The following is a 144,179-nucleotide window of genomic DNA, read 5'->3' on the forward strand; positions in this document are numbered from 1 at the left end:
TTTGGGTTTTAACACATAAATAAAAGGCATTGTCATTTACAATACTAATACTTTAAACTCTTGTAAATGTGAGACCTATTGCATTGCAAGAAAGAGCCTTCTCGACCGCTTGTTAAATTGTAAATATCAGAGGAAGTGACCGACCTGCGACGTCTTCAAAGTAGTGATAAATAGAGCAGTGAAGAAGATGTGTAAGTGTTGTAAATTACACAGACGCAAAGTGTGAAGTGAGAGTTACATATGATCCGAGCTGTAAACAATAACAAAGCACTTAAACACCTTTCGCTCTGGGATTACACTGTCGCGGCTCAGGAGGAAGAGCGGGAGGAGGGCTATTTCCTGCCCTCTCTGTGATTTTAGTGTGCAGTGTGGGCATTGCGTAATGTCATTACTATCTTTTGCCTAATAAAAAATACTCCACCTGTAGTAGGACCCTGGCTTCACCTCCTGGTGCAAGGCAGGCTGTGCTTTAGGGCAGGATGGAGAGAGGGAGGGATGGTCTCGGCTGCATCTCCGTCCTTGTACAGTGCCCCTGCTATTGCTAGTGAGTGAGAGGCACTGAGGTGGTGGTATTGGTGGTGGTTGTATTGGTGGGGTGGTATTGGTGGTGGTGCCATTGGTGGTGGTGGTGGTATTGGTATGGGTATTGGTGATGGTATTGGTATTGTTGATGGTATTGGTGGTGGTGGTATTGGTGGTGGTGGTATTGGTGGTGGTGGAGGTATTGGTGATGGTATTGGTATTGTTGATGGTATTGGTGGTGGTGGTGGTATTTGTGGTGGTGGTTTTGGTAGTGGTGGTGGTATTGGTGGTGGTGGTATTGGTGGTGGTACCATTGGTGGTATTGGTGGTATTGGTGGTGGTGGTATTGGTGATGGTGGTATTGGTGGTGGTGGTACTGATGGTGGTATTGGTATTGGTGGTGGTCGTATTGGTGGTGGTGGTGTTATTGGTAGTGGTGGTGCTATTGGTGGTGGTATTGGTGGTGGTGGTGGCGGTGGTGGTAGTATTGGTGGTGGTGGTATTTGTGGTGGTGATATTGGTGGTGGTGGTATTGGTGGTGGATGTATTGATGGTGGTAGTGATATGGTGATGGTATTGGTTGTGGTATTGGTGGTGGTGATGTTATTGGTGGTGGTGATGTTATTGGTGGTGGTGGTATTTGTGTTATTGTGGTGGTGGTATTGGTGATATTGGTGGTGGTATTGGTATTGGTGGTGGTGGTATTGGTGGTGGAATTGGTAGTGGTGGTGGTGGTGGTGGTATTGGTGGTGGGGTTGGTATTGGTGGTGGTTTTGGTATTGGAGGTGGTGGTATTGGTGGTGGTATTGGTGGTGGTGGTGTTGGTAGTGGTGGGATTGGTGGTGGTGGATTGGTGGTGGTAGTATTGGTGGTGGTATTGGTGGTGGAGGTGGTATTGATGGTGGTGGTATTGGTGTTGTTGTTGTTGTCAATAAAACAAGCTTTTGCAAACAACTCGTCAGGTGGCTTAGTGCAGATGACAGGTAACATAGATGTGCTTTTGTTAACTTCAGCCCATTAACACACGATTATGTGCAAGCTGGAATTCACATGACTTAATTTGCTAATCATTTCTAAATCCATTTTAATTGAGGGGGGTGTTGAAACAGACACAAGATAATGCCGGGTTAAAGTGATTGAAAGCGGGCGCCCGTGTTACGGGGCGGCCCTGCTGTTTAAAAATCACCCAAGCGGTTTCAGCTGAAGCAGCGGATGTCTGGCCTGCAGTAAGAGAAATTCAATAAAGTAAATAGTGCTTAGAGACTAAATAACAGGTCCCGTGTAACAACCGAAGTAAAGGGGCCAGTTGCCATGGGAGGTTACAAATGAAGATAAGGTCGTACTAAGGAGGAACTAACAAGCCTATTACCGAATCCGAAGGCAGCATTTACGAAAGACAATGACAAAAGCCAATGAAAAATACTCCCATAATCTACTACAGCAGCCTCGCAGAGCGAGCAGTGCATGCGCGCTGCCGCTAAGCTCGACCTAATAAATAACTCACAGGGGAATGGTCAAACTAGAATTAAGGAATCAGATCCCCATTGCCAAAAACATTATGAAGAAGATATATTAAATTAAATGCTTGTAATTGAGTAGAAAAAACAAAATAATCCAAAAATAAGGTGCCAGTTAACAAGGGAACATAATTTGTAATGTATGGAAAGAAGAGCTCACCCCACCAGCGTTAAGAAGCCATTTATAGTGCGTACTGCAGAAAACAGAACAATTCGGTTCAGTCCAGTGTAAGGCTCACAATCTGGTGATATCAGTATCATCTTAAGGACATATTTTCCGGGTCCCTGTTCAGATCAACTTCGAATTTTGTAACTCATATTCTAATAATTAAAGCTCCGCATGACTTCTAGCAAAATTTCAGAAACAGTCACACAAAAATCCCCAAAACCTTAAAATGACACTGATCAAATATAAGCACAGTCAGAATTAGTGGTAGGCAGAGAGAAGAATGGAGTTTGAGATATGGAAACAGATAGCCGTCAGAGAGAGAAAATTCACTTACCCTGGCGGGGGCCTTGGTAGGTGGGAGCCTGGGCAATTGCCCACTCTGCCCTTTCTTAAAGACATCTCTTGGTGATAAAATCTCTGACTTTTAAAGAAGAGACATGTACGTGGTAAAAGGTGTCTCCTGTAGGCCCCCCTGCGACACCTCCTTCTCCGGGCGCAGGTTATGGTCTCCCTAAAAGGAGGGTAGAACGAGGCGCTGATTATTTGAATGGGTAGTTTGGCACCAACCGCAGTAATACATTTAAAATAGTCACTCATATCAGCAGACTCAGGCCAATAACCATACCCATATTACACCATCTCCTCCCCATTGTTACACTACTACTAGTTCATCCCCCTTCCTCTTACATTTACACATCATACAAATTCTAAGTTGCAAAACTTGATCTTCAAAGTGGTGCACAGATGGCTCACTAATCAGGAGACATTGTATCAAGCACCCCCAACCAATATCAATGCAACCTGAATTCCATCCACCCATGTCAGTAGTCCACTGAGGGGCAATGGAGAGACACATCAGCCACCATCACCAGACCAGTTTGACCAGCATGCTTATCATCCACTCACCACCTGCTGCTGAAACCAGCACCAGGGGTGTCACACCTGTAGTGCAGGGCCCCCAATCCTTAAGGGGCCCTCAAACACTTCAGTTGGAGCCCAGTCCACCCACAGCCAATTCATATTTGTGCGATATGGGAGATCCAGGGGCCCCCCTTCACATTCTGCCAGGTGGAGCCCATCATCATAACTTACGCAACTCACTAGCATCAAGGCAATTGGAAGTGGGAGGTTCATCAGGTGGGCGGCCCCACACAGGGAAGCTGTGACCTGTAGCTGACGAAGACAGACGAGCAGTGTTCTTGTGGCTCTGAGTGGCAGAAAAACTATAGACACAGTGACACAGTCACTTCATGATACCTCATTTTAATTGCCTTTTAAACATCGCCAGCTGCATACATTGAAAGCTATATGACGTGGTAAAGCACGTGTTAAAAACTTCACACATGCCTTTAATAGAAAAAAAGTTTAAAAAAAGAATATTTATTCAGCGTAAGATAACATACAGTGGAACAATACAAAGCAATTAATCAAGAGATACAGAAAGTAAGAAAAACAAAAGGAGAGGCATACAATGCATAAAAAATACAGTCTGATTATTTATCATCTATACATGTTAGAAGAAATATAAGGGAATATTTGATATAGACGAATCTTAAAATCTTGAAAGAGAAGTCAAGGTGGTTGCATAACTTCCAGGAGATGCGGTGGGGGGGGGGGGCAAAAGTTGTGATAGCGGAATAACCAAGAAATTGAGTGACAGGTGTTCAAAGGGACTTTCGTTTTAAAACAAGAGATAAAGGGTGCATATGAGCAGTATCTAATCGGTGATTGTGACAAACTGCATACCACCACACCTTAAAAGAAAATTGTGTAAAATCCTTCCAATTATGGGTTATTTGTTGAAAAGCAAGTGCTAATAACAAATCTAGTGTCTGCATGTTATAAAGAGCATTGACTCAAACCTCGGATACAGTACCCAAAAATACATTGGAAATAGAGAAAGAGACATTACTCTGGAAAATAAGAATAATTTAATGCCAAACTTGTAACCAGAATGCAGAGACTAGGGGACAAGTGAAAAGTAAATGTTTCAAGTCAGATTGTGGTTCAGAACAAGTCCAACAACTGTCTTGGTTAATTCTATGAAGGATGTCTGGTGTCATAAAAAGTCTACTGTAAATGAAAAAAAGTGTTTGTGTAGTGCTAGCTGATTTTACTCCAGATTCGTTTCCAGGTAAGTACAGGTAAAGTTATTGAAAGATCTTCCTCCCATGTAAGTTCAGTCTTAGACTTGGATCGCAAAGTGGGAGCTTCACATAAATGGGAATAAATAAGGGGGGCCTTAGGATACGTAGGTACAATAACAGCTAATTGCGTGGATGATAAAGTATCAGAGGATCAAATAGATTTGAAGTAATTATATCCTTGAACTATAGCCCCCTGCAAAGGAAGAAATTTGGCTAGGAAGGTTGATGGAAGACTAAAGAGATCCTCTACAAGAGGAAAATTAAGGAATGAATCTCGATCAAATAATTGATGAACCCAAATCAACCCTTTAGTTCTCCAGGAATGCCAGTAAATAGGATGTTCCTTCACCTAAATAAATTGGTTATTCAATATAGTAGAGTTAGGAAAGGAGCAAAGATCACTGGGAGAATAATGAACTACGGCCGATAATAATTTGAAAATATTATTGATAATAGGATTGGACATTTTTCGAGGTTTTCGCATGAAGGACAGGAATTGTGGAAAAGAATAAGGGGATAAAAAAAGCTAATTTCAAATCATCCCATAATGGAGTATATGGCGAGGAGGGTGCAATCCAATGAGAAGATTGTCACAAAAGGAAAGATTTATGGTAGTTCAGGAAATCAGGAAAGTGTACTCCACCCTCAACTTTAGGCCATTTTAGCTAAGCTGAAGACATACGAGGCTTCTTATTATTCCAAAGGAAAACAGACAGTATTGAGTTTAGTTTCTTGTTATGCTTGAGAGGGACATGTAGGGAATATTAGAAAGAGGAATAAGAATAATGGGATCCAGCATCATCTTAATGCTGTCAAGACAGCCCCACCAAGACAAGTAAAGAGAATGCCATTTACTAGTTAGAGAAGAGGATTGTCTGCGTGCAGTTGTCCATATTGATTGACATAGAAGATGTGAGGGAGGAAGAGAATTGAAGACCCCTGTCATTCCAGGAAACCATTGTCAAAACCATTGTAGATAGGCAGAATGAAGAAAACAATCAGACTCTAATTGAGAGCGAATACAGCAAAAAGCCGCAGGAGTTGTAGAGGAAGGAATAGTCTGCAAGAAATAAGACAGGTAAAACGTTTAAAATAAGAGAGAAAAGTAAAGACAGAAAGGAGGAGAAAAAAGAAAAGAAGAGAAAGAAACCCATAGCAGGAAAAAAATTAATTGAACAATAATGTAGCATAGACAGGGCATACAGACAATCAGAAGGAATGACTGTGGTGAATGAGCCACTTTTGTGGTCCGACACCCTATGATGACCCTCAACCACCACCATTCTGTACTGACTTAAGTGTAATATGTTACCTTAGCCTTAATGTAGGATGGGTTTGCATATGCCTGCATTTCTTCTTTCCAAGAATAGAAGGTATGGGATGTTGAGGTGCAGTCTTGTGGGTGGTGGTGCACACATGTGCTCAATGGTGTATACTGGGGGATTAAGTGTATAATGTTATTTGGGTTAGGTGAATTATGACTTTGACCTATTGGCTTTGACATAGTTTAATGTCATTCTGCCTTCTGACTTTACCTTGCTTCAAACTTTTCTGCGTGCACAGTGGTGCTTGTAAGTCATGTGGATGAGAATTATAGGTGCGGACTATTGCCTTTGACAGGGCCTCATGTCTGACTCTGCCTTGCTGCTGCGTGCACAGCCGTGCTTGCAAGTTGTTTGGGTTATTCACATTCAAGGTCTTGGTGTTTTCCTGAGCGATTGTTTTTGTTTAGTGTACTGTGGAAGGCCTTGTGAGAGCTTCGTCAAGACAGAGGCTGGAAGGAGTGCGAATGGAGGAAGAGACTTGAGAGCTCCTTACTGCCATGGAGATGCTTGCTTGGAACTTGGCCAGTTCTGGTAAAATTCCTCTGGCGGTGGGAGGAGGTCTTTCACGAATCTTCCGAGCGAGGGCAGACGTGTCTATCTCGGATTGAACCCTGGCTTGCTGAGCTCTGATCCCCGGCTGTAATTCCCCCAGTCAGAAGTGGGCAGTGTATGCACCAGGTGATTTATTGAGTTGTGTAGTTCTTTGATCGTTGGAGGTGTTTTCTTTGTGGTGTGGGAGGTGCACATCCAGAGTACTCCTCTGCTCTCTATATATGTATATCTTTCTGATCTCTTGCAGGACGTCCAGTGTACCTTATCTTATATCAGTTATTGCTTGTTTATTAATCAGTATTATAGTCATGCCTTTAGATTATAAGTTTGATAATCTTATGCATTTAGTATCTGAGATAGCCTTTGCTTAGAGAGTATTATGTAATAAACCCCAAGCCTTATTCTAAAAGTGGTAGAGTCTTTGCATTTTGTTAAATAAAACCCATTTTCAAAAGGTGCTGTTTGTTTTGTGTTGAAGTCTTGCTGTGCCAGGAGTGGTAAGACATACTCAAAAGTGTATATTATTCAAAGGTGCAGTAGTATATTTGCCTCCCAGGTGGGTGTGCAGGGATTGGGTGTGGCTTATTGGTGAGAAGCCACATTCAAAACAATGACATATCTAACAAAAACTCAAAGAAGGTAGAGGAGGTACTACACAAAGAAGAAATCACATCCGATCCAGAGGGAGTAGCATGACGCGGCATTTGGTGGTATGACATGTAATGGGGAACAAGACAGCCATAACATAGAAAAAGCAGCTGTAGGGTAAAAAATAACAATATAAAGTGTTAAGTCAAAAACGTACCACAAATTACTAGAACAATAAAGCTCATCATCAAGAATAGCATAGTATATTCTTAAAAACGACAGAAGTAATAAGTAAACATAGCAACGAAAAGCAGTCACTTTGTAAATAGTGAGGTAATAATGTCCATGACATCTGCTCTGGATCTTCATCTGTTGTTGTTTTATTATTATGAGTGACTTTGAAAAAGCAGGGATGGAAAAGACCAAACTGGGCTCCTATTGAGCGAAGGGTAGGTTTCATACTCAGAAAGTCTATTCTCCTGTCTGCTGTAGATTTGGCATAGTCCTATGAAAAATATTAAAGCATTTCCTGACCAGGAGATTCTTTTAAGGCGACTTGTAGCCGATATAACTTGTATTAGATCTGTATATTCTAAGAAGTCAAGAATGACACCTCTAGGTCTTTTAGGATGTAAAGCCGTCGAAGGACGACAGCCCAATCTGTGAGCTCTCTGGATGTAAAGTTGCAGACTTTCCGGTAACTGTAAGACCTGAGGTAAAAAAGATTTGAAAAAAGAGATAGAGTCTGCCCCTTTCATGCTTTCGGGAAAGACATAATTCAATTATGATTTTCAAGGTCTTCGACCTGTCTCTGTAAAGTAGAAACCAGTAGCTGTAAGGAGTTCACTTTCAGAGATGTGTCATTGAAGTGCGAGATTTGTTGCTCCGCCGAAGACAAATGTTCCTCCATGTGTGACAATCTATCATTGAGAGTTAGCAATTTAGCATTAGTGCCCTCCATAAATGGTGCAAAGCTTTAATTTATTCCAATAAAAGATCAAGAGAGGCTGCATGTACAGATTTTGTAGGCGATGATGGGTCTTTTTTAAGCCTCTCAACTTGTGAATTACTGACCTAGGTTTGAGATGACACTGCAGGTGAGAAATGAGAATAGGCCACATTTGGCCCTATATCTGAAGTAAGATTTTCCATTGTGGCAGAAACAGCCGATGGCAGCAAACGCCATTGTGATTTACCTACTGGAGACCTGAATTGTAGAGTGAAGAGCTTTTGACCTGCCCATGTATTAGAGTCATACAAAATGAGCGCAGCAGCGTAGCCAGTCTAAGGTAACTATTGCTCTACCACAAATACTCCTAAAATTGATGCAGCGGCTAGAAATTCCAAAGCACCCATGACAGTAAAAAGGAGACACAGAGTATAAAATATAATTCTCCACAGAAATGTCACAAAAATGCTGCTGGAAACCTGTCCAATGATGATGCAGTGCTCCACTAGTGCCGGCAGCTGAAGACAGTCCTTTAAAAATCCTTAGAAAGCCATTAAAAGGAAAAAACACCTCTTACAGAAGAAAAAAAACAAGAAAAAAACTAATGCTTTTAGGTGTAGAGGCAGTTCAAGTGCAGAGAATGCTTTTAAAGATATGAACAGCCTTTAAAGGAGGAGCCTGTCAATCATTTACCCTGAGGAGTGAGCTGACTCCTCTCACGGCAAAATGGCTGCCAGCTCTGAGGGAGAGAAGCAGAGCAGCAGCTCGCTTTAATTTTGGCTCATGGACACCCACGTCATTAAAAATGGAGAGATCAAAATCACTGTATATATCCTACCCAATACGGCCACATAGCGAGAAACAAAGCAGGGTGGCCGCCGCTGCACTGCCGACATCCTCGCCGCCCTCCGGAGCTTCACAGGGATGCGCCCATCTTCAGCACACTGGCAAGCCACCAACTTCACAAACTCCTAACAATGGCATGGGCGTTGTGTCGAAAAAAACGGAGAGGTCGCACACAACTTGGTAAATCATTGCATTCAGTTATTATGAAGACTTTGAATTAACCAATACTAAATATGACTTATGAGCCAGTGCATTAACCTCTATGTTGAGATGTTACAGGAGGACCCTCTTCCTGCCGAAAATAGCCGCTCATTGGTGTTGGACCGGTGCAGGGAGCATGAAATACCACTTTGACATTGTATGCGCCAACACAATTTCAGGATTTCATCCTAGAAGCGAGCAGAAAAGAGGTTATGCGGTGTCTTGTATAGAAAAAGAGATTGTGATTGGATCTACTTTCTCCAAAGTATTACCCAATAGGGACAGGGCCGGGTTTGGAGACTATGGAAGGAGCATAATCGGCACCTAAGAATAGCCATGCTGCCAACCACTGGGGGGTAGGAATTTACCAGTGTCAGAGTCACTTTTTGGTTATCACAATCAGAGCCTATTTAATCAACACCACTGCAAACATGACTCTGTGATTGGCAACATCTCATACTTGTATTTACTCTTCTCTCACTTATAGTTCATCCACTCGGACTTGCATCCAAACAGTCTGCCCTTTTGCTTGTGGCTTTGCCTTTCATTGTTTATCTATTTTTCTTTAGAAGGAGGTTCATATCAAGCACACTGTGGTATCTTAATACATTCTCCCCAGTGTTCCAGGTCCCTACTGCTCAGCCAGTGTGTTTGATCATTTAGAATGTAGACAGTGTTTGTGGAAATAGAGTGTCAGTGTCATATGGGCTGAGCAGCAGGATGCTGCTCCTGGTGGGACTTGGCTTGGCTTGACATGTCTGGGCTTAGCTTAGCTTTCTACTTATTTACATTAAACTAAGATCTATTGAACCTACTTATAATCTACACCAAGGCCTCTGAACTTTGATTACAACACTGGTGACGATCTAGGAGTGAAACTACGCGTTATAAGCAAGGTGAAGTAATTACTGAAAAACTTTAAGGAAACTTAGGAAGAAAGTACTGAAGAAGCTAAGAGGATTACAAATAAAAGTGATTGAAGCCCGTATGGAAGTAATGCGCCTGATAGCCCCACCAGGGTCTATTTACACCAGACAGCCTGCAATCCATGGCATTTAAACAGATGGGCATCCGAATGAAATTGGGGCTGCATCAAACTATTTGTATCGGCAGTGTGTAGTTTGGAGAAACTGGTAACATTCAAATGATTTGCTGCGCTGTACTAATGTGGAATTTGGCAGTGTTTACTTTACAGAAACGTTTAATTGACAGGAACTCAAAGCAGCGCATTGTCTTGCAACATGTGCTAATTGGGAATGAAGTTAACAGCCCTGATTTACATTGAATACACAAAGTTATTTAATTCATCAAAGGGACTTTGGCGGTGCGGAAATTGAGTCTACATGCAGCGTTGGAGGTAAAGGAACTGATGGCATTTGTTCTGGAGTAAACTGGTGGATGAACAAAGAATGAAGGTAAAAGACATTTTCTAGCAGTAGTTTTAAAAGTGAACTTCAAGAGTGCTTGGAGCCTTACCATTGTTAGAGGTGTGCGCGAGGGCTCATGGATGGTGTTCTGGCATTGGGAGGAGAGTTCTGGTGTGCGTGGAGTGAACTGTGCTGGGGATCTGAGGTGCGCACATTGTGGTAGGAGGCTCTGAGCAACAGAATTGCACTGACCGGTATCCAGCACCAGAGGTGAGCGTACATAATTGCATAAGCAGCTCACACGAGAAAGAGCGCGGCTCTTATGGTGACGTTGGTCAGCTCTCACAAGCATGTGGCTCGTCTTTCAACTGTGGTGGAAAGTGAGGTCGGACTACAGCACTATTGTATGGCTTGTACACGCACTGCTGCATCTAAAGAGGAACAGGAAGATGAATTCAGCGTGCGTTGGAACCTGTGCGAGGTATAGAATGAAGCCTTTAAAGCCCACTGCGGCCGTCGAAATCCCTGTGACCTCTATTGTGAGGAGAATGTAAGGCTTCAACCCTGAAGTGAGGAAAGTTTGGTTAAATAGAAGACATTGCACTGAATTGTAAGCAGTTTTTCAACAGTTTATTGGAGTGTAGGATCACACTAGCAATTGAACTGAAGGCACCTCGAGACAGCCTGATGCAACTGAATTGTTCTAACTTTACTCAGTTGGGTGAGCTCACCACAACATAAGGTCTGGTAATTGTGATGTTTGGGTGAGAAATTGCTCACCAGGGACATGGGATGCAATTTTTGAAAAATTGTCAATACCATTTTTGAATTCCTGCTTGTGTACTTTGCACTGTGTATGATGTGCTAAAGTTTCAAAGCCATGTTGAATTTTAGAATGTTTTATGAGGTTGTATGCTGGAGTTGGATGTGCGAATGTGAAATGTCCGTTTCATGTATTTACCTCGATGATATTCTGTATGAACCGGGGGATGTTGAGCAATAGGTTGGTCCTCAAATGAGACGGTGTTTAGACCATCCTTCCTATTGAGTTAAGGGTTTAGAGGCATGTTTAGAGCCATCTGCAAAGCACGTGCCTCCTTCTATTCCTTACAATTCAGGAACAGTGCAAATCCAACTAAGTTAATCTTTAAGGTTCTTAAAGATTTAACTAGCAGGAAAGCCGTTACGTTGGGGAATGGCTCCCAGGCTCACTGTGATGGACTAGCGTCATTTTTTGTTGAAAAAGTGGATGCGATCTATAGATCTTTCCCCCCCCCTGCTTCCTCTCTTAATCCTGTAACGTCTATGAATGACTTTTCTAGTCCATTACTGGTGCTTCCTGCGCCTTCTCAGGAAGAATTTGACTCCCTGGTGGTGAGGGTCAAATCGGGCTCTCCAATGGACCCTCTGAGACCCGCACAATTCAGGGACCTGTCAGAGCTGTGTCTTCCGTTTCTTCTCAGTCTTATTAAGCTATCTCTCAGTACTGGGTCGGTACCTGTAAAATGGAAGCAAGCCATGGTTATGCCGGTACTGAAAAAGGCTACATTAGATCCTGCAAAGCCAGAGCACTACCGGCCCATCTCTTTGCTTCCATGGGTCTCCAAGATCGCTGAGGCTCATGTCAATAACATCCTATCTGGCCACCTTTTAAATACAGGCATCCTTCACCCCTCCCAGAATGGCTTTAGAGCAGGCCATAGTACGGAGACAGCCCTGGTGGCTATGGTTGAGCATCTTCTTACTATGCTAGACTCTGGTCAGACGGCGGCACTGATCCTGCTGGATCTCAGTGCCGCCTTTGACACGGTTTCCCACCCGATCCTGCTCCAGAGGCTGAGAGAAGCGGGAGTTAACGGCACTGCTTTGGGTTGGTTTCGCTCTTTTCTGGCCGAGCGTACCTTTAAGGTTTGTACTCCCCCTTACGAGTCTTCTCCCCGCCCTATTTCCCAAGGAGTTCCGCAGGGTTCGGCACTTAGTCCGACCCTGTTCAATTTGTACGTGAGACCGTTGACGGAAGTTGCCAATAAATGGGGTCTCACTATGGTATCTTACGCCGATGATACCCAATTAGCTGTGGCTCTTAATGGGTCTACCACGCTGAATTCCTCTAATTTCCAACAAGCTCTTAGAGAGGTGGCAAGCTGGATGACCGACAATCGTCTCCAACTTAATGCCACAAAAACAGAAGTCTTAGTGCTGGGCAAGGAAATCCATCTTTGGGGAGACGACTGGTGGCCTTTAGAGCTCGGCCCAACTCCCATACCAGTCACCCAGGTGAAGAATCTTGGGATTCTGCTTGACGCCAATCTATCATTCATCCCCCACACAAAGAAAGTTGCGGGCACCTGTTTCGGCGTTCTTCAGAGTCTCAGGCCTATTCTTAAATTCTTCGACGCTTCTACCAGGCAACTTATAGTGCAGGCCATGGTTCTTTCCAGATTGGATTATGCCAGTGCACTCTTATTGGGCACCAATCAAGCAGAGCTTACACGCCTTCAGCGCGTACAAAACGCGGCTGCTCGTATACTGATAGGTCTGCCTAAATTTTGCTCAGTTAGGAGCGCCATTTCTGATCTTCACTGGTTGCCCGTTAGGCAGAGGATAAAATTTAAAGTACTGTGCCTGGTTTTTAAAATTCTGAAACTGGCTTCACCTCCTATTTTGTCTCAGACTATCTCCTACTACACACCGGCTAGAACACTTCGTTCAACCGGTCAATTTTTGGCCACAATCCCTCGCTTTAAAAAAGCCAGAATGGGCGGACGCTCTTTTGGTGTCTTGGCGGCCAGCCTTTGGAACACATTGCCGTTCAGTGTTCGGTCCATTCCGGACTTGCTTCCTTTTAGGAAAGCGGTGAAAACATTCTTGTTTCCTTTGGTCTAGCGATCTTGGTTAGCATGTTCATCTGTTGGTTATGTTGCTCGTCCTTTGTAGCGCCAGGACGCCGCTTGGCTGTGGCATCTGTGCGCCTTATAAATGAAAAATAACATAACATAACATAACATGTGTTCAGCCCAAGGTAACACCCTTCCCAAGGGGTTTAGCACAAGGTTCCACCCTTCCTAAGGGGTTAGGAGTGTAGGGGCCTTTGTTAAGCCCAAGGTACCATCGTTCCTAAGACGTTAAGGGAGGAGGGGCCTTTGTTTAGCCCAAGGTTCCACCCTTCCTAAGAGGTTAAGAGTGAAGGGGCATTCGTTAAGCCTATAATGAGTCCACCCTTCCTTACCGGTTAAGAATGAAGGGGCATTTGTTTAGTCCTAGGTTCCATCCTTAAGGGGTTCAGGGTGCAGAAGCATTTGTTTAGTCCATGGGTAGTTATCATATTTTAGGTGTAGAGTGATAGATAGTTTAGCCCAAGATTTAAGGGAATACCTTGTTACTTCCCTATGTAGTAGAGGGTAGGTAAACCCTTGGTCGCTTATAAGTGCATGGTGATAGGGGTATGTGTACATCCAATGCACTACAGTGTGAAAGAAACCTGTTCCTGTATCTGGTTGAGTTGTGGTGGGTACAAGATGGTCCTGTCAGAGTGTATATGGTGTGAGATTAACAGGTAGGTGTGTTCAAGTTTGGGGTTATCTTCAGTGTGGCACTGTTTATTTGTGGGACGTTTTTAAAATCTGTGTAATTTACCATCTTTCACCATTTAGAACTTTGGAGCTTTGGATTTAGTGCAGAGAGTATTGTTTGATCTTCTGTTTCTTTCAGTAGGGTGGTATTATTTGGTTGTTGGACATTTTTTACTTAGTTGTTTTGAAGTTTATGTTGCTTCTTAGGGGTGGGGATGTGTTGTGTATCATTTCCAATTGTGGCCTTTTGCCATCTTATGCATTCTTCTTCATTATTGTATCCAATGTCATGGGATTGTTTCCCCAATTACCGTCTTACATACTATGATATTGTCTATTGTAAGTTCTATTATTTATGCATAAAGAGTGGAGATGTGCTATATCCTAATATATCCTCCCCAGCGTTCCAGGTCCCTGCTGCTCAGCCAGTGTGTGAGGTCATCTAGAATGCAGAAGATGTTTGTGGAATCTAATTGTCATTTGGAGATATGGGCTGGGCAGCAGGAGGCTGCTCTTGGTGGTACTTGGTTTGGCTTAGCTTAGCTTTTTACGTGTCTACATGAAACTAAGATATGATAAACCTACTTATAATCTATACCACAGCCTCTGAACTTTGTTTACAACAGCCACCTCTAAATCAAAAGCTTGACCCATCCCACACTTCATGGACACACCTCTACCTTGAAGAGTCTTGAGACGGAAAGAATCCAACACTGAAACCGTCTTAGTAAAACATTTCCTTTTATTTTAAAAGTAAGGAAAAGGCCCACAAGCCAACACCACAGAAACGACTTTGCTCCCTAAAGATTCAAATTGTAAATGACAACCACTAAACATAACCCCTAACAACAGAATGATGGGATCCCCAGCATTATGACATTAAACAAATGTCTTGCAAAGGACTGCATGTACTTACCCCATGCAACACCTCCTTACCCTAACAAAAAAAATACATAAAACAAATACAAAATTTGAAGTACAATATCATTAGTAAAAACAAATTCCATACATAATGTAATCATTCAACTTAGCAGGTAACACTATTCTCCTTCTGTTATTTAACATTACACTATCTTGGTGTGCCTGTGAATTCTCACTCTGTAAATTAACTTCTTCACAAGATTCATGTGGAACATACTTTTCTACCGCATTAAAATTCCCATCTTCTGGAGTAACACTTCCTTGTTGATTAAATAAATTTTTATCAGTTTGACATTGTTTTGTTTCAGATATATTTACAAAATTGTGCACATCAAGTTCACCATCAATATTTTTCATGCTATTAAACAAAAGTTCTTGACCAGGTTTTAGTAATACAACAGCACTCTTGTTCCACCAGCCATTTTCTTTGAGTAATACTGACTTTCAGTAACTCTAATGATTTGTTTTGATGGATAGAATGCAGAGCTGCCTTTGTGCACTTTCATAGGTTTCCTGACAAGTACCCAATCAACAACAGAGAATTTTTTTGTTTTTGTTCTGTGTAAATTATTATGCTTGTTCTTAACCTTTGATCATTTCTCTGTCAATTTCTTCTTTACCTCTAACTCTACATCTTTAATTTCTCTGAAATAATTAGAAGGTCTCCTTATCTCAGGAGTTAATAAATTACAACCATTTTTCCTCCCTCTCATCAAAAAGAAAGGAGTATGTTTCGTACTAGAATTATTGTAACCAGAAACCTTTTCTCTCAAAAAAGTTGTTTCCACAAAAATGTGATTCTAAAGCCAATTAAATGCCTTCTTTTAGAAACCTGTTGACTCTCTCAACCAGACTATTGGACGGAGGACTATACAATGCTGTTTTTTCCTTGTTTTATGCCCACTTTGTTGAGATACTCCATCATTTTCTTAGACGTAAGCTGTGTTCCGTTGTCTTTAACAATTATGCTAGGAAATCCCTCACCAGCAAAAATTCTCCTTAAGAAATCGATAACTGTTTCAGTTGCAATACAAGACCTAAACTTATAATGTATCCATTTTGAGTAATAGTCTGTAAGTACCATTAAATAACACAATTCTTCCTTTAGAACATTAAATGGTCCTACAAAACCTAGTTTCATCCAAGGTCCATCTGGTATGTTGACCAAATGCATATCTTCCTTACTGATTTTCCAGTGTTTATCCAATCTCACACACTCAACACATCTGTCAATACATTCATCTACATCTGTGCCCATTCCCAGCCACCAGTAGTGTTTTCTCTGCAATCTCTTTGTAACAGTTGCTGCGGGATGTCCACAATGAGCTATCTTCACTACCTTCTTTCTTAAGGTGAGAGGTGGTATAAACAAATTGCACCTCACGAGTACATCTACCTCCATACTTAACTCATCTGCAGCTTGTATGTAACTTTTCATTGTTTGATCTAAATTACAGATAGGTGGCCAACCATTCATCACATGCTCAGAAACTCGTTGAAAAACTGTGTCCTTTAGCATTTCCTCATTCCACTCTTTCTCTGTTATCACTCCCTCACAATAATCAAAAGCATCCACAACCACAACAACACATTCATCTTCAATTGCAACCTTTTCCTCTTGCACATCCAAATCTGGAGTTCTTGATAGCCAATCTGCCCACCTATGTAAACCTCCTGCTATGTCTCTTACCTCAAAGTTGTACTCTTGTAACCTAGAAATTAATCAAATCGATCTGGATGAAGCTGTAGTGGTCCTCCTGCCACAGCCATCAAACATGTAAATTAAAGGTTTGTGATCTGTTACTATTTAAAAGTTTTTGGCTCAACTTCTCCACAGCCCAAACATTTGCCAAAACCTCACTTTCAACTGTGCTATATCTCTTCTCAACGTCTTTCAGAGCTCTTGATAGGAATGCCACAGTATACTCTTTACAGTCAACAACTTGACTACAGACAGCACTTGATCGGATACCACTAGCATCAACAGTAATTATGTTCCTACCACAAGGATCATATGATCTGAGTGCAGGTGCCCTCAAAATTGCTTGCTTAACTTCCTCGAAAGCTCGATCTTGGTCTTTTTCCCACTTATAATCTCTTTTTTTATTAAGTAACCTTCTCAGTGGCTCCAGAAGGAAAGTATACCCGTTTATGAAACGGGCATAATACTTGCTCATTCCCAAAAATAATTTCAACATGTCTTTGGATTTTGGAACAAGTGCCTCCCTAATTTTCTTAACCAAATCATCTTTAGGTTTAATACCAGCTGCAGACACACTATGTCCTAAATATTCAACTTTTGTTTTCAAAAATTTGCATTTGAATTTGCTTACTGTCATACCTCTGACTTCAAGGATACTCAATACTGTATCCAACAACTCATTATGCTCTTTCACATTTTTTGCATGAATCATAATGTCGTCCTGAAAACTTTGAACTCCCTGCATACCATCAAAAAAAATATCCATTAACTTCTGGAAAACGCTGGCCCAAATGCCAGTCCAAACGGTAATCTCAAATAATGGAAAGCTCCAAAGGGTGTCACAAATGTAGTTAAATCTTTTGAATCTTCCGTCAATTTTACCTGATGGTACGCAGACTTCAAATCAATGATTGAGAAATATGATGAACCACTAATGGAATTGAGCATTTCTTGTATCCTTGGTAAAGGATGAGAATTCACAACAATGTTCTTGTTTAAAGTCCTCAAATCTGCACGTAGCCTGATTTAAAAAATTTATGTTTAGGAATTACAACAGCTGAAACCCATTCAGATGAATCGGTTTGTTCAATAATCCCATCTTCACATAGCTTAGATACCAACTCCTTGAGTTCTTGCCTAACAGATAATGGAACCTGTCTTACTTTATGGATTACTAGAATAGCATTGTCATTTAGTTTGATATAATGCTCAAACCCTTTTACGCATCCAATATGTTGTGCAAATACCTTTGAGTGTTTCAACGAAATGTCTTCAGCATTTGTCTTATCAATTCCTTCTTCTATACTTAGCACAGGTAAATCCTGTCCCTGCCTCTCACAGCCACGTATATTTTTGTTTTGATGCTGCGTCCTTTAAAATCTAAGATGTCATTAAAGTAACTCAAAATGTCAATGTCAAATTCTCCAAAAGCCTTAGGATTTACATCAGTTTTCCATTATTGCACAGTTTATAAAATGTCTGATCCGCTAGTATTGAAATGGGTGACCCTGAATCAGCCGTAATATTAAACTTTTTTTCTCCAATGTGCATCATGCCTAGTGGTCCTCTAAACCTTCCCTGCTTACAGTCTATTATAAGCACTATGTTAGAGCACATTTCTTTATCAAAACATTCTATTACTTTTGCTTTATCCTTGCTATACATTTTACCATTTCTGCCCACCGCCCCAAAATGTCCAAACGTTTGACACTTAACACATTTCTTTACTTGAGCTGGACATCCTGCAAAATTTCCAACCTGTGTTTTAGATCCACACCTGTAACATATCAAATTCTTCTTAAATCCTGGTTTGACATATTTGTTTCCTGAAACAAAAGTACTCTAATTTTTCATTTCATTCTTTTTCTCTTGTACTGCACATATACTTGCTTGACCTGATGTGCTCTCTACATACAGAGAAGGCATTTACAGCAAAAGAAATTAGTGCTACCCCCTGCCCTGTAGAGAAAATTTTACAGTGCTTGAACAAATAGTGGCAGGTTAGTCCTTGATCTTGTTGCTCTGCTATGCTGCTGCTGACAAAAACACAAAATAAAAACTAGTCAAAATAAACAGTTGAAAACTTTAGAAAAGCCACAAAAGACAAAAAAGAACAATAAGAACAAAAATAAAAAACTAATCAATAGGCAGATGAAAGCAGGAGAGAAAGAGGGTAGGAATAGATCAGGTAAACAAGCAAAATAAGAGCACGGTGTAGGGAAAAAAGAACAAATTGTTAATCAGGAATCACCCAGCTGCCAACCACTCCCTTGGTAGAGGAAAATGAAAGAACATTTCTGACTTGCATGTCGTGCATTCTCGCATTGTGCATCAACATCACCTGTATCTCATTAGCCATATTGTACATCAGTTCATATGGTGCATACATTTACCTCACACCTCAGTTAATATGTAAATAACCTAATTCTCATAAATATTATGCCTATTGTGTGAGGACAGAAGTAAAAAAAAAGAACAGTGCATGCACCAAAGAGGGGTGGAGTTTTGAGCTAATTCACAAGGGCCCAGAGCAATATTTATGGCAGTAAGGGAGCACCTCTAAGAAGCCTAAATGTACTTGTGAAGCTACAGTAAACTGTGCATAAAAGTAGGTAAATTGTTAATAAAGTGGACAATCATGACATTTTCAATTTGATAACAAATCAACATTTCGTTTGGAATCCCTTTAACGAATGATTCCAGGATTTAATACACAAGCGAAAGCATGCACAGAGGGCTGCCAGGTATAAAAATGCAAAGGCATAGGAGAATATCCAAGGTGCTTTTTGAATAAGTGCTCCTGAATCCTATCCAGGGGTCCTCAATGATAGCTTACAAATACTCTTCCCTAATAAAAGAATGTCTGGTAGAAGCTAGCAGCAGACTAAAGAGAAATGACTGGTGCCCACTGGGTGCAAACTGCCTTTCTGTCAACTACAGGTAGTGTTGGCCTTGCCTTACTCCATAAATGTGGGGATGCAGAGCGTAATGGGAACCTTCAGTCAACAATGTGCAAAGAATGGGCTTGTGTGCTGCCTTGAGATGCTGAGAAGCTTTTCAGGGTCAAAATCATTACTTAGAATATTTACGAGAGGCCCTCATAAATGGACTCTGAGTGGTAGACCTTACGGATGCTAGGGCTTGCCATATCCTTGTGGAAAGTAGTGCCAAAGACTGGACACTCAGAAGGTCTGTTGAGTTTTCCTCTTGTTTGTCTGAGGCAAGGGTAACTTTAACAAGTTGCTATAATGCCACCTCTCAATCAGTGGGGGCTGCTGTCAAAGAAAAGTGGCGGGGCAGCACGAGGAGGGGTAAACAGAAAACAATAAAAGTACTTACCTGCCGGCCGCCGCCACCATGCTCTTCTGCTCCTATTAACACCCGGCAGTCCATGGGCTGGTGCACAGGCACGGCTATGCCAATCTAGACACTGCTCTCATGCTAGTAATTCAAGTACAAAGCATTAGAGAAGCGCCGGGAGCCTGTGCCTGTTCTCCACACGGTTGTGCAACACAGTCCATGTTGGAGAAATCTAAGTGTGCATGTTGGTTTGGCTGTCCTAAGACAGCTGGCCATAACAACGTTCACACTTCCAGTGCCAAACACTCGTCCTCCCTGCTACTGTCCATCAGGATGGCCCGCACCGCCTTAGACTTGGCTTTTTGAGATGAAAAATAAAATGATAATAACATTGTTGATTATCATTTTATTTTTCATGTTTGCAGTGTTGAGAGAGCAGTGGGGTGAAGCTCCTTCCCCTTTCCAGAGGAGCTGCCACTGTGAGCAGTTCCTCTTGTATAGGGTACACGCACTTCTATTTTTCCGTTTCATGCACCGACTGTACTATTGCAACATCTATAAGAAGAATCTGGCACATGTAGAGTACAGATAACTAATGACAAATCTTAGTTTCCTAATGGCATTGCGGTCAGGCTGGGGAGCAGGGGCGTTACTACTATTTTGTGTTTAAAAATATCATTTTAAATACATACTTCTGAAAGCAGTAATACAATGTGCAGTACTAAGGAGAACAGCTTTGACATTTTAAATACAGATTTTTAAATCATGACTGGATTTGACCATATTTTAACTGATGGTTGTTGCATGATTTGTGGCAACAATTTTCATGGCTAGGCCCGTGCTTTCAAGACAGCCAGACTTTACCTTGGCCCTTTCTCAATTTGCTGGCTCGCACAACTCTCTAAAAACAATTGTCTTCAAGGCTTTGAATTGAACTCAGTGGGGGTATTTAGGAGGCTGTGATGAAAGCAATTAGAATTCAGTACATTACTTGGCTGCAAACTTTTAAAGGTATCAACCATCACCGGTGGCAATATATATATATATATATATATATATAAATATATATATTTTTTTTTTCCCTGACAAAGAAACGCTTGGAGAAATATATATAAATATATATATATAAATGAAATGAGAGAGGGATCTTGTCTTGGAATTATGCCAGGAGAAAACGACGAGCAGGTAATTTAAAAGTAAAGTGAAAGCAGGACTTTCAGTCTGTGTTTCCCTGTTTAAAACTCACAAGACAACTTTGCAAGCACTACAGAGACCAAAATGCCTTAGAAAAAAAGCACACCGGAGGCAGCAGCACACCAGAGGCTCATTAATTGAATAAAAGCAGGAAGGTAACTGTGGTGCTTTGAATGCTGAAACTTCACATGCCTTGGAAAACGGAGAAATGTTCTCTGAAACGCGTCAGGCAAGAGACTAGCAGTGAACTGGAAAAAGCCTCGGACTGAAAAGCCTGCTTTGCTTTTGAATAAATATTGGTGTTCCAATTTACCTATTGTGGAGTGCGGGCTCATATGCAGGGCAATCTTTGGGTGATATATATATATTAGCTACTGGCGGTCGCCAGTAGATAGTTGTAGTTAGGACCGTGTTTCCATAGGAAATCCGCAACATTCTATTTGGAATAACTTTGGCGCTGGTTGACGAATCCTCGCGAAAGTTTTCAAAATAGGTGGGGCGCTCCGCTCCGCTCCTACCCTGAAAGTCTCGGGGGGATTCGTCAAGCGCGGGCTGAGAAAAAAGGGGGGTCCCAAAACGCGTTTTCCCCATGCAATTTTCCATAGGGACCTTTAGTCCAAGGTACAGCCCGAACGGCTGAACAGAATTACTTGAAATTTGGCAGAGAGGTAGTCCTCAGCTCAGGGATGTGCCTTTTGCATATATGGAGTCAATCTGTTCAGTAGTTCCTGAGAAAATTGCAGTTAAAAGCACATACATATCTATAGCCGCGCACCGTGCGCACACCGTGCGAGCACCGTGTGCGCACCGTGCGAGCACCCTAGCATGCGCAAGCGTAATTCTGATTGGTGGTTACATGTGAGTCAACGTTCGAATCGGTCGAAATCAGGAAGTGTCGGCCGCCATTTTGTTTGTTTTCAGTGCGAGAGTGAAAAAGGAAGGTGGCGAACGTGAAAAGGGGGCAGGGTAGAGAGTTCCTGACCCCCTAGCCTTTGTCAGGGGGTCCCTGAAGGACCCCGAAGGCAGAATTTGAAAAAAAAAAAACATTTTTTTAAAACAAATCGCGGGGGTGCGGTGAAAAACTCAACAAAAAAAATTCATTTTTTTTTTTTTAATACGTAGTTTATTTTAAAATAAATATATAAAAAGAATAATAATACATACATATCTTAGCATTTAAAAAACCGTACAAATTCACTGAAAAAACCATAGGTTTCACACACGTTATAGTTAGGAATTAGCATTTAAAAAACCTTGCAAATTCACTTAAAAAACCATAGGTTTCACACATGTTATAGTTAGGTGGATATTTCACTCGAAAAAAACAATGAAATTCCCCCGTTATAGTTAGTTCAGATAACTATAACTCGCGCGGCCGCCACTCTATCACAGGGATGATGTCATCAGTGATGTCATGAGTGATGCCACTGACCATGTCATGAGTGATGTAATATGTGACGTCATCAGCAGTGGATTGCGGGCGCGCGAGTTATAGTTATCTGAACTAACTATAACGGGGGAATTTCATTGTTTTTTTTCGAGTGAAATATCCACCTAACTATAACATGTGTGAAACCTATGGTTTTTTAAGTGAATATATATATATTCACTGAAAAAACCATAGGTTTCAGGGACGTTATCGTTAGTTGGACATTTGACTCATATAAAACCAGAGAAATTCGCCTGTTATAGTTGGATGAGCTAACTATAACTCGCACGCAATGCACTGGTGATGACGTCACATATTACATCACTCATGAAATGGTCAGTGACATCACTAATGACATCACTGATTACATCTCAAATGACATCACTGATGACATCACTAATGACATCATCCAGTGAATGTGAGTTTCTGTACAGTTTAAATATTTTTCATATATATCTATGCCAAGGTGTATTGAAGAAAGAGTGAATTTACAAGTCCCTGAATGGATTATTTAGTAGGTGCGTGACTGACTGTATAAGTGAATGATTGAAAATGTGTTCCTGAATGTATGGGTTAGTGCATTGCGGGCTCGCGAGTTATAGTTAGCTCAACTAACTATAACAGGAACATTTCTTTGGTTTTATATGAGTCAAATGTCCAACTAACTAGAACGTCCCTGAAACCTATGGTTTTTTCAGTGAATTTCTAAGGTTTTTTAAATGCTAATTCCTAACTATAACGTCTGTAAAACCTTTGTTTTTTTCAGTGAATTTCAAAGGTTTTTTGAATGTTAATTTCATATTTTAATATTTATAAAACCTATATTTTTTCTATTTTTTTGTAATATTTTGGAACTCTATTATCCTTTTTTTTTTTTATTGAAAAATATGCAATGTTTTATATCTTCAAAAAAAGTATGTATATCGTTTTTTTGTTGTTGAGAAAACTGAAGTCCTGTATCGGTAGTGTACCAAGCTCCATCAGCACACGAATCCTATCCGCCATATTGCTAAACTTGTAAAGGATACGCATTTCGTATCCGACGGGTTCGTGGCACCGCGTCGCGCATAAGATCATATACGTATGTGGTCGCGCCAGCTGCTACTTTGGTATGCGACGGGTACGCAGTACCAAGCCGCGCCTTACGTCATGTACGTATGGGGTCACGCCTGCTGCGTTACTTCATAGACGTATGGTGTCGTGCCAGGAACGCCATTCCCTCATTTGTTTTGGGTCTCAAAACTATATCTAAATAAGTTTAAAGTGTATATGAGAACAAGCGATAATCTAAAATATTTTAAACAATTACATATTTCTAACTGTAATAAACTTATATTATGGTAAATATATTTTCTCAAAATCGCATCGGGTGCGGCCTCCTTGCACGCTTGGTGCGCGATTGCCATGTGTCATTAAAGAAAAGCATTTGATTGGTTCATAACATTTCCCATTGTAACAGTTGGAGGACCCCACCCATTTTAGTCATTCGCTCTACAGCGTTTGATGAGAGACTCCTCTTCTGCTTACAGAGCTTTTTTGAAAACTTTTTGCTATGTACACATATCTGACACTACACACAACATGCAACCATCATCTTCATCAATATTTATGCTCCGTAAAGTAGCCTTCCACCTGTGATAGCCATGCATCTAAAAGCTACATAACAGTACTTTTCCCCACTGCCAGAGGTAACATGGTTGCATAAGTTGTCCACAGCACAATGTAATGTGGTACGGCCCAGGGGCAGTATCATGCATAGATAATGAACACACGGACAGAGATCGATAGTGGAAGTGGGTACGGGCACGTGCGCTCGACTCCTTTTTATTATCAGGGTCACATATCTAGTGAGTGTAAACCAGCCCTCAGGGAATGGTTGCTGCTAGCATCAACTACAACAGTAATCATTGGATCACACACAGAGATTCAATAATAAAAGGGTCAATAGTTTGTGCTGCAGTAAGGTAGGGACACTAGATGTGAAATAATACAGAAAAGATTCTATTGTAAAAGAACCATAGCTTGTGGTATACTGAGATACAGGCAGTAGATCTGAAATAATACACAAAAAGATTGTATCATAAAATGTCCATCAGGTCTAGTGCACTTAGATAGCCACATCAAAAGCATTCAGCATGTGCACAGCCAGCAATGATGCATGCGGGCCGTACTAGGAGCAATGTCTTTTGTCTACAACACTACATCATCTGCAATAGCGACTCAATCTGAATTGTAAACACTGCTGTCTGCAGTTTAGGCCAGAGAGCAGTCAGCAAGGGCCCACAGCCTTGTGGCGTTGACTTGAGCTGTCCTGTTTGTCGTACGCGAAGCAACAAAAACCGTGTGCGGTCCCTGTGATGATGCGTATGCGTGATGCGGACAGAGCGCACTGGAGCAATGTCTTTTGCCTACAGGACTGCGTCATCTACAATAGCGACTCGATCTGAATTGTGAACACTGCTGTCTGCAGTGTAAACTTTCATGAATACTTTTTCTCACTTCCTCTTCACAAAATACAATATAAATTACGCAAAACTCTGCAATAAATAAATCATAACAATTCGAATTGCGATCTCTGCTGTCCACTGTGTACACTGTTATTCAGTGTTCTTTACCACTACCAAGAAGAATTTGGTCATTGTACTAGACCTATAAGTCATCTTAAAAAACTTCTTCAAGCAAGTATACTAAAAAACTATTGTGTATATTTCATTAGACGTTGTAGTTAGTTGCCTACTGGATTCTGTAATTAAACAATCACCACTCGATCTGAATTGTGATCCCTGCTGACCACAGTGTAGGCCAGAGGCAGTGGTCATTAACGCCTTACAGCCAAGTGCTGTTGGATTCGGAAGCACGGAGTTGGTTGCACCTGATCGGAGGGGCTACACACAAATCATCACAAACTTCAACTTCTGACATTCTCAATCACAGAATCAAGACCCCATTTCACTGTTCTGACCTGCTGTACCACGGTGTACTCAACTGACTTCAGTCAGCCAAACCCAATAATCATGTGCAGCAGTTAGCTACGGAAGCACAGAGTCTGATGCACGTCAACAGAGGGAGTTCTGTGAAAAACAAGCAGCAGGTAATATCGGACATCGTCCATTTTGGGATCAAGACACAATTCCACTGTTGGGACCTAGAGTTGGTTGCACCTGGTCGAAGGGACTACCTTCATCTCCACTCTCAGATACAGTTCTAACATCGTCCATTGTGGGATCAAGACCCCGTTTCACTGTTCGGACCTGCTGTACCGCAGTGTACTCCACCGACTGCAGTCAGCCAACCCCAATAATCATGTGCAGCACTTAGCTACAGAAGCACAGAGTCTGATGCACCTCAACGGAGGGAGTTCTGTGAAAACCAAGCAGCACGTAATATCGTACATCATCCATTTTGGGATCAAGACATCGTTCCACTGTTGAGACGTAGAGTTGGTTGCACCTGTTCAAAGGGAGTACCTTCATCTCCACTCTCAGATGCAGTTCTAACATCGTACATTGTGGGATCAAGACCCGTTTCAATGTTCGGACCTGCTGTACCGCGGCGGCTGCAGTCAGCCAAGCCCAATGATCATGTGCAGCAATTAACTATGGAAGTACAGACTCTGATGCACATCAACGGAGGGACTTCTGTGAAAACCAACAAGCAGCAGGTAATATCGGACATCGTCCATTCTGGGATCAAGACACCGTTCCACTGTTGGGACCTAAAGTTGGTTACACCTGGTCGAAGGGAGTACCTTCATCTGCATTCTCAGATGCAGTTCTAACATCGTTCCACTGTTCGGACCTGCTGTACCGCGGTGTACTCCAGCGACTGCAGTCAGCCAAGCCCAATGATCATGTTCAGCAATTAGCTATGGAAGCACAGAGTCTGATGCACCTCAATGGAGGGAGTTCTGTGAAAACCAAGCAGCAGGTAATATTGGACATCGTCCATTCTGGGATCAAGACACCGTTCCACTGTTGGGACCTAGAGTTGCTTGCACCTGGTCGAAGGGAGTACCTTCATCTACACTCTCAGATGTAGTTCTAACATCGTCCATTGCGGGATCAAAACACCGTTCCACTGTTGGGACCTAGAATTGGTTACAGCTGGTCGAAAGGAGTACCTTCATCTGCACTCTCAGATGCAGTTCTAACATCGTCCATTGTGGGATCAAGACACCGTTCCACTGTTGGTACCTGTTGGACTACTGTCTTAGTAGTATACAGAGCACTCCACGGTGCTGGGCCTCAGGCTGGGCGCTATCTGCCTGTGTCACGGTAGCCAGCGTTGATCTCAGGAGCCTTCCCAGCTCACAGACCTTGGCCCAGGAGCTTCCGCCAGCACGTGGTGGGCCCTCTTTCCCTTACGGCGGTGTCGAAAGGTGAACTGTGGGGCATATGTGCGTCGCAGCGGCCTAGACGGTTTCTGGATAGCAGCAGGCTGAGAGCATTAATCCCGCAGCCACCTTCGCTCATGGCGTCAGCCTCGTGGTGGTGTAAGCTGCGCAGACCTGACAGACATGTTCGCCATTCCGGAACAGAACCACTCCCAGAGAAATGTGCCTTTTATTCATACCCCTACGCTAGCCTTGCATATGCTGAGCCAGCCCACTACGCTAAAGATTTGGGGGGGAGGGGGCACGTACGAGCTATGTTTTTGTAATCTTCCCTACTGACTGTACTATCATGGTTGCGTCCACTGTCCACTTCACTCAATAGACCATCAGTGTATGTTAACATGTACATGTCTGTGCTCTGCATACTCAAGTCTGCCGACACATCCCCTCAACACTTTGCATTGTATACTTTTATAATCGAGAATCACTTGCCACCTTCGCACATACTTTGCTCCCATCTCTCCCCACATTCTGCATTGTGCGGCAGAGGTGCTATGTTTGGTTTGTGTACATGGCTAGCCACGGTTCCCACAGTACGTAGTGTCGTTGTGTCTGCTAGGTGTACATGTTGTTTGTCATGTTGTATGTGATTACATAAGGTAGCGCGTTTATTTACGAGCAGTGGTTTCTCCCATTTACATATCGCTGTCTTAAAGAGGATACCAAAGTTTTTCTCACAGGTGAAAAGTGGGACCACAATGGCAGTCATTCATTACTATGCAAGAATGTCCAACTGCACAACGCTTCTAAGCTTACAGCCCCCAATCTTGTGTGCTTTCTTAAAAGCACGCCAACTCCCACAATCAGACCAACATTCACACAGCTTTCTAATGGCAGTTATCTGCTTCTTAATAACATGGACTGCTACGCAATGTGAGCTGGCATACCGTATGTCCTTACTGTTTCAAACCAGATAACTTCCTCTGGCAATCTCTATTCCCACCCACACAAAGTAACTCCCAAAGTTCAACTTGGCCTTCAATACCTACTTTGAAAACAGATTTTATTAAACGGAGCACACTGAAAGTGCTTTTGTTTCAAACAGAAGTGTCCCTCACTTCTACAAAAGTAATTTATCGACTGCAGATAGCACGAACTTCAAGTAAAATACACTCCCTTTTAAATACGAATCTCCCATTACACTTTGTGAATTGTTACACAATTTTCAACACATCTGACATTTAAGGTCTGGCACCCTTTTTAGGTCTCGGCTCGAAGGCTGCGCTTGCGCAGTCTCACTCCGAGATTTAACGTTTTGGAGTGGGGCTTTAACCCGCCCCTTTTTTTTTACCTCTTCTCCATTGGCTGGCCTCTAAAATACTGGTCAGCCATTGGAGAAGAGCATTGTCTCTTTAAACAAGCCCCGTCTTTTTCGGATTCGGGGGCGTGTTATTTCGATTCTTTCTCTCCTCTGGAATGTAAACATTCCAGCCAATGGCAAGAGGAGAGAAAGAAAAACACGCCCCCGAATACGAAAACGCCGCTGCGTTTCTCCGAGGCATTTCTGCTTGACCTCGGAGAAAGGCGGTGATGGCGTATCAGGCTCTCCAGCCCCTGAGGTCGTGTTGCCAAAACATGTCTGTGCTGTGTGCTACGAGGCCAACCCACAGGAGTCGATGAGGTGAGCCATGTCTTTGTATTTGTCTTCGAGGGAATATATGCATGTAGTGGGGTTGGAAACTATAACCCAAATGTATGTTTTGTTTTTTTAATTAATAAAGTAGTATAATATAGTAATTCGAAGATTCTTATAAATATTATTGAAAAATCAAAACGGACATGCTGAGGATTTAGTAATGGGCATGAACGTAAATGCTTTTCCAATATGGAGGCTGCTTCTTCTCGAGTTGATACTTCCTTGTTGTCCTCTATCTATTTCCACGCGGTAGGAGCCGGGTTCTCTGGTGTTTCACATTCACTACTGATGAGAAGATGGCGGCGGAGCGCGGTTACAGCTTCTCTCTGACCACTTTCAGGTAAGCACAGTGATGCTGTAGCCGGTGTCGTGGACATGGGGGAGAGTAAGTGGGCAGCTTACCTGCGCCTGATCTATACAGCTAACGCTGCTGCGCGGAGACATGTACTAACAGTTTGCGGCCTCGTCCGGGATACTGCAGAGTCACGACCCATTCCAACCTTCTTGCTATCACCAATCCTTGGAGGATAATAGAAACTTTCTAAGTGCCGGGGACGGAGGAGCCGTCAATGAGAGCACTGGGGTCACGTCTCTGCTCACAGTTGTTGTTCGGCAAGTGAAGACTGATATCACACAAGAGCAGTGGCATTGTGTCTGTCAACTGAGGTACCAGGTTTCCTGTCTACCTATTCGTTTACACATTTTGGTGTTCTTATGTTTTGCCCATCTCCCACATCACATTAATGTATTGAATTAGGCTTCAAGTTTAATCATACATTATTTAAACAATCCAATTCATCAACGCGAGAACAGCGTAGTGCAACTGTAATTAAAACTAATACAATGAATAAAAAGGCATAGAAACTCCATAGGTGGTACAATTCATAAACGGATTTACGCCGGAAATGGGGGGTGATATTGTAAATGCAAACAGTTATATAACGAAATACCCAGCTGTATTGACAGCATGCAAAAAGAGACATAGAAGACTTCATGGCTGAAACAGGCAGTTCATAAATAGATGTAAACTGTATTTAGGATAAGAACCAAGGGCACAATAAATAGCACGTGGCATGACTGTGCAAACAAATGTCTGAGAAAGTATCCAACTAATTACCAGTTGCTGTCCACTCTTCCTAGCTGCGGGGTTGAACTCTGAGCACTTCCCTTTGAAGTCAAGATCCTTTTATCTGTGGCCGGACTCAGGAATTTAAGAAGAACCGTCATACTGATGCTCAGAACAAATCGTGGTTACTACGGTGCTTAATTTATGAAAAAAATATATATATAGAAGTAAAAAACATATAAGTGCCAGGGCCCTCCTTAGGAGGCCCCTGCAGCTTGCGCCACACATTGCGGCTCTGTGGGTGGCTCTGTGTGTGTGTGTGGGAGGCTCTATGTGTGTGTGTGTATGTGTGTGCCTCTGTGTGTGTGGCTCTGTGTGGGTGGCTTTTTTTGTAGGTGGCTCTATGCGTGGGTGGCTCTGTCTGTGTGTGGATAACTGTGTGTAGGTGGCTCTGTGTGGGTGGCTCTATTTGTGTGTGGGGTGCTCTGTGAATAGCTCTGTGTAGGTGGCTCTGTGTGGGTGGCTCTGTGTGTGTGGCTCTGTGTGTGGGTGCAAATGCAATAGGTCTCACATTTGAGAGAGATTAAGCTAGTGACATTGTAAATAACAATGCTGTTTCTTTAAATGTTTTAAAAACAAAAACATAAACAAAAATAATGTCATGAGCAATGCCACTATCTCTAACTTTAACAATGCCGAGACCATTGCATTGTAAATGCTTGTTAAACACTGTCTCCTCCGGCCTTCTCACAGGCTTTCAAACTGTTTTTAGTCTAATACCAGACTTCATTCATTCGATCATCTCTGGAATAACAGCAACAGTGCCCATAATTCTCGCTCTGCTTGCAGCCATCCTACTACTATTTTAGCTTGCTAAAAATGGCTGCGCTCACTGTGTTAACAAGCATGCCTGACAGAATATGACTCTACGTGAAGCTTCATCAATACCGTGAGAAAATGGAACACATTTTCGGCTGCCTGGCTCTATCTATTATCGGAGCCAGCTACAACATGACATTTATTTACACATATACAATCTGCGTGCAACCATCTTTTTATTGCAAAACTTGCCCAATCGACTGACGAATGGATTTACGCCTTGCCATCATCCCAGCAAACGCTCCAGATATCCAGCAGGTAATGGAGTATCTTGAAAACCATGAACTTGATTGTTCGGGCAGTGGAGCAATGGCGGATGCAACGCAAAAAGGTATCCTGCCGGAATGGGATTTATGCGCAGCCGCGAAAGATCTCCTGCAACGTGCGAGCTTTGACAACATCGCAGATTGCCTGCCAATTCAAATTGCCGCTCCAACATTCGAGGAGCATTACTGTTCCTTCGAGGATATGAATTGGATCGCTTCGCTTTTCTCACACGATGGCAACAATCGCCTCTTGGAACATTACGCATCACAAGCCGCTGAAGAACTTCCGTACTGCAATCTCCAAGACTTGTAAGAAATTCACTTTATTCTTGGATTGATTTTTTACAACTTTTTTGACTTTTTCCTATTAAATTTTTTAATACACTTCAATTGAACTATTTTCATATAATAACTTTCTAAGTATGCTTAGGCATTTGAACTCTGTTTTCATTATTGGCCCTTACGTCTCCACACTAACCAGGGTTGGATGATGTATGACCTATGCTAATACGCTATTTACTTGCTAAATTAGCCTAAACCCGACATCCATTTTGAAACCATATCTATTCTTTGTACACACGTTTCTCTGCCTGCCTGTTATCCACAAAGCCCTTTCATACAAATTAGCTCATCCTCTGCCTCTGCTCACGAGCTGGCGACCAAGATCAAAAAACACGGCATTGTTTAGGAACTGGTTGGCACAGTGTGGTAATCGTATCCTACCTTTATTTTCATTCTACAATTTACAGTCATTCATGTCTAATAGGTATTGTTTATGTCACATGGAACTGTAACATGTAATGTGGAATTGACTGCTGCAGGAGCTTAGGTTTGAATACAGCAGAAGCGGTTGGAGTTTGCCTCAGCTGGATGCCTTAGCTCTTGCACCAGTGGTTCCATTTATGGCACTTAAATGAAGACACTTTTTATATAACTTGCAGACTCCATCGCTTTATCCCACACAGCCACTTTCTTAAACACACCTGATTTCACCATTTGTCTTCTGTGGCATTGCAACATTCTGCATTATATTCCTCACGATTATTTCTTCATTCCTTCTTGCTAAAACACTCCATTCGAGTCTTCAGACCGGTAGGGGTGAGTAGTTTGCTTCCAACTCCCGCTATAGTCTAAAGCCATACTAACACCACTTGCACAGCTATGCTACAGCAGCCAGTATGCTACAGTGCCCAGAGCACATCAGTTTACAGCAATCAGCTCACGGTTTCATCCCCGAGTGTACCGGCACCTCACCTCAGCACCATCTCACTCTGGGCAAAACAGCACTTTCACACCGCTAGGAGTGAATACATCGACCCTAACCACCCCACAGACCTCACAGAGCTCCTACCCTCCTCTTTCCTACTCTTTTCGCCCTTTTTTCCCCTTACTCGCTTCAACGGAATCACAAAATGCCTGCCAACACTTCCTAGTTGCAACCGCTCGCAGCCAATAAGCAGCAAGCTCGTGCTTGTAACACCTCAGCCAATCAGACGGCAGAATTCCCAAATATCTATATCTGTAAATTTCAATATTTCTCCAAAACTACTGAACGGATTTACACCAAATAAACAAAAGCGTGCTTTCTAGACCAAGACCCTTCTGCCTGCCAAATTTGGGGTAATTCCGTTCACCCGTTCGACCTGTAGCCTTGTCCTAGTTTCCTATGGAAATTAACATGGAGAAAATATGTTTTGGGACCCCCCTTTTTTCTTGGCCCCTCCTTGATGAATCACCCCCAAACTTTCAACATAGGAGCTGATATAAACAAAGAATTTGTTTGGAAAATTTCATGAAGATTCATCAAACGACGTTAAAGTTATAAGCAAAACAAAAAATATTCTTCCTATGGAAACTTGGTCCTAACTATAATTACCTACTGGCGACTGCCAGTAGGTAATATATATATATATGTATATATAGATCTACCACCAGGCCACGCTCCCAAGGGTTTGGCGGAGCTGGTTCATCTGGGTGTAATCCCGCACCATCATGCCTCAGAGGGACTCCGTGTTCTTGATTAACAACACCTTGCCCTTGAAGCATGGGCATAGGATGTGTAGGGGACATGGGTGATATATCCCCCCAGATTTCATAGTGGAGGTCACGGGGACAATGATGGGGGGACAAGGGAACAAAAGAATTTCCGCTCTCTCTTCTGTGATTCGCAGGGCCATTGGCATGCGAAGCACTAGCTATATAGGCCCTGCACTTGACCTGTGACCTGCCTCCAGTTACCTGTGAACAATCTGATAGTCACAGCATGAAGGTGATGTCACAGAGGCCATCTGCCCTTTTGTTGTGCTTCAACCCTTTAAGAATCCTTTCTCACCTCACCACCACAGCTGCCTACAGTCTGCACTTCCATGACTAAGGAAGACAGGTCCTTTATTGAATGCTGTCCGCATCCTTCCCCTCTTCAGCCCTACCCTACCTGCCACCTTGAAGACCAAGCCCTAAAGACAGTAGGAAGAGTTGAAGAAGCAAGGTAAGGAGGTATGCCTAGGATCACACGATTGGTAAAACAGGGAAGCTGTGATTGAGCCCTGATTTGACTGATTCAAACTGCGCAATTCAGCCACTCAAAGGCTAATGTTTTGTAGAATGGTTTATTTTTAGCAGTTGAACCTCACCCGGAATATAAGAGCAATTAGTATCAGGCTACCCCAGACAACTTAAATTAAATAAGCATACATGTTGCGATACATTGTGCTGTCTTTTTATATGGCCTGCTCTGCTGTGTAGTAGAAGTACAATAAAAAAAAGTATCCTTACATATTGACATGCTTGCACAAAGACTGCAAACTGGATTTGGTCCTGAGGTTAGCAAGGAGAGAGTGAGAGTTCCATAACTGCGTGGCAGCTCCTGAAAAGGAGTGGTGTGTGAGAGGCATTGAAGCTAAGGGACTCCAAAAGAAGTTTGAGAAGGTGGGAGAAGTATAATGGAGAACTGGTGTGGATGGCTTTTTAGGCTAAGCATCCCAATTTGAATGTTATCCTTGTCTTATTAAGAGGCCAATGTAACGCACAGAGAATTAGAGTAATGTGATCGATAAAGACATACATCTAGTTTGGCATGTAGGACAGTTTTCAGAGGCAAGAGGCAGGCTTGTGAGACGCCCAGGTATTATGGCCTGAACTACCATTTTTTTTAGTAGAAAAGAGACAAGAATGGCTCAATCTTTTCAGGCTCCATAAGTAAAAGATTGCCACTTTAAATATTTTTTTATACGGAGGAGTCAAATGCGATGAATCAGCGGGTGAGATTGATGGGAAGTCAGTAATGTTGAATTTCTTCAGCAGGTTAGAGTTAAAAGACTTTTTGCCCTTGGAGAAGAACAGGATGAATTGTTTTTTGTAGCTTTAGAATGAAGAAGTTATTTAAATGTTGTAAATTTACAAGTACAGAATGAGTATGTCCAGCTGTGAAGACGTTTGAAGGTAGATTAGCTTGTCGTCATGTATTGTTGATTGGAGAAGACATCTGTTTCCTCTAGTTACATAACTTGGTGACAATCGGCCCTAATGCAAACTCATAAAATAAGACCCCACTCCACCAGATAACTTTCCAAAATACTCTTTAACCTTCCTTTGAATTTTCCACACAAGTGTGTCTGTCACAGGAGGTGACAGCATTGACATACCTTTACTTAAGATTAACTATAATAAGTGTCACTGCCAGCACATCACATTGTCTTTGCTATTAGTGTTTATGATTGCTCAAGGTAGCCCATAACCACCATAAATATAAGCCCCATTACTAAAACATAATTTCAAAGTCTGAATAGAGTTCGAACAGATTACTACACCATAGCACGTATGTGCTACGTTTCTAGAATCCTATATGAATGCACGTCTGCATTGGTTTCCACTATCCAAAGGTGAGTAGTAGGACACTTTTTTGTCCATTGTTGACAGTGACACTGTAATGCACATATATTCTTATTTTCCACAATGATACTGTAAAGTTTACATTTGCCAATGCCAGTTCACTTTTTGTGGTGTTCTTCATTGCTTTCTCTTAGTGTAGGCGAAACTGACCATTTTTCACCGGCATTCAGTTATCTGCACAGTTTAAAAGATGTGATATGTTTGTTTAAAAGCAGCACGTTGTGTTGTGCGACTGCTCCTCCTCTATAAATGTATTCTTTAGTTGCTCGCCTCCAAGACAACGGACGTCGTTTTGCTTGGCACTTCTGCAAGTTTCCCTTACTCGTTGCCATTTGTGTCTGAATAATGCTGTGTTTAATGAGAGGAGAAGCCAAGGTGACTACAGCCAGTGTGAGGGCAAAACCTTCTATTCTAATACTCTCTCCCCCTCCACCTCCACTCAACGTAGTGTGATCTAGGACCCCTCGTTTAATCTAACTTAGTTTCAGGCACTGCTAAACTCTTAGAAACTGGCTACTAAGAGGCATATATAAAGCGTCTTTTAGCCCCCTTCCTTCCCATTCATTGGCTTCATTGTCGCCCTGTTTTTCTTCCAATTCATTGTTGAGCACATCTCTATGCATGCCAGCTTCACTTCATCTCCATGCCTCTGTTTTTTACCATAGAGCATGGCCCCAGTACTGTTTCTCAATGTCTTATCCCAGCTCCCCCTACAAAAATGTTTTCTCTACTGCAAAGCTGGTCACAAGGCAGATACAATTCTCTCTCTTCTTGTTGATGGATCTCCCTATTCACACTTTCCATAGGTTGCGGGTTTATATATATGTAATATTTACTCATAGTAAACTCGATGTATATTGTTTATCGCACAAGACACGAATCGCCACCTAAGGGCAGTACACACAGTGCTACAAAGAGGTGGTTAAATTCACGAGGTTATAGAGTACCGCAGCCACAAATGAGAAGCTATTTGGTTGTATCTATAATGCACTATTCCATAAAATACGGGAAGTAGTAACCCCTCCACAGCTCAATGGTTTCTATTCTACCACATAAAGGGCATCTAGACTCAATCTTCTCTGAGCAATCAAAACATGCATCTCAAAATTCAGTAACCTTTGGTCAAATACTGTCCCCAAAGAGGCCAGGGCACCAATAATCTTCTCCCTCATGTCCCAATAATGTCTATGTTATCACACAAAGGGCGTGTTTTTCCTCTGAGCTTCTTAACATAAAAGCAAATACAGCAACCAAGCAGACGCCGTAGGAAAGTGATGTCCGTATCAGAGCTACAAAACCAGGTCACTCCTTTTCTTGTTAGCAATAACTATTCCCCAAAGATTATTTCAAAACTAATACGCAACTCTCCAAATGTCACTTGTAAATAAATTATCATAATAGTCTAGAGCATGGCTTCGATGCCTTCAATCATTTTTTCAATTAGATGATAAATATTTTGGCTCAAATACTCTTAGCACAAGGCATATTTACTAGTTATGAGAATTTTCTATAACATGCTGTTCGTTTTTGTGTGCCTACCATATAACAAAGATTTTGTGCTTTAGTGCATCTCACATACTACTGACTTGTGACCTTCCACCCGCTGTATACATTTGTAAGCTTCACACACAAACACTATGTTTCTAGTGCTCATCACTAACATCTCCTATCTGAGCTTTTCCGACACACCTCATTCTGCATATCTCACTATACCTATCTTCTGTGAGCATTTAATATGTGTCTTGCACAGCAGGCTTTATACATTGATATGCAGCTCTCTTCCACACAAACACTGTACATCTCATTTTTGCTAGCATCCCACGCAAGGCTTATTCTTATTGCAAATTTGTCTCATAGGGCTTCTTATATTTTTGTGCAAGATGATGCGGTTTGAGTGCAGTCTCTACTCATATCATCCATCTGCAATAACTCTTCCTATAGATTAGACAACAAAACTTTTTGTTTTGTGTTGTATACTTTGTCATGCATTAAGGGTTTCTCCACCCTCCAGCCACAGGAATGCAGGTGATACACTTCTAGTATTTGAAAAGCTATTCTCGCTCTCCATCGTGTGCCCTGCTGAACCAGGGGCTTCCAAAAGGGTCCAACTAACTGCAATACTCAAATACACACACAGAATCATATACCATACTGTTAGATCTGTCAACCTTAGGGTGGTCGTCCCCCAAACCTGTTGCCTGCTTACCTATTCTTTTTGCTGATTCTTTTTGTTGAGTTTAGGACTCTGAGCACTTTACCACAGCTGACCAGTGCTAAAGTGCATGTGCTTCTCCCCTAAACATGGTAACATTGGTGTATACACAATTGATATATTTAATTTACGTGACAGTCCCTTGTACAGTGGTATACCAAATACCCAGGGCCTGTAAATTAGATGCCACTAGGGGGCCTGCAGCACTTACTGTGCCACCCACAGTAAGTGGCAGACCCTGATGCAGAGGTCTAGCCCGGGACCAGGGTTCAATTCCCCGCCTCGGCGGGTCTTGGGCTCAAAATTTCCATGGACCTGATAATTCTCGCCTCGGTGCCTATTCTAATCATGTAGTCCCACTCTGCAACTCTGGGCAATAGCTTGCTTAATCTCCACAACGGCCCCCACAATGCTAAGGATGCCTGGCCTCCACCTTGGGGGTGCCCAGGAGTGGACGCCTGACAGGGAAAGCCAGGATGGGTTCCACAGCGGTATTCGTACAAGCGCCTTGAGACCCTTGCGGGTGAGTAGTGCGCTATACAAGTATCAAATTTACATTTACATTTTACATTTAACATTTCAGGCCTGCCACTGCAGAGCCTGTGTGTGCAGATTTACTGCTGTGTCGACTTGGCATTTAAAACCCCTTGCCAAGCCTTACACTCCCCTTTTATTACACATAAGTCATCCCTATGGTAGGCCCTGGGTAGCCCACAGGGCAGGGGGCTGTACAAGTAAAAGGTAGGACATGTACTTTTAAGTTTTGCCTGTCCTGATAGTCAAGAAACCGCAATTCGGTTTCCACTCATTTTAAACAACATCATCAGCAATCTTTTAGCTCAGATTGGAGATAAAGGTTAATACAAAAGTTGATATCAAAGCACTTCCAAGAAGAGGAGAGATCCAAGCAAGGACACCCAAATGTAGATACAGTAGCAGATCCACTGCAAGGAGCAAAAATCAACCACACAAATAGTAGAAAGGGGACAAAAGATAAAGGAACAAATGCGTTGTGAAATATACATCACTTGTAAATGTATATGATTTGAACAGGAAGTGACATCAAAGGAAAATACGCTACTTCATCTTGAAATGAACACTTCAGACAGATCACAATCTTGGAAAAGCAGTTTATAATGCTTGACCATGTTCCGTTCTGGATACTCATGGCCTAGGTGTGATGCATGAAGAAGCTCAAGTTAGACCTCCTTTGCTCAGTGTCAAACTCCACAGTCTCGCTGCCCACCTTCTCGCCCAACGCTCCATGTGGCTCATGGAATACTACCTCATGGAACACCCCTCCATGAGAGAGAGAAATACCAGAGAGGTTTGGGCGCAAGGACATCAAGCAGCATCCAGCAACAGGCTGTCTGACTCCACATGGAGAAATCACCTTTCCTGAATGCTTGCAATTTTTGATAAGCTCTTGGCAGAGGTGTAACAAGTAGTTAGTCAGTCCTCAACAGTACATTCTCTAGAAGCTTGCAATAATGATTAGATTTCAAGCAATTGGTCACAAGTGTCCAATAGAAGAACCATAACTGGAGTACTGAAGTTGTGCCAAACATGATGAAACTTGTGTTTAGTGACAGTTGCTATCCATAGCAATGATCTGCATATTTCTGGGATAGGAATAGTGGTCATGATGATCAAAACAAATTCCAGAAAGAGGCTAGGAGACAAGAACTCAAGAAGGTCCAAAGGTATAGAAGGGAGTAATCTAGTTGGCTCAGAACTCCCTGCTTCAATAGTTGGGAAATCTGAAAGGCAGACTAATGTTCTTACTAGTGGCCTGAAAAAAGACTGACTGGATTGGTGGAGTTGCAGCTTCCACCTATTTAGGTTTGTGCAAGGTGTAACACAGAGAGGATGTGTGACCATTCAAGGCAAGAGGACTTGTGCACTGTTTCACAAAACTTTGGAATCCCTCGGGAAGTTTAGATTGTATTGGGAAGATGGTGCTGTGAATATTGAGCCTATGAACGCTTGTATTGGCCCACTAGAATGATAGTTGTGCCTCCAATTGGTCCGTGTATTTTGTTGACACTGTTTTATAATATGCCTTTTGCTCATGACTATTGGCTAACCAAGACACAAGAAAGGCTGACATGCTAATTTTCTTCCCCAAGATAACAGATATAACTTAGGTGTTCCAGAGGTTCTGCCTAACATGTCATGTAAGTGTTAAGTTAGGAGGCTTGAGGGAGGCTGTTGTGGAACTACTGCCAGTGAAGGAATAACTTTTGAAGTTGCCTGGATGGTGATTTTGGTAGCCCTGCGCTCAAATTATGTATCTCACAAGCATTACTGCTCCAGCTCTAGTAAGTGGGAATGCTCTCCATTTTCCTCCACCATGTCTACTTCCTCCTTGTATTCCTCTCCAATGTACAGCACTCTGATGCTTTGCGGAAATTGTCATGCAATAGAAATCCTTTTACATGTATATATGGGTGACTGATTCAAGTAGTCACCTGACTTTTGCTTGACAACGCTCCCTCCAGGTCACCCCCACTTGCCTGGGTTTATGGTCTGTTCCTTGGACTGCATGAAAAGGCTCAGTGTATGTGCGGTCCTCTGCATGCTGTGGTCTGGTGACCGACTCTAGCCTCATCTCACTCATCTTCCACCAGCCTTCTCTTGAACTGCTGCCCCTGCTTCCCCCTCTCACGCTTGTCCTGTCCTCGAACTCCTTCTCTTCTTCCGCTTCACCACCACCACTCTGCTTCTGCCTTTCTTGCTCCTCCCCTCTTCCTGTGACTTATCAAGCTTTTATGTACACAGACTCTCCGAGATTGTGCTCCTGATCCAGAAGTGTCCTCTCCTTTGCGTGCCCCCCAGTTTATCCTTCTCCATTATCAAATATCCATTTACTAGCTGTTGCTGATCAAGTCATTTGTTCATTGAGCACCTTGATTTAAAGTCTACATTAGTTTGCTAGTGTCCTCCTCTGTGAATTGTCTGAAACAAAAATTATTGTAATGCCACAACATCTTTGCGCACTCTTAAATTTGTATACTTATTCCAGGTGAACCAAAATAATTAAGGATGATCAGTATATATAATTAACTTTCTGCCCAATAAATAATATAGTAAGGACTCAATTGCCTATTATATTGCTAAACACTCCATCTATACCATAGAGTATTGTGTTTAAACTACATAGCAACTTATGACAAATGAATAATGTAGCTTTGAGCTCATTCTCCTCTGCCAGTTGTGACAACACTGCCCTCAGCCCTACTCCTGATCAGTTTGTTTGCACTAGAAATTGTTTTTTGAAATCTGGACACAACAATATTAGACTTTGGCACAAGCTTTGTTTCAATTTCCTTAAACTCTCTCTCTCTCTTCCATCTACAAACCCTGAAACTTGGTTTGCTCATATGCAACAGATTAGTCAGACGCACTGTGGTATCTGCAGATCGAGTTGTAATTCTCCTACAATAGCCTACCAAACCTAAAAATTATCTTATTTCCCTTTTAGAATTTGGTTCAGTGATCTCCTTTACAGCTTTCACTTTATCCATCTGGGGTTTTATCATCCCATATCCTAGAGTGTAACTAAGTACTTAACTTCTTGATACTCTAACCTAATCTTCTTTGGATTGATTCTTAACCCAGTCTCATTCAGTGTTTTCATAACTACCTCTTGATGTCTCAAATGAGTCTCCCACATGCAACTATAGAATATAATGTCATCCAAATATGCAGTTGAATATTAGAAATAAGATCTCAAAAATGTGTCTATTAACCTCTGGAAAATTGCTGGAGCCCCATGAAGATAAAAGGGTAAGACATTAAACTGATAGGTGCCTGATGGAGTGGAAAAGCTGTATTCTCTCTCACCCCAAGAGTCAAAAGGATCATTCAATACCCTTTTGGTCAAATCTATAATGGGTAGATATGTCACTTATCCCAACCTCTCAATCAGCTCATCAACCTAGGTATAGGATATCTATCAAACTGCACCACTGAGTTCACCTGCCTGAAATCCATTCAAAATGTACACTGCTATCTTGTTTAGATACTAATATTATCAGGGAGCACCAAGCACTTTTGAAATGCTCAATAATTTCCCCTAATGCTTTTTTCACACCTCATCCTCTACCGCTTGCTTCTTGCATACACTATCCAATATGGCCTTTGACTAACCATCACCCAAGGGGGAGTCAAGATGTTATGCTCAATAAGGTTTGTCTGCCCAGTTCCGTCAAAACTTAAATATGACTAGTTAAATATCTTATTTCTGCTGCAGTGACAAACTTTGACTTATTATCTCGGGTTTGTTATCTTTCTCTGCTGAAACACGTTCTATTTTCATTAGCACATATGAAGTTATCAATAAATAATTTCCATAGGTACTGAGGCAATGACTATCGCACTTATCACCATTGTATACGTTTTGACAGAAATTAAGAAAAGGTGCATGGTTCTGGAAGATCAGTCATCTTAACCTTCCCTACAAGACAAAGTCCATACTGACATTTATAACACAGATGACCCAGCACTCAAATTTTCATAAAAATTATATCGGCCACATATAGGTGAATCATACAATAAATTCCAAATTATTCGAACAAAACCACATAATGCGTAGACTTGTCTGATTGATTTAAAATAATTTTCTTTATTCATGATCTTCTTCAAAAGCTTCTTTTCACTATAGCCATAGCCAACACATTTTGTACCCCCTTGGACTTCTTCAGTGCTACAAAACACATACTACACAAATATTAAAACTATCATATAGGTAAAAGAAAATGAAAAAGAGTTTTCTTGCAAAAACATCCTTATTTACAAAGACCACTGCAGGAAACAGGTCAAATTATCATGTACATAGTTGTTTAAGCATTATGCTGCATTTATTATAACATAAACCTCATACATCATAGTATCCATACCATCAATTATACACAACCAAGAGCGACTCTACATAGGATCTACAAGTCCCATTACATGGCATTCAGGGTTTTTTCTAATACATGTTGTACAGGAGGAAAATCTTTTTCCTTTTAGGCCAGTGTAGTATCTGAAAGGCCCTTAGTTTGTAATAAAAAGACTCCACCTCAAGTGTAGTTAAAGTATATAAATATACAAGATTCCTCGAACTTTATGTATAAAGAGTGATACATAGTTGTATTTCTTGCTTGTAACTTGAAGGATTTGGTACATAGTGATTTTTTCTGACTTAGTCTCCACAGATTTTGAGTTTATAGTTCTTTTGTCCTGTGTGGAAAGTGACCCTTTATGGCCCTAAAGACAAACAGAGACCAAACATATAATACTCAACTCATTACTTGAAACTCAATATTCATATTCAGCCTAAAGGAATATAATATTATAAGTAATGATTACAAAAGGAGAGACTCAAGCAAACCATTTTCGGAGACATCAGCTCACAACCATGGATAGATACAATCATATGTTCTAAGCTCATATCCATATCAGAAAATAACAATTTTAAACAGGAGTGATCCTGCCTCAGAAAGCCATCCACCCCATTTCATCAACAGAGACTCCAAAAGAGCTATACTAATAGGCGACTGCTGGCAGCCTTGAACAGGCATGATCATATATTTCAAGTTTCCCCCCAGCTGTACCATCTAAGACAAATCCTGTTTGTAATGATAAAAATCAATTAGTCAGTCAATCAAAAGTAATGAAAGGATCTGAAATAATCTCCATCAGTTCTTTCAAAATCTACATGGTAAACTTGTCCTTTCTTTTTTATATCCGGTAATGCAATCTTCTATGTGACAATAGTAATCTGCTGGATGATCATATAAGGTCCTTGCCACTTGGCCACAATTTATTTTTAGTGTCAGCCAACAAGATGAGCACTTTATGTTGGCAGAAACACTGTCTCTACATTGCCTTTTTTGTCATATCTTCCCTTTTGTTGGGGCTGGGCTTTCTCTAAGTTCTCTCTTACTTGTTCCCACAAGCCTTGTAGAGTATCTTTAAGTAGAAGAGTATATTCTAAATTATATTCTTCATTAGCTTGTTCATCCTAGTTTCAACCATCATGTCCAAAAGGGAGCGTGGATGCCTCTCAAGCAACAATTCAAATTGAGAATGTCCTGTAGATTCCTAAGGGTGGCATGTAATGTTGCATAGCACTAAAAGTAAGTTCTTATCCCAGTGTTTCACCCCTTCTTGCACTGTTTTGCTGGGCAAAGCCTAAGTAGTTTGGTTAAACCTCTCTACTGGTCTATCCATTTGTGGGTGGTACACTAAAGCTCTGATTTTCCGAATTTCCAGTACCTTACAGATTTGTCTATGGTCTATGGTCTAGACATAAAGGGAATCTCCTGATTGGTTAAAGGGAGTCTCCTGATAGGCTACATTTGCCTGTGGAAAATCTGCTCTAAAAAAACCTATCATTACGTGTGCCTCTACAGGAGTAGTAAAACTAGTTCAGAGTATGTCTTCTGGGTATTGAGTGGCATAGTCCACTAGTGTTAAGATATACTGGTAATATTTGGATGACAGGGTGAGCAGTCAACCAAATCCATTCCTGTGTGGTAGACGGAATCATCTTTTATATGGGAGGCTGCATAGGTTTTCGGTATCATGGCACAGACCATATATCTACTTACACCACTTTCAAGCAGCAGAAAATCTCCTGCCTTTGGTAAATACACTACGTCAGTAAAATTACTCTAGTAAACATTGTTTATTTTTGTCTCTCACCGAGTGAGCTCCTCCTAGTTGATGGTGAGCCAGGTATAACGCTTATGACCTGAAAACAGTCAGAATCACTAACTGTTTAGCTTTCCTATACATGCACATATTCAATTCAGAAGACCATTATTAATGGCAAAGCAAGATCCTACCTGTGACCGTCAGGATCAATCCCCACATACTGGTAAGTGTTTTTCAAACAGTCACCCAGAAGCTTTAGTGATGCTGCCCACCTGAACCTGTCAATGAGTAAAAAGTGTCATTATCCAGGCCAGTTTGCGACAAATCCAGAGGGGGTCCTCTTTGTTTCTCTCTTTTCTGTGGCGTCCTACCCAGAACCAGAGCACAAGGCCATATCTGGTGGGCAGGACACCAGGAGAGACCACATAGGCTCCAGCAGGCTGCTGCAGCCTCTAAGCTCACTCATTTTCCAGGGGGCCAGCCCACCAGTGCATCCTTCTGCTTCATTCTTCCCCCTTGGGGTATCATGGGAGACAGCTCAGTGCCTCTATGGTCTGCGTAGGTATCTGTGGGATAGGTTATATTGTCCAAGCCAAGAAGGCTGTCTTTGCTTTAAAGTCTATGGGAACTCTCAAATCCAAATGGCGGCTTAATATCCTGTGACATATTTCCTGCTTTTCTACCTATATAAGGAGGGAGATCTGTTCACTACTTGCATCAGAACTCATCCGGTCTCCTGTAGTGTATTCCAGAGCTCCAGTCCTTCCTTATGGTTTCTCTAGGAAACATCTGTCTTCTTCCTGATTGTTTACCTGCATTCCTGTTGTCTCCCTGATGTTCCGGGACCTCTGGCAGTCAAAAACTGTGAAAACCTGAGCACCTGATCCAAGCCACAGCCAAGGACTTTCCACCAGGGGCCAATTTAATGACAGTTTACAACACCGAAAGCTCAGTCTTAGCCTTGAATACATGGAACCAGACAAAGCTCTGCTCCAAGGAGCACAGGTGGCCCAGGCTCAGATCCTTGTTCAGACTGTTCAGCAGCAGGCATACGAATTACAACAATTAGAGAATAAAAAGGTGGCTTTTTGAAATGCCTTAATGTTCAGGGTAAGCAAAAGACACACAATTGATGGACGGAATGCAGAACAAATCAAAACATTCACCCCCAGTCAAGAGATCTGGGTTAAATCCATCATTCTTTTGCCTACCATGCCACCTCAGTTTAGAGCTGGCCATATGCAAATCAGTCTTGACCCTGTGCCTCATGGGAACAGTCCAGCCCGAACTGCCAAGCCAGGTCCTCCCTGGTCCGGAAACAAGCATCCTAGGACCGGTTTTGGGGTTTCACACCTCTTCAGCCAGGATAGCTTGATTCCAGTGGCACAGTGAACCCAGGACCCACATCTGGACATACCTGGCGCACTTAGGGCGAGAAAGCAAAAGACACACAATTGTTGGACCAAATGGAGAACAAATCAAAACATTCACCCCCAGTCAAGACATCTGGGTTAAATCCATCCCTCTTTTGCTCACCATGCCACTCCAGTTTAGACCTGGCCATATGCAAATCAGTCTTGACCCTGTGCCTCATGGGAACAGTCCAGCCCGAACTGCCAAGCCAGGTCCTCCCTGGACCGGAAACAAGCATTTTAGGACCCCTCTTCAGCCAGGATAGCTTGATTCCAGTGGCACAGTGAGCCCAGGACCCACGTCTGGGCATACCTGAGCTCACTGTGCCACTGGAATCAGGCTATCCTGGCGGAAGAGGGGTGAAACCCCGAAACCGGTCCTAGAATGCTTGTTTCCGGTCCAGGGAGGACCTGGCTTGGCAGTTCGGGCTGGACTGTTCCCATGAGGGACATTTAGTTTTGTATTCTCTGTTTCCTAATATTTACCTGATCCTATGTTCTGGGCTCTGTGGGGATCTGTCCTTATTTGATGCACCTATATTTGAGGAAAGGAAAAGGACAGTTATTTACCGACTATTAAGGTTTTATTTTGTTGAAGACAGTATCTTGGAATAGTTTCTTACACTAAGGTGTGGTTTATAGATGGGTTCTGGCATCTACATAGGTCATTTAGTATTAATTAACCCCTTTTTCAAGTGAGCCCTTAGCTTAGCTGTTCTCGTTCTTGTCCCAGCACCAGATAACGTACCAGACACAAGCTCTAAGCTCCAACTACCTACAGTGTATGGAAGAAGGGAATCTTCAAGGTAGGGAACAGTATTGTAGAGGGAATTAAGGGATAGAGGTGAACTTTTACACATGCTAACTTGTTCTCTGTACTTCTCTCTTGCCAACAGCCTTTTTCCCTTGTCCTGACGGGTCCTGTTGCCATTTGGGTTTGATGTGGGAATTCTTTCTCCTTTTCCTTGTTTTGTTTCCCTTCTTCCCTGGGTTACCATTGTCACTTTGACTTCGTTGGGTGCAATAGGTGGCTTAGGGAAGTTGTGGATCTTGCTTCATGTTCATGATGTTCCTGCGGAAATATTGTTGAAACCTTGACACAGAGCTTCTTGATGTTCCAACGGTTTAACCAACTGTAATATATTAAAAGAGTGTATTGGCCCTTTGACTGTATTCTTTACCTTTCACCCTGCTCAGTTTTTACAAGCTCGAGCTAAGGTGGGATAATTGACCAGTGCCTTAACTGGACCAGCATTTGCCTGGGGGACCTTTTAAGTGGTTGCAGAAGACCCCAGCTTTTCTAACTATGCAACTTTCCTGATTGCCTTTAAACAAATGTTTGAAAGACCAAATTTAGATTTTTCATTAGGCGAAGCTCTCTGTGAAATCCAGCAGGGAACGCGAAAAGCTTTGATGTATGTAACCCACTTCCGTCAGCTAGCAGCTGTGACCTCCTGGGTAGAACGAACCCTGGTCACTCTCTTCTGTAGAGGCCTCAAGGAAGAGATTAAGGCCGAGCTAATCCATTCAGCCGAATCAGGCTCTTTTTCCACCTTAATAGATTAAGTTCTACTGCTTGAACACCGTATACCAAAACGCAAAGCTGAAAGACAAAGGATCTGTCCTTCGCTGGTCATTGGTGGGTCCAGACTTCCATTTTGGAAGGTGGAAGTTCCTTCCGAAGAGCCTTCCTCAACCTCCAATGAAGAACCTATGCAAATAGGCATAAATTGAAAGAGAAACACACTGTGTATGTATTTTGGGTCTTTTGAACATCTGATCTGTGATTGTCCGATTCGTCATCAAAGGCCTTCGGCAAACGCCAGGTCTCGTTCTTTGTAAAAGGTAGGAGCGCAGGAATATCCCATTTGTTGAAGTATCAGGTGATATACTTGTTCCACTCTTTCTGTAACCAGTTTTTAAAATTTTCATTTTAGAAAGAGAGAAACAATCCTCATGTTACTTGATTGTGGGGCTAGTAGATTGTACCTAGATGCGACCTGGGTAGGAACAGAAATATTCCAAGAATTTCCAAGAATCTTCTTGAACAGGTTCAGACCATTGATGGCACATTCTTAAATTCTAGCCCAGTCAAGGAAATGGCCATACCCTTAAGGATGACGTTTCGTAAGCACTAGGAAACTGTCTCTTTTGAGCTCATATCTTCTACTAATTATACAGAAATTGTAGGAGTACCTTGGCTTACTAGCCATGGCCCTTACATCAATTGGGAAACTAGAACAATCTGCTTATCTTCTCAATTTCAAATGAATATTGTTACTCAGCAGAATACTACTGGACTCCTAAATAAATTGTTTCAGTACTGGATTCAAGCATAATACATCTTCTTCAAGGAATCCCAGTTGAATACCGCCATTTTTCGGATATTTTTGAGAAACCAAAAGAAAAATCCTTGCCTCCTTGCTGGGAGTTTGATTACATAAATCTTATTGAATTGGGAACTACGGTTCCTTTTGGAAGGGAGTATTCTCTGTTAGAGTCACAAAGGAAACCCATAGGCAATTTCTGCAAGAATACCTGGAAAACGACATAATACCCAAATCTACCTCTCCTGCTGGAGTTTCTATGTTCTTAGTTCCCCAAAAATCTAAGAATTTAAGACCATGCATTGTTTTTAGCGGCTTAAACAAGGTCACTTTACAGGACAGATATTCTCTTCCTTTAATTAAGTGCATTTTAGGAATGACAGACCCTTCACTGATTGGGATCTTCGTGGAGCCATCTTCTCAAAATAAAAGAGGGTGGTGAATCGAAGACAGCATTTCGAACACTGCTGGGCCACTTTGAATACTGTGTAATGCCCTTGGGCTAAAGTAAAGCACTTTTAATTTTCTAGAAATTTATGGATTACATTTTTGCTGACATGTTGTATACCTCTATGATGTCCTGGTCTTCGCGAAGGGGGGGCGTGGCCAAGCTCACCAAGATGGCGGATATGCTCGCTTAAAGCTACGCACAGCAGCCCGACCATCAGCAACAATCTACACCGATTGGGCCTCATACCCACCTAAAATAATGATGGATGACCAGTGAGCAACAAACAAGAGGCCTGAAACGCCAAGACCAAGGTGCAACAAAAGCACAGGGGAACAGAGTGCCTCGGCCAGGTGCCCAGCCGTATCCAACATGGGGGCACCCAACTGAAGGCAGCAACCTCACTGTGGGAGCAGCGAGCAGCGGCAACCCACCACACAGATACTACTAGAGCTGCAGAAGGGAAGGCGACAACAGTGACCAAACTGCAGGGTACAAGGGTACAAGACCGACCTAAGTCGGGAGACGGCACCACCAGTAAGAGACGCCGGAGAGAGCAGAGGTGCGCAGCTAGACTCCGAAGCTGCGGAGTGAACTGGGGCCTGCAGGAGGAAACAACGCACCAGAAAGGTGGTAAGGCCAGCGATGCAAGGCAAGCACCCCTGCTAGCCCCGGTGCAGCGAGATCACGTTACTCGGGAGCCTCAGGCAAGTCTAAGATCATTCCTGTAATCAAGGCGCAGGTCAGAACGTGGGAACGAGTACCACGATTGCCAAGGCCCACACACCAACTCACCAAGAAGCCTCCGAAGCTAAGCCATTACAGTGCAGATTGAACACAGTCTGTGAGAGAGGACCAAAGACAGTGAGGGGTAAGCAGGGAAGACCAGGAATACACCACTCGGCACCAGGCCTCGGAGTGCAGGGAGAGTGTCAGGGACTGTCCGGTACTATGTCAGGAACACAGTCAGGGACTTGAGAAAGGACCAGGGACTGGGTAGAAAACGTACCGTGCACAGAAAGAGTAGTACAGTGCTGCCCAGGATCACACAAGGAGTCAGAGGAGAAAAAAGGATCCAAAGGGGAAGCCTGTACAAGAGGCTAAGACTCAGAAAGGAAGGGCACTCACAAGGCAATAAAGCATTCAGACTAACTACACCCAGGACGGACGTGCAAGACATATATATAATACAACATTAACAATAAAGGGAATGTGGGGTAAAGCACTCAGGAGCTCCACATGGTAAGACTGAAGCTCAGTAAGTTCCTCACCCGCAATTGCTGTTACAGAAACTGACTGAAAATACCCACATATAGAATATGTATGCAAAGGCAGGGTTTGTGGAGCTTATACCTATGGTGATGTTATAACTGTAACTCAAAGACAATACTCACAGTGAACAAGAAACACCACCTAGGTAGTCAGCTGTGCCCACGGATCCTGGCAATCAAACAGGAACACGCAAGGCAGTAACAGCAAGGGGGTAGAACTAAACACAAGCACAATAGACAAGGAGCTAGCAAGGAGGAGTGCTTAACAGGAAAGGAAGGAAATCACAGGGCACACTTGGCAGAAAGCAGGTAACAAACATATAAGGTAACAGAAGCAAGACAGCAGAATTGAAAGACAGCAAACTAGAACAGGAACCAAGGAAATGGGAAGAAAGGCAGGGGCTGGAAAAGGATATACAGAAGGGGAGGCCTCAAGGGTATACTAGAATAGTGCAGGTTCAGGAATCAAGAAAACAAAGTAGCATAGAAGGCAGTGCTGGGGTAGGAACAAGAATTGAGCTAAGGCTCAGGAGTAAGGGTAGCACTGCAGGCAGTGCTAGTTCAGGAACAGGGAATTACTAAATCTCAGGAGTCAAGGTAGCACTGCAGGCAGTGCTGGTTCAAGGAAATGGGAAATCGCTACAGCTCAGGAAACAAGGAGTCAAGAGAGCACTGCAAGCAGTACAAATCAGGAGCAAGAAATAGCTGAAGCTCAGGAACAAAGAATAACGATAGCTCAGGAACTCAGGAAACAATGTAGCACTACAGGCAGTGCTAGTTCAGGAACAGGGAAACTGCTGCAGCTCAGGAACAAGGAATGCTGAGGCTCAGTAGTCAATGTAGCACTGCAAACAGTGCTAATTCAGGAACAAGGAAAACAGCAGCAGCTCAGGAACAAGGAATAACTAAAGCTCAGGAAATACTGGAAACAAGGGTATCAACAGCTCAGGAAATACTGGGAACCAGGATCGGTCTGACCGGTATACAGCTACAATGACCAACACTGGGCTGAAGGGGGCTGGAGCTTAAAAGAGCTCACAGTACTCATGTGCATCAGGTGTGACCAGGCTAGCAGCAGCCAGCCACAGGTCAGCTGAATTCCTCCACCCATCCTTGACCTGCAGGGGTGGAGACAAAGCAGTGGGCAGGAGATTATAGGTAATGGAGTTTCCAGCATGAGCAGACTGGCTTCCACAAAACCCGGCATGGATTGGTAATAGATGTCAATTCCTAAATGATGCCCAAATGCCTGGAAGTCAGGATATGCATACGGGGGAGTGTCTGGAAGCATATTAGAATACTGGAAAGCCCAACATGTCGGCCCTCTGGTGGTGGGAACGAGAGCACAGGGAGTGAATCATGATAGTGAGGGGCAAAGGCCCCTGAAGACAAACACAGAGGAGCGAAATCGAGACAGGCCCGAGAGCCTAAATCTAGAAACCACGCTGCCGATACCAACAGCAACCAAAAGTCAACAACTGCACTATCCAGGTACAACTTGCCCCAGAAGAGCAAGGAGTACAGAAGGAGGGACACGCAAGGAGAGGCAAAGCCTCCCCCCTTCATCACACAGAAGTAGACCCTAGCAGTACCAGCACAGGGCCGGGGTGCTTGGGACAGGATAACACAGCCTAACCATCACAAACAAAGATCAAGTGACCCCCCCAACCACAAAACTATGGGACACAAGTACCTCCTACCTCAGGGGTATGACCTACAGGGAACCCTGCACCGGAAAAGGACCCATCAGCAGGAGCAAAATCATTGGAACCCCCCTCGAAGCCTGAAGAATAACCGGACGAAACACAGCTGACCCATACAGCAGTCACGCAGGACAAACGTAATGGAGGGCAGGCAGATGACCCTCTACTCCCCCGGCACACTATGGGCAGGCTATGCTCAAATGTGGGGTCACAGACACCACCCCCAATGCGAAATCCCTCCCAGTCCACCAGTGACCAGCATACAGATGAGGCGGCAAAGACCACGCTTTCAATGTTGGACATCTTTTATCTAACCTTTAGACACATAGGCACGATTCTGATCACCTCAAAACACTTCACAACATAGTTCCCAAGAAGCAAGAGGCCCCACCAGGCACATAGATTCCATAAAGGGCAAGTATATGCCACAAGCTCCTAGGATGCGGCAACACAGCCCCCCAAAGTACACTAGTGCGATTGCACCATGTTTAGTTTTGACGTACTACAGGTTGTGGTAGGTCCACAGCATTGGGATCATTTCCCATCACAGTTGTTACCCTTTCCCATGTTTCCTCCCCATACCATGATAAGACAGCCAAAATGCGTGAACATGGCAACCTTTAATGATTGGCTAAACACAGGGCAGCGGTAGTATCCACATGATGACTCCCCAAGTATCACACATCGCTCACCCCCAGCACCCACTCATGATTTCAATAACAGACATTACTCTTATCACCCTCAATATCCGGGGGATGCACACAGCCGTCCACTCGTTCATCAAACGCCAGCAGGCACAGATAACCCTGCTGCAAGAAACACACCTTAAACAAGCAGAAGTAGAACGACTGCGCAGGCGATGGCGAGGCTCATTCTGCGCTACTACGTATTCAGCCTATGTGTGAGGGGCGATAATATGGTTTCGACCAGGGGTTTTGGTTCGGGAAACCAGCAGAGTGGTGACACAGAGGGAAGATACACATTTTTATAGGGGCTCCTGGATGGCCAACCGGTATTAATATGCAGCATCTATGCACCGAACACTGAGCATGCATATTTCAGGACTCACTGTCGGATGTCTTGGCACAGTTCTCAATGACAACCTGGATACTAGGGGGAGACTATAAACAACGCACTAGACATATCCCTAGATAGGTCTCACCCCCCTACTCCACACACGTTGGCCCATGCACAAACAGAGCAATATCTGTCCTGGGTAAAACATTGGTCCCTCATAGACACATGGAGCAATCGATACCTGTCGACCAAACTGTTTTCCTTCCATTCAGTGCCCCACAACCTATGAGTGTGCCTTGACCGTTCCCTGTGCTCGCCAGCAATTATCCCCATGACTCAACATGCGGATTATCTAGGCAGGGTCATATCTGACCATAACACGCATCTCCTGATCCTTAGATGGCGACCCCCCAACCTCTGGTTACCACATGGAAATTACCACGAGATGGCCTCGAAGACCCAGTATTCCACCATGAACAAGTGGACAGTATTCAAGGCTATTTCTCAACAAACGTCCACACAGCATCATCCAGGACGCCGGAGTTGGATGCCTTCAAGATGGTCATTAGAGGGGCATGTATCAGACAGATAGCGGCGCTTCACCAGACATTAAATCGGAACTACAGGAAACAGAAGGCAGATTAGCGGCCCTATCCAAAGACCTGGACGCTGGAAAGGTGCCACCAGCCCAAGTCGCGGAAGCAAAGACATCATATGCAGAAGCGTTAGCAGACCTCCAAAAATATAACTTTAAGGCATACAAGGCAAAAACACATTGAGAGGGGGACCGGGCAGGAGCACTATTGGCATGGTTGGATCAACAGGACATGGACATCCGGCCCATTACAGCTTTACGTAGCCCAACACCCCTACGTAATGTCTCCACATAGCCCATTCGAAGGCATGCATCCTGCAGCTCTTCCACGAATATTATGTTATGGCATACGGGAGCCTGGACAGGACTGCCAGGAACGGGTAGACAGATTACTGGCCCCCTTAGCCTAGATGGCCTGCCCCTAGAATAATACAGTACACTCACCACAGAACTGGTGCCTCCGTTGGAGGAAATGTACAGGGCAGCACTAAAAGGGGGAGAACTCCCAGGCTCGTTACGAGAGTCCCGCTTGGTATCATTCCTAAAGGCCGAAAGAGACCCGACACTGCCGACCTCATATCGGCTGATTACACTGCTATTGGCATACTGTAAGATCCGGTGGACCGATTCGCTCACTAATACACCCAGACCAGTGCGGATTCGTGCCGAGTAGAAATACCTCCCAAAATATCCACAGGCTGTTCCATGTTCAGGATCAGGCGTGAGGTTGCTTCCCCCGCGCCGTGTGCCTGGTCCCGGACCTAGAACAAGCCTTTGATACCCTTACATGGCCATATCTTTTCTCAGTCCTTCAAAGCATGAGTGGGCCACAGACTACTAGCAATACACAAGGCTACTGTTCACAAACCTCACATGCTGAATACACCAGGGCCGATACATCTCAGTACCTTTCCAAGTGAAACGCAGCACGAGACATGGGTTCCCACTCTCCCCCCTCCTGTTTGCAATGGAGCCCCTGTCAATCTGTTTATGCCGGGGGGGTCGGAGGCCTGGGGAATCCCACTGGCAGGCATCACCCACAGCGTGTCCCTATACGCAGATGACCTGTTGCTATATGTGCTGGATGTGACGATGAATCTGGACCCCCTATGGGCCACACCTGCGGACTTCGCAGCCGAAGCAAGGTTACAAGTAAACTGTATGAAATCCACCATTTACCCCTTGAACCTGGATCTCCCCCCATGGGAGGTACAGTTAGGAGACAGCAAACTCGCCTGGAGTGTCCAGGCCCCGCGTTACCTTAGTGTCCGACTCTATCACACCCCAAACGACCTATATGAAGGCAACCATCGGAAGGCACTGACAGACATGTGGGCCTCAATAGATGAGGGGCACTTTTGCACGGTTGCAGTGAGGGAATCCAAGAAGGACGCCAAATGGCAGGGTGCCAAAAAGAATTGCTGCATTGGGCGTCACCAGCGCTAAAGCCCGCCCTGGCCTGTCTATAGGAAAATCTATCTATTGTTTTATGCCTCCCACTTGAAGGCACACCAAGTAACGAGCCTGAAGTCAAAGTTCAGGAGATTTGTTAGTCTCAAATTTTTTGAGGAAGACTTAAATATTTGACCATTGGAAAGGAAACCCTCTGAGTGAAAGGTCTTGAGAAGATGCTTCCTCCATTCATGCTCAGGTTCTGGTCTGCCTCTTCTTCAATCAGTTCTCAGATAAACCCAGAGCTTCAGGAGAGGGTCGCAGTATGGTGTCTTGCCTGGAGCCAGAGCACATGGTCATATCGGACAGGTGACATGGGCGGTCCCACAGGAGCAAGAAGGGCCACAGGAACAGGAGAGACTGTATAGGCTGCTGCAGTTTCTAAGCTCACTCACCTCAAAGCGGCCAGCCCCCGGTGCATCCTTCTGCATCATTTGTCTCCCTGGTAGTATTCTGGGAAACAGTCTCAGCATCTACTTGGTCTGGCAGCTTCTCCTTCACAGAGTCCTCAGATTAGAATCTCTGGAGTAGTTTATACTGCCCAATCCAAGATGGCAGTCTGCATTAAAGTCAATAGGAACTCCCTAATCCAACATGGCGGTTTATTAGCCTGTGAGGTAATTCCGGTTTACTACATATATTAGGAGGGAGATCTTTTCATTCCTTGCTTCGCAATGCTTCCAGGTCTCCAGTGGTGTGTTCCAGCGATGGAGTCCTTTCTTAGGGTCCTCTGGGAATCGACTGTCTTTTTCCTGATTGTTTCTCTGTGTTCCTGTTGTCTCCCTGGTGTTCCGTATTCTCCTTCCATCCTTCTTCTCTTCCCTGATTCTTTGCCTGAAGTGCATCCCCAGAACCTTGAGGTCATCGTGGAGGTTTTCTGCCCGTGGACTTTTTCCTTTCTCTCTGGTCCAATTCTACAGGGCACTGCCTGCTTATGCGCTATCAGTGTCTGCAGTAATGTGGCTACTAGAAGGAGTTGCCCAAATCCCTGGCTATCAAAAAGTGTGAAAACCTGGGCACCAGGTCCGCAGCCAAGGACTTTCCACCAGGTATCAGCATTTCTTCACTCTACCTTAGTTTTCCTGACTCTTTCCTGGGATTTCCATTTTGTTTCTATCACAGACATTTCTTGTAGCCAGTTCCCCATATTCCAGTGTGTGCTTTAAGCCAAGTTTCAAATCTAGGATTGTCGGTTAAAAGGAGAACTTCTTCTGGTAGTTCAATAACCCCCACCTAAAGTATAACCTCTTCCCCTTCTATAAAGTACGCCACAGTACCCGTGGGGTAATATTTTCCTCTACGTGGACACAAGTGATGACAATATACTTTCCTTTTTCATATTTTCAGTGTTTTAATCATTTGCTCTTAATCATAGACAACCTGCACCCAGAATCTTACAAAGCTTGTGGTGGGGCACCCCTAGCTGACTGGGTTTGACATAAAATCTGGTCCAGTTTCCTAGACAATATACAGCCCTTTAGGAATACTCAACCTCCCTAGGCTGACCCTGTTCTGCTTTATTGGGGCATGTCTTTAAAATTCAGCCCACTCCCCATACCAATAGACTTGTGGTCCCTTCGTTCTCATATGTGTCTGGCTGTATTTCCAGGTGCTCAAGGGTTATTATTTCTAGGAATGGGCATTGGGGAGCCCTTGGTGGTAAACCTTCTTACTGGGAATGGGTCCATTAATCTGAGTCCAAAAATCAGGTAAGCGGTGATACGCACAGTCCCATTCTAAAACGTCCTTTAATGTCGCATAAGCATGCTTTTCAATCTAACTCTGAGTACTCCAAAGTAAAGCATCCATACATCATTCAAAATAAATGTTTTCCATTATAGTATCTATATTTCCAATAGAGGGCTATAACCACCTGCACCCCAAGCCTTTATGCTTATAAATTAATGCCCACGGATTTTCTCCAGGATTCCAATTTAGGCTGTGAAACCTCAGTTACTGCCCAACCTTTCCAAAATAGGTTTTGTTGATCTCAGAATAAGTGGTAGCCCTAGTGGTGTTTGCAGCCTGATATGCATCTTGAAGATCTTCTGAAAGAGTGGGGAAATGTTTTTGCCCCATTTCTGTGGCTACTGGCTAGGCAGCACTGGTAACCACACTGTTGAAATTCACAAAACTAAATATAGGGTCCTCCCCTTGCTGAAATCTTTGTAAAACAGAACTGGGTATGTCGGGATGCACCCAAACGCTGCCAGTCACATTGGTTAGCTTTAACAATGTTGCATCCTGTTTCTGTTGATTACTGGCACTTAGAGAAGCCTGATTTCTCAATGCTGACTACAGAGCTTCCCTGTCTCTTTGGGCAATGTGTATTTTGCTCAACCACCAAATAGAGGTGCTGCTGTCCATCAGCTAGTTGTTGTATCATCCCTTCTAGAGTTAATAGCTGAGAAATGGTGACTGTGAGAAGTTGGCCTGGCACATGCTGTCCACTAGTTATAGTGGGCACCTTGCACCAGTCCAAACAATCCCTTATTGGCGATAGATTAAAGACAACCGCTATTGAAAGCTATCCTAGTGGTAGCTATGGAGAGCAGCCTTCAGGCTAAGTCTTGAAGGAATGTAAAGCAGCTTGTTTTACCAGTCTATAATCTCTTGAGTGGCTAAATGAAAGGAGACCACACCAGGTATATATTATATATATAAAATATATGTATTTATTCCTAAACACACCCTACTAGTCTCTTTATGAGGCTAGAGGTAAAAGCACATAAGATACACTTCAAAATATTACAGTAAAGTAGCACAATACATGTTAGGCCCTGGGGGCGGACCAAACCATATACTAAAATAGTGGTATAAGAACCACGACTTAACTAGACACAAGGCCTAGAGCCTGTAGAATCGCTGGGACCCCAAGGAACCACCCAAGGCACAGGGTACTCACGGGGGCCGTGTGCAGTGTGAGAACACAGCCGCGAGCTCCTGTTAGCTTCGATGGGGAAAGTCGGGGATAGGTTTTTAGAGTTAAAGGACACTTAGGAATGGACTAGGATCAAACCCTTTTGGACTTAGACAGTTCTAGGGTCAACACCCACGAGAGCACCGGAGTACTCGAGTTACCTCACCCAGGGAAGCCGGGTGCATAGGTGTCAAATGGTGTCCGGTTGCGTCGTCGTTTTCAATGGCTGCTGGCGAAGAAGTGCTGCTGCTGGGAATATGCGAAGTGTCTGAAGAGATCCAAGCCTGGATCAGAGATGTGAAGAACCTGAAAGTAGAGGGGACAGAGTCTGGGTCACTTGCCAGTGACCAGGGGCACGATAGACGAATGCCCAACTCTGCCGGGTGTTTCAGCGGAGGAAGGTGAAGCTTGACTCTTCAGCCACGAGGACCAGGAGGCATGGAAGACAACCAGGAACTGGATTCGAGCTGTCCCACAAATGATGTCGAGTGCTGCAGCCTCGGTGCCCAGATTGGACACAACAAACCTTGGTAACAGCAACCCGCGCAGAAATAAGAAAGATGCTTCGGTGCGGACCAACAAGGTCCGAGGGACTCCCCCAGCAAGGAGGAGTGAGGGCACGTCTGGAGCAACCAGGGAAGTCCAAGGAAAATCAGAGTTACCTTCACAGGGACCCACCAGTTGACGGACCAGGGATCGCGAAGGGAACTCAAGCGGGAATGCAAAGAGCGGGCTCGCGGAACACTCGTGGAGTGTAGGCCCACAATCTTCGGTGCAAAAGGTGCACGGGGTCTGGGCTACAAGTAACCCAATGTACAGCCTCGAGAGTTGTCGGGACGAGGATGCACTTGCAAATGTGCACGGTGTCCAGGGGTTCCGCTTCCACAGTACCCACGAGGGGTATGGATCTCAGCTTTACTGGGGACTCGGTTCGGCCTCTGGGAAGTCTGAAAATCCACCTCTGGTGTTGCAAAGTCTTCGGCATCCAGCGGGAGCTTCGGAGATGCAGACCGGACAGATGCGTCTTTGGTGCCTGCCAAGCAGGGGAGTAACTCCTTTACTACAAGGGAGATTCTTCAGTCATCTAGCGTTGAACAGATCGTCGAAGTTCCAGGTTTCAGTTTCAGAGTTTCGTCCAGGGATATCTAAATTTCTGGTTACAGAGGTTCCTTCTTTATACCCAAGGAAGGGGTTGGACAAACTCAGGGGACCCACCTATGGGAGGGTTTGGAAAGAGGGGTGGCTACACCCATTTCCTTTGTCCAGTTTTGCGCCAGAGCAGGGGCTGGTAGCCCCTGCAACTGGTTTGAGCTGAACTATGCACAGGGACACCAAATGTGCCCCCAGTGAAAGACTTCAAAGCACTCCTGGAGTGCTCCCACCCAGCCCTAATCCACTAAGGCCTGTCTAGGAGGTGGTAACACCTGCCTGTGACAGGAAACCTATTGTCCAGGCCTCACCTGCCGGAGTATCGGTCAGCAGCAGGAGGCCAGACTCGTGTCTGTGGCTGCAGTATCCATTTTGTGATGCCAGGGCTCTTTTAAGCTGGAACCAGGTATACCGGTTCTGTCATGTCTCTCCCTCTAGAAGGGTGGGATACTCCCACACCAGTTACTGGACATGTTTCCGTGCAGTCAGTCCAAAGTTAGCATTTACCGTTGGGTTATAATGCATTTAAGAGTATATGGTCAGGCTGCATCACAGACAACCCCGGAGAAGAGATTCCGAAGGCTGCAGAGGGGCTCTGCTCATGCATGGGCACCCTCTCACACAAAACCAAGCACCCTGCTTTCAGGACTGATAAGGCCTGTCATAGGGGTGACTGATAGGTTTCTATGTGCAGTGATAGGTGAGATATAGTGAACCTATATCTCTGTAAGGGGTGCATGCACCACCTTACCCAGGCTGCAGGAGCAGACCTGTGGTGTCATTTTAGAGGGCTTCCCAGGGGTGGCATAATACATGATTCAGCCCCTGGTAGGCCTCTGGGGTAACTATGCCCTGGGTACATAGTATACCATATACTAGGGACTTATAAGGGCACCTCAGAATCCAATCGGTGGTGTACCTAAGGTACTAGGAATCAATTTAGAGAGGAAGCAGCTAGGCTGGGGTCCTGAATAGCAGTGTTACAGCAGCGAAAAATGGGGGTAACCATAAGAAGCAGATCCTACTCTCCTACAACTCCCTGGATCCTTCTTCTGACAAAAAATTTGTCTCAGGGTAACTCTAGAAGAATAAGACTATGGATGAGCTAAAGCTTTCCTACTTCAATATTTATTTCCATATTATATTCTGACACGGTTAACTGTCCATCAGCAATACATACAATGCCATTTTCTGTGGTCTTGTTGCGCTCTTTTCTTCCTCTTTGCAGTGGTGACTCGTTGTGCCCTCGACTCTGGCGGACTCTTCAGCCCTCAACAAAATAGAAACAAATAGACATGCCAATCTGTGAACATTGTATGCTGTTGAGTAAGCCTTGAATACTAAACTGTGGTGTTAAAAAGAAGGATTTGTGCCCAAAAAAACAAGCTGTGATTTTTTTTATGACATTCACCTCCCCCTGTGATTAGCTCTGCCTATTGGTGACCCAGGGTCGTGTCTATCCACCCCTCTCTCGTCCTTGACAACTCTCCCACCAGTTCCCCAACACTAGCATCGGCTCCGACTGGGGCCTGATGGGGCTCAGCGCCAATGCCCCGAAGGCAGTGTTCTGTGCTGCCTCCTTCCACATTCAGCACCGAGTAACCCTTAGTAAAAAACCTTTTTTATTTTAATATTAGTAGTACCTGTTTATACTTTTTCTTACTCGGCTCTACACATACACGTTGTCATGCTTGTAAAACGCTCTGTTACCAAAGTCTGCTCTACGAAAACAGGTTGTAATTAAAAAATTATAAAAATCTACAACGAATATTTTTTATACTAAAATGTGTTTAAGACACTATGAATAAAGACACCAGCTGTTTCAGCACTCGAGCAGGTGCACATCAGCATCTATACCACACTGCACAGTGCAGGTAAACAGAGGTCGTGCTGGAACTTTACTCACTTAAGAGGGAGAAAGACTATGCCACACTCTTCTCTCTCCTTACACAGGCCTGAAGGCGGACCCTGGTCACATATCAGGACTGGCCAACCAGCCTTCGGTCCTCTGCCTTCACAAGACTTCCATTCTGATCACTTTGGTAATTTATTTTTATTATTAGCTGCACATTTCACCGAAATTCAGATTTTAAATTAGAATGTCAATACTTCATTTTATGAATTTAATCTTCGAGGCGACCTCACACGAGTGATTACTTGGATTCTGAAATAAAGTTTGCTGAACTCATCAGTTTTATATAGCATTTAATATTACATTTCTTACCTTGCTGAATATGTGTGCTGATTTACTGCAGTAAAATGAAGGGTCAGGATGGCCTATAAGGCAATCAAGCAGTGCCCGAGGGTCTGCTCTGACAGGTCAGTGCTTGGGACTTGTTTGGGCTCTTTGAGGTCCTGCTTCATGGTCTGCTGGGCTGGTGTTTACTGATGATTTCCCTGGTATTAAAACAAACATTGCCTGCAGCAGGCTCAAATCAATGCAGCCCTCCATAGTCTGAAATAAATGTATACCTCTTGTCTTTACTAGGTCAAAACTGTCCCAGTTTTCAAAGATTGGGCCCTTTTTATCAATCTACTTCTCTAGTGTGGGCCACTTTTATTGTGATGCCCCGTACTATGTATGGTCTGTCCCTGTCCGACCCGGGTACAGTCTGGGTGAAAGCACAGTGTTCATTTCAGAATGCTAACATAATCCACTTACTAAGTATGAGGATTAGCCTCTCTAAGAGCTTTTCTTGTAGCACGGCTGGTTCACTCGGGGGATCATTTCAGAGCACGGTAATAGCATCATCAGAACTCTTAGGGCCTTATTTACGAAGGCCTGCGACACTTTTACGCCGCTGTTGTGTCACTTTTTGTGACGCTGCGGCGGCGTAAATAATGCACCACACTGCGTCATATTTACAAAGTGACACTTCTAAGCAGATGCGTCACTTTGTAAAGGCCTGCACTACATTATAGCTGCGTCAGGTATAATGCAGGCAGGGTGGGCGTTCCCCCGCAGTGAAGAGTCGTAGAAGTGGCGCAGTGAAATTAATGAAATTTCACAGCGCCACTTTTAGGACGCTACTGCGTCAATATCTTACGCCTGCCTCACAGCAGGTGTAAGACTGATTCAGGCCCTTTCACATGGGGCTTGCTCCATGTGAAAGGACACATAGCTGGAGTTGCGTCTGTTTTCAGACACACCCCATGAGTCATATTGCGCCAACAGATACGTCAGAAATACTGACGTATCTGTAATTCCTTGCGACATGGAGCACCGTACATTAAATACGGAGCATCCATCGTGTCGCAGGGAGGGCGCAGGGAACACCGTTGCATCGCTGTTTTGTCGCAAAGATGCTACCGTTTTCATAAATAAGCCCCTTAGTTGGTAAATAACAAGCAGAAAGTGTTGCCACGTAGTTTCTGAATTTTTGGGTGTGACATTAGTAACAGCTTCAGATGAGGATAATGGTCAATGATTTCCATAGGGGAGAAATGGTATTATTACCTTTTTCAATGTGGTAATATAACTTCTATAAATACAATAATTGCGTTAAATGTACAGAAAATCGTTTGCTAACCCGTAGTTTATGAACACTGAACAAATTGTACATTGTAATAGTGAATTTTCTTGTATTCATGGTCACCAATTTCTAATGTCAATTGGTTCATGTATGCTGAGCTGCCAGTTTCTTAATAAAAACAAGTAAAAATAAAATGCATAGAAAATCACATCTGCATATCTAGCGTGATTCTTTACATCATCCTACCTACACTAAATGAATGTCTGAGTTCAGTGGCGTAACGTAAAGTTATGGGGCTCCACGCCCTTATTTGTCAAGAGTTGTTTAGTTGTGAGTATGATAGTAGTCTCTGTTGCTAAACGTGTTACTTATGTTGGGGTGCTGCCACACAAAGCAGTGCCACAAGTCACAGGGGTTCCACTTCAGGAGCAAGAATAATTACCGATTTGAATAACGACAAAAATCATGTATTGGCTGTAATCACTCAATGCAAAAACCTTCTAACATGTAAAAAAACACAGGCAACACACACACCAAAGACCACTAAATCAATGTGTTAAAATGAAGTAATAAAATATATAGTGGCAAATAGTGCTCTGTGGGTTCAACGTAAACAACAAAGGGAAATAATTTCAGAAGAAAAATGAATGTAATGTACTATCAGTTAGTGACAAGAAAAATATTAGCAGCAAAATTCAACAGTGTAGTAACAGAGTTACAATTCTGTTTCTTTCTAATCGGGAAAGCGGAGGGACCTTCCCACATGTTTAACTCTTTCTCTTTCTATGCCATTGCATCATTCTGCCAGGTATGCAATGGCATGGCTTAAGCCAGGGCTGACGGGGGCCCTCCGCAACGGCAACAATGTGGGCTGAAGGGATGGACGTTATTTGGGGGTAGGTAGGGGTTGCAGCTGTGACCTTTAGCTTGCTGCTTGCTACACTTGTGCACTTCCTTTGCGACCCATGGCCCCAGAGGAGGGAAAACGATTGTGTCCTCTGAGGCCAGGGGTCGCAAAGGAAGTGCCAGGAGAAGCAGGGAGCAAGCTACAGGTGACAGCTGCGACCCATGACTACCCCCAAATGACATCTATGCCTGCAGGGGCCTCCGTTACACGCCTGTCTTTGTCAATAAACCTTCGTGCGGTGCAGTTTTTAGGCACACCTGAGGTAGCACAAGCTGATACAGAGGTCTGATTCTTGAAGTGCAGCTTGAATCTGATCAGTGCAAATCTGACGTGCACCGAATTTTTCTACCCACCCACAATGCACAACACCTGTTCATAATAGTGGCTGGTGACTCAGGTGGGACTGAGACTGAACTTGATGTGTAGGGCAGTCTTCTTAAATATCAATATGTTGATGTGAGATGTATGTCAAACACTTACGTATTAATTGACTGCAGTTGTGTTGTGAGCCAGGGGAGTGAGGCCTGATCAGTCCATAGGGGATACGGCCAGAATCCAGAAGGCAAGTGGTGCAGGTGATGCGGGATTTCCATCTGCCTTCAAGAAAGGGACTGATATATGTTTTGGTAATTGACTCTCAAGCTTGTGTGGTGATCTACAGAGGGCTACAATGCGCACTAGTAGTCAGAATAATCCACAGGTCTCACACTTCCACTGGAACCAAATCTAGCATGAAAACCTTTCAATGGGTTCTGCAAGGAGAGCACACCAGATGGGAATTGGGAATCCCCTTGGTTATACCTGACATCCTTTGTGTTGTATTCCCCCAAATATTTTGCCTTCACTCCTTCTGTTTTGCTGAATTTTTTCTTGTTGGATTTGGGATTCTGTGGACGTTCCCACTGCTAACCAGTGCTAAAGGTCCTCTTCTCTCTCCATAAAGCATGGTAAAAGTGGCCTACACCCGATTGACCCATTTAATTTACTTGTAAGTCCCTAATAGAGTGGCACTACATGTACCCAGAACCTGTAAATTTCATGCCATTTATGGGCTTGCAGCACTCATTGTGCAAACCTCTTAAGTAGAACCTTAAAACATGTCCCAGACTTGCCACAGCAGCCTGTATTGCAGTTTTAAGCTGCCATTTTCCCCTTGCAATACATATAAGTCACCCCTAAGGTACAGCTCATAGGCCCATAGGGCATGGTGCATTGTATTTAATAAGCAGGAAATATGTTTTTACGTTTTACTTATCCAGGTAGTGAAAAACCCCTAAATTTGTTTTTCACTACTGCAAGGCCTATCTCTCCTATTGGCTGACATTTGGTTACCTTATTACATTCAATAAGTGCTAACTTTTGATTGGGGGCAGGTATAAATGTCATACTCAAATGAATAGTAATTTAAAATCCTCTTTAATGGTATAGTTGGAGCTTAAGTCACAATTCTGAAAATCTCCCTTTTAGAAGTTGGTATTTCCCTGTCCTACCCATTTATACTTTCTGCCAGTGTCCTGGGTTGCATGGCTGTGAATGGCTCTGCTGTTTGGCTTTTTATATTTCTCCCAGACAGTGAGACAAAAGGACTAGGTGTTGGCAGGATAGTTGAGGTGGATCTGTCCCTTGCACCACTTGCGCTTCAAAGGGCTTGCCTCTAATTCACACAAAGGAACCTGACACTAGCATGTACCCCAGACTTCTTGGAGCCTATTTCACTCACACCTCATATTGCATTGTTAGGACTCTTATAAGAGATTGGGGCCTCTAGGGGTACTAGATCGCAAAAGGGACGTAGTACATGATTGGAAGGCATGAAGCTCTGCCAAGGACTGATGTACGAAACAGGGACCACCTATGTATGAAGCAAGAGGATGCCCCCACAAGCACAAGAAAATTTGAGTAAAGTAGTGGAAATACTATGGCCTGGCATAATTGATGTATTTGATGTAAGCGCTTTAAGGAATTTTGATGTCTTTTATACTTGATGCACTTTATCGCTGGCACTGTACTGATTACTTTAAAAGTTGTATAATCTATATTAATAGGGAAAAAAAGTAAATATGACAACATAAAACATCCCAACGCACTATATAGTTTAAATATAAAAGTACAGTAAAATGAATTCAATAAAATGCACAATTATTTTTCAAACATATCATTGCAATAAATGCTCTTTTATTAGCACCTGTCCCCACAATGTTCGAACAAAAACAAGGACCTCAAGAACCATCTTTACAAGAAAAAAATATCAAATCTGTATGTATAAATGTAAAAGAAATGTAATGCATATTTAAATATTATTGTTACTTAAAAATATAGTTCGCCAATCATGTAATTAATTTATAATTTTAAAACCTGCAAATATAATGTTGCAAAGTACTACTTACATTCCAATCTCAAAAAGGGAAAGTGTATAGACTCATATAGGATATACTTACCATCAGGAGAGCACAAGCACAGAAAATATACATTGGCAGTGTATCAGGTATTATTCACATGCATTTATGGGAGGGCTATATCTAAAAATGAAACTGTACAAAATGTTTGAGAGCATAATCACCAGCCAAACATTACAGAAATCAGAGTTAGAAATGTGTTGGAAGATCTTAGGGAAGCCGGCAATGGTTCACAAGAACCCACAGGAACAATTAAAACTAATATCATACGCAACGTTCCTGACTATAGTACAGAGCAACTCCCAGGTATCCCAAAATTAAAAGCCAGAACCAGGAAAGCCACAAATGAAACCCCTGCTGCCCCTAAAAAAATTGAAAACCTAAACTCACCTGATAATTTAGTGAGGAACCCTTCGTTGTATATGACATTAATGACAGGAAAATAATAATTTAAGCAGCAGAAAACAACCTGCTAAGATTATCACAAAGCAAAACAGGGATTACAGAAGGCATGTTTAAATCGTGCCCTCCACCATTCACACAAATATCCACAATGAACACCACAACACAAACATATCTTTAGTGTACGCGCTTTTATCTAACAAAGTGCAACATAACACAAACTACTAACTCGAGGGGCGTGGCCAAGCCAGCCATGATGGCGGACGCATCTGATTAGAGCTCCAAGCGGCGGCCTGCTCAATCGGGAAAATCGATGCCAACATAGCCCTTGAGAATTGCAGAGGTCAGCACCAGAGGCAGCGGCAATCCCCAATGTCACTATGAGCCCACGACCGCGGTGCGGGCGGCGATACCCATGCCGCAAGTGCCTCTGAAAGCCGAACAGCTCCGGGGCCAAAATGGCAGCATCTGCCCTACACTAGAAACTCCCAGTGAAGCGGAGGGCCCGGAAGGCTGAGAACGGGGTGATTTGCGCACTACAGATAAAGAAGAGCCCCTCTGTCACCCCGACTGGCCTCATTAGCACAGAAGGTGAGCGCACGACCCGGTGGGGGCAGGCCCCAAAGGGACAGCCATAGATACATCAGGCCACTTCGTGGGAACACCTACTACTCTGCGACTTCAGCCCGGGGAGCCTACCCGTCCACCCCCGGGGATGTGAATGGCCCGGACAGATACCCATTCTCTGAGCGCTCCCCCGCACCAGAGCATCACCCCCCCCGCATGGAGCTAGGCTCCGAGGCGTGCAGCGGGAGGGCCCAAAGAGCGGACAACACATTGGGAGCAAATAACCCCCCAGACACCCAGCCCGGCTTCGTCACCTCCAGAGAGAAGAGTGTAACTGGTACCACTGGTGAGAGAAAGCCGATCAGTGTGGCCCCGCAGGTGACAAGATCCTCCATGCAGGCCATACAAGAACCTCATCACACCGGTGAATTCAAGCACCCCGCTGTCTCTCCCGGGGGGGCCCCAACAGCCTACCTCCTAGACATGAACACAATCCCCTCCCACCCACACGGGACCCTGTACCCCACCTGAGCAGTGATAGTCCGTCTGCCGCACTCGCTGGCCCCTTCCCCTCTCAGCAGGCCCTTAGGCTCCGTCTGCATGGCGCCACACCACGAGGCATGCAGTGGGAGGACCGGTGCAGGGACACCAATGACGGGAAGGCCAATGTACAGAAACAACTCCGGTGACACCCAGGATCCTCTGGTGTGATCGGAGGTGAGGTGATGGCGAGAGTCAATAGAGGGAGAACACCAAAGGGCACAGCCTATCAAGGGCCATAGAAAACGGGCCGCAGCAAAACTAATCGACAGCGAAGACCCTTCACCCGGCCCAGAGCCCCCCCCCCCAGATGGTCTCCACAAACAGCGTGGGCAGTTGCGGGTGGCCTCCTCCCCCCTTCCGCCCATGCGGAAGCACGGGCCTGGTCTGCACAATGACACATCTTGAAGTGAAGAGCGGGAGAGTTCTTCGCCCGTTGAAAGAACGTGCCCCAGACACCGAATCGGAGGGTCAGCCTAGGCAACAAGTCACCCTTAAAGGTCAATGCAGGAAACAGAAGAGAGTGGACACCGAAGGCACCCGCAGACGGGAGGCGGAGGTCACACGAGCTGTGGTATCTAGGTACATATAACTACACAGGGTGCAGTCATAACTTCGGCCATGCCCCAGGACAGACCAGTGTAACCCGGGGCCCACACACACCAGAATCTACCAGCCCAGAACACTGGAAGAATACTGAGATCCCCCACAACGGTCGTAATTCAGGGGGAGGGGGCGATCACAGCTGTATCGAAAAGAGGTGGCAACGGGAGCGAGTACAACAAAACACAATAGCCCCAAAGATGGTGGGGACTCACCCAGAATCATAGAAGGGGGCGCACAGCAGTATACCGCTTCTCCCTCTCCCTCTCCTCTGGCCCAACAACTGTAGCAGCCCATGTACTGACAGAGGAACGTAAGCCAACTATAACGTCAGAGGGGCAGGCAATATTAGGACGAGTGCACCCAGCGCCACAGACATCTACGACATCTACGGATACTGGCGGATCCCAACAGAGGGGACAGGACGATATCCCAAAAAAAGGGGATCTACAAGAATTCACCACTGCCCAAACGCACACAATCTCCACCCAGCTTCAGTGACTATCCCACAAACAACAACAAGGCAAAGGGACAAAATGGGGCGTCAACGCAACATGGGAGCCTCACAGACACCGGCCCACACGAACCAGACCTCCCAGACCTCAAGTCTACACAGTAGGAAGTGGAGCCTTCCCACACAGCGTCCATGTCAAACAAACTGGATAAGGTACTAAGTGAGAGGGTTAGCAAGGGATAAAGGAAGATGGCGCTCAAGCGTGTGCACTAAGAGTAGTTATTCGCAAAAGAATGGAATGTTTACGGTGCTGACAGGTCAGGTTTTTGGTTTGTTTTTTAATTTGTAACTTTTTTACTTTTGTAGTTTTTTCACTTATTTGATTTTCTGCTTTATGTCCTTCCAAGCCCTGAAGAGTCACATCTTCACACGGTGTGACGAAACACGTGTCGGCTGATTTGTTTGTATTATGTATTGGTCAGATACCGACATACATAAATATTACTTTGCATTGAAACTCTTGATGTCGACCTTCGTCATTTCAATACCATACGAACTTTAAGCCTTTTTGTTCCTCTATCAATTCTAACGAGAGTTCTATCCAGAAACGTGTGCACAGGACCTCTTTGTCTAAACTGGATAAGGTGTTAGCGGCCATTGAACATTCGAGAGTAACCATGAAGGACAGACTTGGGGCGCTAGCCACAGACCTTAACCTACTCAGGGATGATCACAGGAAATTAGCATCCAAAGTAAAGCAGGGGGTAAAAACACTCCAAACCATGGAACCTCAAGTGCAGTCGCATCAAGAAATCCTGAAAGACCTATAATCTAGGGTGAAGATCCTGGAAAACAAAGCTGATGACCTGGAAGGGCGCTCCCGCCGTAGCAATATCCGAATCCTGAATTTGCCGGAAGGATCAGAAGGGTCCAACCCCATTCAATACATCAAAGCGTGGATCAAAACATTCACCCAGGCGAAGGACTTGACCCCTTTCTTTTCTGCAGAGAGAGTGCACCGGGTCCCAGCCCGCAGACCACCCCGAGTTCGCCGCCTCGGCCGTTCCTATTGAAACTGTTACATTACCAAGACAGAGACACTGTCCTTCGGGCTGCTAGGCAACAAGAACCACTCAGAGTCGAGGACAAACAAGTTATGTTATTCCCGGATTACTCCCAAGCTGTCCAACGACAAAGGGCAACTTTCTTGGAAGTCAAACGTAATCTGCGCCAAAAGATCATACAATATGCTCTCCTGTTCCCTGCATGCCTCAAAATCAAGTGACTGGGTGGAGCAATGGCTGGCGGGGCTAAACAGCCACGGAACAATACAAAAACATCGGCCCTCCAGACATCAATGGTGGCAATACAAGAGGGTCACCCTAAAGCAACTGAGCCCATGCCATGGACCCTCTGTAAAGAATTCCCCAGACCTCGAGCAAATTATAGCGGAACGCAGGAAAGCACTGCAAGCGGCAGCAGAGTTGGGGCTGATACTAGAGAGCTCGGATGGAGAAAAGGGCCCACATATCTTTAACTCAGAAGAGGACGTAAGTGACACGAACACCTCCCGAGATGGCTCTACCACTCCTCCATTGGTAACTCCTCAAACAGAAGACACGCTGGTCTGAAGGCCACTATAGCACGAGGCAGACACGAGGTGATGTTCCCACTAAAGCCTAGGTACCCAGCAAGAGGACACTGTCATAGACACGCGAGACACCGTGGTTAAGTAATCTGAACGTTGCTGGACTGTACACCGGACTAAGGTACCACAAGTGGGGGGAGGTGAGGGGACTCCCACCAGCATCCCATACATATGGTCTAATTGCAGGTGGCCGCAAGATCAGCGATTGGCAGAGACGAAAAGCAACCCCGCTCAAGCAACGCACTAAGGAAGGTGCATAATGTCTAGTTTGGACGTATCGCCTCGAGCGATAGGTCCTTCATGTTGGGAATACTTCCTGTTACTTAGTTATACCCTTTCCCCAACACACGCTCCCAAATAACCCCTAGCGGAACATACAGGCGGGATGACGAAGTGCACGTGGGTGATTGGCATAATGGGGAGGAGACGCAGGGGACAGACCACCACGACCAGAAAGTCTACACCCTAAGCACACGACAGGATAGTCAACTAGATTCCTAATACAGATATAACGATTCTTACACTAAACATCAGGGGCATAAACGGTATGCCGTATACGCATATATAAAGAGACAGCAGGCACAGATAGCTCCCCTACAGGAGACACACATAACGACCGGTGAGGTAGATCGCCTATTTAAGAAGTGGCGGGAATTATATGTGCTACAACCTACTCAGCATTTGCTAGAGGCGCCCTGATCTGGATAAGACCAGGGACTCCCTTCCATGAGCATACGGGTATATTAGACAAAGAAGGTCGATATGCCTTACTCGAGGGGTTATTGGAGGGCCAGTCGATACTGTTAGGGAGCATATATCCTCCTAATGTAGAGCAAGATAAATTCTGGAGTCACCTCACTTGGGTCTTAACCCAATACACATTAATCCCATGGCTATAAGGGGGCGATTACAGCTGTGCTCTAGATCTCCACCTTGACAGATCCCACCCCCCGCCAGTACAGTCTCCTGCACGTAGGCTGACGGAACAATATCAAACATGGGTAGCACACTGGGCACTGGCGGATGCATGGCGGGCACGGAACCCAGATACCAGACTATATTCCTTCCACTCCATTCCACAAAACCTGTGAATGCGGATTGACAGATTTCTCTGCTCCACAACAATGCTCCAGAGAGTTCAACACACAGACTATCTTGGCAGAGTTCTGTCGGACCATGATGCACACATACTGACCCTTAGATGGAGGCCACCCCATCACCCGTGCCCCCCTGGAAGCTGCCACAAGATTCTGTCACAGATCAGGTGTTTTGCCACAACCACGGGGACAATATCCAAGAGTATTTTACAATAAACACCGGCACGGCGGCGGCCAGACTAATAGAATGAGATGCATTCCAAGTGGCTGCCATGGGGCATTGCATACAACAAATAGTGGGAATACGGCCACCCCAGCCCAAGTGGTGACATCCAAGACGTCACACGCAGAGGCGATGAGGGATTTACATAAGTACAATGTAAGGGTGTACGCAACCAAGGTACACAGAGAGGGCAATAGAGCTGGGACACTCCTAGAGTGGTTAGCCAAGCAAGACACAGACATGTAGCCGGTTATGGAAATAATAGATAAGACCGTGATCCCCCGATATTAGCAGGTAGATATCTTGCACACCTTTTACGACTGGTATTTATCAAGCCCCGGCGCAGAGGGATCACCAAGCCGTAACCTCCTTCCTCCACCCATTGCCCATACCCCGCATCCTGTCACCAGACAAGAAAGCATTAGAAGCGAAGATCGCGTCCCCGGAAGTCATCCAAGCAATCAGAGCATTGGCGCGCAGTAAAGCTCCGGGATTAGACGGCTTCCCGCTAGAATATTACAGCACTTTTTCAGCCCAACTGACTCCCCGCATAGTAGCCATGTATGAGGATGCAATAGAAAGAGGTGAGCTCCCAGGATCACTTTGGGAATCTATTCTAGTAACATTCCCAAAACTGCACAGAGACCCAAAGCTCACTGCCTCGTACAGGCCCATAACACTTCTTAATGCAGATTGTAAAATACTGGGCAAGACCCAAATCCTCCCGCCACTTATTCACCTAGACCAATGTGGGTTTGTTCCGGGACGAAATACTTCTCAGAATTTACGTAGGCTGTTCTACGTACAAGATAGGGCAAGCGCTCAATTCCCCAATGCAGCATGTCTGATTCTAGACCTTGAAATGGTCTTTGACACTCTTACGTGGCCGTACCTGTTTGCTTTCCTGGGTAAATAAGTTTGTGCTCCATTCCCAATAGAAAGGGAAATGAGACAAGGGTGCCCCCTGTCCCCCCTACTGTTTGCTCTCGCAGTAGAACCCCTGGCGATATGTTTGCGCCGGGAGAGCGAGACATGGTGTATCCCGATAGCGGGCACGGTACACTGCGTGTCATTGTATGCAGATGACCTCCTGTTATATGTCTGTGATATTACTAGCGACCTCACCCCAATCTGGTTGGCGCTACAATTACTTTGTGGAGGCCGCCGGTCTCAAAGTAAATTGAGACAAATCCATGATTTATCCTCTGAGCTCATATTTGGCCCCTCTTGACATAACCATCGGGGATCAGAAAATTACCTGGAGCGTTGCAGCGCCTAGATACCTGGGCGTGAGACTGTATGACTCTCCCAAGGACCTGGATGTCGGAAACCACCACAGGAGGCTGGCGGAAATAAGAATGGTGGTGGGCTTCTGGAAAACATTACCCCTAGCCCTCGCTGAAATGATCATAGTCCCCAGACTACTCTATCACTTTAGTACCCCTCCAGTGATACCACTGCATCCCTTCTTTATGGAATTTGATATGCTGCTTGCCTCCCTGATCTGGGGAGAGGGTCGTCATAGGGTAGGCCTACCTATTCTGTACCTACCCACAGATCATGAGGGACTGGGAGCACCGTCCTTCGAAGCGTACTTTCTGGCAGCGCAACTGCAGTGGTTATCACACTGGACGGCAGAACGTCATATCAGAGAAACAATCACTAACGAGGGACGGGTACCTCTCCCAGCAATACAAAGAATTCTAATGCCCGGTACCAAACCGATGCGTACATATCCCCTGCAGGTGTCAATAGCCCGCACGTGCATGCTGGAGATACACCGTATGTCAAGAGACAAGCCCCTATACTACCCCCTACTTCCACTAGCAGGGTTCCTCCGAAAGGACAAATACTACACTACTCAAGCCCTTCAGGTAGGGACTGAGCACTCAATAACCGAGATGGAATCACTATTCAAGGATGGACAGCTACGGACTTATGACCAATTTGTGGAGGACTATGACCTCCCTCCGGGCCAATTCCTGCTATATAGGCAACTCGTAGACAGCAGTCGTCAATACTGGGATTTGACCGAGGGGGGACCTCCGACACATCCGGTACTACACACGATCCTGCTTATGGGAGTGGGTAGACACCTAGTTACCTGGCTCTATAAGGCTGTCCGGGAACTAATTCTTAAACCACTATACTCGTTAAGACAGACATGGGAAGACAAAGTGGGAAGGGCATTCAATGATGAGGAATGGGAGAAGGCTCTGGAATATCCCAAAAAGGTTTCCAGAAACGCACGCTTCAAAAACATACAATTCAACATTCTCCATAGAACATATCTCACGCCACTCCGTTTCTATCCAGACACACATTTTGTCATGTACCCGTTGTCAGGTCCCTGAGGTAGGATTCAAACATATGTTTTGGGATTGTCCCAGCATCCAGCAATACTGGAATAAAATACACCAGGTACTCTGAGCGACGACAAACATCATAAGCATACCTACATGGGAGGCATGCGCCCTTGGGATATTCCATAGGCAAAAGTCAGAAAAAGTGCAGAGCTGCTTCGCATCCCTAGCTATTCTCTTGGCAAAGAGGGGATTGGCCATGTGTTGGCGGGACCCGGAGGGACCTCTGGAAGAAGCCTGGGTGGGCGCAGAGAAAAAGTGGGGCGCAGCAGAAGAAGAGGTATTGAGAGATGAGGAAGTGAAGGGAATGCACAAACACCCCATATCTCTAGAATGGGTACAGCTTTTACATCAATTCAAGCACGAAACCGCACATGCGGAATCCCCCGAGGCCTCCCAACCCCAGACGCCACACCTATCCCCACCTGGACCGGCAGACGTACGCAATAGGATAAGCCCAGGACCCTAAGGCGGATGTCACGTAAAGGTCATGCCCGTTAACCTCACACACCAAGCCGGGATTACCAGTAGTGCCCCCCCACATGCACACAATCACACTGTGAAGTCACACTACAACCATCCGCACAATTGCTCACAGCAATACGCATTCCCGCCGTTCCCTTATAACTTCCCCAGTTCACCCCCAAAGTTAGCAGTTATTACTCTCATATCACATTTCATAGCACCTATACATGAATATGGGGATAGACATAACTCCATGATCACGGGAAACTTAACACAGCTATGTTCTTGAAAGTGTATTAACAAGGTAATTGGACCTGCCAAGAAGGTAACACCCAGAATGTACCAGTGATAAATGTTAATTGTATACTGTACGAAAAGTTATTGCAAATTCGAACATCTGCAATTATTCTTCTTTTTCAGCAAACACATGTTGATATATTATATCTCTACTATGTCAATTTGTTACGCAAAACGCTAAAACCCAATAAACAAATTTAAACGAAAGAAACCACAAACTACTAACTCAAATATAATCCAAAACAAAACAACTGCTATCCCCCAAAAAGTAATCACTAACTTCAAACAAGCAATAAATAATTACATTTTCAAAATATAGACACAGCTATAACTATCATTTAAAACTAAATGTACGAAGACACCTCTTAAAATCTGCACTAACTGTGGAGTACTCAACAAACACCCAATTTACCAACTGAATAAAAAAATGGATTGCTCTAGCATACGTCCCTGTAACAGAAGTAGCAAACCACTCCAACTTCCTAATAGAGTTACCCTATTACCAAACACACAAAGGCAAACTAACTTCCTTAATGGACTATTTTGAATATACTTGGGTTGGCAGACTGCACCATTCCGGTCACACACACCAACACCAGTATCACACATCATGGTGTAATATATATACCAGTATCATGGCAGAGCAAGCCAATAAAAAAAACTGTAAAGATAAAATGAACCGCAGTAATTTATTTGTTAATATTACTTTAAGGACTTTTACTTATCAGTCAAAAATGTATAGAACAAAATCCAGTGAAACAAAAATTACTAAAATAAATATTACTAAATAAAATATAATACAGTGAACCCAACAAATACCACTTCTAAAAAATACACCTAAAACCAATTAGCAAAAAATACATAAAATGCATAACACACCATAATAATAAAACAATCAACTTTAAAAGCTATAACCATTACCACCCATTAAAAATCAAATATAATTTAAACTTGAGACAAACACACAGGCAAAACACTGATTGGAAAGAACGCAGTGGTTCAGCAGACAGGCACACCAGAACATGCCAGAAATAAAGCTAAAGAGAGTCCCATTTCAAAGAATGAATGCAGTAGAAAAATTAATGGAGATCAGGGTTATTTGATGAGTCACACTACAGTAAAGATTTTCTATTTCACTTGTACAATTACTTGTCCTAGCATCTAAGGGCATCCGATCCCATGTACAAGTCTGTCTTTTAAAACGTTTTGTAACCTCTGCCAAGTGAAAACTCTTGAGTGCACATCAGGAGTGGTGTGGTCCTATTACCAAGTCAGTATTTCCTCACCACAGAGTTAACAATACTGGCGACCACTAAAAAGGGTTGTAGCATGTATCAACCCTATTTTGCGACTCAGAAACCTGTTACCAACTCGCAAAATAGGGTTTGTGAGTCACTTTTAGGAAGGGTTAGTGAGTCGCAAGGTCATGTACAATTGTTTTGCGACCAGAATGCGGTTGCAAAACAATCATAGTTTACCGCCTACTTCAAGTAAGTGGTAAACCAGTCGCCCATTCCCCTTTGTAAATGTTAGAGAAAACATTTTTTAAGAGCAGGCAGTGGTCCCAAGGACTACTGCCTACTCAAAAATTGAAACTGAAACATTTCATTTTTGTGTTTGAAATGCATCCCGTTTTCCTTTACGGAAAAAGGGCTGGATTTAAAAAAAAAAGGTGCTATATTTAAATAGCAAATACAGACAATGGGGGGCTGCTGTCCCCAGCAGGCCACCATCCCTGTGTTATTGCCCATTCCCAATGGGTTGCAAATTGCGACCTGCCTCATGAATATTGATGAGACAGATCATTTGCAACTCCATTGGGAATCGCTAAACGAGTCTGAGACATTTACTTATGTGAATTACAAGTTGAGAGTTGCTAAAATTCGCAACTTGCAAGTCACAAAAATGGTCGTACATGCGGCACTTTTTTCCCCTATTAGGAAAGCAGGACAAGTACCAAAAAGCATTGCAGAGCATTGCAAAGAAATGCAAAGAAATGGGACATGGGATTCTCTACGAGCTCTTGTATAGAATGCAGGTCACAGGTGGTAATCCCAATCTGACAGTAAGTAAGACGGCTTCTGAGCAGCAGCAGTTTCTTCAGGAGTGCGGGTGAGCATTCCCCCCGACTGCTGCGAGCCGCACTAAATGTGAAAAGTAAAATGCCAATGAAATGATTTCATTCCCATTTTATTTTTCACAGAGGCGTGCCACAGCTGCCAGCCTGCACCAAGCCAGGAGAAATGCGGGGTGTGTCCTCTGCTGCTGATTGATAGCATAGAGGACTGGAGTAGTGGCTGAATGGATGCTCCAAAGTGCGCATCTCAGTTTCGCCAGCTTGTTTACGATGGCCAGCCTGACATGCACAATTTCATCTTAGTCAGCTGGGTGGAGAACAAGCACAGGCCTCCAGGGTCTGAAGGAGCGTGCAGCCAACCCGCTCCATCGAATCCTGGCGCTTCGTTCATGCTGGTTAACAGCATGAGAGCAGCATCTAGATTGGTTAGGGGTGCTCTTTGTGCATCATACTGCAGAAGAACACCGCGGAGGATGCACAGCCCATGGGTAAGTGCCATTTTATTTTATGTATTAGAAATGTGTAATGCATGTAAGTGCAGTGGTTATGTTTTATTTTGTAGTTAGTGGTTATGTTTTTATTGGGCTTTTGGAGGGAGGGCTTGTTTTATTTTGGGTTTATGGAGGGAGGTTTTTATTTCGTTTTTTGGGATGCGGAGGGGCACTTCGCTCGCTCACCACTTTTAAAGGCTACCAGCCGCCCTTGTTTCTGAGCAATTTGTAAAGTGCAGGTGAGACGTTTAAAATGGTATAAACAAGCACAGTGGTTTAGAACACTAGCAGCTATCCCTCTGTAACCAAATTCTGTGAGACACTCCAAGTGTTTGGCAGTGAGGACCCAGACTTCGAACCTGGTCAGCTCAATTAAATGAGTACCAGTAACTAGGGCACAATAAGAGCATATTACAAGTGGGAAGCTAAAATTGCCTTTCCAAGCAAAGAATCAAACTGGTAACTTGCAAATTACACTCAGATGAAAGGTAATTTCTTACATTTTATAGCACTTCTTTTCCAATCCATAATAAACTGGCACTGCTCCTTGTTGTGGGGCTCCTGGGCGCTAGGTTTGTTCTTGGCAGCCCATCCAGCTGTGAAAGCAGTCCACTGGAATGCCTCTCCCTGGGGCAATGTCGGTGGCAGAATCCCTGCTTGGCCTTCCTATTAGAGCTCCTGTGACCTGCTTTCAACCTGTCTTTAATGTATTGTTCAAACATGTTCCAGCTTCCACGACTGTCATTATCCGAACTTGTAGCAGTTTCGGCTTCTAAATTTTGAAAAGATGGATATACATGAATGTTAGTCTTGAGTTCACCCAAACAAATTTGCCTCGCCCCCTCACTATCTGCGTGGCTTTGGATACGTACAACATTTGAAGACATTAGTCTGCATCTCACTCAAGGACATTTTACTGTATCCATAGCAACCTTGAAAAAATACTTGTGAAACATATTTTTACAATCTCTTTTGCAAAAGCTGGATCTGAATGACACTGTGTAACTTCCCTTCTTCCCTGCCTGCATTCACAACCTCAGACAATAGGAAATCCTTGTTTTGCACAGTTTGTCCTTGTGAGCCTGACAGTTCTTCCTCTTTTCAACGGAAAGAAGTAGAATTCGAGGGTGGTCTGTATGGGCAGTTGCTGAATTATGCCACAGAATATTAAAATTGTTTGCTGCAGCTCAAATTGAAAAAAGAAAAATCCACATAACACTTTTGTTGTTACCTACGGCTGAAAAAAAGAACATTTCTGTAGCAAGTTTTAGGCACTGGCAGGAAAGTCAGTGGGTATATGCCAGGACTCCCTGCTTAAGGCAAGAGTGCGAGAGCAAAGAAGGCGCTAACCTGAGCTGAGTTGGAGGTGTGAATTTGTGTGACACCTCCTAAGCGTACAACGCTCCCCACAGAAGCGTGGTAAAACCAGGGCTTTAAGTGGGCCGGGTCCTGCCGGTCTCAGAACCGGCAGCTCTAAAAAGCAGGTACTGAGATTTATCGGGCTCTCCATTTTTGTCCTTTTCACTGAGGCTGAACAAATAATCTTAACTCTGCAGCAGTACCACCCTTCACTGCCTTTGATGAATAGTTCTTTCATAGTTTCATCATGTGAGAACTGAAGCATTTTCAATGTTATATACAACGAAGCCGTAGTTAATGCTTATTTATCATATAGACCTGGCTTGTTGTAGGTGGAATGCTACCTGTTGTATTCAATCAATCAATCACTTTATTTCGGTTCAAAGAATCATAAAAGTACAATATAATATAGTAAAGTCACATAAAGCATACAGAGGTATGAACATAGTTTACTGCGGTGCATACTATAGCAAATTTGGACCGAATTACTTTCATTTGGGAGCTCTTACAATTTGGTGAGCCTCCCTACTTCCTGATACCAGACAGCAAAATCCTCATTAAGAAACCAAAAATGTCAAAAAGCTTATATGAGACTTCAGGTCAAAAGTAGAATCCATACAATAATCATAAAATTAGAACGTTTGTTAAAATAGAATGATTAAAAGTCCTGTTGTTTATCATACAATCGTTAAATTAACATTATAAAGTCAATTTAGTACGGTCTCTCAGTACATAATGATACATATTTTAAGTTTCTGGGGAGTGCATTTCTTATTATATTTCATAAAGATTATATGTAAAAAATATCGAGTTAGTAGCGTCTTTTGAGTTTCTGGAGAGTGCGTTTCTTGTTATATTTTATAAAGATTTAAAAAAAACATTGAACCAACAGCAACTTTCAACTTACTATTGCACTTCATGGGACTATGTTGTAGGGAAAGGTAATGTCAAGTTAGCAGCAACCTTTCGAAGTTGTAAGTATAAGATCAGTTTTGACGCAGTCTCGCTATTTGGGTTTCTGGGGATAGCATCTCTTGCTATGTTTCGTAAAAATTATAGGAGTGTCGAATTAGCATCCGCCTTTCAGACTTACTGTTGGACTTAGTTGAACTATATACTGGAATAAAATAATGTCAGACCGGCAGAAGCCTTTATAGTTACACTTCCTAAACTAAAGCCCACAGGCTAAACTTTTTGTTGCACTTCGGTTACTATTTTGCATACACTGCTCTAAGTTAGTTCTTCGCAAATGTCGGTCAGTTAGTTATTGTCAGTTGCCCAAGTGGCATTCCTTCTTCCGACTGCTGATTATCCATGCAACATGTCAAATTTAGTTATACTGACAACGATCACCTCACGCGTGTCAGTTTTCATTATTCTCAAAGCAGGATGGAGGGACCTCATACCTAATAGATTACATAATGGGTTAATCCACTTCCTTCTTGAGAATTTATAGGCCTCCCAGACAAATATGAGATGTTCTAGAGATTCCGGAGCTTTGTTTCAAGCAGGGCAGGTGGTATTGGAGCTCTCTGTTTTTGCCCATCTGGCTGCAAACTCAAGTGTAGGCAAGGGCCCATATCTAAACTTCAAACATAACTGTCTGGGGAGGGAACCCTGAATGACATCTAAAGTAGGTTCATAGAGTGGGACAATCTTCTGATCAAGGAATTGACCTGTTAGACTCCCAGATTTAAAGTCTTTAACAGTTGCACAGAAGTGTTCTATTTGTTGTATTATATATTTGGATGCAATGACAGAAGCAACAAAATACCAGTCATTGACAAACCATGATAAGCGCAGATTTTTAGCTTATGTGTTTTACAGCCATGCCCTTAATTACATCGGCCACGCCTCTTTGAGAGACCCCCAGTTTTTTCATCCGACTTAAAGCCTTGGGTAAAGCACAATGTACACAGCACTCTAGCGTATAGTAGAGAGAAGGAATGTAACAAGAAAAATGTGGGCCATACTAAATATACAGAAGGGATGTCTTACACCATTCCTACCCATAGACAAATTGAGGATAAGGGCAAGAGCAGACATCACTCCATAGCTACAGTAATCAGGCCACTTCTGCTGTGTGCAGCAAGTGAACAGTATCAGCTCACTATATAAAACAAAAGTGTCGGCTCCCCCGCTAAGGCGGAGGAGTGTTATCCCACTGCTGTTCAGCAGTATAAGGAAAAATACAATGATAATAACTTTATGTTATTATCATTTCATTTTTCAAACACCAAAAAATAAAGCAACCACAAGAGCGGACTATAGATGCTGCACTTCACTCTCTGTTTCCTCATAATCAACTCGTCCGGGCACAACAATTCCTGTACCTGCCGTTGTTCGGTACAACTGCTATGCAGAATTGAAAATTGTACTTGATTTGGAATGGTGCACCAGTAATCGTCTTATCCAGAATAACGCAAACAGTCGAAGTGATAGGTGTTCCTTTTCAATTTATTTTCTGATCCTTTAATTCCAAATAAAAAACATCCAGCCAACGCGTTTCATTCAAATAAATAACTTGAACTTCATCAGGGCTTTAACAAGTATCTATAGACTGTTGGAAAATTCCTAACACTTCGTACGATGTGTTCATAGCATTCGTCCTTTGTGTTTGGAACGATAAGTCATCGCTGAAAACTTTCTTTAATAATTAGCCATAGGAATGGCCACAGGTTTGATAGCCAGTCAGTAGTGCCACAAGAGCGCAGTAAGCTGTCCCCACTCTAACTGTATTCATTTTTACCTGTTGAGACAGCAGTAGCTTTGCCAGGCGGGGTGGGGCTGCTCCACTGACAGGGGAGGGGAGGAGTGGTTATCACTCCCTAAGTGTGCATGAATGTTTGGCTGGCCGTCTCGGACAAGAAGGAGAGATGCGAGGAGGACGCGGTGATGAGGTAAGTTTTATTTTATTTTTATTTACCCCCGCCACACCACCCTACAACACCATATCCGTGCAAGCCGCCACTGCAAAACAACAAATAGAAATGCACGTTTATCGCAAGTTGGTGTGCAATTGCAGGAGCCCGAAATCTCCAATTCCGGATGCTATGTCTGCACCAAAAGCCACCAACTTTGAATTTTGACCCAAAATTGGGAATAACAAGCTGGACTCCGAGAAATACAGGCTTTTTACGCAGACTTTTCCACCATTCAGGGATGAAATCTGCTGACATTTTCCACCTGCTCAGAGCTGGGAGATGGCACTGTTTGCAAGGACAGGTCTGGAAATGGTAGGGGGTCAAGGTATGGGGAGTGTTTTCTGTGCCCTTGTGGTGCAGCAGGGGTCAGGTGAGAACCAGACTGTGCACCTGCCTGCATCCCCTGCCCCTGTCCCTGCAGGATTTTCATTGGGTGCAGAGGAAGTGCAGAGGAGGGCCCAGTGAGAGCTTGCCCAGTGTTTCTGGAACTAGAATCTGAAGACAGAGGACTACGTGTAATGGCCTGAAGAGGCATCCCATAAGCAGAGATCTTCAATTTGTGGGGTGTGCCCCCTTGGGGTCCGTGGCTGTATTCCCAAGGGGGTGCAAATATGTCTGGCGTTCCAGGCTATCTCGATTTACATTTTAAAAAAATGTGGGTGTACTGCGTTCCTGCGTGTCCTGGGGCAGGGGCAGTGATGTAGTCAGGGGTTACAGACGTGGCTACAAAGAACACAGTTTTCTTTAAGTATTTTGTTGTTTTTGCAGGCTCAGGCAACTGCGTATCAAATAATGTGTGTCCACTGTAAATGAAAAATAAATGCAAGCTAAGCAAATCGGTGGGAAATGTACTTTTTTGCTGTGAAACCTGTCTGCTAATGCAGTCACTACAGATGTGTGTGCGACTGGAGGCTCACAGAATTAAATGCTGGTTGGCAATGGGGAATAATGACTCGTTTATTGATAGTAGTACAAGGTCAAAGCATGTGACAGAAAGAACTGGAAATATAGAAGTCATTATTTTAAAACTATATTATGCACATGATGAGATAGGCTGCCTCACAGTGATGTATTGTTTAAGATAAAACAAGTGCTTAAAACATATACATTATAGAGAAAAGTAATCAGACTGTATCTAGCGCAAGCAATTTTGTCTCTATTAAAAAGGTGCACTCTAAAATTACCTGGATACCGCCCTGATTTTATCTGTCAAAAATATTATGGCCCAGATTTACTAATATTTGATGCAAGGCAGTGCATCCGCCAAAGCTTCTGTGCTGCCTTGTGTCTCTCCGCCAACACTGGCTCACTTTTGGCTACCATGCACCAATTCACACACCCTCGCGCCAAAGTGCAATAGCATGTGTTCTTTAAAGCATAGGTTTTGTCCCTGAAGAGGATCCTTTCAGTATACAAAACTATCCTTCAGGAGTTTCCCCACTTTGTATGTGTGCTGTACAATGCAGCACTCATGCACACTTCCTTGTTACGCCTACCTCGAGGAGGCTTAAGGTTTTGGTGCAAATTCCTATCTAATAATGTTAGTTGATAGAGGTTTGCATCAAAACCCATGGGTGGTGGCATAGGAATGCCCATGACCCACCCACTGGACGCCCCCTTTAGTCGAATTAGAGCCTACTGCAACTTTGAGTTACTTTGAGGACCTTTCCAACGCAAATCCTGTTTTGCGTTGGATGATAAATCTCACCCCAACTCTGCGCTGGATTTCTGATACTTCTCTGATGCAAACCTGGAGAAAAATGTTAGTAAAGCTGGGCCTAAATCATTGTCACCATGAAGCTTAAAGTGACTCCATCAATAAAAGCCTATATTGGCGCCCAACGAGTCTTAATAATTGGTGATTAGCCAATTTGACACATCCACATTTCTTTCAGGCAGTAGCCTTCCAGGTAAGAAAGCTTGTTTCTTCTTTAGCTCTTTGTTCTTACTTTGGCTTCAGAACACTGGCACTCAACCTCCCAATCCCCTCCATTAGCTTTCAGGCAGAGGCTCCTCAATGTCAGCACAAACTGATCAGGGATGACTGTTTTAGTAAAAAGATGAGTAGAAGGGGTGGTGAGGAGGAGGACAGCAGGGTTGCATTCAGATGCAGAGCCCTGTTACTCCGGACTCTGGAGGCCTCAGTGTAAAGGCCAAGGAGAAAGAGTAAAGGAGGTAGGTCCAACGATAGAGTCAGAGAGATGGCCCAGAAGAGGAGGCACTAAGCAGGGGCTCATTTTATTGTTACAAATGGACAGACATAGCGTTCTTGGAGAGATGCCCCCAAGCAAGAGGGTGATATAGGGGTTACTTTTATTTAAGAAGCCATTAGTGCAATAGAAGCTGGGCTCTGAGGTTAGGCGTGTGAGTGGCCACTACACCCCAATTCTGAATGTCTTACTAAGAAAAGGAGACTGTGAGCCCCTTTACCTTGCTAGCATTAGGGCCCATGTCATGGTTGATGCCACACAAAAGGGACCAAGCAACATGGGGGGGGAGAGGTGGGGCTTCTTTATACATAAAAGACAGAAAGCCTCAGGCCTAGGAGCGATGGTCCAGTTGAGCAGGCAGAGATGACAGCCTGCTTAGCAGAGCTGTAGGTATAGTTGGTGCTGTAGCTGCAGTAGCATCAGGGCCCATCCGTATGAGGGACTAACTAAACCCCAGCTATGGTCATTTTATGATCCTTCATTAGTTGCATTATAGCCCAGTGCACACTTTGTATGCTAGTGTTGCTTTGGGCCTTGGAGCAATGGTCCAAGGGAGGGGAAAATTAAAGCACAAAGACACCTTAGTTTCGTCGTCAGGGACGCAAGCAGGCAGGGGGATGGGTCAGATGGGACACCATATTTTTAATAAAGCACCAAGGAGAAAACCCACTTTGCAATGCAGAAGTTATTATTACTTAAGCAGGTGCAGCAGCACTGATGCCCTGTGTCGGAGGGACCCACTGAATTACAATAATGGTGTCTTACTTTATAAAAAGCGACATGAGGGGCTTATTTGCCTTGCTAGCATTGGAGCCGAGTAAACACTTGCTGCTTAAGGGGGGGCACCATGTGGAGGACAGAGAGCCTGTTTCAATATTGGATTGATGGTCAGGCATGGAGGGGAAGGGGTGAAAGAGGTGGAGGAGACAGCCTGCTACTTAGGGCCTCAACTATCATTAATGCAACAGGTGTAGTTGCATTGGGGCACAGAAGGTTTAGGGGCTCACAATACCACAATTATGGAAAGTGGTGCTTTTTTGTCAATTTAGTTTTTTTTGTTTGGTCACTTACTCCTTTATAAGTCTCACAATTAGTGTGGCTTATGAGCTACAGACAGTTACAGCCCTCTGAAATTATCTTATAAACCCATCCCCTGCACGTAGCCCTTCCCCTCCCGCTTCAATCCTTCCTATAAAGTTTTGAAGGGGGAGCAACTTCAAAGAATTTTGTTTAGGCAGATTCAGAGCAAAAATGTTTGAAAACCTCTGCCATAGGGTGGGTGAAACTGTACGAGGCAACAAAAACAAAAATCCCAACATAATTTTGGTAAATTGTTAAGAGAAAATCAAACCACAACAATGTGAAGAAGTCTCCAGCTGTATCAGCTGAGCAGTGGAATCATTACATCCATTATCTATACAACTCCGAAAAATTAGTAGGTAGCCTTGAGACTTCTCTTGAAGAGTTTCTGGAGGACACCGGTCCAACTCACAATACATCATTGTGGTCAGGTGCCACATTTACTACGGATTTAATTAAGCACACCTTAGACTTTTTCAGAGCTGTGGGAGCTCCTGGCCCGAACAGCATCCACACAAGAATCTTCAAAGATGCCACATAAGCTTGGGCCGACCCTCTCAAGCCACTCTTCAAATTAGCCTAATGGAAAATACGGTCCAGGACAGTTGTAGAGGTGCCATACTGATCCCAAACAATAAAAAGCAACCATGTGATAACCCAGCCAACTTCTGACTTATTGCCCTACTGGATGTGGATGGCAAATGTTTTGCGAAAATTTTAAATATTGAACTGGAAGAATGGTCCTGCTCCAAGGCCCTTATTCCAATCACCCAAACTGGCTCCAGGAGCAGACATGGAACTGAAGATAATTTGATGATACGTTGTGCACTTATTAAAACTGCATACTCTATTAACTCTCCACCTTTATACTAAGCCGGGGCATAAAACTCCGCTCCGTTCACGAAGCTTGCCGAATTCGGGCACTTCGCGCTCTGCGAAGGAACGTGGAATTCCTGAATACCACCTGTGGGGCACAAAGCAGAGGTTTTTTTTCCGTTCGCACGCTCAAGTTTTCTTTTGGCGTTCAACCACGAGTGCCAGGACTCTCGGGCCACTTGTGAGCGCGCTCGGGACTTCTCACACCGCGAGCTCGCTCCAGCGGGACTTCACGCTCAATAGCACGGCTTGCTGCGTCAACGGCACCAATCTAGCGTTCTTAGAGCCGAAAGCAAACAAAGCGGTTGAGCAGCTTTTCTACTTGAGAGTGCAGCTGCAAGGCATTCGGAGTGGATTTTCTTCTCAAACTGGCTGTTGAATTTGTTTTTTTTGTGCAAGAAGCCATTTTTTAAAACTTTTTTTCTCAAACCAGAAGGAAGTGCCCCAAAGACTCCAACTTCATGTTCCTGTCCAGCAGGCTCCTCTCAGTGCTTTGTCCCTCTCCTGGTCACTTTTCATTGGGATTTGAAGCTGGAAGGATCACTCTCCTTGTCTGATGCATATATACCACTGGATGTAAGAACTATGTTTTTGAGATACCACAAATACGTTGAAAAATTGGTGCCTACGGGTGTTGTTTGTTTGACTGAGGGCATACACCTGGATTTATTTGTACTTTTATTTTAGGCCCTGTTCAATTCATGGGGGCATGAAACAACTGTTTCTGTGGTGTCTGTATAATTGGAACATCATTTAGGCCATGGATGGCATTGGACTAAAAGACAAATGTCTTTTTTGTGGTATTTCACGTTTTGTTCCCCTGCAAACAGTGTTTAGGTGGGGTAATGCCTTTGGGGGATGTGTGTTCTTGTGAACGTTTTTAGCCCTGTTAATTTTAGTTTTTTGGCATTTTTGAATTAATGCTGCGTTACCATGCCTCTTTTGTCTGGCCACTGTGTGTGTATGTGTGTTCGGCATAGGCCACTATTTGTCTTTGTTGTTCCTTATGCCATGTGGCATGGAGTCATTTTGTAGACCTGCCTGTGTTCTTTGTTTTCCAGGCCTCCTGCATTTTGTTGCTCTGCCAATGTGGCTAGCAGCCATTTTGTGTAGCCAGCCAGTGTGCTTTTTCTATAGGCCTGCATTTCCGCTTTGTTTGTGGCTATGCCTCCTTGCTGGTTGTTATTGTTGTGACCATGTGGCTGGCGGCTATTTTGTGTAGCCAGCCAGTGTGCTTATACAATAGGCCTGCATGTCTTCTGTGTGTGACCATGCCTCCTTGCTGGTTGTTGTTGTTCTGACCATGTGGCTGGTGCCCATTTTGTGTAGCCAGCCAGTGTGCTTTCCTATAGGCCTGCATGTTTTCTCTGTTTGTGAGTGACCATGCCTCTCTGCTGGTTGTTGTTGTTCTGACCATGTGGCTGGTGGCCATTTTGTGTAGCCAGCCAGTGTGCTTTCCCCATAGGCCTGCATGTCTTCTCTGTTTGTTAGTGACCATGCCTCCTTGCTGGTTGTTGTTGTTCTGACGATGTGGCTGGTGGCCATTTTGTGTAGCCAGCCAGAATACTTTCCCCATAGGCATGCATGTCTTCTGTGTGTGACCATGCCTCCTTGCTGGTTGTTGTTGTTCTGACCATGTGGCTGGCACCCATTTTGTGCAGCCAGCTAGTGTGCTTTTGCCATAGGCCTGCACGTCTTCTCTGTTTGTGAGTGACCATGGCTCCTTGTTGGTTGTTGTTGTTTTCACCATGTGGATGGCACCCATTTTGTGTAGCCAGCCAGTGTACTTTTGCCATAGGCCTGCATGTCTTCTCTGTTTGTGAGTGACTATGCCTCCTTGCTGGTTGTTGTTGTTCTGACCATGTGGCTGGCGTCCATTTTGTGTAGTCAGCCAGTGTGCTTTTGCCATAGGCCTGCATGTCTTCTCTGTTTGTGAGTGACCATGCCTCCTTGCTGGTTGTTGTTGTTCTGACCATGTGGCTGGCGCCCATTTTGTGTAGCCAGCCAGTACACATTCCCGATCGGCCTGCATGTCTTCTGTGTGTGACCATGCCTCCTTGCTGGTTGTTGTTGTTCTGACCATGTGGCTGGCACCCATTTTGTGTAGCCAGCCAGTGTGCTTTTGCCATAGGCCGGCATGTCTTCTTTGTTTGTGAGTGACCATGCCTCCTTGCTGGTTGTTGTTGTTCTGACCATGTCGCTGGTGGACATTTTGTGTAGCCAGCAATGTGCTTTCCCCCTTGCTGGTTGTTGTTGTTCTGACGATGTGGCTGGTGGCCATTTTTTGTAGCCAGCCAGAATACTTTCCCCATAGGCCTGCATCTCTTCTGTGTGTGACCATGCCTCCTTGCTGGTTGTTGTTGTTCTGACCATGTGGCTGGCACCCATTTTGCGCAGCCAGCCAGTGTGCTTTTGCCATAGGCCTGCACGTCTTCTCTGCTTGTGAGTGACCATGCCTCCTTGCTGGTTGTTGTTGTTTTGACCATGTGGGTGGCACCCATTTTGTGTAGCCAGCCAGTGTACTTTTGCCATAGGCCTGCATGTCTTCTCTGTTTGTGAGTGACCATGCCTCCTTGCTGGTTGTTGTTGTTCTGACCATGTGGCTGGCGCCCATTTTGTGTAGTCAGCCAGTGTGCTTTTGCCATAGGCCGGCATGTCTTCTTTGTTTGTGAGTGACCATGCCTCCTTGCTGGTTGTTGTTGTTCTGACCATGTCGCTGGTGGACATTTTGTGTAGCCAGCAATGTGCTTTCCCCCTTGCTGGTTGTTTTTGTTCTGACGATGTGGCTGGTGGACATTTTTTGTAGCCAGCCAGAATACTTTCCCCCTAGGCCTGCATCTCTTCTGTGTGTGACCATGCCTCCTTGCTGGTTGTTGTTGTTCTGACCATGTGGCTGGCACCCATTTTGCGCAGCCAGCCAGTGTGCTTTTGGCATAGGCCTGCACGTCTTCTCTGTTTGTGAGTGACCATGCCTCCTTGCTGGTTGTTGTTGTTTTGACCATGTGGATGGCACCCATTTTGTGTATGTTCAACAAAAGGAAGGAGAGTGAAAGGTGGGCTATTTTTAACGAGGTCCTACACATAGGGCCAACATCGCCCCTAATGGTCTCATCGTCAATTTAGTACCCCGTCTATTTCTGGATGACCCACTATTCAAGAAAGAGTGGTCCCTGGTGTCGTGGAAATGCACCAGGGACTTACTAGTACTTATCATAGGGACAGCCAAGAGGTTGGCCGATTGCATCCTTACACGCATTCAAGATCTTGAAAGCACGATGAAACCTGTCACTCAATCTGCTGTTTTTAAAACTAAACTAGCAGAGATTAATCAGGAGATTGCTGAAAGTAGGGAGTTTTTGCTTAAACAAAAAATAACGAAACTACAGAAAGACATCACCAGATTTGACAAAGAGAGAGTATTTCCTTACCTGAAAGCAGACTACACGTCCAACAAGACAGACTATTCGAGTGATGAAGAATCTAATCACAGCAGAAGAGGTTCGTCTAGTGGATCCAGTACAGGGAGTTGGAACAATAAAAATCAGAGAAAGACCAACACACGGCCATACCAGAACCAAGGTGGTCCGATGTTTCCTGTCCCCCCCCAACCTCCGTTTTGGCAATATCCCATGTTTCCTCAGTACCCGCCACAATTCTATCCTGGTAACAACCCGAAACCTTTTTTAGGCAGAGGCTGGGGCAGAGGAAGAGGGCGAAGGCGAGGACAACAACAAACTACCACCCATGTCCAGTGGCAAGATCAACCGCAACCGCAGCCACAAATGGAAACTCGGAGCAGAAGGAGGGGCCAGAGGGATTAGTTATCAACCTTTCCCATAGACCCCTCAGCAACACAGAGGAGGATGTACTAAAGAAAGGTCTGGGCTTCGTACCTACTCCTAGAGTAGATAAATTCGAATTGATCTGCGAGGTCCAGAATTTCTTTCGGAAAATACGCCTAAAAGCATTTTTTCAGGACGAATTGACTTCTGAACCTAGTGATACAGGCCTGCATAAAGCTTCCACCTTTACCCCGACAAACAGCATGATCCCCTCGGAGGTCCTCACCTTCGAGAAGGCTGTACTAAGAGACCTGGATAAAATACAGAGTAGAACTACTGTGTACAACAACTTTACTGCCAAAGAAAGAGATGCGGCCAGAACACTAGCAACTGATATGTCCATCACCATCAAACAGGCAGACAAGGGAGGTGCGACTGTTATCCAGTCCACTAGCGATTATGAAACGGAATGTCTTCGCCAACTTGGCGATAGGAAATATTATACACCTATTGACACCGATCCCACTTCCAGATTAAGTTCAACAATAGCTAGTAAGATCTTGGAGGCCGAAGCCAATGGCTGGATCACGAGAAAAGAAGCAGACTTCCTTAGCACCACCAAACCTGTCGTACCATATTTCTATACATTACCTAAGGTACATAAAGGCGTTACCCCTGTCCCCGGTAGACCAATTGTCTCCGGAATAGGTTCCCTCTTGGAACCTCTTTCCAAATTTTGTGATTGCTTCCTACAACCCTTGGTAAAAGAGACACCTTCTTATGTCAGGGACACAACTGACATTTTGAATATTATTGAGGGAATAGAGAACACCGAGAATGTTGACTTCCTAGTGACCCTTGATGTAGAGGCCCTCTACACCAACATCCCGCAACAAGCTACTCTGACGGTGATAGAGGCGGCCCTACGGAAAAAGGATTGGACATCTCCTACTCCCATAACATTTATCATGGATCTGGCAACATTAGCTCTCACCGAGAACTATTTTGCATTTAAAGACAACCTTTACCATCAGTCCCAAGGTACATCGATGGGGAGTACCTTTGCCCCCAGTGTGGCCTGCCTGTATATGGCAGCATTTGAAGAGACAGTAATAATGAATGAGGACAACCCCTTTGGACCTAATCTAACCCTGTGGAAAAGATACATCGATGATGTCATGATTCTATGGAAAGGTGATTTAACAACCTGTCACGAATTCTGTGAATGGATCAACACCAAAAATCAGTTTTTAAAATTCACTAGTCATATCTCTAACTCAGATATCCCCTTCCTGGACTTGAACATCAGATTGACACCCACAGGGTTAAGCACTACTCTCTACAGAAAACCCACTGATAAGAACAGTTTACTCCTCTATAACAGTCATCACCCCAAAGCCCTGCGCGACAATTTGCCGTTCGGCCAATTCCTTCGACTTAGGAGAAATTGTAGTTCTATCACAGACTACAAAATTGAGGCCAACATCTTGTCAGGGAACTTGACTCAAAGAGGCTATCCTCCCCGAGTGGTTTACAACTCAATGAAACGAGCAAGAAATAACAACCGTGAGGCACTTCTGGAAGTAAGACCAAAAGACACCAGAGAGATCATCACATGTGTCACATCCTTCACACCAGAGTCCAACAACCTTAAGAAAGTGATAAAGAAACACTGGGGAATACTATCTGCAGGCACACTCACGATTCCCCCTCCGCGTTTCGCTTTCAAAAGGACTAACAATTTGAAGGACACCCTGATACACACGAGACCGAAAAAACAAACAAATCCAGCACACAATACCCTCTGGAACCTTCCACCTGTACAGGGGCATTACACTTGTGGAGGGTGCTCCTGCTGTGGGCAAACAATTGTGGCCAAATCTATTCGCCTCACTGATTCTTTCGAATGGGCCCTCAAAAGACACACTAATTGTAATTCTACGAACTGTGTCTATTTACTAATTTGCCCTTGTGACCTCCACTATATAGGGATGACGACACGAGCTGTGAAAACACGCATCACCGAACATAAGAGCAACATTAGATGCGGTAAAACCACCACAAAACTCTACAGTCATTGTCTTGCATGCAAACACAGCCCGACTGATCTACGTTGGATTGTCCTTGAGAGCCAACCTGTTATGTCTCAACATGCCCTACTCAGGCTCGAACAACGCTGGGTACATCGCCTTTCGTTGGATAGACTTGGCCTCAACGATGATATACCCTGGTCAATGATATCTAACCGATAGGATACGGGTTTTCCGATATAGCTGAGGGGGCAGGATAATACTCACACTACCCTAGGTACCTACTGATACTTGGTCTTCGACTTAAACCCACCTCTGTACGACATACCAGGGACATAATCTTCAAGGACCCGTTTGACTGTATATATTTCTTATATACATTATCATTTCTGCCCATGATTTATTAACCATCTTGGTTATGTAGACCAACACCATTACATCATGGCCCCCGAGTTTGCTACCCCGACTCAGCACGTGGGTGAAGAACCACTTACTAAGAACAGTAACTGTGGGGTGTGAGATACGTTAGTCATCCACAGCACACACACATGACTGTCGTCTTTCAATCCCATAAAGTATTAGAGGACCACTTTTTGCTGGTCACCACATGGCGATCATGATGAGCGACGTCTCGATCCCAATATTATGTCTTTCATTTTTTGTGGATATTGTTTTAGACGTATCCCCCACATGGGGTAACATTACATTTCAAACACATGATACGCTCCACTTTTTGCCCGTGCAAACATGGCGCCCACCACATAAAACCTCTCTATATCCGCTATTATGTACGTGCCTCCATCTCCCATTGAATGCTAGAGACACATCAACGCCATACCAACCCATACAATTGGCCAACGAGATGTGTCATCAAGACCGTGATTGGTCCGCTTGCAGTCACGTGTCGGGCTCTTATCCAATCCTGACCTGAATAAATGTATGCGTAACCGACCCACTATCCAGCTTCCGGGTTCGGCGACGCGGGCAGGTTTAATAACCTCCAGGGGATGTCTGTATAGTAAGTACATACCGGCGCGCAATTTGGAGGGTGGTTTCCTAATACCTGGGCAGACCTTGGGCGCTCTAGACACTTATAAAACAAACGCAGATTTCCGGATCACTGCCCACCATCGGTACACGGTTGTATAGCTTGCATGTGAGCACTTCGACACGCCCAAATTACACTGGGCTCAGCAGCGAAGAAATGCTGATTCCTAACTTAAGCTCACAATAAGTTAGAATCCGTCACTACGATTCATTACTTTCGAACTTAGACTTTTCACCATCCGGGACTTGCACATCTCAGTCCCATCCCCGGTTAACTGCACCTGGGGAACCACATTTACTATCAGAGTACCAGTGCACATGAGAGGTGTCACACGCTCATTTCAATATGTTCTTGTGTTACTTAGTGGAGATCTCTCTCCTATGACTTCATGTTTATGATATCTTCCTATGCCTCTACCTTTCCCCATAACACCATTATACTTTAGGGAACGAATGTGTTTCTCCCCCTGTGGACGCGCCATGCACCTGATGAGGAGCTCTTTTTAACATGAATTGGTGAGTCCTGACGTAACCATGACTTCTTTCCTTTTATAAAGGGCTGTACTTCCAACCAGAACCTGACTGTGCTACTTGTTTTAACCGTTTTTTACCTTGCCCTACCTTGTCTCATGTCATGATATGACTAACTGATCAGATAACTGGTAGGCATCCAGTATAATTGATAATCTGGATTATAAGAATATGATCACCACTTTACTGCACGAGTGGTGTTCGACTCAACTTTTGTGTTATAATGCCTACAATTGCAAGGGTGGCTTTGGGTTCTCATATATATTTTGTTGATTGTTTCCTTTCTCTAGGTGACCCCCTCTTAAATCAATAAATAAGGTAGGGGCACCTATTAAGGGTTGACCGACATTTTTGTTCTCACCCTTGTTTTTCTCACCACACTGTAGATAGTTTTTTTCGAGCACACTTCACTTCATTATAGGTCCTGACGAAGCGCCACGAGATCCCCCTGACTCAATGCGCGCGAAACATGTTGACCATAAGAGTCGAGCGTAGCTAGCCACTCATCCGTTGTGAGCATAGATAGCTTTTACGCCACTCACTCCCCTTTTTTTAACTAGGTGGTTGACTGAGCCAATAAACTTCAATTTCAGATTAACCAACCTTTTTAATCACCTACATCTACACTCCCGGGCCCTCACACGCATGCACCATACGGCAGGGAACAAAAGATCTCCGACAAAGAGCCCCTGTATGGGTGCCCGTCGGGTATTGCACCGCCGACCCGACGAGGAGCAGAACCCAGATGATGAAGCATGACACCTAGCTTGCTGGGTGTGTGAGGGTTCTAGTTCCACCCTGAAGGGACCCCCTTCCCTTGTGCACTTTCTTTCGTTAGGTTGAAGTCTGAATTGGAATACTTTATTTCCTGTCGACTTCCTGTCCTGCAGGAACTACACATCTCTTGTTGATACCCATTTTGTGTAGCCAGCCAGTGTACTTTTGCCATTGGCCTGCATGTCTTCTCTGTTTGTGAGTGACCATGCCTCCTTGCTGGTTGTTGTTGTTCTGACCATGTGGCTGGCGCCCATTTTGTGTAGCCAGCCAGTGTGCTTTCCCCATAGGCCTGCATATCTTCTCTCTTTGTGAATGACCATGCCTCCTTGCTGGTTGTTGTTGTTCTGACGATGTGGCTGGCGGCCATTTTGTGTAGCCAGCCAGTATACTTTCCCCATAGGCCTGAATGTCTTCCCTGTTTGTGGCCATGCCTCATTGCTGGTTGTTGCTGTTCTGATCATGTGGCTGGTGGCCATTTTGTTTAGTCACCAAGTGTGCTTTTGCCATAGGCCTGCATGTCTTCTCTGTTTGTGAGTGACTATTACTCCTTGCTGGTTGTTGCTGTTCTGGCCATGTGGCTGGCAGCCATTTTGTGAAGCAAGCCAGAGTGCTTTTACCATAGGGCTGCATATCTTCTCTTTGTTCCCCATTCATCATTGCTTGCTGGTTGACCATGTGGCTGGTGGCCATTTTACGTAGGCATCCAGTGTGCTTTTGCCATAAGCTTGCATGTGTTGTTCTTCTATCATGTGTTTCGGCCATGCCTCCTTGCTTGCTGGTTCACTATGTGGTCAATCGATGGCTATTTTGTGTAGGTAGCCAGTGTGCTTTTGGCATAGGAGTGCATGTCTTCTTCTCCTTGTTCCCAAAATATGTTGCTCTATGTTGTGGTTGTTGATGACCATGTGGAAATGGCAGGCAGCCATTTTTTGTGTCCAGCTTGTGTGAACCTTCCATTTGCTTGCACGGATGGTTGAGTAATTAAATAGCATTTCAATAAATGTAAATTAATAATTTGTTTGAGGATGATGTTACTTATTTATAATTTTTGTATTTTAATTTTTGTAGATTTTAGTTCTATTTTTTTATTTTCACATTTTTTATTTTTTCATATTTTTTATTTTCTTTTTTCTTTTTTTCTTTACCATTTTCATAACATCTGGCATCAATGAATCAACCCCATGTCTGCTGTAGGTGCATAACAGCAATCATTGTGTAAGGATTATTTTATTGTCATTTGTCAACTGCGCCTCCCTTAGTGCCACATCCCCGCGTGATACATTGCACATAAAGCAGACAGTTACAGCTGCATTGTTCTGTTGTTGTTGCTCTTTCTAATCCTTCATGAGTGTACACCACAAAAGTTTATGTTGGTGTATTTTTCCGTTTTATGAATGAACACTCTATACTACTGTTAATTATTTATAATAACTCAGGTAACCACACTAAATGACACGTTTCACAGATGTTTTTCTTGCTTGTTTGCTTTTAGGATCACAAGAGAAGAGACATCTCCCACAGTACTGCCAGACAGAAGACCTGTGCACAACGTGACACATGGCTGACTACACAACACGGTCATCTCTGTATGACTCTACTATAAGCCTGCACAATCAACCCCACTTATGAGCTTAGTTCCAGACCTGAAGCTGCCCACTGTTCACCCCCCAAATACCTTCCACCACCCATCTCAAGCTATAAAAGAATACATTTTAACGACTAAAGACCCTGCCCAGCCCTGCCCAGCTCTCCCCTGACAGATCAGTTCTATCCTATCCCATGCCACATTCTCTGCTCTGGACCGCCACCTTATGCCCAATTTTAATTTCCATCCTAATTAAACTCACGAGCCACCTGAATTCTATACCTCACCTCTCTCCCGAACGACACTCTGCTTTAGGATCTTCCCATGTCTGATTCTTAGCGCCCCTACATCCCTCTGGAAACCCTTCAATCTAGTAACTCCACTTGAATACTCCTCTCTCTCAACCCCCGTAGTGAGGAAGATGACAACTATCACATGAAAGCGCCACCAGACCACCCCAGAAACCCCCACCCCTTTACATCTCAACAACCTGCAACCTCACGGCCCTCACTCCTTCTCCATCACCTACCCTCCCAACCTTTCAGCTAATGCCACCAAAATCTTTAAGCACAGACTACCCAAGCAACACCCTGAAACACTCATAGCTGACATCTATCATAACTCTTCCAAAGGTAAGACTAAAACGGATCTCATCTTTTACACCACCCACCATGCCAAATGGAGAAATAACCTAGCTAACCACCTTTGAGTCACCAAAGCCAAAAGTTGCTTATCTCCAAGTCATCTGCTTTCAAAATCAACACCACCATTCAAAGAGGAGGGGATGCAGTTGGGAAAGCTATGACCATGGATGGAAGCGGACAAATGGGGCCTAGTCAAATGCCTGACACAGATGCTACTCCCTTTTGAGGTTTTCACATGGGAAGTTAGTAAGGAAGGCAGTACGATGGGCCAAGCAATCCCGTTGTTGCATCTCTTACAAGACCAGGTAAAGAAGACGTCTGAAAGGTTCATCCCTGCAGTTGTGAAAGAAAACGCAGAAGCACATGCCTTGGTTGAGAACTTAGTCCTGCTCTTGGCTTCTAATACAAGGCTGCAACATGACATCATCAAATCCAAACAGTACATATGTGCCACACTATTTGCCCACTTTCATCCCTGAAAGGGATGTTTTAAAATACAAGAGGTGGATTGTAGAGCAGGCCGGAGACTTGGAAGAAGAAAGGCTGGAACTTTGAGTCCCATCCGCAGTTCTGGGGTGCCACCTTTAACTTCCAGAGAGGGCAGTCTTGTCTCACAGCAGCCAACAACACCATCAACCAGAACAACGGCCACAACAGCAAAAGAAGGACCCGACCCAACCTCTGTATTGTATTGGTTTTCTATCGGCAGGGCACAGGTCCAGTGCAGAGGCGATGCCAAAACAGATAAAGCAAGTGGCAGCACCAGTTACCATCCACAGGATGTTCCAGGAGTAACTGGATGATCTAAAAGAGGTCTATGTGGAGCAAAATCCATTGATGTATTGGTATGAGAAGAAGCGTCAATTGCTAGAGCTTAGCAGGCTGGCAATAAAGTATCTGGCTTGTAGTGACACCAGTGTGTCTGCTGGATGTGTGATCAGTGCAGCTGGTGCAGTCGTCATAGTGAGAAGGACTAATCTCTCGCCTCAAAATGTGGAGAGATTGACTAATGAACCAACATTTTGAACCACATAATTACTACATTCATGAAACATCAACACAGGAGGAGGAAGAGGGTGACTGGTCTGAAATTAAATCAAATGTGTTAGCTGACCAACTTCTGGGTAAACCACGTGAGTTTGAGGACAAACTCTACTTCCCGGACTAAGTATGCCAGTCCCCTACATAGATCTTTTAAAATTGTCTCATTGAACTTAGTTCTTTCTTTGCAAAAAAACACACACAAAATTAGCTAGAGGAACATTATTCTTTTTGTGAGAGATTTATGCTGCCCCACCTTTTACTTAGTCACATATATATTGCTAGATTGCAGTTGGACCAGTGTGCATTGAAGAAACCTCCACTATTCCTTCATGACATTGTGAACAATGCCTGCCCCCTCGCATGCCTATTGACTAATGCCTACTCCTTTTTGCATCACTTAGCACTAGAAAGGCTGCCCCATAACATTATTTATTATCCTACAAGACTGCCTGCCAAGACCAAATTCCAATGTGTTGCCTCATCAAAGATGATTGAATACCTATCTGAATGACGCATACTTGGATTAGATGAGGTAACTTGAAGAATTGCAACGGTGAGCAACTGATTGCATGAATGATAATTTAAGTTGATTGATGATTCATGTGGTGGCAGACACCAAGGGAGGGTGCGTGTTGAACTGTAATATGGTAAATTTCTTGAGATGATTATTGATTTGCATTTTTTGAGGCTTGAGTGATGGGCGCTTATTTTTTTCCCTGTAGGTGATGATCATCAGCCCTTTCACACTTGGCCAGATTTCATTAATTGCAGAGGTGTTCTCCTTTTTTCTTGTTCTTCAGACACCAGAACAGTCAATTTAGCTATCAAATAAAAATCTATACAAAATACTGCAATTCTGTTTCATTCTCTACTAGTTAAACAGCAGTGCACTGCATTCCACGTCTATCTTGCTCGGGTCCTCATGATTCATGATGATGATGATGACGACTGGTCTGCGACAGCGTCACTTGGAGTCAGGACTGGAGGAGTATCATGGAAGAACTCAGGGCAGGACTAGGAGCTGCAGGACTACCACATCAACAGCTAGAGGCAGAAGTATACCATCAACTTGAGTTCAAAGGTAAACCAAGAGTCTGAGACCCAGTACTCAACTGCATGGAATAGATAGAGGTGCGTTAGTGAAATGCTGCTGTGTGTGTGTGTGTGTTTAGACTTGTTGAAGACGTTATACTCTGCGTCCCCCTTTTGTTTTTTGGGCGCTGCTTCTGAGTCTTCTTGATCCACTCCTCATGAAGCTTACCTTCCTTCCGTCCTTATCCTTGACTCTAAATACAGTTTCTCTTTTACAATCCGCAGGCCTTCTTCTAGTCTCCTTCACAAATGAAAGGTGAAAGCTAGCGAAGCTCAACAACCCTCCTGCTTACCTACCAAACCAGAGCAGACAGGCCCCAAAGACGCACCACCCAATTTTGCAATTCAGTATATATATTTTTTTCACATATTAACTAAGAGAAGTGGGTGGGTGGGTTCACTCCCTAACCTAGAAGCCAGAACATTTAGATATATGGTAAATTGGGTCTCGGGAGCAGAAGGACTGTTTGCCATGCATCTATCTGTACTCTGTCATACACTTTATTTAGTTTTTTTCTAACAACAGATTGATGGTGAATGATGTGCTGCTGATTATTGAACAGATGAATGGTGGCCTTGTGTTGTTGTGTTTGTCTTTGTCAAACCTTTCCCCAAATCCCATTACCCATCCTTTCATCAAACCCCTAACTCTCTTCCCTCGAGCTGTGATTTATTGATTATTGAGGTGTGGCTGAAATTACACCATTAATGGATCTCACACTTGTTGGGGCGGCTGTGGTGAAAGCAACACCAACTTACTGTGAAATCTTCTAAGCAGTAGCCCACATCAGCCCATTACCAACCTACACATTAAAAGTGATCCATATTTTTTGGGGATATAGAATGAGGAGCATCACTTGCCAGCCTAATCATCAGTAAGGCCTTGTGTTGCCTAACCGTAAACGCCTAACCTAAGCTTGTCAACTCCAGACTTTGAATCCATTTTTGATAACTTGAGGATTTCACAAATAATACTGATAGCTCCACATTAGTTAAAACTTGCTAGTACTGCTATGTTTTCTATTTTAGCACAATCAGGCGTTCTCATTGTGTCATCAAGTAGTACTCAGGTGGTGTCGATTCTTTGTAAACCTTTGATAAATATATAACCCACTTACTCTGTCTTTCTACTTCCATTTAGTTGCTTACGATGAATAATAAATCAATCATTCAGATCAATCCTACAGTTGGAGCTCACTTGGGTGTAACTGGAAATGGGACCTCGCTTGTGAAGATGTGATGCCTGCCCGGTTATTGTTGCATGTATATTCAGGTAAGACAACTAGTATGGATGTAATTTAACTTAGTATGAAATAAATTAACTGCTATTGTTTTTATCTAGATAGTTCAGAACTTTGACGCAATATAGGTCATCATGGCAGCATTCCCCATAATGGTCAAGATAGTTAGAGAAGTATAAGACTAGATTCTATAACTAAGTTCCATTCTATCTCTTAAGTAACAAGCACATAAACAGTCTGTGTTAAACTACTTTAAGGCAGTATCCCAACAAACAACAAATCCCTCCCACCAAAACAAAAAATGTAAAAAAAAGGTCTAAAAGAGGGCATTATTGATGACGGTCCGGAGCTGGGCTATGCTCTGCTCCATCAAGGTGAGCCAGCCCTCGATGGCGTTCAGCCGCTGTAGGATGCGGTGCAGCAATGATTAGGGGAATTACAAGGCCAATTTTGTTTTTACCCACAAATGTTGCCAAACATAAAAAAATAATTTTAAAGGCTTTTCAAGTAACAACTATAAACAGAGTCAGACACTTTGAGTTGAAAAATCAATTACTTCTCATTGATGAGTATGGCATTATGCACTATATGGAGTACAAGTTGTGTGTGGTGCTAAAATAATGAAGTCATGCTCATTGCTAGCCAGCGCCTCTGCTAGTTTGCTACTGTCTGCAGCTGTAGTAGACAATTACCTATTTTCAATTCCAATGGCCCTGCTCTTCGCCAAATGCATTTCTCTTTCTACCCTGGCTCTTGGATGCTTGTTACTGTTCCAGTTAAGACATGGCTTGGCAGTTTGGGCTGTACTGTTCTCATGAGGCACAGGGTCAAGACTAATTTGCATATAGATGTGTCTGAACTGGGGTGGCGAAGTGAGCTAAAGAACGATGATGGATTCAACCCAGATCTGTGACTGGGGGTGAGTGCCTGAAAAGTTTCAGCACTCCGTCCATCATCTCCTTGCGTTTTCTCGGTCTCTGCTCTGTCTCCAAAGAGGCTGGTGAATATAAATAAGATACTACGTCAGTCACACACCTCATGTATGAATTGCAGATATTAATATTTTATCCTAACTGCTGTAAGTAGACGTTGAAGGAAAATGAATGTAATGGACTGCACTACAGATAAAGGAACAGATTATAGAGATTTTATTTGGCAAATTCGTCACTGTGTATCCCATATGCCAAACTTGATATCAAATCATGCGCTCTACTCTGTGGTCTAGCCCGCCACCACAGATTTCCAACAAATTAATTTGCTGGGCAGTAACCATGGAAAGGAAACTTGATTTTCTCTACTGCAAAGGGTAGGGTAGAGGGATTAGACAGATAGGGTAGCACTTTTTTATATATAATACAGGGGCCACTACACTGATAATCGGTTCATCTTCTTTGGCTTATGCAGTCATGGTTCCATTCAAAAGGGAAGGATCTGCACAAGAGTCAATCTGCTATGGGAAAACATGATATATGTTCTGGAATCACTTTACATGGGTATCACATGAGTAAATGTGGCACATGCCAAGAATGGCACCCCACCCTTTCACTCATATACCATTTCCTTTCTATTGAGTAACCTTCCGTTCTTTCATGTCTCCCTCAAGCCATCAAAGCTCATTATGTGAGATTTTGCTGCATGCAGATAGAGGAGGCCATAATAATAACGCAACCAAAGCTGTGGCTGGTAAAGCTGGAGGGGGTTTCACCTCACAGTCATTTTTGAGGAGGAGAGTGACACCATGGCAATAGCTAGTGTGCCTAGTAATTACAAGAAATATGTGACTTAATAATGCCCGACCCTGCTGCAGCCTCTCCCCCTCTAACTGACCCGTCGCAGTCTCCTCCTGCAGTGGCACTGGAGCTGGCATCACCAATGTTCTGTGTGGCTAGAATAAATCATTACACATAATTTAGATCCCACATATGCAACCCCAAATACAACAGCAATGCAGCACTACAGCTCTGTTAGCACGTCAGTACCTTCCAAATATCACTCTGGGCATTTGATTGGTTGATTCACAAAGTTAGAAAAGCCAGGCGTGAAATAATAGTCAATGAAAAACATATAGTTTTGGGTGGCAAATGCAATGGGAGTGGGACCTCATACTTTTTTCCAGGCTGGCTGCACTGTCCTTGGAAACTGCTGGTATACTGGTACTAAAAATGAAACGGTGTGACTCTGCAGCACACTACATGGGGGGGGCGGGAAGGGGGTCCATGATGACCATGGCCACTGTCTCGTGTACTGAACTTTGTTAGAACTAGGCATAAGCAGGAAAAGGAAAGCCTTCTGAACAAACCTACATGGTGATTTTTATTTCAAATACTAGCTTACTTGGGCCTGCTATCTGAATCTTCCCAAAATACCGATAGATAGCACCAACATTTCAATACACCAATAAATACTCCAAGATTCTTCGGTTCTACCCTAAGAAGCCCTCAACAATCACAAAAAGACTTACTGGGACTAAACAGAGCCCTCGGAATCAGCGCTGGTGGTAGGCGCAGGCTGACCAGCTTGCCCCGGACCATTTGAATCACCCCTCATCTTGCCCTTGGGGGCTGATGAAAGAAATTAAGAATAAAAATAAAAATAGATTAGCGATTCTATAAATAATCTTCACAAAATCTTTTCTGAAAAGCAAACTCAGTTGCTAAAACAGATCACTTATAGTACTACTAGTTTCAACTCAAGTCTATCGACTGTCGTTAAATCCATATTCCAAATCTCCTTAACAAAAACTACATTTGGAACTACTGTATTGCAGTGAATGATCTCTGAATTTATTCTATTTCCATTTCTCAACACCCTTGATGAGACAACTCAGTCTCTCTTTTTTGCAATTCATAGATGCATACTTCACATAATCACTGTGAATTCAATTAAATTAGCTGAAACTGTACGAGCTACATAAACAAATGCACAGAGAGAACGCACTACTCAGTGATTCACTATAGTGACAGAAGAAACAGACTGCAATGGCTTCTTAATTAGTCAGCTAAAGGGAGCGCCTGATGAATGTGATTAGGTAGCGCCACCTGCCTTTCAGAAACTAGAAACTGGATGACACAATAATATACCAGCATAAACTTTACTAAACATAACTTACCTCTGAGTGTGAGCAGCATGATATTCTGGATTTTATTTTTGCATTGTGGAAAACAAACGCAACAAATAATTAATACTCACCGTGCACCAAGGGGTGGTGAGGAGGAGGACAGCAGGGTTGCATTCAGATGCAGAGCCCTGTTACTCCGGACTCTGGGGGCCTCAGTGTAAAGGCCCAGGAGAAAGAGTAAAGAAGGTAGGTCCAACGATAGAGTCAGAGAGATGGCCCAGAAGAGGAGGCACTAAGCAGGGGCTCATTTTATTGTTACAAATGGACAGACATAGCGTTCTTGGAGAGATGCCCCCAAGCAAGAGGGTGATATAGGGGTTACTTTTATTTAAGAAGGCCATTAGTGCAATAGAAGCTGGGCTCTGAGGTTAGGCGTGTGAGTGGCCACTACACCCCAATTCTGAATGTCTTACTAAGAAAAGGAGACTGTGAGCCCCTTTACCTTGCTAGCATTAGGGCCCATGTCATGGTTGATGCACACAGAACAGGGACCAAGCAACATGGGGGGTAAGAGGTGGGGCTTCTTTATACATAAAAGACAGAAAGCCTCAGGCCTAGGAGCGATGGTCCAGTTGAGCAGGCAGAGATGACAGCCTGCTTAGCAGAGCTGTAGGTATAGTTGGTGCTGTAGCTGCAGTAGCATCAGGGCCCATCAGTATGAGGGACTAACTAAACCCCAGCTATGGCCATTTTATGATCCTTCATTAGTTGCATTATAGCCCAGTGCACACTTTGTATGCTAGTGTTGCTTTGGACCTTGGAGCAATGGTCCAAGGGAGGGGAAAATTAAAGCACAAAGACACCTTAGTTTCGTCGTCAGAGACGCAAGCAGGCAGCGGGATGGGTGAGATGGGACCCCATATTTTTAATAAAGCACCAAGGAGAAAACCCACTTTGCAATGCAGAAGTTATTATTACTTAAGCAGGTGCAGCAGCACTGATGCCCTGTGTCGGGGGGACCCACTGAATTACAATAATGGTGTCTTACTTTATAAAAAGGGACATGAGGGGCTTATTTTCCTTGCTAGCATTGGAGCCGAATAAACACTTGCTGCTTAAGGGGGGGCACCATGTGGAGGACAGAGAGCCTGTTTCAATATTAGATTGATGGTCAGGCTTGGAGGGGTGGGGTGGAAAGAGGTGGAGGAGACAGCCTGCTACTTAGGGCCTCAACTATCATTAATGCAACAGGTGTAGTTGCATTGGGGCACAGAAGGTTTAGGGGCTCACAATACCACAATTATGGAACGTGGTGCTTTTTTGTCAATTTAGTTTTTTTTTGTTTGGTCACTTACTCCTTTATAAGTCTCACAATTAGTGTGGCTTATGAGCTACGGACAGTTACAGCCCTCTGAAATTATCTTATAAACCCATTCCCTGCACGTAGCTTTCCCCTCCCGCTTCAATCCTTCCTATAAAGTTTTGAAGGGGGGCAACTTCAAAGCATTTTGTTTAGGCAGATTCAGAGCAAAAATGTTTGAAAACCTCTGCCTTAGGGTGGGTGAAACTGTACGAGGCAACAAAAACAAAAATCCCAACATAATTTTGGTAAATTGTTAAGAGAAAATCAAACCAGAACAATGTGAAGAAGTCTCCAGCTGTATCAGCTGAGCAGTGGAATCATTACATCCATTATCTATACAACTCCGAAAAATTAGTAGGTAGCCTTGAGACTTCTCTTGAAGAGTTTCTGGAGGACACCGGTCCAACTCACAATACATCATTGTGGTCAGATGCCACATTTACTACGGATTTAATTAAGCACACCTTAGACTTTTTCAGAGCTGTGGGAGCCCCTGGCCCGAACAGCATCCACACAAGAATCTTCAAAGATGCCACATAAGCTTGGGCCGACCCTCTCAAGCTACTCTTCAAATTTGCCTAATGGAAAATACGGTCCAGGACAGTTGTAGAGGTGCCATACTGACCCCAAACAATAAAAAGCAACCATGTGATAACCCAGCCAACTTCTGACTTATTGCCCTACTGGATGTGGATGGCAAATGTTTTGCGAAAATTTTAAATATTGAACTGGAAGAATGGTCCCGCTCCAAGGCCCTTATTCCAATCACCCAAACTGGCTTCAGGAGCAGACATGGAAGTGAAGATAATTTGATGATACGTTGTGCACTTATTAAAACTGTATACTCTATTAACTCTCCACCTTTATACTAAGCCGGGGCATAAAACTCCGCTCCGTTCGCGAAGCTTGCCGAATTCGGACACTTCGCGCTCTGCGAAGGAACGTGGAATTCCTGAATACCACCTGTGGGGCACAAAGCAGAGGTTTTTTTTGCCGTTCGCACGCTCAAGTTTTTTTTTGGCGTTCAACCACGAGTGCCAGGACTCTCGGCCCACTTGTGAGCGCGCTCGGGACTTCTCACACCGCGAGCTCGCTCCAGCGAGACTTCACGCTCAATAGCACGGCTTGCTGCGTCGACGGCACCAATCTAGCATTCTTAGAGCCGAAAGCAAACAGAGCAGTTGAGCAGCTTTTCTACTTGAGAGTGCAGCTGCAAGGCATTCGGAGTGGATTTTCTTTTCAAACTGGCTGTTGAATTTGTTTTTTTGTGCAAGAAGCCATTTTTTAAAACTTTTTTTCTCAAACCAGAAGGAAGTGCCCCAAAGTCTCCAACTTCCTGTTCCTGTCCAGAGGCTCCTCTCAGTGCTTTGTCCCTCTCCTGGTCACTTTTCATTGGGATTTGAAGCTGGAAGGATCACTCTCCTTGTCTGATGCATATATACCATTGGATGTAAGAACTATGTTTTTGAGATACCACAAATACGTTGAAAAATTGGTGCCTACGGGTGTTGTTTGTTTGACTGAGGGCATGCACCTGGATTCATTTGTACTTTTATTCGATTTTTAAGATTTATTGTAGTTGGTGGTCTGCAGTTTTAGTGGGGGCAAATTTGTTTTTGCATGACATTTATCCTCTTTTGTAAAGGAAAAATGTTGCACAGTTCAGTACATTTTCTTCTCCATTGTTTTAATAAGTTTGTAATATTGATTGATTGTATTCACTATGTGGCCTTGTCTGCCAATGGGGCTTCCAGCCAGTAGGCCCTGTACAATTCATGGGGGCATGAAACAACTGTTTCTGTGGTGTCTGTAGAATTGGAACATCATTTAGGCCATAGATGGCATTGGATTAAAAGACAAATGTCTTTTTTGTGGTATTTCACATTTTGTTCCCCTGCAAACAGTGTTTAGGCGGGGTAATGCCTTTGGGGGATGTGTGTTCTTGTGAACGTTTTTAGCCCTGTTAATCTTAGTTTTGTGGCATTTTTGAATTAATGCTGCGTTACCATGCCTCTTTTGTCTGGCCACTGTGTGTGTATGTGTGTTCGGCATAGGCCACCATTTGTCTTTGTTGTTCCTTATGCCATGTGGCATGGAGTCATTTTGTAGACCTGCCTGTGTTCTTTGTTTTCCAGGCCTCCTGCATTTTGTTGTTCTGCCAATGTGGCTAGCAGCCATTTTGTGTAGCCAGCCAGTGTGCTTTTTCTATAGGCCTGCATTTCCGCTTTGTTTGTGGCTATGCCTCCTTGCTGGTTGTTATTGTTGTGACCATGTGGCTGGCGGCTATTTTTTGTAGCCAGCCAGTGTGCTTTTACAATAGGCCTGCATGTCTTCTGTGTGTGACCATGCCTCCTTGCTGGTTGTTGTTGTTCTGACCATGTGGCTGGTGCCCATTTTGTGTAGCCAGCCAGTGTGCTTTCCCATAGGCCTGCATGTTTTCTCTGTTTGTGAGTGACCATGCCTCTCTGCTGGTTGTTGTTGTTCTGACCATGTGGCTGGTGGCCATTTTGTGTAGCCAGCCAGTGTGCTTTCCCCTTAGGCCTGCATGTCTTCTCTGTTTGTTAGTGACCATGCCTCCTTGCTGGTTGTTGTTGTTCTGACGATGTGGCTGGTGGCCATTTTGTGTAGCCAGCCAGAATACTTTCCACATAGGCCTGCATGTCTTCTGTGTGTGACCATGCCTCCTTGCTGGTTGTTGTTGTTCTGACCATGTGGCTGGCACACATTTTGTGCAGCCAGCTAGTGTGCTTTTGCCATAGGCCTGCAGGTCTTCTCTGTTTGTGAGTGACCATGTCTCCTTGCTGGTTGTTGTTGTTTTGAACATGTGGATGGCACCCATTTTGTGTAGCCAGCCAGTGTACTTTTGCCATAGGCCTGCACGTCTTCTCTGTTTGTGAGTGACTATGCCTTCTTGCTGGTTGTTGTTGTTCTGACCATGTGGCTGGCGCCCATTTTGTGTAGTCAGCCAGTGTGCTTTTGCCATAGGCCTGCATGTCTTCTCTGTTTGTGAGTGACCATGCCTCCTTGCTGGTTGTTGTTGTTCTGACCATGTGGATGGCACCCATTTTGTGAAGCCAGCCAGTGTGCTTTCCCCATAGGCCTGCCTGTCTTCTCCGTTTGTTAGTGACCATGCCTCCTTGCTGGTTGTTGTTGTTCTGATGATGTGGCTGACGGCCATTTTGTGTAGCCAGCCAGTACACATTCCCCATAGGCCTGCATGTCTTCTGTGTGTGACCATGCCTCCTTGCTGGTTGTTGCTGTTCTGACCATGTGGCTGGCACCCATTTTGTGTAGCCAGCCAGTGTGCTTTTGCCATAGGCCTGCATGTCTTCTCTGTTTGTGAGTGACCATGCCTCCTTGCTGGTTGTTGTTGTTCTGACCATGTCGTTGGTGGACATTTTGTGTAGCCAGCAATGTGCTTTCCCCAGAGGCCTGCATGTCTTCTCTGTTTGTTAATGACCATGCCTCTTTGCTGGTTGTTGTTGTTCTGACGATGTGGCTGGCGGCCATTTTGTGTAGCCAGCCAGTATACTTTCCCCATAGGCCTGCATGTCTTCTCTGTTTGTTAGGGACCATGCCTCCTTGCTGGTTGTTGTTGTTCTGACGATGTGGCTGGTGGCCATTTTGGGTAGCCAGCCAGAATACTTTCCCCATAGGCCTGCATCTCTTCTGTGTGTGACCATGCCTCCTTGCTGGTTGTTGTTGTTCTGACCATGTGGCTGGCACCCATTTTGCACAGCCAGCCAGTGTGCTTTTGCCATAGGCCTGCACGTCTTCTCTGTTTGTGAGTGACCATGCCTCCTTGCTGGTTGTTGTTGTTTTGACCATGTGGATGGCACCCATTTTGTGTAGCCAGCCAGTGTACTTTTGCCATAGGCCTGCATGTCTTCTCTGTTTGTGAGTGACCATGCCTCCTTGCTGGTTGTTGTTGTTCTGACCATGTGGCTGGCGCCCATTTTGTGTAGCCAGGCAGTGTGCTTTCCCCATAGGCTTGCATGTATTCTCTGTTTGTTAGTGACCATGCCTCCTTGCTGGTTGTTGTTGTTCTGACGATGTGGCTGACGGCCATTTTGTGTAGCCAGCCAGTACACATTCCCCATAGGCCTGCATGTCTTCTGTGTGTGACCATGCCTCCTTGCTGGTTGTTGTTGTTCTGACCATGTGGCAGGCGCCCATTTTGTGTAGCCAGCTAGTGTGCTTTCCCCATAGGCCTGCATGTCTTCTCTGTTTGTTAGTGACCATGCCTCCTTGCTGGTTGTTGTTGTTCTGACCATGTGGCTGGCGCCCATTTTGTGTAGCCAGCCAGTGTGCTTTTGCCATAGGCCTGCATGTCTTCTCTGTTTGTGAGTGACCATGCCTCCTTGCTGGTTGTTGTTGTTCTGACCATGTGGCTGGCGCCCATTTTGTGTAGCCAGCCAGTGTGCTTTCCCCATAGGCCTGCATGTCTTCTCTGTTTGTTAGTGACCATGCCTCCTTGCTGCTTGTTGTTGTTCTGACGATGTGGCTGGTGGCCATTTTGTGTAGCCAGACAGAATACTTTCCCCATAGGCCTGCATGTCTTCTGTGTGTGACCATGCCTCCTTGCTGGTTGTTGTTGTTCTGACCATGTGGCTGGCACCCATTTTGTGCAGCCAGATAGTGTGCTTTTGCCATAGGCCTGCACGTCTTCTCTGTTTGTGAGTGACCATGCCTCCTTGCTGGTTGTTGTTGTTTTGACCATGTGGATGGCACCCATTTTGTGTAGCCAGCCAGTGTACTTTTGCCATAGGCCTGCATGTCTTCTCTGTTTGTGAGTGACTATGCCTCCTTGCTGGTTGTTGTTGTTCTGACCATGTGGCTGGCGCCCATTTTGTGTAGTCAGCAGTGTGCTTTTGCCATAGGCCTGCATGTCTTCTCTGTTTGTGAGTGACCCTGCCTCCTTGCTGGTTGTTGTTGTTTTGACCATGTGGCTGGCACCCATTTTGTGTAGCCAGCAGGTGTGCTTTCCCCATAGGCCTGCATGTCTTCTCCGTTTGTTAGTGACCATGCCTCCTTGCTGGTTGTTGTTGTTCTGATGATGTGGCTGACGGCCATTTTGTGTAGCCAGCCAGTACACATTCCCCATAGGCCTGCATGTCTTCTGTGTGTGACCATGCCTCCTTGCTGGTTGTTGTTGTTCTGACCATGTGGCTGGCACCCATTTTGTGTAGCCAGCCAGTGTGCTTTTGCCATAGGCCTGCATGTCTTCTCTGTTTGTGAGTGACCATGCCTCCTTGCTGGTTGTTGTTGTTCTGACCATGTCGCTGGTAGACATTTTGTGTAGCCAGCAATGTGCTTTCCCCATAGGCCTGCATGTCTTCTCTGTTTGTTAATGACCATACCTCTTTGCTGGTTGTTGTTGTTCTGACGATGTGGCTGGCGGCCATTTTGTGTAGCCAGCCAGTATACTTTCCCCATAGGCCTGCATGTCTTCTCTGTTTGTTAGTGACCATGCCTCCTTGCTGGTTGTTGTTGTTCTGACGATGTGGCTGGTGGCCATTTTGTGTAGCCAGCCAGAATACTTTCCCCATAGGCCTGCATCTCTTCTGTGTGTGACCATGCCTCCTTGCTGGTTGTTGTTGTTCTGACCATGTGGCTGGCACCCATTTTGCGCAGCCAGCCAGTGTGCTTTTGCCATAGGCCTGCACGTCTTCTCTGTTTGTGAGTGACCATGCCTCCTTGCTGGTTGTTGTTGTTTTGACCATGTGGATGGCACCCATTTTGTGTAGCCAGACAGTGTACTTTTGCCATAGGCCTGCATGTCTTCTCTGTTTGTGAGTGACCATGCCTCCTTGCTGGTTGTTGTTGTTCTGACCATGTGGCTCGCGCCCATTTTGTGTAGCCAGCCAGTGTGCTTTTGCTATAGGCCTGCATGTCTTCTCTGTTTGTGAGTGACCATGCCTCCCTGCTGGTTGTTGTTGTTCTGACCATGTGGCTGGCGCCCATTTTGTGTAGCCAGCCAGTGTGCTTTCCCCATAGGCCTGCATGTCTTCTCTGTTTGTTAGTGACCATGCCTCCTTGCTGGTTGTTGTTGTTCTGACGATGTGGCTGACGGCCATTTTGTGTAGCCAGCCAGTACACATTCCCCATAGGCCTGCATGTCTTCTGTGTGTGACCATGCCTCCTTGCTGGTTGTTGTTGTTCTGACCATGTGGCAGGCTGCCATTTTGTGTAGCCAGCCAGTGTGCTTTCCCCATAGGCCTGCATGTCTTCTCTGTTTGTTAGTGACCATGCCTCCTTGCTGGTTGTTGATGTTCTGACGATATGGCTGACGGCCATTTTGTGTAGCCAGCCAGTACACATTCCCCATAGGCCTGCATGTCTTCTGTGTGTGACCATGCCTCCTTGCTGGTTGTTGTTGTTCTGACCATGTGGCTGGCACCCATTTTGGGTAGCCAGCCAGTGTGGTTTTGCCATAGGCCTGCATGTCTTCTCTGTTTGTGAGTGACCATGCCTCCTTGCTGGTTGCTGTTGTTCTGACCATGTGGCTGGTGGACATTTTGTGTAGCCAGCAATGTGCTTTCCCCATAGGCCTGCATGTCTTCTCTGTTTGTTAATGACCATGCCTGCTTGCTGGTTGTTGTTGTTCTGACGATGTGGCTGGCGGCCATTTTGTGTAGCCAGCCAGGATACTTTCCCCATAGGCCTGCATGTCTTCTCTGTTTGTTAGTGACCATGCCTCCTTGCTGTTTGTTGTTGTTGTGACAATGTGGCTGGTGGCCATTTTGTGTAGCCAGCCAGAATACTTTCCCCATAGGCCTGCATGTCTTCTGTGTGTGACCATGCCTCCTTGCTGGTTGTTGTTGTTCTGACCATGTGGCTGGCGCCCATATTGCGCAGCCAGCCAGTGTGCTTTTGCCATAGGCCTGCACGACTTCTCTGTTTGTGAGTGACCATGCCTCCTTGCTGGTTGTTGTTGTTTTGACCATGTGGATGGCACCCATTTTGTGTAGCCAGCCAGTGTACTTTTGCCTTAGGCCTGCATGTCTTCTCTGTTTGTGAGTGACCATGCCTGCTTGCTGGTTGTTGTTGTTCTGACCATGTGGCTGGCACCCATTTTGTGTAGCCAGCCAGTGTGCTTTTGCCATAGGCCTGCATGTCTTCTCTGTGAGTGACCATGCCTCCTTGCTGGTTGTTGTTGTTCTGACCATGTGGCTGGCGCCCATTTTGTGTAGCCAGCCAGTGTGCTTTCCCCATAGGCCTGCATGTCTTCTCTGTTTGTTAGTGACCATGCCTCCTTGCTGGTTGTTGTTGTTCTGACGATGTGGCTGACGGCCATTTTGTGTAGCCAGCCAGTACACATTCCCCATAGGCCTGCATGTCTTCTGTGTGTGACCATGCGTCCTTGCTGGATGTTGTTGTTCTGACCATGAGGCTGGCACCCATTTTGTGTAGCCAGCCAGTGTGCTTTTGCAATAGGCCTGCATGTCTTCTCTGTTTGTGAGTGACCATGCCTCCTTGCTGGTTGTTGTTGTTCCGACCATGTGGCTGGTGGACATTTTGTGTAGCCAGCAATGTGCTTTCCCCATAGGCCTGCATGTCTTCTCTGTTTGTGAATGACCATGCCTCCTTGCTGGTTGTTGTTGTTCTGATGATTTGGCTGGCGGCCATTTTGTGTAGCCAGCCAGTATACTTTCCCCATAGGCCTGCATGTCTTCTCTGTTTGTGGCCATGCCTCATTGCTGGTTGTTGCTGTTCTGACCATGTGGCTGGTGGCCATTTTGTGTAGCCGCCAAGTGTGCTTTTGCCATAGGCCTGCATGTCTTCTCTGTTTGTGAGTGACTATTACTCCTTGCTGGTTGTTGCTCTTCTGGCCATGTGGCTGGCAGCCATTTTGTGAAGCAAGCCAGAGTGCTTTTACCATAGGGCTGCATATCTTCTCTTTGTTCCCCATTCATCATTGCTTGCTGGTTGACCATGTGGCTGGTGGCCATTTTACGTAGGCATCCAGTGTGCTTTTGCCATAAGCTTGCATGTGTTGTTCTTCTATCATGTGTTTCGGCCATGCCTCCTTGCTTGCTGGTTTACTATGTGTTCAATCGGTGGCTATTTTGTGTAGGTAGCCAGTGTGCTTTTGGCATAGGCCTGCATGTCTTCTTCTCCTTGTTCCCAAAATATGTTGCTCTGTGTTGTGGATGTTGATGACCATGTGGAAATGGCAGGCAGCCATTTTTTGTGTCCAGCTTGTGTGAACCTTCCATTTGCTTGCACGGATGGTTGAGCAATTAAATAGCATTTCAATAAATGTAAATTAATGATTTGTTTGAGGATGATGTTACTTATTTATAATTTTTGTATTTTAATTTTTGTAGATTTTAGTTCTATTTTTGTATTTTCACATTTTTTATTTTTTCATATTTTTTATTTTCTTTTTTCTTTTTTTTTTTACCATTTTCATAACATCTGGCATCAATGAATCAACCCCATGTCTGCTGTAGGTGCACAACAGCATTCATTGTGTAAGGATTATTTTATTGTCATTTGTCAACTGCGCCTCCCTGAGTGACACATCCCCGTGTGATACATTGCACATAAAGCAGACAGTTACAGCTGCATTGTTCTGTTGTTGTTGCTCTTTCTAATCCTTCATGAGTGCACACCACGAAATTTTATGTTGGTGTATTTTTCCGTTTTCCGAATGAATAACTCAGGTAACCACACTAATTGACACGTTTCACAGATGTTTTTCTTGCTTGTTTGCTTTTAGGATCACAAGAGAAGAGACATCTCCCACAGTACTGCCAGACAGAAGACCTGTGCACAACGTGACACATGGCTGACTACACAACACGGTCATCTCTGTATGACTCTACTATAAGCCTGCACAATCAACCCCACTTATGAGCTTAGTTCCAGACCTGAAGCTGCCCACTGTTCACCCACCAAATACCTTCCACCACCTATCTCAAGCTATAAAAGAATACATTTTAACGACTAAAGACCCTGCCCAGCCCTGCCCAGCTCTCCCCTGACAGATCAGTTCTATCCTATCCCATGCCACATTCTCTGCTCTGGACCGCCACCTTATGCCCAATTTTAATTTCCATCCTAATTAAACTCACGAGCCAACTGAATTCTATACCTCACCTCTCTCCCGAACGACACTCTGCTTTAGGATCTTCCCATGTCTGATTCTTAGTGCCCCTACATCCCTCTGGAAACCCTTCAATATAGTAACTCCACTTGAATACTCCTCTCTCTCAACCCCCGTAGTGAGGAAGATGACAACTATCACATGAAAGCGCCACCAGACTACATCAGAAACCCCCACCCCTTTACATCTCAACAACCTGCAACCTCACGGCCCTCACTCCTTCTCCTTCACCTACCCTCTGACCTTTCAGCTAATGCCACCAAAATCTTTAAGCACAGACTACCCAAGCAACACCCTGAAACACTCATAGCTGACATCTATCATAACTCTTCCAAAGGTAAGACTAAAACGGATCTCATCTTTTACACCACCCACCATGCCAAATGGAGAAATAACCTAGCTAACCACCTTTGAGTCACCAAAGCCAAAAGTTGCTTATCTCCAAGTCATCTGCTTTCAAAATCAACGCCACCATTGAAAAAGGAGGGGATGCAGTTGGGAAAGCTATGACCATGGATGGAAGCGGACAAATGGGGCCTAGTCAAATGCCTGACACAGATGCTACTCCCTTTTGAGGTTTTCACATGGGAAGTTAGTAAGGAAGGCAGTACGATGGGCCAAGCAATCCCGTTGTTGCATCTCTTACAAGACCAGGTAAAGAAAACGTCTGAAAGGTTCATCCCTGCAGTTGTGAAAGAAAACGCAGAAGCACATGCCTTGGTTGAGAACTTAGTCCTGCTCTTGGCTTCTAATACAAGGCTGCAACATGACATCATCGAATCCAAACAGTACATATGTGCCACACTACTTGCCCACTTTCATCCCTGAAAGGGATGTTTTAAAATACAAGAGGTGGATTGTAGAGCAGGCCGGAGACTTGGAAGAAGAAAGGCTGGATCTTTGAGTCCCATCCGCAGTTCTGGGCTGCCACCTTTAACTTCCAGAGAGGGCAGTCTTGTCTCACAGCAGCCAACAACACTATCAACCAGAACACCGGCCACAACAGCAAAAGAAGGACAGGACCCAACCTCTGTATTGTATTGGTTTTCTATCGGCAGGGCACAGGTCCAGTGCAGAGGCGATGCCAAAACAGATAAAGCAAGTGGCAGCACCAGTTACCATCCACAGGATGTTCCAGGAGTAACTGGATGATCTAAAAGAGGTCATTGATGTATTGGTATGAGAAGAAGCGTCAATTTCTAGAGCTTAGCAGGCTGGCAATAAAGTATCTGGCTTGTAGTGACACCAGTGTGTCTGCTGAATGTGTGTTCAGTGCAGCTGGTGCAGTCGTCATAGTGAGAAGGACTAGTCTCTCGCCTCAAAATGTGGAGAGATTGACTAATAAACCAACATTTTGAACCACATAATTACTCCATTCATGAAACATCAACACAGGAGGAGGAAGAGGGTGACTGGTCTGAAATTAAATCAAATGTGTTAGCTGACCAACTTCTGGGTAAACCACGTGAGTTTGAGGACAAACTCTACTTCCCGGACTAAGTATGCCAGTCCCCTACATAGATCTTTTAAAATTGTCTCATTGAACTTAGTTCTTTCTTTGCAAAAAAACACACACAAAATTAGCTAGAGAAACATTATTCTTTTTGTGAGAGATTTATGCTGCCCCACCTTTTACTTAGTCACATATATATTGCCAGATTGCAGTTGGACCAGTGTGCATTGAAGAAACCTCCACTATTCCTTCATGACATTGTGAACAATGCCTGCCCCCTCGCATGCCTATTGACTAATGCCTACTCCTTTTTGCATCACTTAGCACTAGAAAGGCTCCCCCATAACATTATTTATTATCCTACAAGACTGCCTGCCAAGACCAAATTCCAATGTGTTGCCTCATCAAAGATGATTGAATACCTATCTGAATGACCCATACTTGGATTAGATGAGGTAACTTGAAGAATTGCAACGGTGAGCAACTGATTGCATGAATGATAATTTAAGTTGATTGATGATTCATGTGGTGGCAGACACCAAGGGAGGGTGCGTGTTGAACTGTAATATGGGAAATTTCTTGAGATGATTATTGATTTGCATTTTTTGAGGCTTGAGTGATGGGCGCTTATTTTTTTCCCTGTAGGTGATGATCATCAGCCCTTTCACACTTGGCCAGATTTAAATTGCAGCGGTGTTCTCCTTTTTTCTTGTTCTTCAGACACCAGAACAGTCAATTTAGCTATCAAATAAAAATCTATACAAAATACTGCAATTCTGTTTCATTCTCTACTAGTTAAACAGCAGTGCACTGCATTCCACGTCTATCTTGCTCGGGTCCTCATGATTCATGATGATGATGATGATGACGACTGGTCTGCGACAGCATCACTTGGAGTCAGGACTGGAGGAGTATCATGGAAGAACTCAGGGCAGGACTAGTAGCTGCAGGACTACCACATCAACAGCTAGAGGCAGAAGTATACCATCAACTTGAGTTCAAAGGTAAACCAAGAGTCTGAGACCTAGTACTCAACTGCATGGAATAGATAGAGGTGCGTTAGTGAAATGCTGCTGTGTGTGTGTGTGTGTGTGTGTTTAGACTTGTTGAAGACGTTATACTCTGCGTCCCCCTTTTGTTTTTTTGGCGCTGCTTCTGAGTCTTCTTGATCCACTCCTCATGAAGCTTACCTTCCTTCCGTCCTTATCCTTGACTCTAAATACAGTTTCTCTTTTACAATCCGCAGGCCTTCTTCTAGTCTCCTTCACAAATGAAAGGTGAAAGCTAGTGAAGCTCAACAACACTCCTGCTTACCTACCAAACCAGTGCAGACAGGCCCCAAAGACGCACCACCCAATTTTGCAATTCAGGATATATATTTTTTTCACATATTAACTAGGAGAAGTGGGTGGGTGGGTTCACTCCCTAACCTAGAAGCCAGAACATTTAGATATATGGTAAATTGGGTCTCGGGAGCAGAAGGACTGTTTGCCTTGCATCTATCTGTACTCTGTCATACACTTTATTTAGTTTTTTTCTAACAACAGATTGATGGTGAATGATGTGCTGCTGATTATTGCCCAGATGAATGGTGGCCTTGTGTTGTAGTGTTTGTCTTTGTCAAACCTTTCCCCAAATCCCATTACCCATCCTTTCATCAAACCCCTAACTCTCTTCCCTCGAGCTATGATTTATTGATTATTGAGGTGTGGCTGAAATTACACCATCAATGGATCTCACACTTGTTGGGGCGGCTGTGGTGAAAGCAACACCAACTTACTGTGAAATCTTCTAAGCAGTAGCCCACATCAGCCCATTACCAACCTACGCATTAAAAATTATCCATATTTTTTGGGGATATAGAATGAGGAGCATCACTTGCCAGCATAATCATCAGTATGGCCTTGTGTTGCCTAACCGTAAACGCCTAACCTAAGCTTGTCAACTCCAGACTTTGAATCCATTTTTGATAACTTGAGGATTTCACAAATAATACTGATAGCTCCACACTAGTTAAAACTTGCTAGTATTGCTATGTTTTCTATTTTAGCACAATCAGGTGTTCTCATTGTGTCATCAAGTAGTACTCAGGTGGTGTTGATTCTTTTTAACCCTTTGATAAATATATAACCCACTTACTCTGTCTTTCTACTTCCATTAAGTTGCTTACGATGAATAATAAATCAATCATTCAGATCAATCCTACAGTTGGAGCTCACTTGGGTGTAACTGGAAATGGGACCTCGCTTGTGAAGATGTGATGCCTGCTCGGTTATTGTTGCATGTATATTCAGGTAAGCCAACTAGTATGGATGTAATTTAACTTAGTATGAAATAAATTAACTGCTATTGTTTTTATCTAGATAGTTCAGAACTTTGACGCAATATAGGTCATCATGGCAGCATTCCCCATAGTGGTCAAGATAGTTAGAGAAGTATAAGACTAGACTCTATAACTAAGTTCCATTCTATCTCTTAAGTAACAAGCACATAAACAGTCTGTGTTAAACTACTTTAAGGCAGCAGTGCAATGTAAAAGTCAAATTAACTACTTCCGGCATAAACTTAGATTATAAAAAATAGTTTCCCCCTTATGATATTTACACACCAACCTACCCTCTCCACCCAAACAACATGCCCACCCCTCTCCCAAACAAAACTGATGCAAGCCCCAAAACTCAAGATGTTCAAGAAAGTCTCTCCAGTCCCACTCCCAACTCCCTCCCCAGCCCCAACAAACAACAAATCCCTCCCACCAAAACAAAAAATGTAAAAAAAGGTCTAAAAGAGGGCATTATTGATGACGGTCCGGAGCTGGGCTATGCTCTGCTCCATCAAGGTGAGCCAGCCCTCGATGGCATTCAGCCGCTGTAGGATGCGGTGCAGCAATGGCCTGTTGCCATTCTGGTGGGGGGTGGCAGCAGTTGGCTGGCAGCAGCACCAGCTATAGGATGGCCGGGAGGCTGGATGCTTATGGGGACTGGGTGCACTAGGGCCTGGCAGCTGTGCATTCATTTCTGCCTCCTCCTCTTCCAGGACCACCAGCCACTGGTATTTCTGCTGAATACGCTCCAGCCTCTACGGCATCAAATGGGCCGCTCTCTCCTGCCTGTCGGGTGGTCACGCTGGACCAGCAGAAGCGGCTATATTGAGAAAAACTAAAAAGAAATTGTAAAAAATGCTCTGTAGAAACAATTGTTTTAAATAACTGGGTGGCACGGTAGCAGTACATTGCTGGTCCCCAAGGGCCAATTTAATTTATTTGATGTGATTATGATTAGGGGAATTGCAAGACTAATTTAACAACTATAAACAGAGTCAGACACTTTGAGTTGAAAAATCAATTACTTCTCATTGATGAGTATGGCATTATGCACTATATGGAGTACAAGTTGTGTGTGGTGCTAAAATAATGAAGTCATGCTCATTGCTAGCCAGCGCCTCTGCTAGTTTGCTACTGTCTGCAGCTGTAGTAGACAATTACCTATTTTCAATTCCAATGGCCCTGCTCTTCGCCAAATGCATTTCTCTTTCTACCCTGTCTCTTGGATGCTTGTTACTGTTCCAGTTAAGACATGGCTTGGCAGTTTGGGCTGTACTGCTCTCATGAGGCACAGGGTCAAGACTAATTTGCATATAGATGTGTCTGAACTGGGGTAGCGAAGTGAGCTAAAGAACTATGATGGATTCAACCCAGATCTGTGACTGGGGGTGAGTGCCTGAAACGTTTCAGCACTCCGTCCATCATCTCCTTGTGTTTTCTCTGTCTCTGCTCTGTCTCCAAAGAGGCTGGTGAATATAAATAAGATACTACGTCAGTCACACACCTCATGTATGAAATGCAGATATTAATATTTTATCCTAACTGCTGTAAGTAGACGTTGAGGAAAATGAATGTAATGGACTGCACTACAGATAAAGGAACAGATTATATAGATTTTATTTGGCAAATTTGTCACTGTGTATCCCATATGCCAAACTTGATATCAAATCATGCACTTACATCTGCTTTACTCTGTGGTCGAGCCCGCCACCATAGATTTCCAACAAATTAATTTGCTGGGCAGTAACCATGGAAAGGAAACTTGATTTTCTCTACTGCAAAGGGTAGGGTAGAGGGATTAGACAGGTAGGGTAGCACTTTTTTATATATAATACAGAGGCCACTACACTGGTAATCGGTTCATCTTCTTTGGCTTATTCAGTCATGGTTCCATTCAAAAGGGAAGGATCTGCACAAGAGTCAATCTGCCATGGGAAAACATGATATATGTTCTGGAATCACTTCACATGGGTATCACATGATTAAATGTGGCACATGCCAAGAATGGCACCCCACCCTTTCACTCATATACCATTTCCTTTCTATTGAGTAACCTTCTGTTCTTTCATGTCTCCCTCCAGCCATCAAAGCTCATTATGTGAGATTTTGCTGCATGCAGATAGAGGAGGCCATAATAATAACGCAACCAAAGCTGTGGCTGGTAAAGCTGGAGGGGGTTTCACCTCACAGTCATTTTTCATGAGAAGAGTGACACCATGGCAGTAGCTAGTGTGCCTAGTAATTACAAGAAATATGTGACTTAATAATGCCCAACCCTGCTGCAGCCTCTCCCCCTCTAACTGACCCGTCGCAGTCTCCTCCTGCAGTGGCACTGGAGCTGGCATCACCAATGTTCTGTGTGGCTAGAATAAATCATTACACATAATTTAGATCCCACATATGCAACCCCAAATACAACAGCAATGCAGCACTACAGCTCTGTTAGCACGTTAGTACCTTCCAAATATCACTCTGGGCATTTGATTGGTTGATTCACAAAGTTAGAATAGCCAGGCGTGAAATAATAGTCAATGAAAAACATATAGTTTTGGGTGGCAAATGCAATGGGAGTGGGACCTCATACTTTTTTCCAGCCTGGCTGCACTGTCCTTGGAAACTGCTGGTATACTGGTACTAAAAATGAAACGGTGTGACTCTGCAGCACACTACATGGGGGGGGGGCTGGAAGGGGGTCCATGATGACCATGGCCACTGTCTCGTGTACTGAACTTTGTTAGAACTAGGCATAAGCAGGAAAAGGAAAGCCTTCTGAACAAACCTACATGGTGATTTTTATTTCAAATACTAGCTTACTTGGGCCTGCTATCTGAATCTTCCCAAAATACCGATAGATAGCACCAACATTTCAATACACCAATAAATACTCCAAGATTCTTCGGTTCTACCCTAAGAAGTCCTCAACAATCATAAAAAGACTTACTGGGACTAAACAGAGCCCTCGGAAGCAGCGCTGGTGGTAGGCGCAGGCTGACCAGCTTGCCCCGGACCATCTGAATCACCCCTCATCTTTCCCTTGGGGGCTGATGAAAGAAATTAAGAATAAAAATAAAAATAGATTAGCGATTCTATAAATAATCTTCACAAAATCTTTTCTGAAAAGCAAACTCAGTTGCTAAAACAGATCACCTATAGTACTACTAGTTTCAACTCGAGTCTATCGACTGTCGTTAAATCCATATTCCAAATCTCCTTAACAAAAACTACATTTGGAACTACTGTATTGCAGTGAATGATCTCTGAATTTATTCTATTTCCATTTCTCAACACCCTTGATGAGACAACTCAGTCTCTCTTTTTTGCAATTCATAGATGCATACTTCACATAATCACTGTGAATTCAATTAAATTAGCTGAAACTGTACGAGCTACATAAACAAATGCACAGAGAGAACGCACTACTCAGTGATTCACTATAGTGACAGAAGAAACAGACTGCAATGGCTTCTTAATTAGTCAGCTAAAGGGAGCGCCTGATGAATGTGGTTAGGTAGCGCCACCTGCCTTTCAGAAACTAGAAACTGGATGACACAATAATATACCAGCATAAACTTTACTAAACATAACTTACCTCTGAGTGTGAGCAGCATGGTACTCTGGATTTTTTTTTTGCATTGTGGAAAACAAACGCAACAAATAATTAATACTCACCGTGCCCTGGAATCTCGACGCCTAGCAGGTAAGCAGGTCCTATTCCCGGTTGAAAATGTAAGCTCAGCGGTGCCTCAGCTGCTGGGCAGTGTGCCAAACCTCACTGATGTGCCGCACGCACTGGTGCACTGTCCCCCAGCACCACCAATGTTCACACAGGGATTAACCGCTACCGGGCCTGCTGTCTGCTGCTCGCATAGAGGGGAGGTGGTGCTGCATAAATAAAACTAGTGCTGCCACTTCCTCATCTCCAAAGATCGCCCGGGGCTGCACACCTGGGCAGAGGCCTCACCCGCACGAAGCCGCCCCTCTGCCAAGGCGCTGGGTGGGGTCATAATAAACTAAGAAGGGAAAGTAAAGAAGAAAAAAAAAAGGAAAGAAGGGGAACTAAGTCAAAAAAAGTCATGAAAACACAAACAAAATTACCCCAAAATGTAAAATATAAAACACAAAGACATAGACTATTGTAAAAAATAAAATTTAGGGGTAGAAAAGTAATAAAGGAGGAGGATCACAAAGATTAGGAAGAGATTAAAATCTAGGCCCAGCACCATAATAGAGAGCAGAAAAGCAAGATGGCCGCGCCCATGCAGATCGCGTGGTGCTGTTCGTGCACGATTTAGAACGTGAACACACTTCAGGACCGCGTAGTGACATTCCCATATTACGTTGGAGCGTGTGGACGCACTCCTTGTTTGCAACGCAAACGTGCGCACCGGCAAACTCCGCCTGAAAGTAGAACTCTGTGTAGCGCGCCCACCCCTACTTTATATGTGGCCTCTATCGATTTTTAAACTTCCTTCGATAGAGTGGACAGGGGCAGACTATGGGAAAAGTTGTTGATGTGGGGCATACCTGAAGGCCTCTTGGGTGCTATCATAAGCATATACACTGACACATGGTTAAAAGTAAAAGTAACACCCAATGGAGTCACTACCCATAAAATCAAGACCTCCACCGGAGGGAAGCTAGGCTGTATTCTGGCACCATTGCTGTTTAATCTCGACCTGGCTGACATTAACAACACATTAGAGGCAGCAAATGCAGTCCCCCCGAAGTTAGATGGGCATCACATACATTGTCTCCAGTATGCGGAGGGCACTTTACTTTTCAACCATATAGCGGTAGGACTGTAGCGTTCATTGAAGGCCCTTGCAGAATACTGTCTAGAAAATAAGATTAAAGCCAACTATAGAAAAACTGAGAAATAAACAGCTGTCTAAATTCAATTTCAATATAAATTACGCAGTGCTCAAACAAATAACCAGCTTAAAATAGTTGGGCATCTATTTTAATTGCCATGGCTCACATGGTACACACTTAGAGCACCTTAAAGCGTCTGCCTTGTCAATTATAATGAACGTCAAGAGGTTGGCTTCCTCATTAAAGGGGCCAGATCTCATGGGGTAATGTAACATAATTAAAGCCAAATTTATGCCCACTCTTCTGTAAGGAACCTTGATTTTTAGTGACAACATTTCGGTCTGGCTGGACAAATTGAGGTGTTACAGACGACTTTTTAACTTTCCTAATGCGGCCACACCTGGAATTCGGGCTCTGCAAATACAACATCAAAAGCAAGATCCCTTGGATACTACGGGAAGTTGAGCACGGCAGACCCAGGGTCACTAAAGGAAATGATCTTTCGAGGCATCCTTCATAAATCGCTACCATGGGAATGTTACTTGAGGGATACAATGAAAGTTTTGGAGATGCCGATTAGTCCACTTCCTAACTTGTCCTTAAAGCGTTCAGCAAAATTATTGTTAAAATTGGCAAGGATCCAATCAAGGGTCACAGATATCCATGAACCGGCCCTGAAGGCTCACGCTAATTTATGCGACCCCCAGTATCAAGAACCACATGAAAATATTAATTAAGAGAGAGTTAATGAGACGGAGATATGGGCTCATCCCTTTAATGGCCTACAAATTCGGAAGACCAACTGGGTCCTTTGATCAACGTCAGCTATGTAACTTCCTGAAGGAAACTCTAGCATACATATGTGTCCGTCCAGTTTTAAAAAATCTGAGAGACTTCTTGTTAAACTGCTGTTTTGTAATCTTGGCATAAGGGATTACAACACTGCTGTTCTTACTTTCCTAAATGGTCTGAACCCACAATTAACAGACAGGGGCATGACATTTCTTAAAGAAACTCAAAAACGTTTTGTCATCGCACCATCAAGTTCCTAAGCATTAATGTTTTTTAATTGTGGGAGAGCTTGAGAACCTTCTTTTGTCTTTTAGACCTGGTTTTAATTTATTCATAATCAAAGCACTGGACTTTACAGAAACTGGTCTTTTTTAGTCACTTTTTTGAGTTTTTACTTGTCGTTTTTATTATGTTTAATTATTCTACTGTCTTATGCCACTTTATTGAAGTCAGATGTTTGACTTGTTTTTACAATGCTTCATTATTCTACTCTGTCTTATGGCACTTTATGGAAATCACTTTTTCTTCTTTTTTTAGACGTTTGTCATACTTTTTATCTGTTGTTTTTACAATGTCTCATTATTCTCTCCTGTTTGTTACATTGTGATGGTTTTTAATAACGTGAAACAATAAAATGTATCTCTCTATCTGCCTTGGGTATTACTGCTCTGGGTGGGATGTTCTGGATTTTGATCTGTGAATATTTTTACTGAGAAGTGTGTATATGCATGTCAATAAGCATCTCTATTTTGACATATTGTTTTCCTGTTACACTTTTTGAATACTGTAGCTTGTACTATGGATACTGTTTAACATTAGAAATACCATGATACACAGTCCTCTTATGGCCTTTCTGAGGAGCTTTGGGGTTATAAAAACGAAATAAACATATAAGCAAAAAAATCACATACACATGTAATATGTTTATGTGAATAACAGCATATCAGTAGGCTTATGAGCGTAATGTAATTGTTTTTTTACTTATTTTACCCTCCATTGATGGTTGATATTAACCCAGAGCCGATTGTTGGTATTGTGATATAATCCCTAAACCTATGCTGTTATGTTGGTGGGAATAGTACAGCACAACAAAGGCTTCTTGGCTCTATAGGATTTGTGAACATCACAGAGCTGGAATTTATGACAGCGGCATAGCTAGACCTTTGGCCACCCATGGCGGTCGCTGCGTTTGCCGTAAGAGCAGGGCGGCTGTATTTGCCACCCCCACGACAGACGCAGGTAAGAGCCCCAAAACTCATACCACATGGGGCGTACCGCAGCCCACACCCCTACCCCCGTTGCTACACCACTGATTTATGAGGATGCACCATGAGATTTTAAAGCTCCTCCATAGGTTGCATGATATGATTGCTTACACTGCTCCAAAGGGAGATTTTTCCAATATGAGCTGCATATGTGATTAATGCGCTTTTACTCAGGTAAATCTTCCTTGTAAATGGAATTACAATTAACATTGTTTCATAGGCCTGCAGTAATTGTGCCGGGTGGCACAGGAATATCTCCTCCAGAAAAGATGGCCATACTCTGTACAGTGCTTTGTTAAATATGCAAAGAACCCCATGCTTTATCAACTCCTGAACCAATAACTAATGCAAAGGCACCAGTACAGGATAGATGTTATCACTGATTTCAGATCCAATGGACATGAGCAGCTACATTCGAAATACGGTCGACTCCCTGAATCAGAGTTTTTGTGAGGACTTAATAATTTGTGTTATAGAAATCTAATCATGGAACTACGAAAGTATTACAAAAGCGTATTTCTCATCAACATGCCTGAGAGAGCGCCTTCATTTGTGGAACCATGGATAGTACATATCTATTTTAACTCACAGATATTTTTTACCACATAATATGAAACTGACACTTTAGTCGGGTATTATTGGTCTACCAATGGACTTCAAGATGTTTGATTTACCGACATTTAACTGTCAGTTATGACACATCCAGGTGTCCACAGCTTGTAAACAGAACGACAAGTTGTTGATGCTGACAACTTAGTCCCTTCCTCACCTTCAGAAGATCTGGGTTTCTGTGTACATATATGATGCAAAACAGGATTATTTTAACAGGTAGGTCAAAGGAGACACAAAGATAGATGAAATAAGGGAAGTGAGTGGGCAGTAGCCTTGGGGACCACAGGCAGACATCTACTGGATGATTCAAATTGTGGAATGGTGACAGAACAACAATGATCAGTGAAAATCGTCAACATGAATCTCAAGTCATCTAATACTAACCCAACCTCTAGGTCAGTCTCCAACACAGAATGAAATGCAGTTTGTAAACAATGACTGTCTACTAATTTACAATGCAATGGGACTGCTGCCACTATCGACATCAACTTTGATTAATACAGTAGCTATGATATAGGTCTGTAATGTGTTGAAATAGAGAGATTTAGGGATGTTTCTGATAATGGCATAATTAGAGATTCACATGCAACATCGGCAATTATCACAGGAGGTAACAATTTTAAAATATCTGCTGAACAGAATCCCGTTAGGAACTGGATGGATAGCCAAACTTAAACAAGTTGGAAACAGACTGGTGATTAAGTAATTTACTTTGGTATGGCGGCTAACTAAAGTAGGAAAGCATCAGATCTATAAAAGAAAATGGGTTTTCCATGTGGGAAGCAGGTTTTGGAAACCCAGACCAAATGAGCATTAGTTCATTGGGGGAAAGTAATACAGTGCAATTGGGAGAATAGGCTCAGGAGGTATTTGCATAGAATAGAGAAGGAGCAAGTGCACAACTAAGTAAGTAAGTAGCAGAGCAGAATAAAACCAAGAGATCAATGAGGGATTACAGATGCTTGTGTGGAGAAAATCGGCAAATCGCCTCTAATTCGTGGGGAACACTGACGCATTACTCAGCTGCACCCCGGATCTTTATTGGAGCAAGCAGGATTAAGGAAGTTTTGTTCAGCTGGCTTCACTGGATCCCTGTATCCGGCTTGCACTCCATCACAGTTGGCATGACCTCTTGACTTTGCCCCAATACGATGCAACCAGATATCCCAAGTTAGCGCCTATTGCTTCTAAGCTCTATTTTACAGTTAGTCTTTTAAAATTCAGATCTCAAGTTCTACTTATTGGATTTTTGTCATTTGGGTCTTGTTTTATTAATTAAATTACGTTCTAATTGTCTAACCTGCTGTCGTATCTTTTTGTATGGTGTTTCCACTAATTTAGTTTTGAAGTGTTGCGCAAATACTCTAAGTTAAGCCTGACCGCTCTGTGCCAAGCTACAAGAGGGTGAGCAAAGGTTAATTTAGAGTTTGCCTAACCCTTATTTTGACTTCCTCTTGCTGCCAAAAGCACAACCATGAAGGTGGAGTTGCTATTGTACAGCTTATATTTTCTCAAGTAAACATTTGTGTTTGTTGGACAACATGAACGTCAAAACTGTTCGAGCCTAAGTCTGAGCACACCGTCAGGATATGTTGGCATTAGTCCTGCTAGCTCACAGTGCACCATCTGTACCCCAAACCTGAACAGTAATAAATGGATTATGAAACCTCAGAACATAACAACCCTGACTCCCCAAGAAAAGCCTGATAAAATATCTAAAATCTTTTCATTTTGTTCCAAATGCATACCCAAAGAGGTACACATGAAATACACAACATGCAGTTTCAATATGTATGGAAGAATTTTGATTCTTGAGTAAAATATGTGCGCTGAAATAATCAATAGAAGGAAACAGAATCATGTAATTAGCATTATCAGAATGGTGAAGAAGATAAACAGTTCAACCATTTTGCTATTATACTTGCATATACGTACTGTAATATATTGTGCTTCTAACCTAGTGCTACCTATCCTAGTGTGCCTAGGGTGGGTAAATCTCCCAAATCCCTGTAGGGTGATCTAACTCCCCGGTTACTGTGGGAAAGTCTCATCAGGCGAGCTGGGTATCATCCCTTGCAAGAGGTAAACAGGAAATCGGCTGGGCTGGAATTCCGGCATGGAACAACCTCTTAGTGAAATGCTCCTCTAACTAAACAAGGAAGTGATGATGTTCATATAATAAACATCAGCCATGTTGCCATGCCAAAGTCCCAATTAGGTTGCTATTGTTGATTCATTGTGATAGCTCTGTCACCGAATGGACAATAACAAACAACAACATTTTGTGCAGTGAACTTAGCCCTTGTACAGAATGTTCAAGGCATTATGATACTATGCCTACGAAGTGAAAATGCAAGCAGTGCTGTTACAGAGAATATCATCCTGCACAGGCACGCAATAAAATGTGTTTCAAATGTCATTGTGTTAAAGAAAAGAAGGCAACTTAAAAATGTGAGCATGTAAAATGGTGGTGTTTCTGCTCTGGCCCTAATGTGAGCACATGGCACCCACTCCTTGGACGTGAGAAGACTAAAATCCTTCTGAAAACAATGCTAAAAAATGTATGCAGTTATAGGAAATTAAATGCATAAAAAAACATTGTGCTCTTTGAGAATACAAGCAACTAGAAAGACTAATCACATTAAAAGCCATTAGAAACATATAAATACAGTACAATTTAAAAACAATTTTGTATGATAAAAACATGGCCGAATTCAAAATCCCACAGCTCAACACTGCAAGATCGTTTATGTGTTGCAAGCAGTAGACAAAACATTGCTGTTCCCAGCATCTGCAGACAATGTTCCCAGAGGCACACAACGCATCAGATCTATGGAGCAAACATATCGCAGGCCATCCTCCTCAGCGTCCGCCAAGGGAGGAACAGACAGTAAAGAATCCGCAGAAGACGAGCCAGGAACCAGATCACCAGGAGCCGAACCATCCCTTGAAGGCTCATAGTATTAGTTTAGAAGCAACCGCAAGAGAGAAGGACAACAGTACAAATGTGCCTTTTAGGGAACCCACCGGCAGTTCTATGTCCGGAGATTGAACCAGTTGCGTTCCTAGGCATATGTCCAGCAGAAAACAGGCTGCATGCATTGTAGCTAGAAAGGCCGAGAGGACAAGAACCAGTGGTATTTGAGTTCCTGAAGTAAGAGTGCGCCAAAGGACTGTATCATTCATTCATGACACAGGAGCACGTGTGATAGTGCCGTTCTCATTTGGCCTCATGATGGGACATCCATTTCAGAGAAGAAAATGTAAAATCACAGTCCTGACAACTAGCAACATGACAAGCGGTAAGCCTATGAAAATGTTTCCAAGCACGGAGTGTATAAATGAACTCCAAAGACCGTGTGGAAGGTGCTAACCAAACTGGAGCCAATTGTTTTTAAAATGTGTGCTTCCCCCTTCATACTAGACATGTTCAAAATGTGGTTCACAAGTTCCCCGAAATGTTGCGGGAAATTAGTGTGGAGTAGCAACTGTATCTTAGAAGAAGATCTTACAACTTGAAGATGAAACATCTCCCTTGCAGATGTTAAGGCCACATCCTTCTGGAACAATAAGGTTTTCAGTCTTCTTAAAGCATCAAAGAGCACATTTGAAAGCTTTATCAAAGGTCAAAGCGTTGCATCCCTAACTGTGTGGGCAGATGGAAACAGTACTTGCGTACAACATGTCACAACCGCAGAAACCATTACCAGTAAGGCAATTCTCTGTGCCATCCCACAGCAGCCCTGATCAAATAACTCCCATTAGCGAGTAATCTGAAAGCCGTACAGAACACAGCAGCTATAAGATGAAAAGTTTGCAGTAGACCAGGGGTCTCCAATCTTTTCTGTAGTGAGAGCGACTTCTGATCAGTGAAAATCATCGTGAGCTACTGAAGGCTAAGTAACTCACACATCATTACCAGACTCCCTCACACCCAGCTTAATTGGCTTTAATCCAAATGTCCATAAAGCCAGATGCTATGGTTTAAACAAAATCCTTTGACTAGGGGCACTATGACAAGGCTGCCATGTGTGTCAGTGAGAGCGTAGCCTTTCGGGATATATGAACATGCGTGCATTTGTATGAGATATATGTATACGGGTAACTAACAGACTATGTTGTATGTACTTGTGGCACAGGACATAACTTTTGTATGTACTTGTGCCACAGGACATACTTTCGCCATACACTCTTTGCCATATGCATTACACTGTTACACTGTTACACGTATAACACAAATGGAAGAAATTTAAAGTGCAGGAAAATGTTCTGCAAAAATGTTCAGAGTATGGAACATTTTTCTGCACTTTAAATTTCTCCAACTTGAAATACCTGCTGTATTTTTCACTTAAAAATATAGCACTGTATTAAGAAAATTCAACTGAATAGTTAACTTTGTTTATGTGGATTCCATAAAGCCCACCATTTACATTTTCTCCCATTTCCAAGTGTCACATTTACAGACACCAAGCATCTTTCTCCCAGTAGCCTATAGACATGGGGCCATATGTAGGAAGCCAAATTGCGATAGCAAATGCTGAAATTCGCCGAATTTCGGCGTTTGCGATCGCAATTTGGGCAGTGTGCTATGTAGCACACAAAAACCCACACGCAAAATAAGGAATCGCAAAATTTGCGATTCCTTATTTTGCAAATGCATTTAAGGAATCCCAAATTGTGATTCCTTAAATGCAATGTAGGAAGCACCCAAGTTGTGCAATTTTGGCTTAAGGAATCGCATATTACCACCAACCTCAGGTTGGTGGTAATTTGCGATTTCCTTGAAAAATGCACTTTTTTGCATTTTTCAAAGTGCCATGTGGCGCACATGCATGCCCTTAGCGCATGTATGTGCACCACATGTGCACACATGTCTATTTCAGGGGTGCAAAAGGGTGTCCTATTGACACCCTTGCAACCTTGAAATTGCATTCTCAATTTGCGATTCTCTAATTGAGAATCGCAAATTAAGAATGTCTTCCTATTCATTCCTATGGGCCTTCTAGCCCATAGGAATGAATGGCAAGGTATTCCTTATTTGCGAATCTCAATTTGGGATTCGCAAATAAGGAATAGGTGGGAATCGCAAAATATTTTGCTAATCCTACCTACATTCCGTTTTGCAATTCTCTAATTGCGATTCCCTAAAAATTGCAATTAGAGAATCGCAAAACACGTTTTACCTACATATGGCCCATGGTGCTATATTTATAACAGAAAAATACATTTGTTTATATGGGAGGAATTTTCAGTGAATAAACATGCTTCATAAAAAATTAAGAGGTATTTGGTTTAATTGAAAGTGGAGAAAGACATTAATACTTAATTTTTTACAGAAAAAGATTTCTTCACTTTGAGTTTCTACCATTTACAAAAATATACTATATTTCAGTTATAAATATGGGACATCGTCTACTGGCCACTGGGAGCACATGGCCTGCTGCTTGTGTATGCAATATTTTAAAATGGGATGAAATTAAAATGAATAGTTAATCATTAAGGTTACTTTTCATTTTCTCCCATCTAAAAGCATTCAGAAACATCATTTTTGTTCTTATGCTCCAATATTGAGTTTACAAGGACTTGTATTTAAGAGTTAAATACTTCAGTGCTTCAGTTCTTTACCTCTGTGACCCAGCCTGGCTCATAAATCTGCTCTGCTCATTATTAGGCCCTGCTATTTGCAGCCTTAGTGATAACAATGTTAAATAGACACAACCTTCCCTTAATGTTAAAAGAAAAATGTGACCCTTTGCTTTTTTAGAAATAAACTCAAGGCTGTGAGCTACTTTGCAGTTGTCTGGAAGGTACTAGTAGCTCGCGATTGACTCGTTAGAGACACCTGCCTTAGATGCATTACATGCGCCATGAAGTGAACTTTCTCTGCAACTAAGGAATGTCCCAAGGTACTTTCGCAGTCATTTCTGCTAAGAAAAAAACCCAGTCTCACTATTCCTACAGTGGAATTTGAAAGGTAAGATCCATGACTCGTGTACTTGTGTACATACCCGCTCCTAGTGCTTCATATCTGCCCACTTAACGGTGTTGTAAGCAGTATCAGAGGTGAAACTTCAAAATTGGCCGAGAAATACAGCTGTGGATTATCCAATCTTAAGAATAACCCTGGGCGAGACACTACGCTTCGCCCACGCAGTGTACGTAGCGCTGCCTGCTTCGCAGTTTTCGAAGTAGGCGAAGTAGGCTAGCGCTACGCACACCCAGGGCGAAGCGTAGCTGCCTGCCGCTGCCACCCGCCTCCCGCCCGCCCTCCTTTTAAATCAAACCCCCGGATTTACAATAAATAGTAAATTAAAGAAACTTACCTGAAACGCGGCGTCTCCGGGGCTCCCTCTTCCATTTCAAACTTCTTCTGACTAATGCGCATGCGCGGACGTTCGCGCATGCGCATTTCTCGCAAGAAATGCGCATGCGCGGGCGTCCGCGCATGCGCATTAGTCAGAAGAAGTTTGAAATGGAAGAGGGAGCCCCGGAGACGCCGCGTTTCAGGTAAGTTTCTTTAATTTACTATTTATTGTAAATCCGGGGGTTTGATTTAAAAGGAGGGTGGGCGGGAGGCGGGTGGCACGTAGTAGTAGGGCTATGCGAAGCACGTAGTGTGCGTAGATTTGGGCACACTACGTGCTGCTTCACGTAGCCCCACTACGCCCACTACGCCCACCCTTACTTAAGAAGTTATTTCTGCATCAGCGGATGGTAGTTTTCTAACTTCTCTATGTGTAACATTGTGCATGTCACATCCTTCTTGGCCATGATGGTTTGTTGTTTTGTAATGTTGTGAGGTTAAACAAGCTAGTGGCATTTAAGGTGCTTCTATGGAACGCGACCATCACAAAGCGTTTGTAGAGTCCAACTGAGCAACAGGAGCTGCGACTGCCCATGGTGTGAAGAAGACATGTTACTCTGTATGATGTCGATTGGATATGACACAATGTTACCCAGAGAGTATATCCTAGTGGACAAAGTAGTCATACCATTGTCAACTACTGCCAGAGCCCTTTCTAAATTTGCCCTGATAATTTCAAACAGTTTTTCAGCAGCTTCTTGCTGTGAAACTTTCCACACTTCATTGTATATCGCATACAGAAAGTGTTTTTGACAAGATCTTCAAGGACCTAAAAAAACGTCCTGTAGTCTCATGTCACTGGAAAGAAGGGACAAGTGTTGTTTCATCTGAGACAACGTGGAATGTTTAAGCCAATCAAGGCAAAACTTCCCAACACTGTATGTTGCTACCACCTCAAGTGGTAAAGAACTGCAACTCTGCTGGACTGCAGTTTGCTGTACTACTGCCTTGGTGTGGTGCCCTGCTGTCTGCTGCTCTCTCATACCTTAGTGAGAACGACTGGACCTGCATCACTTGAACCCAGAGTGACTACAAGCTCTAGCCAACTGGCCTCCTGATCTGAAGTCTCAGGGATATAAAAGAGTTCAAACCAGCCTGCTCCTACACTTGGATTCAGCAATCTGTGAGTCTGCCATGCCAAGTGGTGCCACCACAGTCCTGAACTGTTGGAAGTGGGCCTAAGGTTCTTGTTACAGCAGAACCTACACATCCTCTGCTGCGTCACATCGCTGCTATTGCATGAGTAGGACCGGCGCATCGTATACGGAGCCTTTGGAACTGCCCCTTCGGAACCAATGTATCGCCATCACTGTGTGGAGAAGATCGACGTATCACCTATAATGCGTGGAGAAACGCGGCACATCGCTTTCAGAACCACCGCACATTGGAACTGGTGCTTCTCCTTCAGAACCGACAAATCACGCTGTTACGTGAAGAAAATCTACATATCACCCCTACAGCGTCGGGGCCACGGATGCATAGCTCAGCTGCAGCCCGCACTTTCGTCGACTCAACCAGGTTTAAGGTACTTTTGTTCAGCAGGCCTCACTGGGTCTCTGTACCTGGCCTACGCTCCTTTGCAGTCGGCCTGAACTCTTGAGTTTGTCCTGGTCCGGCGTAACCAGGTATCCTGATTAAGCAACTGATTGCTTCTAAGCACTATTTTACAGTTATTCTTTTAAAATTCATGCCTCAAGTTCTACTTATTGGATTTTGTTGTTTTGGTCTTGTTTTATTTATTAAATTAAGTTCTATTTTTTTAACCTGATGTGGTATCTTTTTGTTTTAGTGTTTTCACTGTTTTACTGTTTGAATTGTTACACAAATACTTTACACACTGCCTCTAAGTTAAGCCTGACTGCTGTGTGCCAAGCTACCAGAGGATCAGCAAAGAATAATGTAGAAGTTGCCTGACCCTTACCCTGACTAGGATTGTGGTTGCTGTTTGACTGAGGTTCACGTCCGAGTCAACCAACAATCCAATTTCTAACAACCTGGTATTCCTTCAAAACCAATTGCACTAGGAAGAGGCCAGAGCCCTCAGGAAGCTAAGAATGATTTTCTTAGAAATCATCAATGATAATAAACAAATGAATGAAAAGGTGCTTACAAAGCACATGACTACTCAAAGAGTGTCTCAACACTAATATCATGCCAACCTAAGTAATTATGATAAGGTAAACGGAAATGTTGTCAAAGCTTTCTGGAACTGGGATTTATTTGGGATGTCATAATGAATTGGGAGACAATTCCATGCTGTAGAGGCTAAAAAGAAAAAGGAGGAGCCACCTCCTTGAAAGTGGGATTCTCATCAGCATGGGCTAAGTGCAGTGCTCTCGCCAGACGATAATGAATAATCTTGTCAATTAAATACTGGGGGCCTGACTCATAGAAAGCCTAATGTGCCAACACCAGAGATGTAAATACAATTCTCTTACTAGGCAGCTTATGCAGCTCTGTGAGATAGAAGCACAATGAGGTAATTTAAATAAAAGGCATGCAGATGCATTCTGAACCACGTGCAAGTGCTTGAGAAGGCAGTCCAGCAGACCCAGATAGGATACATTTCTATAGCCCAGCACAAAAGTAATTAATGCATGGACTACTGTTCTCTGAGCATCAATTGGCAATGGATAGAGGAATTTCCAGCTGCTCCTGTTATAGCAAAACAAAAGCCAGCCATAGCTGATACCTGCGGCTGAACTGAGAGTGGTTGATCAAATTTCACTCCAAGGTTCCCGGCCACCGCAGCACATGGAAAGGGCAAAGGCAGCACATCTGGCAGGCTGCTATCCCACCACCAAGGGGGAGCTAGGCTAAACAGAAGAATTTGTGTTTTATCAGAGTTACACTGCAAATAATTGGTCCACATCCAGTTCATCACTGCTCCAGCGCATGCTTCAAAGGACTCCTGAACAGTCAGAGAGCCTTTCTCACATGAAAGGAGGAGCTGAGTATTTTCTGATTTAGGTCATTGTCAGTTATTAAGCAGTGTGGCATTTTTTACTTCAAAGCAGTCACCATTACTCCTTTCACCTGAGTAGTGGAAATGACATTAGGGTGCTTTTCCTTTTTGGTTTGCTCTGCATAAGAATTTTGTTATATATCACAATGGAGGGAAATGGTACACATTTTTAGATCTAGAAGAGATTATTGGGTTATGGCCTGCACTTCCTACTTTGTAACTGCGGAACCAGTACCTTCCAGCGGTGGCCAGCATGGCTCGCTAGTGCGGGGGTGGGTGCGGGGTTCACAAGGGTGGGCTGCAGGGGGGGATCGCAGGTGGTGACATGCAGGGTCTAAATATTTTTTTTTTTAAAGCTAAACTTACCTTGATGTCTTCTCTGCTCCTGCTCTTTTGCTCTCCTGCCTCCGACGGGAACAGGAAGCAAGCAGCCAAGCTCCCTCCCCTAAGCCAATCACAATGCTGCAATGGCAGCATTGTGATTGGTCTGAGCACTGTGACACGGCGCTCAGCCTGCAGCTGGAGGGGTGGGTATGTTTTCCTGTAGCCTGCATGGTGAACAGGGAAGTGCGCATGACTGGTTTGGGTGGCCCCAGAGGGCCGACCAAACAGTCATTGCACACTTTAGAGTGGGCAAACCACTCCTTGCCTGCCCTGCTCAGAGTGTAGAACAGTCCCCCAACCCGCCCGCCACAAAGCAGCAGGACACGTCAGGACGCATAAAATGATAATGACTTAAAGTTATTATAATTTTTTTTGTTTCTCTTCTTTACACTGCTTAAAAGCAGTGGGGCAACGCTCGTTCACCATAGCGGAGGAGCCGCCCCTGATACCTTTAGGTCAAAAGCCGCGCTACTTTTTTTAAACCTGCAAAAAAGAAAGAGCAGATTTCATATTAGGATCAATGATTGTCAGAGGGAAATAGTCACATGGCTTCTTTCGGGCCATACCTGTAGGTCTTATACTTTATGGGAAATATAAGTGCGCCCCTTTTATTCTGGCAGTGCATCTAACTTTTAAATATTCTGTTTCAAATATATCAACATTTTTAGGAGTATAAAAATGTAAGTTACATTGTTGCGAGTCCTTCTACGTTTTTAAAATGCTTATGTTTTAGTCTTCAGAATGTAAATGAAATGTGAAAAATATGGAATGTGTATTATTGTTTATTTGGACGAACTATTGACCGAGTTGCTGAGATTGACTTTTAGTGATACAGTTTCAGAATATTTTCAAATGAACTGTGGCTTCCCTTCCTCCTTTCTTGCTGCAGTATGCAGAAAATGCACACACTGGCAGGAGTTAGACATTAGAGGTTCACTTTTAATTAAAAACAGATTTCAACATTGATGGTATATTTCCAGCAATTAATAACGGATTGTACCAGGAGATTGAGCAACAGATGGGGGCAAGTACTGATGCCAATCAACATGGATAAAGATCAAATTCACTAGTAACATGCCTGTGACCCACAAATGTTGTCAGTGATTGAAGGAATGTTTGTAAGGAACTGTGTCTAAGGTGAACCGAGAATGAGAAAAGAAAATCACAAATTAAACTGTGGCTTTTGAAAGAAATGCGAACAACGTTCAGGCTAAATTTACAAATCCACTGGTTCATGCATGTGCAAATGGCCCATTTTTATGAGTATGATGTTTGTAAGTCAGAATGGATTAGTAAAAAATTTACTCTCTTTTTCATTTGTGTAAATCACTCAGGGCTAGGCACTGGCAGTCCAGAAAGGGAAAGCCCATGAAAGTTTGGGAACACCTACAAATTACCTGTTAGTGGGTATTTACAAACATTTCTCAGTCTCACCTTAGAAATGATCAGAGATTTACTCCAGCCTAGATAGGAAGCAGTCAGTCTAGTTCCATGGCGATAACGGATCGGGAGGAGCCTCGACATTGGTGGTGTGCATGAGAAGAGGTTTCTCCATAAAAAATAACATATTTTCCCTGTGGTGAAAAAAAGGGAAACAATTTGAAAGCGAAAATGCACTCATGCAATATATTGTTGTATGCATAAATGTACAGCTTGAGTATTCATAAAGGCAGAAATGGATGTTAACTGTCAAACTTCTTGCACCCTTTCCCTGCCCAGTAACCCTCCACAAACTACTATCCCCAGAATGCATTGCGATGGTTATCGCATTGTATGCTTAACCATGCTGCAGTGAGGTAGGTCAGCTGACTTTTCTAGCATATAGGCAGCCAGATCACCTTCACAGGTGCTTGGCTTTCTACCCTGGTCAGGACCACGCCCTAGTTTCTGCTGTGTTCGAGTGGGATTACCTTCTAGTTGCCATTGTTCGAAACTCTACAATTCACTGGGGATAGTACTTCTAGAATTCTGTGAGCGCGAGGATGCGCTAAAACTCGTTTCCTGCTGTATCGGCTTCTAAAGCGAAAGACCCTCAAACAACCCTTTTCACGTCGGCGCAAGGACGCGCTGACCTTCCTTCCTACGGCACCAGCTTCGCTACCCAGCCTTGTTAAGAGGCGAGAAAAAAAGCGCGGCGAACTTTGTTTTTCCCTAAATCCTCGCTACTTTTCCTTCTTTCAAAGACCGCCGAGGGAATACCTGATATCGCCGAAGCACGAGGTAGTGCTGTTGGAACCCCTTCATTCTTTTGTGTGTGACTTCGCTACACATTGCAGGAAGTGTAGCGCTCGACTGTCGAGAGCGCGTGATCGCGCTAACATTCAAGGAGTGTCTGTACGCGTACCCTGCACGTTTATTAGTTCAAAACATTGCCACTTTGGGACCATCACTCTGGTTGTACCATTTTTACGTTATAAGAGCGTCCTGCAATTCAAAGGACGCATTTGGAGGTGTTAGTGTGAAGGATTCATCTGCGCTTGCTATCGAAGACTAATCAGATAATAGCGCCATCTAGGGGAAACTCTGGAGACTGTGGAAATTCCTCAACAAGACACCTCGATCCTTGCTTTCTCTGGAACTGTGAGAAACCACAAGTTCCAGAATGAATTGGTTATTTCTTTGTTGCCAGACACCTGCTTATGACCTAAATATGCAGTGAGTATGGGAAAGCATATAATGTTGAAGTAATACCATCTGCTATTTAAATAGGTACTGACAGTGATTACTTTCCTTTTAATCTCTCTATTTCTTTCTGTTTTCTGCATTAGTTCCCGACCCTCCCTTCCTTTGAAGAACGTCTGGTGGTCCTGTTTAGTCTCTTCACTCCTAGGGGGCATTGGTTGCTGTTGGTGGGTTTACTTGACCACTGGTACCTTGCTCTACTGGAGTGAAAAGATACTGTCTTTGCTCCCGTGGATTGGCGACTCTGAAGACTCAACAGAAAAGCCAAGCCCACGTACTTACTATCCCCTGAGCGAAGATGGAGCCTGGCGCTTCCTTTGACGCGCTTATGGCTGCTTCCCCTGATATTACCATGACGGAATTAGCTGCTACTGTGGTTAGTTTGCAAACAGAGCTTAAACTACTAAGGGGTGAGAATCAACGTCTAGTGACTGAATTAGATACCTTCAAGACCCAAAAACAATTAGAGACTACCCTAACTGAAACACACACCAAGCACAAACGCAGTTACATACAACCAGGACACTTTCACCTTCCCTCTACTACCCCGACTGTGTCTACCACTCCCGTAACCACTCCTGTTAATGTGACTGTAGTTACTCCTCCCCAAACTCCCTTGGCTATGCCAGAAAGATTCAATGGAGACAGCAGCAAGTACGCTCTATTTATGAATCAATGCCACCTTCAGTTCTTTTGTCGTGCTGCCTCTTTTCCTGATGATGCAGCCAAGATAGCCTTCATCATTTCATACTTAAGTGGCAATGCAGCTCTTTGGGCTGTACCCCTGGTGGAAAACGATGATCCCATTTTGTATAATTTACCTCAGTTTAAAGAACGAATGCAAAGTTTTTTTGCTCGGCACTCGTATATGCAGGCTAGTGACAATGAGTTGCTTAATCTCCAACAAGGTTCAAAAGATCTATTAACCTATATTACCACCTTTAATAGGTTAGTCACAGAAACACAGTGGCCTGAGGAAAAAAGAACCTCTCTGTTTTATAGGGGATTAAGGGACGAACTTAAAGACATCCTGTCTCAGATAGTTGATCCGCCTGAGGACTGTGCAACATTTATAGATCTGGTGGTCAAGTTAGACCATCGTTTGGCAGAAAGAAAAGGTGAAAAAGGCAAGGGCGAGTATTCTCGTTTTTTTCTTTCTCGACCAGAAAAGAAAGATACGAAGGACCCTAGTGAGCCTATGCAAATAGGGGGAGTAAGAGGTCCTTTGTCTGTAGAGGAACGAGAGAAAAGACGAAAAATGAATCTTTGCCTCTACTGTGGTAAAGGAGGGCATTTCGCCAGAGAATGCCCTGTGAAACCTAAGGCTACCTTAAGAAATACCGTGGTCCGCGCAGGAACTTCGGTGTCAGCGGAAAACTGATGGACTTGGAGGGTTCAGAGATCGCCCTTCCAAGTCCGCTTTTGCCTCAGATCTCCCAATTCTTGGTCAACACTCTAGCGAGAGTACCAAAACATTTTACCATTAATGTGGTGTGTATTTTGCCCTCCCAGCATAGGAAGACCATGTCCATCTTAATAGATTCAGGGGCTACTGGGAATTTTTTGGATATTGCTGTAGCCAAGGCCCTCGGGCTGGAGTTCATTCCTAAGAGACAGCCGGAAAGAGTAAGGGCTGTAGACGGTACTGAGTTGTCTTCAGGGTTAATCAAGTACCACACCCCTGAATTAATCATGGTTTGTGACAATGGGCATTCTGAAGTTATTTCATGCGATCTAATTGATACCCCTACCTTTGGAGCCATTCTGGGTGTACCGTGGCTGCAATTACACAATCCTCTTATAGATTGGGCCACCAGAAAAGTCACGCTACGGTCTTCCTATTGTTTGGTTCACTGTTACCAAGAAACTGCCTTGTGGCAAGCCCCTTTGTCCTGCGCTTTTGCCACTACAGAGACCACGTGCTTGCCTTCTGCGTATCAAGAATTCGCAGGGGTTTATGATTAAATCAAGGCTGTAGCTTTACCCCCTCACAGACCTTATGATTGCAGGATTGATTTGATTCCGGGTGCGGAGCTACCTGTTAGCAGAGTCTACGCTCTAACGGAGCCAGAGACAAAGTATTTATACGATTACCTGCAAGATATGTTACGGAAAGGTTTTATCAGGCATTCAACCTCCCCTGTCTCCTCTCCTCTTTTTTGTATTCCAATGAAGGAAGGAGGCTTGAGAGCGTGTTTGGACTACCGCGCCCTGAACAAAGTGACGGTAAAAAATTAAATACCCTCTTCCACTCATCTCCAACCTCTTGGACCAAGTGCGCAAGGCTAAGATCTTTACCAAGCTGGACTTACGAGGAGCCTATCATCTGATAAGAGTAAGAGAAGGAGATGAGTGGAAGACTGCTTTCCGCACCAAGTTTGGGTTATATGAATATTGCGTGATGCCATTTGGCTTATGCAACGCCCCTGCGGCGTTTCAATTTTTTATGAACGACATACTCCGAGAGTATTTCGATGTGTTCGTCATTGTATACATTGACGATATCCTAGTCTATTCTCAAACTGAGGAAGAACATGTTGAACATGTAAGACTAATATTACAGTGTCTTCAGAATCATCAGTTGTTTGCAAAACTGGACAAGTGTCTGTTTCATACCCAAAAAGTCGACTTTTTAGGGTTTGTTATATCCCTGATGGGATTCACATGGACCCCACCAAGGTGTCTGCCATTACCAAGTGGGCTAAAACGGTGAGAGAAGTACAGTCCTTTTTAGGATTCACTAATTTTTACAGAAGATTTATCCACCATTTCTCTGATTTAGTATCTCCTATAACAAGACTGTTAAAGAAAGGGGTGGTGTTTGAATGGGACGGCATGGCCGAGTCGGCCTTCTGTGAGCTCAAAAAGAAATTCATTACAGCGCCTATTATACGACACGCAGATGAGACCCAGCTGTACTTTATAGAGGCAGATGCCTCTCAGTATGCTGTAGGTGGGGTGTTGTCTCAGAGAGACGTACAGTCAGGTTCGCTCCATCCTGTGGCCTATTTTTCAAAAACCCTAGCACAAGCGGAACAGAACTATACTATAGGGGAAAGAGAACTTTTGGCTATAAAATTGGCCTTTCAAGAGTGGCGTCACTACCTGTTAGGATCTCCTCATACCATTACAATCTATTCAGACCATAGGAACCTCCAATTCCTTCGTTCAGCTAGAGCCCTTACCCCCAGGCAAATGAGATGGGTGTCTTTTTTTCTCTGAATACGATTTCGTAATCACATTCCGGCCAGGAACAAAGCACGGAAAAGCAGATGCTTTATCACGGTTGGGAAAGGATCACAAATACATCGAAGAGACCCCGGTGCCCATCATACCTACAAACAAAATAGTAGCACTAGGGGAAAAGCAAGATGTAAAGTCAGACACCTTCTTATTGCAGTTGCAACAGGAGTACACTATGCTTGACCAAGAGACATGGTTGTAAGATCCTGTGAATAAAATCGAGGATGGCCTGTTTTATCATGATGGTCGGCTATACCTCCCTTCGGAAGACCTCAGAAAGTTGATCATAAAATGGTGTCGCACACTACCCATGGTCGCTCATCCTGGGAGAGAGAAAACCTTGCACCTATGCCAAAGATGGTTTTGGTGGAAAGACATGTCAAAAGACGTTTCAACCTATGTCAAGGCTTGTCCTACGTGTGCCAGGCAAAAAACATTACATTGTGCCCCAGCAGGCCTTTTACAACCTTTCCCTGTTCCCGATTGCCCTTGGTCCTCCATCAGCATGGACTTTATCACTGAGTTACCGGAGAGTAGAGGATACACTACCATATTAGTGGTAGTGGATATGCTATCCAAAATGTCCCATTTCATTCCTCTTAAGAAACTCCCGAAGGCCAAAGATCTCACAGAAGTGTTTATACACAATATAGTGAGGTTACATGGTTACCCTCGATGATTGTGTCAGACAGAGGACCCCAGTTTGTGGCTAAGTTTTGGCAAGGCCTATGCAAAATGCTTCACATAGACCATAGACTTTCATTGGCGTATCATCCACAAACGGATGGACAAACTGAGAGAACAAATCAAACGTTGGAACAATTTCTCAGGTGTTTGATTGGCTCCACTACCAGTGATTGGATTCAAGCTCTTCCTTTAGCAGAGTTTGCCTATAATAATTCTACGCACTCTGCTTCTAAAATCTCCCCCTTCTATTTTGTCACAGGTTGCCATCCCAAATTCCTTCCTTTGCATCTCCCACCCCAGATGCTACAGATACCTGCAGTGAATGACCATCACAAATTCCTTACCTCCATATGGGAAAAGGCGAAACAAGAATTGCATGAAGTCAAACAATATATGAAAATACAAGCGGACAAACATAGATGCCCTGCGCCCAAGTATGAGGTAGGGGATCAGGTATGGCTAGCCACAAAAAATCTCAGGTTACCAGGACCCCGTAAATTGCAACCTAGGTTTGTGGGTCCCTTCCCAATTCTACAAGTGATTAACCCTGTAGCTATGAAACTAGAACTACCCCTTGACATGGCGGTACATCCTGTTTTTCACACTTCTCTGCTCAAACCTTTCGTCCCTCCTTCTTGTCCTGAACCGCCCCCTCCTCCCATCATCATTGAAGGCGAACTAGAATACGAAGTGAGGCGTATCATCGATTCTCGAAGGTATCGTGGAAAGCTACAATACCTTGTAGATTGGGTGGGATATTCCCCGGAAGACAGAACATGGGAACCTGTTGAGCACGTTCATGCCCCCACACTAGTAAGAAGATTTCATGCTTTACACCCTTCTAAACCTCGACCAGTGACTAGGCCGTTAGGGGGGAGAACTGTTAACTGTCAAACTTCTTGCACCCTTTCCCTGCCCAGTAACCCTCCACAAACTACTATCCCCAGAATGCATTGCGATGGTTATCGCATTGTATGCTTACCCATGCTGCAGTGAGGTAGGTCAGCTGACTTTTCTAGCATATAGGCAGCCAGATCACCTTCACAGGTGCTTGGCTTTCTACCCTGGTCAGGACCACGCCCTAGTTTCTGCTGTGTTCGAGTGGGATTACCTTCTAGTTGTCATTGTTCGAATCTCTACAATTCACTGGGGATTGTACTTCTAGAATTCTGTAAGCGCGAGGATGCGCTAAAACTCGTTTCCTGCTGTATCGGCTTGTAAAGCGAAAGACCCTCAAACAACCCTTTTCACGTCGGCGCAAGGATGCGCTGACCTTCCTTCCTTCGGCACCAGCTTCGCTACCCAGCCTTGTTAAGAGGCAAGAGAAAAGCGCGGCGAACTTTGTTTTTCCCTAAATCCTCGCTACTTTTCCTTCTTTCAAAGACCGCCGAGGGAATACCTGATATCGCCGAAGCACGAGGTAGTGCTGTCGGAACCCCTTCATTCTTTTGTGTGTGACTTCGCTACACATTGCAGGAAGTCTAAGCAAAAGAACAAACTACGGCTGACCATAAGTTAAGCACTTTAAATCCTAAATTTTTTTGTTAAAAGTTCCATTCCTGTGCACAAATCTTCCAGGAGCACGCCGTAGATCAACTCCACTGGAGACCAGTTGTATGAAAATGGAACAAAAGAGGAAGGTGCACCAGTAAGAAGTCCAGGTCCAAACAATATCTTTGAAGTATTCTTTTAATTTTCTTGTAAAAAAACTCGCAGCCAACGCGTTTCGTTCCACACTGGAACTTCTTCAAGGCAAAAAACAGGCTTCTGTTAGAACAGTCAACGTAGTTGAGGAAGCTCGTATTACGGAGCCGCCATTCCGGTCACCTGTATTGTATAGCTACCCATGCTGTCGCGGTGACTCTTCCTGTTTCGAACTTGAATATTAGACGTTGCCATGTTATATTACTCTACTGATATACTTATCATCTGTTTGTGAATATATACTCTCCACACGTGCGGGATAGCTTTACGTTGCTTCCTCAACTACGTTGACTGTTCTAACAGAAGCCTGTTTTTTGCCTTGAAGAAGTTCCAGTGTGGAACGAAACGCGTTGGCTGCGAGTTTTTTTACAAGAAAATTAAAAGAATACTTCAAAGATATTGTTTGGACCTGGACTTCTTACTGGTGCACCTTCCTCTTTTGTTCTACATTGCAGGAAGTGTAGCGCTCGACTGTCGAGAGCGGGTGATCGCGCTAACATTCAAGGAGTGTCTGTACGCGTACCCTGCACGTTTATTAGTTCAAAACATTGCCACTTTGGGACCATCACTCTGGTTTTACCATTTTTACGTTATAAGAGCGTCCTGCAATTCAAAGGACGCATTTGGAGGTGCTAGTGTGAAGGATTCATCTGCGCTTGCTATCGAAGACTAATCAGATAATAGCGCCATCTAGGGGAAACTGTAGAGACTGTGGAAATTCCTCAACAAGACACCTCGATCCTTGCTTTCTCTGGAACTGTGAGAAACTACAAGTTCCAGAACGAATTGGTTATTTCTTTGTTGCCAGACACCTGCTTATGACCTAAATATGCAGTGAGTATGGGAAAGCATATAATGTTGAAGTAATACCATCTGCTATTTAAATAGGTACTGACAGTGATTACTTTCCTTTTAATCTCTCTCTTTCTTTCTATTTTCTGCATTAGTTCCCGACCCTCCCTTCCTTTGAAGAACGTCTGGTGGTCCTGTTTAGTCTCTTTACTCCTTGGGGGCATTGGTTGCTGTTGGTGGGTTTACTTGACCACTGGCACCTTGCTCTACTGGAGTGAAAAGATACTATCTTCGCTCCCGTGGATTGGCGACTCTGAAGACTCAATAATGGATTCATAAAGTCATAAATTGGAATTCACAAAGGTTTCCAGGAGTACTCCTGGGAACTGGCAGCTGCTATATCCTCACAAGTGCACGCCTAGAATCTTTTGTGCATTCCAGAAAAGTCAGAGGTTTACTCTAAATGTAAGTAAAAATCTGTATGAGTAGATCTTCGACTTTGTATGAATGGTGCTAACAATACTCAAATCAGCATTTATGGAAATGTTGTATGCTGGATTTTGTCGTGGTAATGCAATGTAATACTATCAGTATGGTGCAAATTTAGCTGAGGAGCAACATAACAATGTCAGTAACAATGTCAGAAAGGGGGGCTAGCGCTACCAGATATTCGTACTTGGCGGCGGTCCACGATCTTTCAGCACGATTATTAGATCCTAAGGGTTGGCCGGATAGGTTTTTTTATGATAGAATGATTCAGGAGTCGGGTTCGCAAGTTTCTATTTTTTTTAAAACAGCTAAACTACCCAAAAAGACCAGTTATAAGACTATTAGGGATTTTTCTGATAGACTCCAGTCCTTCTTTAAACAAGCTGGGTTTGGTGGGTTTTATTATCTGGAGGAATCTAAGGCTCTAGGGCTCCAAATCCATTCCACTAAATGTAAAAGATGGAAGGACTGTGGTCTATGTGAATTGGGTTCCTTTTTTGCCGCAGGGAAATTCATTACTTGGCAGGAGGTCTTAGAGAGATCCGATAATCGTTTAGCAACCTTTATTGGGAATATCTCCAGATATTGAACTTTATAAATAAATACAATATGTCAACATGTGGGACATTATCTGCTCTGACCAACGCTGTATATAAAACTAAATTAAAAGGTGTGGGAAACTGGTATACTTTACTAAGAAAGAGCAAAGAGTCTCCTCTGGTCGAAGAAATTCTCAGTAAAATAACTTGTGAAACTAATTGCTCCTTCATGAGACAGGAGTGGGAACAAATTGCTCAGTTAGGCTCTTAGAGCAGCCAATTTTAAAAGGATATCTTTTGTATCTCGCTGGCTGGCTTACTACACTCCGAAGATTCTTAATAGACGCTTTTCGGAAGTGTATAATAAATGTTTTTGTTGCCAGTTTCAAAATGGGGGAGATTGGCTTCATATATTTTATACATGCCCGAAGCTTGAAGTTTTTTGGCGTGAGATTTTCGCAGCAATGAGCTTAGTAGTTAGAAAAGAGCTTGAACCTGAAACTGAGGTGGCTCTTTTTGGCTTGTTGAGAAAAAGAACGGACTTGTCTAACGCTGAAGAGTCTTACGTGGTGATTTGTTCGTTAGTAGCCCGCTCCTTAATTCTCCAAAATTGGAGATCTGAGGATATACCATCATACTTGAAATGGGTGAATAAAATGCAAAAGATAAAAAGGTATGAAGAGGCCTATGCCAAAAGATTCGGGGCAATAAAAAGGTTTACTAATACCTGGAAATTTTGGGACAGTGATCTATCTATGTATGTCACATAGCACTTTAGCACTTGGTTTTTATTATTGTTTTAATTAGATACATCTCTAACACAGGTATTTTTAGCACCTCAAAAATCTGTTAGCACCTTATTGAATTAGCGATTGTAGCAAGCACTAAGCACTTTTTTTTCTTTTAGGCCTGAGGCCATGTGAAGCTGAGATTGCAGCGTTGTAGGGACTTTTGTAACGTATATCGATTATGTATGTAGGTAATTAATGTCTTAAGTATTGGTAGACCAGGTCGAATAATATAACTGTTATAGGCCTCTGGTTATCTTGCTTATTTTGCACATTTTGCACTATTTGCACAACTGAAATTATATGTATAGGTAATTAATGTCCTATGTATTGGGAGGCCAGGTTGAATAATGTAATTGTTTTAGGATTCTGGTTACCTTCCTTATATTGCACATTTTGCACTATCTGCATAACTGAAATTATGGATATGTATATCTTTGCCTAAAGTTTGCTGTTTTATAATTATTTTGATCTACTGCTCAGGGACTTTATTTACTTTGTTTACTGTGTACCGGTTTTGTTGCTCTCCTGCTCTGCTCAATAAAAAAATTGTAATAAAAAAACAATGTCAGAAAGAGTAAGGAATGATTCAAGAATATCTAATAAGGATTATTCCTATGGCCAGGCCAGAAGAACTGGAAGAGTCTACATGGATGATGAAGTGCTCTTCTTAACTTCACCCGTGTTATCTTGTAGATATGTATATCATCAACAGCAGCAGCCCGTGCAGGTAAGAGCGGTGGGCCGGATTGGGGGGGAGGGAGGAATGCAACGGACAACCACGAGGGAAAAATACATAAATAATTAATTTTTCCTCGTTGTCGTCTGTCAAAATCCCCCTCACCTGGCCCCACCGCTCTTACCTGCACATGCCACGGCTGATCATCATCTATGTGGAGTTAAGAGTAGAAGATCTATACTTACTATGAAGAAACTGCTTCAGT

Source organism: Triturus cristatus, chromosome 4_2 (assembly GCF_964204655.1).
Source record: "Triturus cristatus chromosome 4_2, aTriCri1.1, whole genome shotgun sequence".
In the NCBI taxonomy this organism is placed as follows: domain Eukaryota; kingdom Metazoa; phylum Chordata; class Amphibia; order Caudata; family Salamandridae; genus Triturus; species Triturus cristatus.